Source organism: Leucopleurus acutus (assembly GCF_964270905.1).
Source record: "Leucopleurus acutus genome assembly, chromosome: 15".
Taxonomy (NCBI): domain Eukaryota; kingdom Metazoa; phylum Chordata; class Mammalia; order Artiodactyla; family Delphinidae; genus Leucopleurus; species Leucopleurus acutus.
Genome location: NC_139157.1, coordinates 8,418,300 through 8,562,478, shown reverse-complemented (window position 1 = coordinate 8,562,478; position 144,179 = coordinate 8,418,300). Strand labels below are relative to the sequence as shown.

Sequence of the window (144,179 nt, the reverse complement as noted above, 5' to 3'; positions counted from 1 at the left end):
GCATCTTCCCCATAACCTTTTATTTAACCCATAACCTATTATTGTCCCTGTGGTACCCGAGGAGGAAACCGCAACCCGGAGGGTCCACGCAACCAGTAGGTGGTAGAGCTGGAGTTCATTCTCCCGCCTCCTCTGGGTGTAACTACCATTTAGCAGAAGCCTTGGCTCTAACTCTGGACCAGCAGGGGAAGCAGGGCCGAGGTGAACGGCACAAGCAGCCACGTTTGGAAAGGATGTGGATGGAAAATCCAGAGTAGGATGGCTCTCTGAAGGGAGAGAAGGTCCTGCAGAGAGCAGAGGGGAGCCCAGATGGTCTGGTCTGGGGCAAACTTCCGGTGAGTGTGGCCAGACCTGGCCTGTTAGTGAACTTGTGTGTACAGTGTGCGTGCAGCGTGTGGGTGTGTAAACTTAGGTCAAGGTCACCAACCTCCGGACTGTGAGCTCCAGAGGGCAGCTGTGTTGGTCCTTGCTGTGTCCTCAGTGGCTTGCTCCAATTGACAGGTCTTGGATTTAAATTTTATTTGGTCTAGTTCAATTTGAAATTATATTTTTCTTAAAAACCTAGCTGGCAGGGGCTTCCCTGGTGGCGCAGTGGTTGAGAGTCCGCCTGCCGATGCAGGGGACACGGGTTCGTGCCCCGGTCCGGGAAGATCCCACATGCCGCGGAGCAGCTGGGCCCGTGAGCCATGGCCGCTAAGCCTGCGTGTCCGGAGCCTGTGCTCCGCAACGGGAGAGGCCACAACAGTGAGAGGCCCGCGTACCGAAAAAAAAAAAACAAAAAAAAATCCTAGCTGGCAGAGACACATTTTTTCCCCCTCCTAAAGGTCTCATTGTATCAGTCCAGTTAATGGACAGCAGATCTGTAAGTAAACATTCTGGGCGTCCAGTGAGCTTGCGTTCACGTCAACATGCACCAGGACAATGGCCTCATGAACACATTAGTGAGCAGCTCTAAGACGGCATGTCCACCTGACAAGTGTTTCCTTAGGTGAGATGATGTGCAGGGTGCATTCTAAGTACAGGCAGCGTGTCTGGTCATCTGAACAGTGTGATGTAAGGGGAATTAGGAAGGGCTCTGGCAAGACCCATCACCCACTCTGGCTTCTGTCTGTGCTCGGAATTCCCACATGAAAGGTATTTCTCCTCCTAATCACCTTGCAAGCTAAATCATTAAGGCATAATCACACCTGGAGCCTTTCATGAGGTCAGTTTTTAGCAATGCCACTGGCTGGGAGGACATGGGCTCTCTGGGCAGAGCCTGGGCTGCATGGGGACAGGGGTGGTGGTCCCCCTATTGGGGAGGGGAAATTCCCCCCTTGCCCCTCTTCAGTTCTTGTGGCTGGACGATAATAAAATTGACACAAGACAGATTAGCAGGAGGAAAAAAACCACATTTTAATTCATGGTCATGGAGGTCCCATAGAAATGAGAGCGGTCAGCTTTTATACTTTTTAGACAAAGAAACAGCAAATTTGTAAGGAACTGACAGGACAAAGAAACGTAGGTTTGGGTGTCCAATTAGTGGAGAATCTAAACAGAGTTTGGGCTTGGGGTACTAAATTAAAGAAGTAATGGGGTTTGTTTATATATATATAAACAAACTTATATGTATATATAGGCTTCTCAGCCCTGAATTCCTTAGCTTTGGTGATAAGGATGTCCTTCTATATCTGCATGCAGGGAGAGCGTCTTTTGCATGAGAGATCTATTTCTTGCTTTCAGGGACACAGAAAGGGCGGTCAGAGTATCCCGCTTACATTGGCCGTTTCTTAAGTAACTTCAATTTCAAAATAACCAATGTGCCATTGAGGCACATTTTGGGGCGGTCCGCCCTGGGCCCCAACACCAGCATATGGGATGGTCCATGTGAATGGCCTCCCTGCCCAACATGGGATGCAATGACAATAGCTCAGGAATCTCACACTGCATTGTTTATAAACACTTTTATGTATATTATGTTAGTTTATTTATACAACTGAGAGGCAAACGTTTTAAGACATTTAACATACAAAAACAACAATAACAGTAAAAACAAAACAAAACAAAAACTCCCTGAAATTCAGAGAGGTCACTTGGTTTTCCTGAGGTTACACAGCTGTAAGTAGTAGGATGGCTGTAGGCAGTCACCTACCTGCTATGATTTAATGGGTTCTTCTAAATTTTCCATGTTAAATATTACATTCCATTATAACATGATCCAGCAATTCCACTCCTAGGTGTCTACACAACAGAAATGAAAATACATGTCCACACAAAAACTTGTATATGCATGTTCATAGCAGCATTATTCACAATCACTCAAAAATGGAAACAACCCAAACGTCCACCAACTGACGAGTGGATACACACAATGTGGTCTGTCCCTACGATGAAATATTATTCAGCCATAAAAAGGAACGAAGTACCGATGCTAGCTACAACATGCGTGGAAAACATTACGCTAAGTGAAAGAAGCCAGTCACAAAAGGTCACATATTATATGATGCCATTTATATGAAATGTCCAGAACAGGCAAATCTATAGAGGCAGAAAGTAGATTAGTGGTTGTCAGGAGGTGGGGAAGATGGGGGAGTTACTCCTAATGGGTCTGGGGATTCTGTTAGGGGTGATGGAAATATTCTGGAATTAGTGGTGATGTTTGAACAACTTCGTATGTGAATGATAACTCAATTTAAAAATATCTGTTTTAAAACTATGTCCCTCATTGAGTTCTTTATTCTCTGCCACATTTCCTATATTTCTACCCATCAGAGAAGCTCCTCTTTAAAAAGGCAAACACTTAGCCACAGCCGTCGGTCAGTTGCGCCTTAGAGAGATTCCTCTAACCTCCCCCAAGAGGGTCAACACCGAGAGCACGACTGCTTGGAAAAGGCATCAGGGCACCAGAAAAGTAACTCTGAGGATGGAGGTGTGGATTTGGCTGACGTGGAAACCTCGAGGCAGGCCGGCGCCCGGGAGGCCGGGGTCAGGGCCATGAGGCGGGATGAACAGTTGGGACCCTTACTGCCCGTGTTCCATGGGGGTCATTCCAGAGGACATTGGCCGAGACATTTTGAGCTGCCTCTGTTTTTCCTCTGCTGAGTCACAAAGTTATCTACAATAGACTCTTATTTTGTTATTTACCATTAGAAGAGGACCAGGATAGCAGAGCCCGGCCTGTGCCTTGAGAGGTTTATATCCAGCTCTGCCACAGACTAGCCATGACCTCGGACAAGTTGCCTCACCTCCATGCCTCCGTCTCTTCTTTGTAAAATGGTAATAATGATAGTATTTTCCCCATAGGGTTATTGTGACTGTTGGCTGTGTTCTGTAACCAGAGTGCTCAGAACAGTGCCCGGCACTTAGTGAGGGCTCTATACGTACCTGAGATTTTATAGACTCTGACCAGTAGGTGCATCTTTTTGAAAAGCTTACTGATGGAAAGAATTACATTCTCTGTTTTCTTTCAGATTGCTTCTCATTTCGCATTTCCCCATATTTGTCTCTCTGTTAACTTTGTTACAAGTTAACAAAAAGGAATGTTATACTTTGAATTATATCTTAATTCTGTGCCCCACTGGAAATAAAGTTTCCAAATGAGAGGAATTTTTGTCATTTTTAATACATTTTAAGGAAATCAGTTGTACGGGTGGAGGGTACAGAGACGTGATTTCGCGGAGCAAGGCTTGGGCTCTCCATAGCCTGATTCTATGAAGTTTTGGAACGAGAAGCAGGTTGACCCTTAGATTTGAGCATATGACTTCTTTTCTAAGACAGAGCCCGAGGGCTCTTCCACTTTCAGATTTGCAGAACCATCCGTGTAAAGCCCCAGAGCCTGACTCGGAGTTTCCAACAGCAATGCTTGGATTTCAGACAACCACCCGGCCACAGCGCTCCTTGTGATTTCAGGCCTTCTCTCATATGGAAGTGATCTTTCAGCGCTGTGATGTGTGCTGACAAGGAGTCAGGTCCCTGCAGGATTGCCACCATAAATCTGTAGGTGATCGTCACTGACACATGGAAGCAGGGGTCACGGGGTGGGCAGGGTGTCCCCAAACATCAGAGTTGGTGATGGAGGTGCTGGATCTGGGTGTCACTGTGGACTGACTCTTCATTCCCCAAATGACTACACACTCAGGGTCACAGTGAGCCAGTTTCTGGAGTCAAGCCAGCTGGGTGGCTACGAGAAGCAGAAGAAGGTGCCTGATATCAGGCCCTCATCGGTGGAATGCTGGCTGATGAAATTACAGGCCCTAGCCTACTTTTGCTTTTGCAAGATGATTTAAAAAGTTGAATTCTAACCAGTCTTTCTCTTCTTGCAAATGCGTAGTTCGTTACTAGTTAGTAATCAATTTATTGACCTTTTCCCCAAAAAGGCTTGTGCAAGTATCATGGCGCATCTCCCTCACCCACTCTTCCTCACCTGACAGCAAACATTGTTGATTTCTGCCTCCAGAATCTCTCACAAAGTGCCCCATCCTCTGGGCCACCATCCAGGCCCGCTGGATCTGGGCCCCTCTGCCTTTGGCTGAGGTGGTCGAAATTTAAACCTCTCATCCCTTCTCCTTCCTTTGCTCCAAGATATATCATTTCACATAAAACACTACAGGGCTGTTTTTAAGAAAGAGATCCACTCCTTAAATGAACTGAAGTTTCATTTAACAAGGGTTAAATTAATTTAAGATCAACAAACACTGTGGATTTCAATTTAACATCATTTGTAAATGAATTAACAAATCACAGTCATTTAACATCATACGTGCTGGGCTGGTGCTCTGTATGCAGAACTATGATCATGCTCGATCGTAAGCTAAGTTCAGACGTTTATGTTCCTGAAAATATGAAGACTTTTTTTTTCTCTTCTATGCTAAATGTTTCTTTTTTTTTTTGCGGTACGCGGGCCTCTCACTGCTGCGGCCTCTCCCGTTGCGGGGCACAGGCTCCGGACATGCAGGCTCAGTGCCCATGGCTCACGGGCCCAGCCGTTCCGCGGCATGTGGGATCTTCCCGGACCGGGGCACGAACCCATGTCCCCTGCATCGGCAGGTGGACTCTCAACCACTGCGCCACCAGGGAAGCCCTAAATGTTTCTTTTTAAGTGAACTTTAAAAATCACTTTGAGAGCACACTGTATCACAATATTCAGTGTGATCTTCCCCCAGTACTTAGAGGAAGAGGGAAAAACAATAAACTAGGAAAGGGCAGAAGACACCAACATATGGAGGAGAGGTTTAGATTTGGGGTTAGGATATGCAATACTAACTCTTAGCCTCAATAAATGTTCCCCTCCTCCCCATATAGCTTTAGTTTGAGATTTCTAAATAAATATTTCTTTAAAAACTTAAAAAAATAAGAAATATATGCTCATTGTAGAAAAATGTAAAATATGGATAATACATAAATAGTGAAAATGCAAAACTGACAAAAATTCCTACTTCTAGGCTAATCATGGTTAACATTCCAGTAGAGATTATTCCAGACCTTCATATGAACATATTCTAGATATCTACATAAACCCATATTGGGTCGACCAATATATACTGCTATGAACAGTGGTCTTTAAGTTGGAGGCTATCTTTAGGTCCCTCTGGGGAGGAGATTTGCTATGCTCGATCCCCTTGGTATTTGGGGGCCCAGCGGACTTCAGACTGAAGCCTCCCTACTCACCGTTCTCTTTGGAGCGGGGACCACATCACGGCTTTTCCCTGGGGATGCTCTCGGAGAACGGGGACCAGGCATGCTGGGGCTGCTCCAGGACAGCGAGGAGCTGAGCTTATCGAGTCTCATGACCCAACTGGACCCGGGCAGCCAGAACACATGCGGGCCGGGCTCCGGGCTGGGGCGCTGTGAGAAGCGCGTTCCGAGCGGACTTCTCAGGCTCTACGCGCATGCGCCTGCCCTCGGTCTCCCTCACTCGCTCTCTCGCGCGCGCTTTCTCTATCTGTCAACTGGCTAGAAAGTAGCGAGTTCTCACTCCTTCCTTCTATCTCTTTGTCTCTTTCCCCCTCAACTTGGTTTGACCTGCTGAGTTCGAAAGAACTTCATGCCACACGGGTCTATTTTCAGCAAATGTGACTTACAGGCTTATTCCTACACGAAACAGGTCATCCAACCCCTCTCACTGCAGAAGTTTCAATCAATTGTTGGACACTCTTACCCAAAAGAACAATGTGGGCCAGCGAGTGAAAAGCTGTGCACGGTCCCCCTTAGTGTCCGATAGAAATTGGCTCCCTGAGTAATTGCTTCTTATAGCGGCACAGGTGGCGGTACAAGCCCCCCTCGTGAAGGCATAGGGCTCGGCTCCCCGCCTTTGCAGAGAGCAAAATTTTCAGAGAGAAGAGAAGCTCTAATAAATGACTTGCTTTCTTCTGGTAACTTGAGAGCATTAATTCAAAAAATTTGTTTTTTGGTGACTATCAGCTTTTTGACCGACTCAGTTCTAACTGGTAATCAACAGAAAGCATGCATTTCTTAAGAATTTTCTATCAGTAACTGTTATAGTCGTTCAGAAGATCCTTCAGAATTTTAGATTTAGCTGCAACTTGAAAGATAATATGGCCCCAACTCCCAATTTTCTAAATAAAGAAACTAAGATTCAAAATCAGTAATTTCTTCAAGATCTCCAAACAGTCTGATTTGGTTTCGGCTTCCAGCATATTACAGCATAGTCTCTGCTACTGGATTTATCATTTGCATTTGGTAAAAAGACAGCATTCCATGCCAAGGTGCACGTTCTAGATGCCTTTAGTTTGCGTGCTGCACGTAAGGACAGGCACGGACCGCAAATAGAAACCACTATGTTCATCTTTGTATAGACTTACACTCATGGTAGTTTCCAAATACAGAGAATCTGTTAAATATTAAAAAAAAATAAATGAAGCCCCTGTCTTAAGGTCGCATATCAAAAAATCATGTCTCATTCGTCTCTAACTTTCTTTAAATAATGTGGGAGGAAAAGAGCAATTTCAGGGCAGGAGAAGGGAAACTGAAGTGAACTGGGACAGGTTCTCAGTTCTGAGAGTTAAAGAGCTTCTCTTCCAGACTTTTCTGCAAGGCAGTATTTCTGAGATTATCAATTGAAAGGTGATGTCATCTGAAATAAATGTAGCCTCTGGCCAATTAGTCTATACAGGAGTCTATTCTGTGATAGCATTTCCATCCCTTTCTTTGGGGCCTGTCCTGCAGCTTGGGGAGAGCAGCTGTTTTACGACCTGGCTGCCACTGGCTGCTTGGGTCTGGCCCGGCCAATAGTTTTCCACACAGCTCCCAGCTACAGTCAATTCTTGCTCCAGGAATAACCCAAAATAGGACAGAGTTGTTTCCGAGGGATTTTGCAACTGGAATGAGGAGAAGAAACCACCTCTTGGGCATTGGAATTGTGAGAGGAAAGGCTGGGGATGCCTCGAGGGACGACATACCCCCATGTGTTCTGGGGAAGAGGAGGGAGTCGGTCTGCAAAGGGGAAAAGCAGAGCGAAGCAGACAGGGGGGACCGAGTGGGAGGTGGAGAGGCGCTCACGTCAGCCACTGGGTCCCATGGGGCCACGTGTTTTCTTTCTTTCTTTTTTTTTTTTTGCTGTACTCGGACCTCTCACTGTTGTGGCCTCTCCCGTTGCGGAGCACAGGCTCCGGATGCGCAGGCTCAGCGGCCACGGCTCATGGGCCCAGCTGCTCCACAGCATGTGGGATCCTCCCGGACCGGGGCACGAACCCGCGTCCCCTGCATCAGCAGGCAGACTCTCAACCACTGCGCCACCAGGGAAGCCCGGGCCACGCGTTTTCTGATTTTGATTTTTGTGAGTCTCTCCAGAATCCTCCTGGCATATTTGCATCTCTGACTCCTATAAACCAATTCATGGTAAGTGGAGCAGTTAGGGCTGATTTCTATAAAATTACCCCAAATGTTCTCATTTATCTAGTTTGTCTAAGTAATTTTCTGCTAAAGGAGGTCTGGAAGACGAAGCAAATCAAAACCTTTTCTTCGTGAGTTTAAACAAAACAATGGCGTAACCTACAGGTGGCCTTGCTTTCTCAGCTTCCTCAGGCACCGTAGCCATTACTCATGCCTCATTTGTGTGTGGCCCTTCGGTCTCTTACCCATCTGTGAACGTTTCTTATCCAAGCCCACAGGTGGTGGTTCCACCTCTAGTGGCCCCTAGCTGTCTTTAACCTGGTGTATGAAATAAAAATAGCCGGTACAGCGAAAACTGCGTGTCAAGTCTCTAACCGTGGTTTATTTTACACATTTATATGCACACGTTCACACACACACGCATGCGCGCGAAGCCTTCAGCTGAATTATGATTTGCGGGTGTACCTGTCTCCTCAGCGCACTGCGTTTTCCAGGATGCAGATCACATTGTATTTCTCTCTGTAGCTCTAGGCTCAGCAGGATGCCTGGTATTTTGTAGATATACAGCCTTTTTTTGTTGTTTTTGAAAGAATGGACGGATGTATACTCATGAGGAAATCGAAATTCCAACTTTATAGGAGTAAAACCATAATTTCTGACAATTTAAACATTTACCAAACTCGCCAAAGGGCAGGGTTTGTGTCTCAATGCAAAACTTTGTGAGTAAACTAGATTTGCAGTGACTCTTGGAGCAGGCTTTGCTCTACACACTGATTTTGATTCTTCACCCTGGTCTCTCTGCTTGGCTCCTTTCACAGGGCGTACACTGCTGTCAGGGTCAGAGTCACTCACAGTATCCGGGATCAGCCAACTCTCTGAGGGTCACACGGAAGAACAAGCTAGTTCGTGACTCCTTGTGCGCTAACAGGAGATGAGGTTTTCTTTAGTGGCTGAAGAGAAGAGGGAAGTTTTGGGCAGAGAAGCCTGGGTTGAGAGGGGAGACAGGCAGCAGCAGGATGGCTCTGGGGACCGTTCTAGAGAGAGCTCTGCAGGCTGGTGCTGGTGGTGGGTCAAAGGAGCTGCTTCTTGAGACCTGCAGCCCAGGTGATGTGGCTTTGGGGGCACAGAAGCACAGTCCCCCAAAGAATTTGAGGGGGCATTCTCTTCCCTTCCGACCTGGTGCCCAGCTCAGCAGCAGGGAGCACAGGGCACAGGAAGTGGTAGGTCGCTCTGATGTTGCTGTCATGTACTTATGGGCAGAACAGACTGGGGCGGGGGTGGCGGTGGGATGGGGCAGTCCCGAAGCCTGGGTCCTGATGCCTGCAAGCCTCGCTGCTCACTGCAGGCAAGTGAGGCCTTGGGACACTTCCCCTCCACAGAGGATATAATTTTTTTGTTTGTTTTTCAGGAAGGTCAAATAGTCATAGAGATACATCTGATAAAGCCACATCGCCTCACACCATCATGAGATGAGTGCATTTCAGGTATGATTGTCCCCATTTCTCCTTTCCTCCCGTGCCTTCTCCAAGGGCCCCTTCGCTCATAATTAACAATGGCGTCTTTCCCTTCCTCCATTCGTTTATTTTTCCCACCACTCAGTTTAGTACTTATTTCTCTCGTCTTGCATATTAGTTTGGTTTACTCATCTAGGTTATATAGGCAGCTCTTTGAGGATGGGGACCTGGTCTCACTTTTCTTTTCAATACCCAAACCATCTACCACATTCTGAGTACACAGCTGATATTCCAGAATTGTCTGTTACCTGAATGAATGGCTGGAAGCAGAGTGATTTTCTACAGGGATGAGCTCAGGAGGCAGTAAAGCAGTGCGCTTCCTTCTATCCGAGTACAGCCACCCGTGGTACCCATACCTCTTTGCTTTTTTCAAACAATGCATCCTTTTCTCCTTCTACCGTACACTCTGTATGCTCTGTGAAGATCCTAACTAGTGAGTTTTGGAGAGAGAATCTCTGAGAACTGTCAACTCAGTTTAGCTTAGAAATGTATTTAGAATTCTGTGAACAACTTTTTCTTTTCACGTCTTTTTCTTGCACGCAGTAGGCATCCAGTGAAAGTTTTTTCAATAGATGCAGATAAATAGAAAGAAACTAATAAAAAGAGAACACTCCTCTGATTTGAGTAAAAGAATGAATTCGTATTATTTGTACCCCTATCACACTTAGCTTGGTCAAACTATATCTTTAGGACCCGCGGGAAGAGGAGGAACAGTTGCCAGCAAGCTCTTTGCTTGGCAAGTGTAGGAGGAAGTGACTCCACGTCGCCGCATCTTTACTGTGATGGCTCTCTATTTCCCTCTGGTGGCAGATCTGTGCACTGCAATGGGTGTTTCTGAGGCTCCAGTGAGGTTAGATTTGAACAGAACGGACTTGAAGGGTTTTAGAGGTTTTTGATTCCAGTATTTCTCCAGCTGGAGTGTTGTGACAGATCCTGGAAATGCCTCTGAGTTCTCTTCAAGATCAAACCTTTGCTTGGATTTCGGTGATAATCTGAAGCAGCTGTGTATTCTGGGTTATGTGGATGGCCCCCTTCTAAGCGCTGCCCTGCTGCTCTGTTTTCTCATTTGTGTTGGGCTCACGGTCAGGCTGGTGCCACGTATTCCTACTTCAATTGCCAAGGGAGGCCCAGGGAGGTTCGGGCTCCCTGTTACAATACAGGTTTTGCACGAAGCCACTACAGTAGAAGCAAGACCCGTGCAAAAGACTCCCACTGTCAATACTGCATTTGGAGGTGCGGGGGGAGGTGAGGCGCAGGGTTGCTTAGAAACGTGACATTCTCTCTCATGGCGGTTTTGCCGGTTGAGTCCTGTTGACTTGTGGTGTTGCTACTATTTATTTTTAAAATGTTTTAAACAGGTGCTTTAGTGATACCTAAGAGCTATACGCCTAAGTGGTTCACACCTTACTTTATCATTGTGTAAATTTATGTGTTATTCCAGAAAATGAAGTAATCCAACTGTGGCGTGGAAGGAGCAAATTTTCCCTTTAAAAGTGGTCCGAATGATGCAATGCGGGTCCCAGGTGAGTGACGTCATTCTCCCGGCATCAAGCAGTAGTCGGGGGCGGAACCGGAAATGCCCAGAAGGGACGAGGCTTTCAGACCCACAGCCCTGTGTGGTCCCCACCACCCACCTACACTATCTGGATTTTTTTTTTTTTTTTTTTTGCGGTACGCGGGCCTCTCACTGTTGTGGCCCCTCCCGTTGCGGAGCACAGGCTCCGGACGCGCAGGCTCAGCGGCCGTGGCTCACGGGCCCAGCCGCTCCGCGGCATGTGGGATCTTCCCGGACCGGGGCACGAACCCGTGTCCCCTGCATCGGCAGGCGGACCCTCAACCACTGCGCCACCAGGTAAGCCCGCTTCACTTTGTCAGTGGAGACCTGATCTGTAATCATTTAAAAATAATAGGCATTGGGGTATGTTCCTTTTTTCATGTTGATTCAAGTCAAAGTGTATTTCCCATTGTTCATAGCACTTTTCTTAGTACTTTAAAAAAGTATAACATGCGATTCTTGCCCAAGAACAGTTTAAAATTAAATTTGGGGGGAAGACATATGTGGGATTTTAAAATATTTAATGATAGTGCCGCAAAGTAAGACAGTCAAGGAGCGGCACTGTCCCCTTGGTCCAACCTGCCAGGTGGCCCTTGACACTGCGTTCCTTCCTTGCATCCCCGCAGTAACCTTTTTGTAAAGTCTCCTGGGAAGTCGAGAAGGAAACCCCCAGCTCCCTCGGTGCCTCAGGTGCATCTGCCGAGGGCTCTGGAGCCTCACTCTTGTCACCTGGAAGTGGCCCGGGAGCGCTCCTCAGGTCCATCCGTGGGAAGACGGCAGGATGGCCTACCGGGGGAGTTCAGTCTCTGCTAAACCCGCTGCTTCCGAGGTCTGATCGCATGCTGGGCTCCTCGGGAAGAATCCAGGCCCCTGCAGTCGGGGTCTCCTTCTGTCAGCAGCGTCTCTGCCATCGCGTGGCCCAGTCTGCCAGGCTAAGAAAGCAGCAGCCTCCTGCCAAGGTGGGCCCATGGCCTTTGTCACCAGTGTCTGCACGTGCGCGAATGCGTTGGCGCAGGTGTGCCTGTGCGGGTACAAGTGCAGGCTCGTGGGAGGCGTGGCTGGTGTCCCACCCTCCTGGGGAGTAGAGCAGTCCTGGGTAGAGGATGGGTTTTTCAGCCTGTGAGGAAGGGTCCATCGGGGACCCCGAGTCCCGACTTCGGTATTCCTGACTCCAGAGGTTATGTGACTCTAACCCAAATCCCCAAACACAGGCTTGCGGTGTTTCCTAATCCCAGGCTGATTAGCCCGAAAGCCAGTGAGTGTGGCTCTATCTCTCCAGGACCTACAGACACAGGTCCTGTATCTACAACATAAGGAAGTATGTAAGCAGAGGTTCCAGAGTTTGTGAAAACTAGGACAGTACCCGTTCTTTTCATGCGTAAATTAGCCATTGTTCCTCACACAGGGGCATTTTATGATTTCTCACTTCTCTCCAGCTAGTCTAGGGTAGCTTCCCTCCTGGGTCGCTCGTTGGATGCTGTCACACCTTGTTCTCTGTCAGGCTGGCCTGGCTCCTTCCTGGGGTACCTGTCACTTCTGCTGATGTCCCATTGACCCAGATGCTTCACATGGCCAAGCCCAGCTTCAAGCAGGTGGGGAGTAGACTCCACTTGGCAAGGCAGGAAGAAACTGCAAACTCACAGCCCAAAGGGGTATGGGTCCAGGGATTGAGGCTTTGGGGGGAATCTCCCCCACATCCAAAGAGCAAGGATGAAGACACTGGCCCCATCTTCACAGGACTCAGAGTCTGGGTGGGGAGCAGGCAGGGAGATATACAGTTCCCACGACCCAGTGTCAGAATGGAGCAAACCCAACAGTGGCCCACAGTGGGCTCCATGTGGTGGGTGGAAGCGCCAGCAGGCAGGAAGGAGACTCTACAAGGCGGAGCCAATGGCAGGAGAGAGGGGCTGGGTCTGCAACCCCGGCAGCTGCACAGTGAGGTGTCTGGGATGGGGGGCCGGCTGCAGGGGATCCTGGTGGGTAGCAAGGAGGAGAGGTGGAAGATGAGGCCACCAGCTACAGCTAACTGACATCATTACAGACAGGGTGGAACCATGTTATTATTTTTAGTCAGTCTCACATTCTTGGTCAGGTGATTCTTGAAATTTTAAATACTTATAATAACTCAAGCAAGTTTACTGGAAAGTTGTGCAGTTGGCATTTACTGGCGCAAGTGACACAGGATGGAAAAGATGTGGATGAATTTCTATCACTAGCCTAAGGATGATTTTTTCATCCTTTTTCAATTTCAGATGCACGTTGATATTTCTGTGGGAGTTACCTTTCTTCTCCCAATTATATGGTCAAAGGGAAACACGTTTAAAATTTTGCAGCCGAGGAGGTTGCAACTTCAGCTTTTCGGATTAAATTCGGCCCAAGAACTCTGCCGCCATGAGGGGCTGAAATTGCTGGAGATGTGTTTATCGTGGCCTGCAGCCACTTTAGCAGAAATGGAATTTTGTTTGAGGTTGTAAAGAAAAAAATGCTGCAGGATTTATGGAAGCACAGATTGCCTGGGTGTCTCTGGGAAGGGTGTATAATGGGCGCTCCGGTAATGAGGGGCACCAGGCAGCAGCTTTGCTTTGCTCTGCACTTAAGGACACAGCCTGTGAAAAGTTCCCACCTCTCTTCCACCCCCTTTCACTCTCTGCTCCTCCACTGTCTTCAATTTCCCTCTCTGTTCCTTTTCCTCTCTTCTTTCTTGCTTTACCCTAAAAGAGGAAGTAGCCGTTTCTGCCCCCTTGGGAGTCCCGTCCATAAACTTTAAACAGAAATTGACAAGATCTGCCTTGCGGTTCAGTTCAGGAAACATTATGGGCTACTTTTCCAGAGAGGCAGGCAGCATTCTTCCGCAGGTGGTGAAAAGAAAATGCAAGGAGGTGGATCAAAAACTAGAGTTCTTAATATAATCTTTGAAATGAGAGTTGTTAATACAATCTTATTTTTGTGTTCCCCTCCCGCCCGAGTCCCCAGCAGGTATTCTGGGCTTTGTCGTAGAGTGAGTGAGAGAGGGAGAAAGAGGCTGAGGCGGGGCAGTTTCCTCATTCTTAAAGCTTCTGTTTGAGAGAGACAAAGAGGAGGGAGAGAGAGAGAGGTGCAGAGAGAGGAGATTTACAAAATAGCTGCCTGACTGCACAAAGGTTCTAGTACAAGGATGTTCGCTGCAGCATTGTTTATAACAGTGAAATGCTGGAAACAACTTATATATCCAATAATAAGGCACTAGTTTAAAATTATCGCGGGGTGTGACAGCTTCCCAGCCTCCAGAATTTCTGACTCAGTCCATCTGGGACGGGGCCCGAGAACCTGCATTTTTAACAAACTTTCAGCTGGGCTGATGCGACTGACCTGGAACCACCCTTATATCACTCTGAGAACCATTGTTCTAAAGGAAAAAGGTGCTTCAAAGTTAGAAGCAATAATCTTCTTTCCAACTTTTCCATATTTTCTAGAAGGAGTGCTCCTTTAAAATATCATATGCAAAATATTATAAAAGCATTCTGGAATTTTTATGAGACCAGTTTTTTCTTAAACTGAATAACACACCTGCATGAATAAATATTATTTACATACTACCTCCCAATACCTGTAAATTGAATTTCAGATAAAATTCATTCTCTGCTCTGTGTCCTAGCACTTGCCAGCGGACGTCTGTGTATGTTGATGACCACTATGTGCATTGTGTGGTATTTTGCTGTTCCAGTTGATAAATTCTTGGCCCAAAGCCGTGGCTCAAAAAGTCACAGTACTGCTGACATTATACATGAAAGGATCTCAGTGAACCAGAGGGGTGCACACCCCTGTTTGAAGAGTTTTTAAACATTTTCTTCTCTTCCCTCTGTTTTTTTTTACACTCACAGCCACTGAATCATGTGTTTTGGCGTCAGCACTTGCCTTCAGGAGTTCTTGTCCTGGTCAGTGGGGCTACTATACTGGTCAGTGCCCAGGATCTGCTCACATCCTCTTGGACCCTCTCCCTCCATGTCTGTGGGCTCCCCAACCTTTTTTAAAGGACTTCCCTTGGCTATGGGAGCCCCTTAGCCGCAATACCAACAGGCCCAGCTCCCTGACTCGCGTGGGGACCACCCTGAGGTGTAATTTATCCTCTGAGGTTCCTCTGTGGAATCAGGCTGCAGTGACCCTCTGTGGGGCGTTGGCTTGAGACTGAGCCTTTGCTGGACCCCCCGTCTCGCCTTCCTCACGTCCCAGTCGGCCCTGGGAGCACTGCTTTCACAATCAACACATCACCTGTGTATGAATCTTCATCATGGGGTCCACGTCTGGGGAATTCTGACTTAAGTCACGGGTCCTTGTACGGTGTATGTAATCTACACAGGATTATTGTCAACAATAAAAATGCATTGGTTGGTACTCTGCTGACCAGTAAGGACATATAGAGTTATAAGGCACAGCTGATGGCCTGGAAGGACTCAAGATCTTGTTTGGGAGATGTAAAGCACGTAGAATAAAGTTCAGTGATCGCTGGGGGCAGGATATTATTTGAGACATATTTGCCCCTTTGCTTTCATCTTCAGGTGGCTCTTCGCCATCCTCCCCTCCCACCTGTGGAGTGCTGGGGGCGCCAACTTGTCCCTGTGTCCCACGTGCAGCACAGAAGTCACAGGAAGACCCACGAGTATGAAGAATGGTGTGGTCAGGCACGTGAGACGTCTCAGTGGGGTCTCATGTGACTAGATGCAATGGCCAGGTGGCACCTTCCCAAAGGCTGTGCACCCTCTGAGCTTCCTAAACTTAGGGAAAGGAGGGGAAGGTGACCGAGATTGTTTCTCTTCAGAGATTGTTTTCCTTCCTCTTGATAGGAGGAGGTGTCAAAATAGAAATCCAGTCAACATACAGAAAACGAGAACTGAGGTCCACGTGCAGCACAAACGTAGGGGCGAGCACCAAATCGATGCAGCAGGCAGCTCTGTGGCTCGAGCATATGGCAGCTTTATGGGCTCAGGGAGGCTCTGCAGTGCGTGTGTTTTCTTGTATCAAGTCTCTCTATCTTAGACCTTCAGGGAAGTCAAAGAGTTGGTTAAACCAATAAATAAGAAACATCCTATGCAAAAATCACACCCTCATGTTCGCTTTGCTTTGACTTGCTTCACTTTCAAGCTTGCCCAAGGCCAAGTAATCCCCAGCTCAAGCCTGGTTAGAGCTAATCAGAAGAGTTTTGTTTAACAAAGCAGAGGGAGGTCAGCTCTTTAAAAGCAAAATACTCAAAGGATTTGATTTTTATACACGTAAATGCATCCTATTTACTGAGTCCCTAATTTGGCCCAGAGCTGAAGTGGCCCCGTGACCTCTTCAAGGGAAACAAGGGTGAGGGACTTGTTTGCTGGCTAGTTACTCCTCCTTGGCTTTCCTTCGTGGTATCTCTTGGAATGAAAGATGGGTGTGTCAGACCCTGGTTCCTTAAGGCCACGGTCCCCAACCTTTTTTGGCACAGAGGCCGGTTTCATGGAAGACAATTTATCCACGGACCGAGGTGGGGGGAAGGTTTCGGGATGATTCAAGCACATTACATTTATTGTGCACTTTATTTCTATTATTATTACATTGTAATATATAATGAAATAATTATACAACTCACCATAATGCTGTCAGGAGGCAGAGCTCAGGTGGTAATGCGAGAGATGGGGAGCGGCTGTAAATACAGATGAAGCTTTGCTCGCTCGCCCACCACTCACCTCCTGCTGTGCGGCCCAGTTCCTAACAGGCCACGGACTGGTACCAGCCTGTGGCCTGGGGGTTGGGAACCCCTGCCTTAAGGGACTTCTGTTGTCAATTACTTTTCCTATTTGTAGTATAAGGAGGATGTCATTCGCCTTGCTAATTATTAAGAAAGAAAAGAGATGAATCCTTTTAGAGACTTTGGCTGGTACAGAGTATGACTTGAGAAAGCCAGTGCTTTTATGATACATAATGTTAACAGTGATATTGACAGTGAGATGCTGACTAGCGCCTTGTGTCAGTCAGGGTTTGATCAGAGAAGCAGAGACACTAGGGGAGATAAATATATCTCCCTGTCTGTCTGTCTATCATCTACCTGTCTATCTATCCAATGCCTATTTGTAGATATAAATATACACATACATACAGATAGATATAGTAATAAATATAGATACATAAATCTTAAGGGCTCAGTTATAGAGATTTGACCGTGGGCAATTCTGGGAGCTGCTGCAATGATCTCTCTGGGAGCTCGTGCCTTCGTGCAATGCTGGAGCTTGAAGTCTGAAAGGCTGGCAGCAGGGAAGCAAAGATGGATGTAAAGTCTTGGAAACCAGGATCAAGCTGCAAGCCAAGAGCACGACACTGGAAGCTGTATCCATTTTCATCGCCTCTGACCTAGATGGTGTGGCGGCCCTGCAGGGACTGGGCCCTTTGTCACTCAGCTAGTCACTCTCGCCCGGGGTCAGAGAAGCTGGAGGGGATCTGCAGATCAGGGTGTTGGCAGGGGTCCATTCCTTCTGGAGGCTCAACGGGACAATCTTCCTAGTCTTTTTCAGCATCTAGAGACTGTGAACATTCCCGTTTTGTGGTCACATCGCTCTGACCTCTGCTTCCATTGTTGCATGTCATTCTCTGACTCTCCCACCTCCTTCTTCCATCTTTTAAGGATCTTTTGATCACATTGGGCCCAACTAGCTAATCCAGACAATTTCCCCATCTCGAGATCCTTAATTAGTCACACCTGCAAGATCTCCTTTGCTGTGAGAAGGTAACACATTCATGGGTTCTGGAGACTAGGACATCTTTGGGGGCCATTATTCTGCTACTGCAGGGCGTGGGTTCCAACTGTTTTGTGCCACACTGCCATGTAGAACTCTGAAATGGCCTGTGCTGAACTCTGGTTAGCGGTGAAGTTTACTTAGCTCTAAATGCTGGTAAGCACTTCCTGAGTAATGTAGGGTCTAAGGCATGAATTAAGCGCTAGATCACTGGACACTATTGGACTCACAGAGGAGAACCTCATATGCTGTACACAACCCCATCTGCAGTCTAGAATCGTGTAGTTGTGACTATAATTACTCAGTGTATTTTAAACTTTTCTTTAAATTACAAAAACAACCCATGAAGATAGGCTTGTTGTAAAAAACTTCAAAATGAAAAAAAAAAAAGCTATAAAGAATAAAAGGCAGACAAGCCTCTTAGAAAGCCTCATCCACCAGAGGGCAGACAGCAGAAGCAAGAACTACAGTCCTGCAGCCTGTGGAACAAAAACCACATTCAGAGAAAGATAGACAAGATGAAAAGGCAGAGGGCTATGTACCAGATGAAGGCACAAGATAAAACCCCAGAAAAACAACTAAATGAAGTGGAGATAGGCAACCTTCCAGAGAAAGAATTCAGAATAGTGATAGTGAAGATGATCCAGGACCTCGGAAAAAGAATGGAAAAAGATCGAGAGGATGCAAGAAATGTTTAACAAAGACCTAGAAGAATTAACGAACAAACAAACAGAGACGAAAAATACAATAACTGAAATGAAAAATACACTAGAAGGAACTGGCTATTTAAGTCCTGTCCTAGAGGGACAACTAAGTCAACCAAGAGACTCCATGTAGATCTGACTCCCAAAGAAACAGGTGTGAAGGGATCAGCCATCATGGAAAGCGCAATTGAATGTTTCCCAAGGAGCGCTCTACAGTATCCACAAAGGTGCCCCTGAGAAAGAGAGAGTGATGTCAGCCTACAGGACCCTCAGCTGGCCAAGAACTCTCCTGCCCACCTTCTTCTCACTCTCTTCCATACTCTTGATGCTGGAGGGGTCAGAACTCATTAGCAAGCTGAGGGCTGTAAAAACCTCAGGAGGGCAAAGGGCAGCAGCTTCAGTGTCTGTGGGCTTCTAGGTACAGCCAGCTCCAGGAGAGGTCGGGAGAAAGTCTAATTCAAATCAAGTTTGGAATCTTTATGACTGTACAGGATTAGACATTTTTAGGTATGGAATTGACACTGTGTTTATGACTTAGAGCAACCATAGGATTTGTTTTCTCCCTATGAGTTCACAGAAGTCATGACACTGCCTGAGTTTTCTCCCTGAGACAGAAGAGGAACTGATCCCACTGTAGATATTTTAAAGGAACAGCGGAAGACAAAACTAAAGTCATTTTCTTATCAAATCTTATGAGGCTTTCCTGTTCCATATACATCTCAAAATTTTTTACTTGACCTTTACTATACTTTATACAATCTTCTGAAACATCCTCTAATCACTTACTGGCATGCATTAGACATCATCCTGCGTCAGTATAGTTTCAATCCATTGATTTTCCTGGCTGCCTAGAACTCTAGGGTCTGGATGTACAGTACTTTCACCAGTCCTTTATTCCTATTATTTTTGTTATTTACTATTAAGAATCATATTGCAAAAATATTTGTTTACCACCTGTGTGACACCTATGAATAGATTTCTCTGGATGGATCACTGATGTGGAGCTGCTGTCACATAGAACATGTTGACCCCATGTGTTTTTATCTTCCTACCCTTCGTGCTCTTTCTTTCTGATAATAGCATCCCTCTTTTCCTTTGGGGAAATGGAGATGTAATAACAAAACACCTCAAATTTTTGTCTTCTGCTGTTATTTAAAAGCAAATACAGTGGGGGCAGTGCTTGCACTGACTGGGGTAGAAACTTAGCATCCTGTCCTCTTGTGGGGAATTGGAGTCATACGATCCAACTAAGCCAATCAGATGCTACCTCCTGAGAACACAAAAAATGGAAAACGGTTGGGGATGATTTGTCCCAAAAGGGGTACCTTAATCAAGCTGGCTAAATATTTCTGCCCTAAGGCTCTATTGAGTCCTGTTTTTCCTGAGATTTTGTTATTAATTCTTATTCTTCTAATACTGTGGGGGGGTTTGTTTTTGTTTTTTAAATCTAGCCCAGATGTGTCTCTGTTGTTTGTTAATGATATAAAGAATATGTGTATTTAATATTTTGACAAGTACCTCTAGTTGTCCTCCAATCTGAAGTAGCTGTTTAAACTTCCACCAACAATTGGCAGCTTTGGGACTTCATTTCACTTTGATTTGCTTTAAACAGGTGTGTAGTGTTATTCAATTTTTCTAATACAATACCACTTCGATTTCCTGATAGAGTGATTCTACTTCTGAGTAAACTGTCATTTTCTCCTGTAGGTCGGCCAATAAATAACTTATTATTCCTAGAATGCGACAGACTTATATTATCTTGCCAGAAGTATAGTTGATGAAATGGCCCAGGGTCAAGTTAATTTGATTTATAACTGGAGTGATTCACAAGGACATGAACTACAAACTTTGGACTCGAAGTATTCCAAAACTGAGTATTCTCACATGGTCACCTTGGCAACTGTAAATAATGACGTAATCATCAAAGATCAGCAAAAAGAACGGTCAAGTATTGTACAGAAAGTTCCTTTAATTCACATCATGTTTGCCAATTATTTTATTCTTACTTTAAATGTATATTAGAAAAACCAGCTGTTGAAGGCATATGAAAAAAAAATCAGATCCTGCCACTGGGCAAATACCATCACTGAAAGTAGTACATGTAGGATTCATTGCCCTGTGTGAAGAAACATGTCCAGGTGACTTATGGACGATTGGAGCCATAAGTAAAGGTGAAAGAAAGTGAGCACTCAGTTACCAAGAATTGTACCAGGGAGAGTGTGGAGAAATGAAATCATGCCCACCACCAACTTCTTGAAACACTTCCTGCAGTGTGAATAAGGGGGAAAACTGTACACATTTGACTTTTATCTCCTCTCCTCTCTCCACCTACTTTTGTTGAAATTTAGAGAAGAATGGAAAATGTCCAGAGGAGAGAGAATTAAAATATCCTGGCACAGGGGCTTTGCAAGGTTTTGCCTGAGAGCTGGAGTGCTATTCAGAATAGTTGACAGCCAGTATGGTAACGTAAATGAACATATAAGGCAAAATTAAATCAGTTACCGCCATGTGTTTTATAGGATCTTATAAAGGAAGATCACTTGAGTAAATAAAGTTGTGTTGTTTTGTTACTAAGATACGGGGAAAAGACTGCCTTTCACATGACAAGCAGTACAACTGACAGCGGAGAGATGGCCAAGTGCCTGAAATAGATAAGGACCAGTTGCCAGGGCCTCCAGCATAGGCTGCTGATGAGAGTGGACACCGCATTCTGCTCATACTCCACAATTAAGAAAGGTGTTTTCTGTATGGAGTTTCTTTCTTTCTTTCTTTTTAAATAAGAGAAAATCAAACAAAAATTTAATAGCGTGTATATGTGGGAGAGACCCAAGAAAACTGAGTAACCCCTGGGGGTTCTTTATAGATACTATTTCAGTTTATGGGCTCTGCCTTGTGTTTTGAGTTTCTTAAGAATTTTTTAAAACATGAAGTGATGTTAAGTTTCATCTAATGCTTTTTCTGAGTCAAATAAGAAGAGCATATCGTTTTTCTCCTCTAGTCTGTTAATGTGGTAGAGTACATTTCTGCTAATGCTAAACCTCCCCTGAATTCCTGGGAAAGAGCATATTTGGACAAGATATATTTTTGCTTTTATACTTGACTAGATTTGGTTTGCTAATGTTGTTTAGGATTTTTGCATCAACGTTTATCAGTTAGAGTGTCTTTAATTTTCTCTCACCTTATCATCTTTGTCTAGTTTTGGCATCAAGATTATATTAACCTCATGGAATCCTCCTAGGGGAGCACTTCCTCGTTTTACATCTTCTAGAACGGTGGTCCCCAATGTTTTTGGCACCAGGGACCAGTTTCCTGGAAGACAATTTTTCCAATGGACCAGGAGTGGGGGGGTGGGGAGGAAGATGGTTTGGGGATGATTCAAGCACATTACATTTATTGTGCACTTTATTTCTATTATTATTACATTGTAATATATAATGAAATAATTATACAACTCACCATAAAGCAGAATCAGTGAGAGCCCTGAACTTGTTTTCACTTGCCACTCACTGATTTTTTTGTTTTTTTTTGCGGTACGCGGGCCTCTCACTGCTGTGGCCTCTCCCCTTGCGGAGCACAGGCTCTGGATGCGCAGGCTCAGCGGCCATGGCTCACGGGCCCAGCCGCTCCGCTGCATGTGGGATCTTCCCAGACCGGGGCACGAACCTGTGTCCTCTGCATCGGCAGGCGGACTCTCAACCACTGCGCCACCCGGGAAGTCCCCACTCACTGATTTTTGATATGAGTCTGCAAGCAATTGATCTATTATGGTCTCTGTGCAGTCAGACCTCTCTGCTAATGATAATCTGTATTTGTAGCCATCCCCCAGCGCTAGCTTCACCACCTTGACTCCACCTCGGATCATCATAAGGAGCGAGCAAGCTAGATCCCTCCTACGCACAGTTCACAGTAGGGTTCACGCTCCTATGAGAATCTAATGCAGCCACTGATCCGACAGGAGGCGGAGCTCAGGCAGTAATGTGAGCGATGGGGCGCGGCTGTGAATACAGATGAAGCTTCGCTCACTCACCCGCTGCTCACCTCCTGCTCTGAGGCCCAGTTCCTAACAGGCCATGAACTGGTGCTGGTCCGTGGCCTGGGGGTTAGGGACCCCTGTTCTAGAAGATAAGAACAATTTTTCTTTGAAAGTTCTGTAGAATTTGCTCATAAAATTGGCTGAACTTGCTATTTTCCTCGTAGGAAGATTTTAAACTACTGATTTAATTTCTCTAATAATTGTAGGACCATTTGGGCCTTCTCTTTCTTCTTGAGTCAAGTTTAATAAGTTATAATTTTCCAGGAATTTATTTCGTATAAGTTTTCAAATTTATTAGCATTATATTTATGAGCACATTAAGTAATTATGATGAACAGATAAAACAGCTATGATACTTCATAATATTTTCTTTTCCTTTTAATATCTGCTGTTTATGTAGTTGTGTCTTCTTTTTTTTAAGTTCCTATTTACCCTCTATCTGTGCCTTCTTTCCTATTTTTTCTTAATAAATTTCACAAAATATTTAGTTATTATTCTAAGGACCGTTTTTTATTTTTATCTTTATTTATTTATTTATTTATTTTGATAGGTAAGAAGTGGATTTATTTAGAGACATACACATTCCATAGACAGAATGCGGTCCGTCTCAAAAGGCAAAAGTGGCCTTGGGAAAGACACACTCCACAGACAGAGTGTGGGCAGGGATTTCCAGGAATTGAGCCACCACATACTTTTGGGCTTTTATGGTTGGCCTTGGAACTGTCATGATGCCTGTGGGTATGTCAGTTAGCAAGTGCATTACAGTGAATGTATAATGAGGCTCAAGGTCTACTGGAAGGTGAATCTTCTGCCATCTTGGACCTAGTTGGTTCTAACCAGTTTATGTCATATCCTCAAGGGCTATGCCATTCTTTTAAAGGTTGTGCCCTGCCCCCTTCCCTCCTGTTTTATTTCCCCCTCAGAGATTTTACTCCCATATTCTTAAGGGAAGCAGAGGGGCAATGGTCCGTCTTCTGTAACTGCTTCAAGGCTGAGTAGGGGCATTGACCCTGCCTGTCAGGGAGTAAAGATCTCTGGATGCCTGATCTAGGGGCCCCAGTAAGGACTATTTTTTAAAATTATACTCTCTGTTGTTGCTGTGGATTTCTTTTCATTAATGTCTGCTTTTTTTTTTTTTTTTTACTATCTCCTTCCTTTTCCTTTAAAGAGTTTATTCTCTATTCTTGTTCTTTTCTTAACTTCTTAATTGGGCATTTAGCTTATTTTCAATGTTATAATTTTAAATCCAGGTGTTTGAGGTTACATATTTTTCTCATATATGAATATTTAAGGCTATACACTTTCTAGTTTTGCAATATCCTATGTGTTATGATATGTACAGAACTTATTATTGTTCAGTTCTGAGCATTTAACAATTTCTGTTATGATTTTGTCTGTTTAATTTCTAAATATAGATTTAAATTTTTGATTTTTTAATTTTATTTTATTATTTTAAAGAATAAATTTATTTATTTATTTTTGGCTGAGTTGGGTCTTCGTTGCTGCATGTGGGCTTTCTCTAGTTGCGGAGAGCAGGTACTTCTTTTCATTGTGGTGCTCAGGCTTCTCATTGTGGTGGCTTCTCTTGTTGCGGAGCATGGGCTCTAAGTGCACGGGCTTCCATAGTTATGGCATGTGGGCTCAGGAGTTGTGGCTTGCGGGCTCTAGAGTGCAGGCTCAGTAGTTGTGGTGCATGGGCTTAGCTGCTCTGTGGCACGTAGGATCTTCCTAGACCAGGGATCAAACCCATGTCCTCTGCATTGGCAGGTGGATTCTTAGCCACTGCGCCACCAGGGAAGTCCCTAAAAATTTTATTTTTGACTTTGATTTCTGACTTCACTGCACTATGGTAAGAGATCATGGTCTGTATGACACCTATTTTTTTTTTTAATTTGAGGCTTTTTTATGGCCTAATTCATGGCCAATTTTTATAAATGTTCCATTTGCACTCAATAATAATGTATATTCTGTATATGACCGATAAATCGAGCTTGTTAGTTGTGTTAAATATTCTACAGCTTTACTACTTTATCTGATCCATAATTGAGGAAGGAATGTTGAAATCTCTCCTCTCTTGGTTTAGAAGCTATACATTCTATATTTTTTAGTTGTTACTCTTAAAAGTTTGCTGTACTTAATTAAAAAAATCTAAATTAAATTTCCCAACCTCGTTTCTGGACAATATATGTTTACTTTAACCCTCTTAAAGTAAACCTTCGATGAGCCTTCCCCTTGAGCTTCTGCACGCTATGCCATGTAATCATTTTCTTAAAACTAAACTGAAGAGTGAAATCCTGAAATTACAAGTCTTAATGGAGAGTCAATGACCAGGGTAAGAACAGTGTGACTTCTTGTAGTGCCAATTCTCTCTCTCTGTTCCCTCTCATCCAATTTGTCAGAAAACCATCCTACCTGTACCTTCAAGCTGTACCGAGAGTCTCATCAGTTCTCATCCCCTCCATGGCTATCCTTCCAGTCGAAGCACCATCTTCCCTCACCTTGATTATAAAGCCTGCTTACTCGCCTTTCTGCTTCCACATAAACCTTGTCATGCCACTCTTCTGATCAGAGTCCTCCAATGCACTCCCCTGCCCCACCACTGTGGGATAAAAGCCTAAATCGTAATGTAGCCTTCATTGTCCTTACTACAATGTCCCCCGTCTTTTAAAACTTATCTCCTGCTCACTTTCAATAACTGCTGTTTTTAGTGTTTTAGATCCCCAGTGCCCAGAGCTGTGTCAGGCACAAAGTAGATACACAATAAATATTGGTTGAGTGAGCAAATGAATGGCAACTGATCTATCAGTATTTCCTGGAATTTACTGTGTGCTTGGTACTGTGATGGCCTTTTTGGGTGGCAGACAGGACATAAAGGTAAATCTTGATTCTCATCCTCCCGAGGACAGGGGGAAGGTACTGGTTAGAACTCATGGGTTGCGAGCTAGAAATCCCACTCCAACTTAGCCAAAGAAAACTTTTGTCTCCCGGAAGCAATCTTCAGGAAGGGCAGAGCTGGGGCTGGAGCCCAGGACTTGCCCACCTGCACGATTCTTTCTCCCTGATTCGTTGTCCTCCATGTTTTGGCTCCAGTATCTCTGGATGGTACCCTCGAGGCTGGAGTAAGACACACAGGCCCCTCTTGGCTACCGTATCAATTTCTTGTGACTGTTGTAACAATTACCAGTTTGTGGGCTTAAAACAACCCAAATTTATTCTCTCAGTTCTGGAGGACAAAAGCCTGAAATTCTTTCCACTGGACTGAAATCAAGATGCTGGCAGGACCGTGCTCCCTGCAGAAGCTCTGGGGGAGAATCTGGTCCTTGCCTCTAACAGCTGCTCATGCTGCTTGTGTGCCTTGGCTTGTAGGTGCATCACTCCCATCTCTACCTCTGTGCACACATTGTGTCCTCTTCTATATACCTCAGATCTCCTTCTCCTTATAAGGACACATGTGATAGTATTTAGGGCCCACCAGATAATCCAGGATAACCTCTCCATCTCAAGATGCTTCACTTAATCACATCTGCAAAGACTTTTTTTCCCCCTCTGTATACGGTAACATTCACGGGTTCCAGGGATTAAGACATGGACATCTTTGGCGGGGGGGCGGGGGTGGGGGGGCATATTTCAGCTTACCTCAGCTACCATCCTTCAGCATCCATGAATGACCGGAGGAAAAAAACTTTTTCACCAGCTCCAACGAGAAAAGTCCTGACTCTGACTGACCCTGCTTGGGCCACTGGTGATCCTTGGACCAACTGGGTGGGAAAGAGGGTGGTTGGGAGGGGACAGGCCCCGCTGGAGCCGTTTGGTTGGAGTAGAGGAGGGGGCTATTATTCCCGGAATAAGAGCAGGGAGGGGAGGGTGCTGGGCAGACCAAGGCCATAGCTCCATTAAATGGCGGTGGGGAAACATTGCAAAACTGGGGAGTAATTAAACATTAAAATGGTTGCAAACTGCAAGAAGAGTTCTGGGAGCTCATAGACCTTGCGGGATGAATGAAGAACTGGGACCCAGGGGAATGTTTTCCTGAAAGGAAGGCCATAGCATTCTGCCTTTCCTGGGTGCTCACTGGGCAAGCGGCGCCTGCCAGGGCTTAAAGGGGCGGATGTGGTGTTTCCGTTCAGAAAAGAGATGCTGTTTCTTTTTCGTCAGTCGAGAATTCGTCTTGCAATCTTTTCCTCTTTGCAGAAGGACACAAGTCTGGTCAAGTTGGGGCCTGTCACGACGGAGGGCTGACTCGACCTTAGGCTGTGAGCTGCAGTCAGATGAGGTCTGCGAGGACGCTGCTGGGCGACGTAGGCATCTGCGCCCAGAGCGCGGACCTGCCCGGGCGCAGGCGTCCTGGTCGCCTCCAGGGGCTCTCCCAGTCCGCTCGGGCGGGCGGCGAGGCTTCCAAGGCGGGGAGTCTACCACAGATAGGTGGGAATCGGGAGAGGGAGCCCTAGGCCGTGTTAGCATCATAGAGACCGGAGGAAGCGAGGCCAGGCGAGTGCTGGGCCTTGAGAGCTCCGCGCTTACAGAACGCTGCCTTTGAACCCAGTTCAGGCGCTCCGCAGAAACCACAGCTGGGAGCAGCAGTATCTAAGGACCTTAAATCCTCCTTTCCCGGGTGCGGGTGCGGGGTGTGGGGAAGACCAGGGAGGGCTGCAGGAACGGCCGCAACAGGCTGATAGAGATGAAGGGGCCTGGCTCGGGTCCCCAACGTTGAAGCCAGAGGTATTTATTTAAGGTGACAGAGGCATGCCTGGGCTTGGCAAGGAGATTGGACGTGATGGGCCATTCCCGCAGCCGCAAAGCCGGAGAGGTTAGACAGCGGGAGCGCACGCCCGCACAGCAATCACTGCGTTTCTAGACCCGCCCAGCGGTTTTCCCGGGCGCTTGGGCACCCTGAGCCGCGGCCCTGCGCCCCGCCCGCCTCGGGCCATCACCCCGCCACCCTCGCCACCCCTTCAGCCCGCATGCCGGCAGGGGGCGCCCGCGCGCGGCTAAAAGGCGCGGCCGGCGGCCGGCGGCCTCAGTGCGGAGCGCGGCGGCCGCGGCGCGGACAGGGAGCGAGCGGCGCGGGGCCTGGGCGCACGGGTGCGGCGCAGAGCGCTCCGACGCACACCGACGGCGGGGACCCGACGGCGGCCCCTCTGCGCTCCCAGGCTCCAGCCCAGCGCCCACCCGGCAGCCGCCCGGCCCAGCCCGCCGCGCACCCCGGGCTCCCGATGGCGCCCGAGGTCGGGGCGTCCCCGCGGGCTCGGCTCCCGCTGCCCTGGGCGGCGCTGCTGTTCCTGGCCGCGCTGCTGCCAGTCGTCTCCTCGGCGGGGGCTCCAGGTATGCGCAGTCCCGGCCTCGGCCGCCCGGCTCTCCGCGCCTCCTCACCGCTTCCCTGCCCGCCTTCCGTGCGCCGCTCACCCGCCTGTCGCTCGGGGGACCGCCGGCCTGCTCTGTACTGGCTGCATGTCCTGTCACTAACTTGTGCGTCCTCATCGCTCGCGAGTCGGGGCGCGGAGGGGCGGCTGGGGACGCGGGTCCGGGCGTTCGGAGCCTCGCGCGCTGGAGGCGGGCCCGGGGACACGGTTGGCGGCATGGGGACCTCAGCGCAAAGCGGTTTCAACTTTGCCGTCGAATGCCCGGAGTCAGGAGACACAGCAGTCTAACATTCCGGGAACATTCCGGCAAAGAAAAGAAGGGGGGGAAAAATGAAAGAAAGGCGACCTCTCGGCTCTGCGGTGGGGGGAGGGGTGACGCTTTCCTTTGCCCAGAATTTCCCCGTGGGCATCCTTTCCTCCAGTTCACCTGCCCCGAGGCACGGATACCTGGTGAAGGACGGCACTCGGGAGACCAGAGGGAGGCAGAGAGGCAGGACTGTTCTCTAAGGGCACGGGGAAAGCTGTGGGCCGCCGCGGGGCAATCGGGTACTTCGGTGCCCAGGGAGAAGCCGCGCTCTTACGTTGCATCTCGGTGGGAAGTTTGGAGCTGGGAAGGGGGCATCTGTCTTGAGAGGAGGGAGAGGGGAGAGGGAGGGTCATTTCGGGAGAAGCTCACCATTCCCCGAAGGCTGAGGCTGGAGACGGGGTGGATGATTGCTTTGGGGGCCGAAATGTGAGAAACGCTTTTCAGAAAATGCAAGCGCGCTGTTTTCAGATTTCTTGTACGTTTCCCGCAGAGCGAGACAAATTTTTCATCCATAAGCCGTTGGTGGCCCTTGTTTCCACCTCCTGTGCAGGCATTTTCACACTTGACACTGTGTGGCTTTTATTTATGTCATCGGTTTGAAGTCGACATTTTTGTTGACACTACTCACTCCCAGCTGGGTTATAAAAATTCAGATGCGATTCTAAGGAGGGCTGCTTGCTTTATGACGCTATTTAGTGTGTCGACTGCCCTCCTACTACAAGGGAAAAGGGAAAAGTTGGGGGTCCCATTGCCTTCTGAGTCTTTTTGGTGGGTGCATCGTGCATAACGCTTGTCTCAGGATTATGCCAAGCGCTGGGATGCTAAATGCCACTTTTTCATAAAACGAGGGTCCAGTTGTAGGTTGTTTTCGTCTCTGTTAGCTATCTCTAGGAAAGCATTCACTGAATATTTGTATAGTACTTATCAAGAATAAAACTATTTTAAAGCCTTTTAACTTCCCCCCCTACAACCCGTGGCTTTTTTTTTTTTCTAAATTAAAATTCTCTGAATTGGAAAGAGTTTTTGTATCAGAAAACAGACTGAAAGTGGAGCCAGTGCCACCCTGGCATTTTGCAGCCTTGTACCTGTTAGGTTCCACTGCCACCTGCCCGACGGGTTTACATTTGCGTGGGTCCGAAGTCTGGGCGACTTGCGATCGCTCCCGGAATCCTGCTGCCTTCCGCGTGCTGCTCCTTGGCTCGCCTTCCGCTCTGTAAATCACTGAGCTGTGGAATGTGGGAGCTGGAACGCTTACTGGCACTCCTCTCTACTGTGTTGACGTGGGATTTGCAAGAAAATGATGACCAGACTAGAAGCAGACAAAGGAGGACAAACACATTTTGAAATGCATATCTACTGCATTTAAATGATAGAAGGAAGCGACATCGCCTGCAGAGAGCTCCACGTGCTGGGGAAGAAATCGGGGGGCACGTAATTTATTCACCTGCTTCTCTGGAAGGCTTCCTGCCTGTCTTGCTGTAATAGCTGCAGTCACTGCTCCAGACTTGTACTCTGGTACTTACAGCAGGGCTGTGGACACACTGCTTCCTCTCTCACTGAACGAATGCGTGGGCTAAGCTACTCGAGTCAGGCCCTCTCCCATCCCCCAGACCTTCGGGATCAGAATCCCTGCCATGAAATCACCCAGAGCCACCTTCCTAGTGGCTGACCCATCACAGCTCAGAGGAGCTTTCCTTAAAACAGACGTGATTTGCAGGGCATGCTGAAGATCTAAATAAATTGACTTCAACTTGGTGGTCAATTAAAATGTAAAACAAAATCAGCAAGTGATGCATGCTCCCCCCCCCATCCCTACAATAAAATACTACGCAACAGTTAAAATTGTGATTGCACTTGCCAGTCTGATAAGATACGTTTTTCTAAAAACACGTGAGGACACACATACTCTCATACATTTATAGTGGTTATTTTAGGATGGTTTTGGGTGATTTAAAAGCTTTTTTCTTTAAAGCTTGAGGACCCTTTCAGGGAATCTGCAAGGTCAAAGCGATTTTCAAAGTAATACTAAGACTATTTGCCTTTTTCACAGTGGTGACGTCTGTAGGGAGGGTACAAAAGCTTAGTGAGAAAACTTCAACTGCGGGTGCTGTAGTGTGAATCTTAGCGTCGGTGCCACCGTGAGCTGGTTGTCACTGCATTTTTCAGGCTTTTGAAGTTGAGAAAGGATATGCCAGTTTCCATGAAGAATGTCCTTCGTGCAACAGTAAAAATGATTAATTTAACCAAATCTCTACCCTTGTCTGCATGTCTTTTTAATATTCCGTGTGAGGAAATGGGAAAGGCACAGAAAGCAATTCTGCTGACTGCCCAAGTTCATCAGCAATCCCGCAGAGAAGCAGTTGTGTGATAGTTTGACTTGTGAGCTGAACTAGCCGCTTTTTTTCATGGAACGCCCCCTTTACCGGAAAGAATGGCTGCAGACAGACCAGTTATTTTGACTTGAGTATTTGGCAGACATCTCAAAAAAATGAACAAAGGCGGTCTGCCACTTCTGGTAAAATAACTGCTAGTATGCCTTGCCAGTGAGAAAATTGAGCTGTCAGGTGAAAAGTAGAATTTTGCCATGTCACCTCCAATGTCCTAAACTTGAAAGCTTCCCAATACTTAGAAACTTTCCTAACAAGTTAGGTGGTGATATAAAAGAACGCGATTTTGAAATACTGTGTTATAAAATGTGTCAACACTTAGATGCTCTGCATAAGCAAGTGAACTGGTAAATCCAAGTGACCCATGCACAGTGTTACAATATCTTGCCTGGCTAAAACGTCCACCAAAGTGCAAAATAGCCCAGTGGATTTTTAATGTAACAAAATGTGAAAAATTCTTTTTATGGTTTCAGATTGTACATTGCAACTAACCTTTAAGAAACTGCTACTTGATGAGTTTTGGTGTAGTATCAAAGATTTTCCAAAATTATCTGTAAGGCTATTAAAATACCTTTCCCATGTCTATATGAGGTCAGATTGTCTTCAGGTACTTCAGCCAAAACAATATACTGCAATAGGTTGAAGGCATAATCGGATAGGAGATCCCGCTGTCTTCTATGAAAGAGATTTGCCAAAATGCCAAAAAATGCCATTCTTCTCATTTTCTTTGTGTTTTGGAAAACAGTTATTTTTCATAAAATACAGTTTGTTATGTCAGCTTGTAATGGTTTACTATTGCTATTTTAACATGAATTAATAAGTACGTAGTTTAACCTCTTCCTAGATTTAATTTCTGGTCAGTAGATACGGATAGATAAAATCCACAAAAACACAAACTCTGTGAGATCCTCATTAATTTAAGAGTAGATAGGAATCTGAGAAAAGGAAGTTTGATAACCACTGCCGTATAGAAAGGATGTAGGTTCAACATCAAGGCGCCTGGGTTTGAGTCTCAGCACTGCCATTCACCTGCTGTGTGGCTTCGGGCCAGTTGGTCGATCCCCACTGGACCAAGCAAATGGAAAGATTCCTTCCACCTCTAGAAGCCCTCACAGATTCTCCTGTGGCCCAACCTACATGCAGCTCTGTAGGATTCCCCTCCTACTTCTGTCCTCTTTGAGAGGAGTGGGTGAATACACCCTTTCCTTTTATCTTGTACATTGGAGCCCCTCCTCCCCCAGATGAAAGAACTGTTTTATTTGTCAACTGAGCACACAATTCATTAGTAGGAATTAGAGGTTGTAATAGAATTGCAGAGTGATAATTTATGTCCTTGGAAAGTTATCACTGGTCAGTTCCAGATCATCATCTTACCAAGACCATTCATAGCTCTATTTAAGACACAAAGGCCTGAAAACCGGCCCTGTTGGGGGTGAGGGGTGGAGGGGTGTATTCGTTTCCTGTTGCTGTTATAACAAATTACCACAAACTTAGTGGCTTAAAATAACACAAATTTATTATCTTACAGTTCTGGAGGTTAGAAGTCTGCAATGGGTCTCATTGGCCTAACATCAAAGGTTTTGTTCCTCCTGGGGCTCTAGGGAGAATCCGGTTCTCGACTTTTTCAGCTTCCAGAGGTGCCCGCGACCCTCAGCTGGTGACCTCTCCAGCAATGGCATCACTGCACTTCCATCCATGCATCAGCTTCTCTGACTCTGACCTTCCTTCTCCCTCTTTCACTTAGAAGGACCCTTGTGATTACATCGGACAACCTCCCATCTCCAGACTGTTAACTTAATCCCATGTGCAAAGTCTATTTTGCTGTGTGAGACCACACATTCACAGGTTCTGGGGTTACGACATGCACATCTTTGGGGACCATTATTTTGCTACTGCAAGGGGTGAGGGTGTGGGTAAAGGGAGCCTAGATGTAAGCATTTCAGGAAAGGCCCCATCATGATTTGCTGATTAAGGAGCAGAGCTCTTTTCATCGGTCCCTATGGAATTTAGGAATTTCTTGAGTTCTAATAAAACTTCTATTCAGAAGCTTTTATTTCAGTTAGAAAGTATGGACGTGAGTATTTAAATGTATAAAGATAAAGGAGAGAAAAGAATATATATGTATGTGTATTCACGTGTTTAACCATAGACTATTTATGTTAGGATACATCTGACATTGAGACCTTGGCTGCCTTTGGGGAGAACTGGGTAGCTGAGGGCAGAGAATGGATACTATTTCATTATTTTAAATAATTTTAAAAAATATTTATTTATTTATTTGGTTGCACTGGGTCTTAGATGCGTCAGGCGGGCTCCTCAGTTGCAGCATGCGAACTCTTAGTTGCGGCATGCATTTGGGATCTAGTTCCCTGACCAGGGATGGAAACTGGGCCCCCTGCATTGGGAGCGCAGAGTCTTAACCACTGTGCCACCAGGGTAGTCCCTGTTGCATTATTTTAGTAGACATATTTTAGAGCATTTGGATTCAGGGAGATATTGGTTAAACACATGGCGAACATCGTTTTTTCCTAAGACATTATCCTTGTCTTAGTTACAAAGAAGATGAATTTAAGTTAATTTGGGGGAATTGTGTTATTAGTATCATCAAGGAAAATTCTGCAGTATGGATCAGGTGATGAAAATTTAGAAATTGTGAATAAGGAATTTTTGTGCCCCTGAGTAGTAGGTGATGCCACGTGGAAGATGCGGAAGACACAATTTTCTCCCAGTTCCTTCCTTTTTCGGCTCCTGGCCCGGCAGGCGGCAGCACTTGCGGTCCACAGCCCTTAGAGGGCGCTCGGGGCCTTCCCGCCGCGTTGCCCCGTTGCCGCCGCCCGCTGGCTCCTCGCGTTCCAGCCCCCGTCGCCGGGGCTTTACAGAGACAAGAAACTTAGGACATACGTTCAGTTACCTGCTTTGGTTTTCCCTTAGTGTTTGCCCTTTTTTTTTTTTTTTCAATTTTGCTACTCATTGGAGTTTCCTTCAGATATTAAGCTGGGAAGGACAACTCACTCACTGAGAGTGGACCTGCCTGCAAGTTAGCAATTTTCAGTTGCCCGTTGGTGAGAAAGAATTTGAAGCTGGGGTCAGCTGCTGGGGTACCCCTGTTATATCTGCAGGTTCTGGTCAAAGCTGCAGCAGCTGCAGGATGGGTGAGCACAAGGGACCCTGAGGGGAGGTACCTGCCTCCTGGGCACTGGAAGTCAGTTTTGAGTGAGTTTGGGTGAAACCGTCTCTCTCAGTATCTCCCCTCCATGCTCACTGGATTCTCTTTGTAACCAGAGAGAGTAATGCAACTCCTAAGACAGGTTTGGAAGTGCACCGAAATAACTGGAGAGCTGCTAATTCTTCTCCTGTGGCCTCCTATATGTGGAGGCCATGATAAAATGATAACATCATCATAATCCTTAAAGTACAATCTAGTTAATCCTGTGTTCACCTTTATGAGGAGTTCTCAGGTTGTGCCTCGACTTTCTTTTTAATATGAACTGGCAGTTAAAAGTGCCGCAGTTTACCATTTCCCTGTATGTCATGTCATTTCATTTTCACTGCAGCCTTGTGAAGTTGGTAACATCCTCATCTTACCCCGAGGGGACTGTCCCAGAGTCGGACATCTAGTTGAGTGGGGGTCCTGGGATTTGGACTCCAGTCTCCTGGATTGAGACCCCACGTTCTTCCTGCAGACTCCCCGGCTCCCGCTGGCTTGGACGTTTCCTATGTCGGTCTCTTCGTTAGGCCGGTACAACCGTTTCTCATTTGCTCAGGATGCCCTTCCAAATCTGTGCTTTGGTCACACTGCTGTTGAGAAATGATTCTGTCATACACGGAAGCATGTTAAACTCTGGTAGGGCTTAACTTCAGATAGGGTTTTAGTGAACCCTATTCCCTGTTACAAAATCGATTTGGCATTTGGATATAAGCAAGATCCTTATTGTGGGGAGTGCCCTTTACTTAGTGGGCCCTGGAGGCCAGTGCTCTGTGTCTAGTTTGTTACATGAACCCTTCAACCTTTAACACAGGGCTTCTCTGGGAATGTTTGACCCGTGTGATGGAATTCATAACCCTGAGCTGCTGGCCTTGAATTTTCACCAGAAGGCTCTCAGAATTCAAGTTTGATTACAGCGGAGGGTTAAATCAAGGGCCAGCACTGAGAAGCAGGAGCAGCTCATCTGTGGGGTTGACAGACCTGCACCTGGTGAGACTGTAGTACGACGAGCGTGAAGGGTGTCAGACTTCTCAGAAGAGATGCGTCATTGAAATGCTGGGATTTGTCTTTTAGGAATTATTCTCTGGTGTCACAGCTCTTCATTCACTCCAGTAGCCCTGACCCAGCCGCTCATTTGCACTGTGACCTTAGGCAGGTCATGACTCTTCAGGCCTCAGTTTTCTCATCTGCGAAATTAGGGGATTGGACTAGAGATGTGGAGAAGGGCCCCTTCCAGCTCTCACTTTGTGGGAGTTTCCATTGGAAGGTGTCCATTCATTCATTAATTCATTCAGCAAGCACAGGAATGCCAAGTCCAGTACACACAGTCCGTCTGTGACAGCACAGGCATGGGGAGGGCAGGGGAGGGTACAGGCCATGTGATGCGTGTTAGGCCTGGAAGGTCCAGGACAGCTGTATTGTTTCGTCGCAGGCAGATGGTTGGCCAAAGCCAGCAGACACGGATCGGGGATGCACCTGTGTTGCTGTTGTGAGAAGGGTGGATGGTGGGTCCCTGCACCCTAGTGCTGTGGCTGGAACCACTTAGCATCGTAGTAAACAATCCGAGCAGGTATGCAGCCACGGCTCCTAATTTGAGACGACACCGCATTTGTCTGCAGGTGCAGTCCCACTGACAGTCACCCGCAGCTGGACCACCCAGCGCGGGGCAGGGCCAAAGAGGCGGGAGACCTGCTGGGTCACGTGTGGCCTCCTGGGAGCTCAGAGGAACAACCCGAGCCAGGCCAGGCCAGGTGAGGGCGGCCCCGGCCAGGCGGGCCCTGCCGGCTGGGATCTGAAGAACCAGACCTGTTGACACCGATGGGTACTTTGGGTCGACAGAGGGGAAAGCTGCCGGCACAATCTCACGAGGGCAGCACCACCTCATCCTCATAGTGTTTTTTGTTTGTTTGTTTTGTTTTGTTTTTCGGTATGTGGGCCTCTCACTGTTGTGGCCTCTCCCGTGTGGAGCACAGGCTCCGGACGCGCAGGCTCAGCGGCCATGGCTCATGGGCCCAGCCGCTCCGCGGCATGTGGGATCTTCCCAGACCGGGGCACGAACCCGTGTCCCCTGCATCGGCAGGCGGACTCTCAACCACTGTGCCACCAGGGAAGCCCCCTCATAGTGTTTTATAAAACAAAATCCTCTACAGCGAAGGCTCAGGCTCTCCGGACTAGCAATGGCCCAGCTGTGTGGTCGTCACACTGATGCTTCCACCTAGAAAGTGGAGAGCGTGGGTGAACCTGTCACATGGAGGCCAGGGGTGCTTGCTGTACTTATTGTAGGTCAGTGTAAGGACAGCTTTACGGGAGCATTTCCCCAGGCAGAAGGGTCAGGACTTCGGACGACATTATGTGTGTAAAAGGTCATTTTTTTTAATGGTTTTTAAAAGTTTTTATTTTCAGAGAGCTGTAGATTCCCTTGCGTCACCCAGTTTCTCCCGAAGGTCACATCTCGTGTGACCGCAGTGCACTGCCCTGGTTGGGGAGCTAACACTGGTGCAAGTCATCAACTTTATTCAGAGCTCACCAGTTTCACATGCTTTTGTGTGTGTGTTTCTGTGTAATTTCAACACACGTGTAGATTGTGCAAGCACCACAGTCAAGATACAGAACATTCCATCGGAAGGACCCCTCCTGCTTTTCTTTTATAGCCACGCCCACCTCCCTTCTTCCCCTCCTCCTTGGCAACCACTAATCTGTGCTCCATCTTTGTAATTCTGTCATTTCAAGAATGTCATATCAGGGACTTCCCTGGTGGTCCAGTGGTTAAGACTCTGAGCTTCCACTGCAGGGGGCGAGGGGGCTCCAATCCCTGGTCAGGGAACTAGGGCCAAAAAAAAAAAAATGTCATGTCATATCAGTGGAATTGTATATATAACCTTTTGAGATAGGTAAAAGCCTATTTTTAAAAAGTACATATTTTTGCCCATTCTGCTTGAGATCACTACAGTTAGTTTGCAAGTATTTTGTGTGTACTGAGATATTATGGTGAGTAATTTGGCATGGCAGGAAAGTACTACGCCCACCCTGGTCCAAGCCACCTTACCTGGATTACTGCGATAACCTTCTCACTGGTCCCCCTGCTCCTGCCCTCTTCCCCTACACTCTGTTTTTAAAACAGCATCACAGGGGCTTCCCTGGTGGCGCAGTGGTTGAGAGTCCGCCTGCTGATGCGGGGGACATGGGTTCGTGCCCCGGTCCGGGAAGATCCCACATGCCATGGAGCGGCTGGGCCCGTGAGCCATGGCCGCTGAGCCTGCGCGTCCGGAGCCTGTGCTCCACAGCGGGAGAGGCCACAGCACTGAGAGGGCCGCGTACCGCAAAAAACAAACAAACAAAAAACCGAAAAACAGCATCACAGTGATTCTCAGGATGCATGATGTCACAGAGCCGTCTACCTCTCTCAGATAGAAACCGAAGTCCTAGCAAGTTTCAAGGCTACACATGATCATCTTCCTCGCCAGGCCTTCCCTCACTATCAGCTTCAGCGCCTGGGCCTCCTTGCTGCTTCCCTAATGTGCTAGGCGCCTTCCAGCCCCAGTGCCTTTGCACTTGCTGTTCCCTTGGCCTGAACAACTCTCCATAAACATGTATGGGATATCCCTCACCGTTTTCAGGTTCTTTATGCCGTATCATCTTCCTGTGAGGCCTCACCTGACCACTCCCCACCATTTAACAGTATAATCTTACCCACACCCCACAGCACTTCTTATCCCAGTTTTATTTTTCTCCTCAACCTCTATCACTACCTGAGAGTGTGCGTATTTCACTTGTGTGGTGGTAATCACCTGTCTTTCTCCTCTGGAACAGAAGCTCCATTTTGTCAGTTTTGTTCACTGAATTCTCCCCATTGCCTGGAACCCTGCCTGAAAATAGTGGGTACTTAGTAAATATTCACTGAATGATCAGATATGCTTTCTTTGGTATTAATTACATATGATATACATTCAATCTCTTTATGTATGTTGACCCGAGGCCAGCAGGATATGTGTGGTTTGTGGGTGTGGGGCAGGCCCCTGCATGCCTCTCACTCTAACCTGTGGAGTCAGCACACGAATTTTGAGGAGTGTTGGCTTGTGTTGGAAGTCCCGTCTGCAGCGGGAGTGAAGAATTTTACTTACATGGTATTCTTGTTTCCTAGGGCTGCCCTAACAAAGGGCCACAAACTGGGTGGCCCTTTAAACAACAGAAATGTATTTTCTCGTAGCTCTGGAGGCTAGAAATCTGAAATCTGCAGGGCAAGGTCATACTCCTTCTGAAGGCGCTAGGGAAGAATCCTTCCTTTCTTAGCTTCTGGTGGTTTCCAGAATCATTGGTGCTTCTTGGTTTGTAGATATGTCACTCCAATCTCTGTCTCCGTTGTCACGTGACATTCTCCCCGTGTGTCATCTTATAAGGATATTGGTCATACTGGATTAAGGCCAACCCTGGTCAAGCATGATCTCATCCTAATTTGACTACATCTGCAAAACCCTGTTTCTAAATCCCGTTCACAGGTACTGGGCATGAGGGCTCAACATATCTTTCTGGAGGACGCAATTCAACCCACAACATATGGTGTGCCTTCATACCAACACAGTTCCTTTTCAGTAGGTGAAAGAATTCACACAACTTCCAGCCCTGGGCTGTAGTTGGGAAGTGGGCAGACATGAGTGGCTGTGTTGCACTGTGTGCTGAACTGTCGACCCAGAGCTCCAAACACCTACGCATGTTCAGTGAGCCTAGTTCATAGATCCAGCCTGGCTAAAGCCTTCGTTCATAGAGTAAGTAATTAAATCGTTAAATCAGGTCTGCTATGGGCAAGTTACTTTGTTAGGCTCTAAGGCAGGCTACGAAGACTTCATAAAGAAGTTGGGATTGACGCAACAATAAATAATGGCATCAAATGTGATCAGTGTAGCAATACAGGATCATCTAGTAGTTTCTAATCAACTTCCGCCTGCCAGATAGAGCGTTAAGTTCTGAATGTTTTTACACTGATAACACGTAGAATCGTAAGGTCAGCAGGAGAAATCACCAGATCTGTCCGAGGACTTGGCCTGGCGGGTGCACTTTGAAGGTGACACAATCTACGTTTTTTTCCTATTTAGTAAAAGTTGGGATGTGTTGCTGTCTTTCTTTTATCGAGGTTGTATTGTCTAGTGGAGTCTTCTAGGTGGTGTGATGTGGCAGCCTTGCTCTCCCAGAGTGTCTGACTCCCTGACATTCTTTGTGTGACGGAAAGCCACCATGTTCTCTTTCTGCTGTAATGCCTCCCTGGCCCTGCTGTTGATAATACTATTTTCTACCCTACCCAACGATTTCTTTCTATTATTTTCTGATAGACTGGGAGGATTGAAGCATCTTCTTACATTGAATAACTCTCAGAAGCCACATACATAGCTACAGATATCCAAGCAGACCATAGTCAAAGGGAAGAGAAAAGAGGGACAGAGAACACCAAGCTCCTTGACTTTCCTGAGACCTGGGCTGATCTTATTTTACGATTGTCATGATGACATTTTGACTGTAACACCCAAGGAGAGAAAGGCCTGGGAGATGAGGCACTCGCTACTGTCTGAGTAGACTGTGTGTCTCTTGTAGAACATGAGGGCTGTCTGGGATGAGTTCCATAGGGTCTGATGAGGCTCTGAAGTTGTAATGAGCTTTCCTTGCAGGGAGCAATTCAGGAACATTGTGAGGGTTAAAGGGTAGGCTGGGTTAGAGTCTTAAGAGATTCAGTGTCCTATTAGAATGCAAGTTGTGGAAAGCAGTGGCCATGGGAGAAACCTCTAGCAAAGGCTGTCCTTGAGTTCCACTGATGCCATACTTTGTTCTCTGATCATCCTAGCCTGAAGAGGACGGTCTGAGCCCTGATAACGTTTATCATTAGCAGCACTCAGATGATATTTAATGTCGACGCCCTCGCTCTTCCGTTTGGATGCCAATATAGTGCTTCGCCCAGGAGACTGAAGACCTTTGCCTTTCTTGTATATCTGTGATTACCTCACCTGTATCCCTGGGCAGCGCCTTGCCTAATAACCCTGCATCACCCAACTGAGTAACACATTCATAGATGCTTACCCTTGAAGGTGGGGGAACCTATTGGAATGTGGGTAGAACCGTCTAGTCGTGGAAAGCATTGAAGACCATTTTAGACACGCAGTTGATAGGCAGATTGAAGAGGGGAGATTGGATCAGGTTACCCGACTTTCAACTCTCAAGATTTAAAACTTCTAAGTATATTATGTAAGCGTATTTCCTGAGATTGAGGGAAACGAAGACCCAAAGCCCACTCCTGCTGTGTGAGGAGGGGGTGCTGGCCAAGAGCCCAGGTACTGGGAATCCTGCCGGGTCGTTTTCTATTGGGTTGTATTTGGTGACATTGGTCCTTCTGTGGCTCTTCTGCTTACTGTTGTATCTCACATTTATTGAGTGCTTTATGATTTTCTTTCACACTTTATTCTCACAAAAATCCTTGGAGGGTAGCTATAGAAAAGGAACGAATTAAGTTTGATATTTGCAGAGTGAAACATCGGTGGCATGTTTGCTTGGTTGGGGGGCTTTGAATGGGAGTGGACACGTCCTAATAACAAGCGGAGAAAAAATGAGCTCTTCTGAGCCTTTACTCGACACTGACGGACATTCCCTTCTTCCTGAAAACCTCTCCACTCCTGTCTTCCAGGATGCAATTTGAATCCTGATTCTCCCCTTTATCACTAATGTTTCAGATTTAAAACATGTTGGTCCCAGTCATCCTTTAGACACCAGTGTTCTTTGGGTTTCATTGGAGATGCTAAGTAGACAGTTGGACGTGCTGGTGCTCAGAGGAAAAGCCAGAGCTAGAGTTATGAATTCGGGAGCCAGGAGCACATGGGTGGTGTTTGCAGTCCTGGGACTGGACATGCTAACTTAGTGAAGGCCCAGGAGGGGTACGCAGAGAAGAGGGGCGTCCAGAGCGGGGCTTGGAAGCACTGGAACGTTTTGAGTTCTGGCAAAGAGGGAGGAGCTGCTGAAGGAGACAAGTGATGGGAAAGGGAAACCAGGGAGTATGGTATCCTGGAAGGCGGGAGACTGTGGCTCAGGGAGGACAGGAGAGGTACTTCCATGAGGAGAATGATTCAGCTGTTGCTGGAAGCAGCGTAAGTGAAGGAGCGAGAAGGAGAATTTGGCAGCGTGACATCTTCCTGACACTTAGAAGAGCTCGTTCAGGGCAGTGAGCTCACGTGTCCCAGTGAATTCAGTTTCCACTAATGACTTTCAGTTTTATACCTTTGGTTCTGATTTCTCTCCAGGCCTACATTTATTCCTTGTAGTTATAATGACAGCTGAGAGGCAACCAGGTATAGGAGGAAGAGCATATGGTCTATGATTTCAGACAGGCCTGAGTCTAGTAAGTGACCACGATCACTTACTAGCTGTGTGCCCCTGGCAAGTCACTCAACTCTCTGAGGCTCAGTTTCCTCATTTATACAAATGAGGATACTGTTTGGGTCAGCAGATGTAAGCTTTTACGTATAGAATGGATAAACAGCAAGGTCCTACTGTAGAGCACAGAGAACTATGTTCAATATCCTCTGGTAAACCATAATGGAAAGGAATATATAAAAAAGGAACGTATACACATGTATAACTGAGTCACTTTGCTGTACAGCAGAAATGAACACAACATTGTAAATCAACTATGCTTTAGTAAAAACAAAATATTGAATAAAAACGAGGATACCAAAGCACAGTTCACTGGGTTGTTACAGAGATTCAAGAGCTAGTGGTTGGTCATGTGAACTCTTTTTAACCACCTCTGGATCCCCAGTGCGTAGCCCACAATCTGACACGTAGTAGGTGCTCAGTAGATATCTGCTGCAGAAGTAAATGAAGTGGCTGGCACTGAGTAGCTACACAACAAATGTTCACTTCCTTCCTTCTCTCTTACTTCTCTATTTTTTCCTTTTCACAAATGGTCCCATTGCAAAACTTAAAGCGTTTTGCTCATTGGGTGTGTTGCGCACTTTTTCATCTTCATCGGTAGATGGTTTGCCTCTGCCCATTCGTAACCAGTAAGTGATTATCTGAAATATTAAAACATTTTAAATATGAAAACGTATTTCAGAAAGTGATTATCCTTAGCAATCTGGGTTGTCACTGGGTCCACGTGGGGTTGGCGTCTGGTCATGTCTGCCTCATTTACTCGGTTTCATACCCTCCTGTCCACAACATTTCCTTGGCCTCTCTTCTAAGGGTATTTTTCAGGGAGCTTTCTGAGTAAGATGAGCGGTGATTATGGCAGCAGTAATGCCCAAGTGTTTAACATAGTTAGACACTGACTTTCACACCTTGGGGCAAGGAATGAATTTTCAGGGAGTGTTTTTGGCTGGCACGCCAGGCAGTTTGTAGCAGGCTGAGTTTAAGCTGCCCCAGCTATTTCTCAGCTGCGAATTGAATTTGAAGAATGTGCAAAAGATCCCACAAAAGCCTGGCAAGTCCTGGGTTCTCGTAGGGTCTCTGACGCCATCCAGCAGCAGGGAGGAGTCCTGTGTTCCCTTCTCACATCTAGGCATTTTCTTTTTAGGGTCCCTTGTTTTCCTATTGTCATAGATAAATATGTCTGTGGAATTCCTCCAATTCCATTTCCCTAAACCATTCTGGGAAGCTGGTGGTTTAGATGGGGAAGAATTCTTGTTTTAGTCTCTGGAACAGTAGCTTTTGCTTACATTGGTTCCTGAATAAAATGGCCGCAAGGGCTTTAAAACCTTAACTCCTAATGTTCAAATTCTGCCAGCTCTGCTGGTTAAGTTCACCCTTTCTGGCCGCATCATGATCTGGGTAGCAAGTCGATGGCATACTGACAAATAAATCACTGACACTGTCAAAATTAAATTCCTCAGTGTGTGTGGAAAAAAAAAAAAGACACATAAATGTATAAAACCAAAAAAGAAATTAAATTCCTGGAGTGGATCCCTTAGAAACAACAAACAGAATGAAATTAAAGTTAAAGCAGTTCTCATTTAGAAATCGAGAGAAAAAGTGATTTGTCTTTATGGATCCAGAAATGATGATATCAGGTAGCAATGGACTGGGCTGCTGATAGCACGATATCTGGTGAGCAGTGGCTCAGCAGGTTAGGGAATTGTTTATCTTACTCACCAATAAACTCGGGAGCAGAGAGGTTCTCAGGGACACAGGATCTTTTTGTATTTCCACTCTGCCACCCCAGGCCAGGTCATCATTCTCAGACTTGTTACTTGATTGATGTTCCAAGATGGCTGCTGCATCTCCCGGTATCACATTGACATCCCGGGGAGGGGGAGATGGAGGAAGATACAAAAGGCAAAAGCATAGGACAGCAGATCCAGACCCTTTGATAATGCTTTCCTGGAGGTGGCGGCAGTAACTTTCTCATATGTCATTGGCTAGAATCGACCACATGACTACCCTTAGCTATAGGGGAAGCTGAAGGGTTATGAATATTCAGTATCTCAGCCTCTCCTTTAGAAGAAGGCAAGGGAGGAAGAAGCAGCTGGGCATGGCTCTTGGGTACCCCACCCACAGTGTCTATACAGCAGTTTCTGAATTCAATGCAAACTGCTAAACTGTTCTTAATTAGTTGGGAAACTTGGCTTGAATGGGACTAATAAAAATTCAACTTAAAACGTCTCAGAAAACATCCTGAGGGAAAAGGCAGATTCATTTTAAGAGAATCCTTTGTGCTCGAGAATCTGACTTTGGCTTTGCCGCTTGCTGTTTGTTTTGAAACAGAATTCTTTGCTGCTTCATTTTTGGGTCAGTTTTTGTGTTTTTCTGCTTTGTAGATCTTTCCCAAGGTGCTGGGGGTCAGGAGAGAAGAAAGAGAGAAGATAATGAAGGGGAATAAAATGAGGCTAAACTATATTAGCAAGTATTCTGGCTTCCACTCTTCACCCCAGTATCCCCCCAAATACAAACAACCTAGAATCTAGAACATTCTAAGCAAACTTTGTCCATCGGGAGCTGTTAACCCTTGAGGTGATGCGAGAGTGTTGGAATGACAGCGTTGTTTACCAGCATCAAGGGACTGTGGCTGTGTTGAGGGTGCAAGTGGTCTTGGCTGGGAAGTTGGGGGCCAGCTCCTGTGGAGAAGGGGACAAAGGAGAAAGCGCTGTCCATGTGGCATTGGGCTCTTCCCTTGGGAAGTCCCCATGTGCCCACAGGAGTGCCTGGTGGCCTCAGGCGTGACCAGCTTGTGTGCGGCCCCCAAGGGGAGTAGTTTCCCGAAGCCAAGTGTGGGGATCGGCTCAGCCCATGACACGAGGCTGCCTGAAGCCGGCGCAGGGTGGAGGAGGCTTGCACACAGCTGGATGCGGGTGCAGTGGCGCTGCCAGCGAGAGAGGATGGAAGTGGACTCAGACAAACTCTACTTAAAGACTAGCCAGTGGCTCGAATTTTGAGATTTGGATGGCTTCACCATTTGGCTTCTTTGAGCTAACGGAGAAAAAATGTGATTCACAATTGTATTCAGTGACCATCCAGCACCCGTATAAGCCCAGTGGCATGTACGCATATGAATTTGGCCTTTTCCTCTGACTAGAATGATGCTGTGTTGTTATCAAAATACTGGAAAATGCCCAAGGGGCGAGGGACCTTGCGGGGAATTCAGGTTTAGCAGAGGCTGCTGGCGTGCTGAGCAGGGGTGCAGTTGCCCCCAGGTCCCGGCTGGCCCCTCTGGCCATTAGGAAACCGGGACTGATGCTCCAGCCTCACACAAGAGCTGCCCGGGCCGTTTGGAATCTTCTAGCTTCTCTACTCACATACACCCTTCCCAGGTAAATACGACAGGACATATTTGCCGTATTTGGGGGCATGGGGTAGAATGTAGAATCCAGTAAGTCACTATTAACCTGGAGAAATTGACTGGGTTTTGAGGGATGTGAACCAGGGGTGAAGTCCGGAGAGCCCTGGCTACCCTTGACCTCGCGAGGGACCCGGAGCACCTGCTTGCCTTGGTGTTTCTCTCTGCGTGAGGCCGGTATTGTGTGGATCCCCATGGTGGGCTCAGAGGTTCTGTCTGCAAAGCTCTTTCAGCTCCCTGGAGTGTTTTTTACGTTTAAAGACCCCAAAGATCTAGAGTTTGGTTTCGTTTTTTATTCAGTTATACCTAAAGAACTGTGCCGACCGTGGGGAACACTTTGATGGAACCCCATGCCTAGCGTGAAATGTCGGAAGAGGAGCCAGGCCATTATTTTCATACTCTGACTCTGTCTACCCAGCCCCAGATTTTCAGGTGGAAAACTCAGTCAGCCACCTGTAAATTTTACTAGTATCAGTTTTACTTCGCACAGTTGCAAAACACCATGTACTTCCCCCCTCCCCTTTTTTTTTGGAAGGGAAGGGTCATAACTATTTGGCAAATAGAATTCCAACATCCATTTGAAAAATTATTTAAAAAGCAGTCGTTTCAGTGTTTTGCGCACATGCTGCCAACCATCTGGTTGTTTCTGCATTTCTGGATAGCCCTGTGCTGTCTGGTATCTTATGGATAATTGTTGAATTTTTCCAGCTTTCCTGGGAATCATAGTCAGATTTGTAGATCACATTGCTTCCTCCCCCAAGCTACACTGCAATTTCAGTACGTCCTAACCTTTTTTGGCGTATCGATTGGATTTTTGGTCAAACATTTGTGGTTACACTGAGATCTGTGTTTTCTTCATTTCAGAGTCTGGGAAGTATTTGGCGGTTTTCAGTGGAAAGTCAAACTTGAATTTCAGACAAAAAAGCAGTAGAGAGACTTACACAAACCTGAAGGGTTTTTTTGCATTAAGGAGCAATCCTTGGTATACTTAAGAAATAATTTTAGCATTTTGGGGTTTTAAGGGGCCAGTTTATTTCCAAGGCTTTTAACATTCCTTTGGGGGTTTTCTCCTTAACCAGGGTTGTCCTCTCCTGCTTCTCGGCCTCCGCTGCCAGACTGGGTGGGCTACGAGGCGTCCTCAGCTAAGAATGGCAGCCGTCCCTGGCTGGTGTTTGCCTTAATTTCTTTGGGTGTGTCTGCACTGGCAGCCTTTTGTGACCAAATGTACTGGCTGCTGGGGTAGCTTCAGAAAAGTTATTTTTGACTTCCATAGAAGACTTTGATTAATAGGCTCTTAATCCATTAGGTTCTGACTGCAAGTGGCGAAAACCCAACTCGAACTAATTTAAATTCCGGAATTCATGGCTTGTGGGGCTGTACCTTGGGAAAGGGCGGGGTCGAGCTGTCTTAGGGGTGCCCAGACTCTTTCTCTCCATCTCTGGTCTCTTCGCCGTGTGACAGCAAGAACTGGTCACCCACAATGCCAACCGAGAGCAAAGGCCGTGTTCAGGGTCCAGCTCCAGTGAGAACAATTCCTGTGAAGTTTTTGGGGTTGGTTGGGTCACAGGACCAGAGAGGTCTGTTACCAGAGAACTGGGGGAGGCTTCACTGGGTAGGGAAAAATAATATGTGTCCTTCACACAGCACATTTTTGGTTCCCTGCCTTACAGAGATTTTAGGGTCTTATTAGGAGTCTTTAGGAATGTAGGGAGCTGAGAGACTTTGGATTCAATTAATTTTAGTCCCGGGAATCCTGAAGAATCAACACCAGTTCCAGTGAAAGATGGCAGAGATTGCAGTTCTGAGAGAACCCTGACCCCCCTCTGGGCATTTGAATGAATCTTTTCTGGCTGAGGCGAAACACGATAAGAAGTAAGGGAATAAAGCAATTGGGACTTCAAATCTTTCTATTTTATTTAAGCTGTGAGGCTGAGAAGCCTTCACTCTTGGACTTTTTTTCCCTGGGACTTTTGTAATAAGAGAGACAAATTGAAACGGGGACTTCTTTATGTTGCTAGTGTTATATTTTCAGAGTATCTTTATTTTGTCATTTCATCTCGTTGCTGAAATCCCGTGGGCTATTTTGGACACCATGAGGTGGGCAAAATTTGGGACTGAAATAGGAAAGGCCAGAAGTGGATTTTCAGGCTAGAGGTCAGCTTGGCTTTGGACTTGGTTAAAGAATGAGCCTTCCTCATTTCAGAGCTTTCTGGGGACCTGGGGGCGGGCAGTCCCCACCTACGACCCCAGAAAGATACATGGTGGGACAGTGATTAGTACTGGGGGAGGCTCAGAAGGGGGGGCAAGTGGTCCTGACCCTCGCTCTGAAGAGGCAGCCGCACTTGGCCTCAGGTTGAGGTCATGCCCAGTGGGCTGAGGGAACAAGCTTCTGGGGATGCTCCGGGACTTCCATTGTCCTCTCTTCACGTTTACTTTGGCCCCTGTCCTCATCCTGTGCTCCCTCCCCTCCCTGAGGCGTGCTGACCGGAGGGGTGAGTGGTGAGAGCCCAGGCTCCATTGGTGGCATTCCCGAATCAGAAGAGTCAGGCACACAGGTGTCCTCTTGGAGGCTGCTTTGCTGTAGGAAGGCTGCATTTGGCTCCACTCCTGCTTACCCATGGGGAGCGCTGGGTGGAGGCCCAGGCCTGTTGCTCTCACCCAGCCTGTGAGGCAGTGGTCCTGAGCCTGTCTGCTCTGCAGCCTCAGCTGTGTCTACCCAGAACTGGAGACGGGAGGGGGGACGGGAGGGGGGACAGGAGGCGCGGTGGAGGTCACACATTAGATCCACCTTCTCCAGTGCAGCCTCCTCAGTAATAAACCTGATAGTTTGATTTCTGACTCCTTTATCTACTTTCTCAAATTGGTTGAGCTCAAATGTTCCCAAGGAGCGCTTTTGTCCCCTACCCTTCAAATCCTGGAAAAGCTCCTTCACATACTTAGTCAGGTGAGATAACATTGTATGTGATTTGTTATTTATCAGCTCAGCTCATCATTGTGCATCGTTGCTATTTAACGTCAATCTATAAATTGTGTAGTACAACATGACCGTGAGTTTTGAGATACAAATCTATTTTTCAGATTTAATTTTCAAGTCAAATCAAACTATCGTTTGAGTCATTTCCCTCAGTAAGTATGCAGTAGAAAACTCAAAGAAGAAATACTTATTTTTCTTGTAATGACTGTGTCAGTTATTGTCTCAGAAAATATTGGGTTCTACCAACTAACATTTTATCGGTGGATTTTCCTACCTCAGCTGGGGGGTAGCCTCCTTGTCTAGATGATTCTGTGAGAGGTTGCTCTGTCCAGTGCAGTCACAGGAATGAACGGATTTGAGCTTGTTTTTCAGCTACTGTTCTGTTTCTAGATGGTAGGTTGACCGTAAATCCAGCTCACAGTATTCATTCATTCCTCTGATATTCGTTGAACTCTGTGTGCCAACGCTTTGGTGTAGCGGATTTGACTAAAGTCAGTCCACTTGGAAAGCTGCGATGGAGCAGGTACAGAGGAAGCATGCGGGTGGCTTAATGGTGGTCTCACAACTTCTCCCTCACGTCTGCCATCCATCTCCCTTCCCTTCTCTTTTTGCCTGTCTGGAGAATGTAATGAAGTAACTGGAGGGTGTTTTTTAAAAGTAGAACAAAGCAAAACAAACAAACAAACACAACACTTTGGCTCCAGAAAGATCCAGTTACTATTCTGAATCACAGTCTTCAGCAGGATTTCCCCATGGATTGTGTCATTTTTTTGGATCACTTTTATCCTTGATTCATTGTATGAATGGATTCTGAACTTTCCTTCTCTTAATCTGAGAAGTAGCCCTTGACAGAGCTCCCTTTCTAGGAACATATTTATTTCCGGCTGTTGCAGATAGGTGTGTACCCTTAAGGATGGGTGGTGAGTCTGAACCAAGAGTTTCATTTTCAACACGTTCAGTTTGGAACTCACGTGGGCCTATCAAATAGGCAGTAGGGACTCTCCGTCTGGGATGGTTAGGGCAGAACTGGGCATGTGGAAGTCATTGACTGTACGAGTAGTTGAAGCCTAGGTAGCACCTCACACTCCCCTCCCTAGACTCATCCTGAGATGGGTCCTCCTTCCTTGGAGCCTAGGCAAGTTTTTTTCACAGCTTTTGGGTCTCTTGGGAGAGAGAGGGAATTCTGGAGGTGGGAAATGAGTCCTTGAACAGATCTGTACCTCAAGCCTTTGGGGGCTGGGTTAGTGCTGGTTCTTCTCCAGGCTTTAGCATATGCACCTTGACCTGGCGCTCTTACTGATGGACCCAGACTCCCACGGGAGTCTCAGCGTTCACACAGGACATTGGGAAGTTGTCAGGATCAGCAACTAAATGGTTTCTTCTGGAGTTAAGGTAGAGGTCACCAGCTGGCTGCCAGTGGACTGAGTCTGGCCAGCTGAGGGGTGTGTGTGTGTGTGTGTGTGTGTGTGTGTGTTTGTGTGTGTGTGTTTCTTCATATAGTGTTTCTTAAAACTTAAGTGAATTAGTATAAAATTGGGAGACTTCACACAAAAATCAGGATTTCTAGCTTCTTAGAAAAAACTCCCCAGAATATTGGACAGTCTGGATCCTGAATTCCTTTTGGTCAACAGGTGCCAGAAAGTAAATTGTGCTTCTGGTTGGAGCGTTACAGTCCTTAATATGTCTTCGCTTATTTGTTTCATCTTCCTGTCCTTGGAGGTGTTTGGGTTGGGGACCCTCGGTTGACCTCATTAGTCTAAACCATCCTAACGTCTTTCTCTTCAACCCATTAGCCATTTAAGTGAGTACTGAGTGTGTGGTCCGTATCCGATGCCCAGAGAGATGCCAGAGTGGGGAGGTGGGGAAGGGACAGGTGAGGGATTGAGCCCTGTCCACTAGGATAAATGAGCCCTGTAGATGTTGGGCAGACCAGGCCGGCCGTGGGACCTAGCTCTGGACCCAGCCTTCCCGAGGGCTTTCGTCAGCCCTGGAGAATCCCTTGAGGCCACTCTGCGGACTCTCTGAGGACCGACATTGCAGAGCCCTTGGAATCTTGAAATCCATCCTTGAACAGATGTGCATGCATACTTGGACCCTTCAACCAAATTGGCCTGCTAGGGCCCTCTTGAATGAGACCTGGAGTTTGGGGCTTAGACCAAAGTAAGAACTCTGGGTGCTGACTGTCCCTACTTTTTATTCTCCAGTGGACCAATAGAGGTCTCATGGGAGCCATGGCATGGAGATGTCTAGCTTGGCAATTCCCAGGTGTCTGATATGTCATCAGAATACCATTTTGCCGCTCAGTGCCTGGTAAAACATTACTGAATCTGGATGAGGTTTACTGATATGAACTGTAGGATGACTCTGTCATGGTATGAAATTGCTCGAGTCATAGCAGACTCTGCAGGCCGCTGCTTCTGTCTCGAGCACCTTACCGTCTATCTCCATCAAAGACAGCCTCGAATGGGGGGTGATGGGGAAGGACACGGACAGGAAATTCTTTTTGTTTCCTCTGAAATCCCTTAGGGTGCCGCTTGAGCTCACGTCCTCCTTTTGCCTTCTGTGGAGATGAAAAAACAGCTTGTCACAGCCCTAACCTGTCACACACACTCTGTGAGGTGCCCTCCCAGCATCCCCTGTACTGGGTCATGTGATTCCTGTTCTATTGACTTTGGGTTTGTCCTTCTTCTCTTTGGAGAAGCTGTTCATGGCATACATGGCTTTAAAGAATATACCCCTGTATCATCTTCATCAGATGAGAATACTGAAAAGTATTACAAGAGGGTTCTGTGCTTCATTTATCTAGCAGACAGGAGGGTCTGTTCTAAGTCTCTAAGAACACTTAAAAATAAAGAAGGAGCCAGTGTATGTCGTGTATCCACTTTATGCTACCGGAATGCTGATCTGGAACCCAGAATGCAGTCTGCAGACCCTGAAACCAATTTCACACTCCTTATGTCTCTACTTCACATTTAAGGAATGAAGTCATGAGACCTACAAAATGATGACCACGAATAGAACAAACTGCTGTGTTTCTAGCCCCAAGAATAAGTCTTCTGTCAAGTAATCCAAGTTCACACACATTGATCTGTGCCTGCTTCTTCCTTAGATAGAGGCTGGTTTGATGAATACTCTCAGAGCGCAGGCACTTGGTGGGGGGAGGGGTAGGCCTGGAATGACCACAGATTTCCTTTCATTTAGCCCCCTCCTATTCTTCTTTTCGTCCAAGCCTTTCTGAGGCATGGGTGATGTTGACTAGGCAGCATCGACAATGATACCAATTTTAAATATCAGAGTTGATGAGAACCCAGGGAATGAAAATGTCGCTTAATTAAGTCACTGTAGTATTTTGTTTACTTGGCCCAATTTGTGTGTGTGTTGGGGAGTTGGGTGGGGGGACGGGTTATGGTACATGGGTCTAAAGCCTTTGGAGGATCTTAAATTCAGGACTGATTTTACAAGCAGATTGACCCTAAGGCTGCCTCTAAGGGATGATTCCAGGGTCCCCAAAGGTCTTCGTGTTCAAAAACGACCTTTATTAGGTAACTGTCCAAGGCCTAAAATGTCTCCATTAGAAAGTTGTTCCTTTGGCCTAAGATTTTGTTATAAGAATGCAAGTATTGTTCACTCACTCCATGCCTTCCAGAGAGAGGAGAGGATGAGTACAGGTAGCAGGAGGCAAGGTGACTGTAGGTGAATGCAGGGTACCCCCCAGAGGGGAAAACGGCTGGGAAGGTGGGATAGATGGTGGAGCAAATGATGAACGCAGCTGGAGGCCTCACAGTTGGTTTTAGGATACTAGTGGCTTCCTAAATTAATTTTCCATGAGTGTGGTCATTGGTCACTTACGAGCAGGGACAGAGTCTGAGGGTCCGTGAGCTGTGGACACAGCAGGATTTGCATTCGGTTCCACCCCTGTTCCACACAGCTGTGTGACTCTGGGCAGTTCTCCAAACCTCTCTGTTCCAGGCCTTGCTTTCTTCATCTGCCACATGGAGGGAGTCAATAACACCTCTCAGGTTGTGTGTGTTAAGAGCACCTATTGCAGTGTAAGTTTCAGGGCAGAGGGTGGCAGGTGGTAGGCGCTCAATAAGCCCTCTTTTCCTGTCCGTTTCCCTCTCCCATCTTTATACTTTAGAGTTGTTTTGCACCATATGGCCTTTTTCCTAGTGCACCGTGCTGACACAGGCAGTTACCGAGTTGAGACACACTGATGGTACTTGGTCGTTGGCAAGAGGAGAACAAACAGACTCATGGGAAACTGATGGGGTAAGCGGAACGCAGTGATGTGCATTGGGTTTTGGCGACCCAGGGGGATCTGCCTCTTGTTCTTCTTTACTTTCCTCATCTCATTGGAGCTCCTTGAGGTTTTGAACGTTCCCCTGTGCTGGGCTGATGCCACCATTTGCTGCGATCCTCATGTGACTGAGAAATTATTCCATGCTGTGTCCAAGGACAGATGTAAGGCAGAGCAGGAAGGAGCAATGAGCATATTTATAGATTGTTCCTCTTTTCAGATGTCAGTAATGAACATAAATCATCTTCAGACCCAGGCCGTCGTGTACTGATTGGATCGCTCGCACCCAGAGGAAAATGTGATGGTGTTAGGGCTTCGCAAGTCACATTTCAGGCCATCTGTCTGAAGGGAGGTTTGGAATTGAACTGTAAAGAAAAGCATTATTCACTTATTCATTCATTTGTTTTCTTCCTTAGGAGAATCACCTAACCATGAACATCCTTTCACGGTACTGGAGTCCTTGCTTTGTTTCCACCGAGATTTTGGTCAGGGTGAAATAGTGGATCCCTGGGAATGATTTCTGCTGTGTGGGAAATGGGGATTGCAACTAGAAAAGGTCAAACACGTGGCAGAGAAGGAGGGGAGGTTTTTGTAGTGAAGCCTTGGGAGAAATAAAGGAAACTGAGGAAAGGGAGCCCCGGTCCTCAGACAAAGTAAATCCTGAAAAGTTTCTCGGAGGCGAGGAAGGGTCAGTGAAAATTACGGCAGAGTCGCCATGATTGCTAATTTGAAATATCCAGAAACTCACTAGTGTGCTGTCTTTATTGTCTCCTCAACTCAACATTTCCCCGATGGTGTTAAGCTTCTTGTCTGCGCTTTCTCCCATCTCGGGTTTACAGGACCCTCACCTCTGACATTGCGGAAGGAATGCTTTCTGGGGTCTGGTCCGTGCTCAGCTTCTGACACTGTGTTTTTGTCTCCAAAGTGGACATTCTTCCTCTAGTGTCTCGAAAATTATTATATTCATACTCTATTTTTTCATTCCTTGAACTTCTTTAGTGGGGGTCCCAGGAGTTCTCTCCTTTTATCATTTTTACTCCTGAGGCAGCAGGGTAATTTGGGGAAGAATAAGTGATATATGTTAGAATCAGCCATACTTATTTTGTTCAGAATCTTCATTGGTGTTACAGTCATATACTAACCAATCTATATGTTATCACGAAACACTCCTTTTTCCCTTTCTTCTTCTATGAGAGTCTAAATTCATTTTTCTTAATGTTACTAAGTTTAAATGTTTCTGTGTTTTTAAGATTACTTCCCCCCCACCCCGAGAATGCCTTGCATCATTGAATATTCAGTTTCAGATCCAGATTTGCCCCAGAATTGACTGTTGCGTGAATATTAGCATCTGTTTATGTTATGTTGCATTGCAATATCGGTTACATTATGAGCTGAGATATTTTTTTTGACAAAATATTATGTTTCACTTTGGTTATTTTTGAAAATCAAGAACACTCTTTTGGAACTTCATAACTGGAGATAAAAATGTGCTTCTTCATAATTTGTCCTTCCTCTTCTGGGACAAGATATGGAAACATTTAAATTAGCTACATGCAGGTAAAACCAGCGGGTTACCTCTCTTTCAAGGTGTTGATCTTGGTTTGTTTTCTTTGTGGAAATGAATGATTCTGTTATCTCACTTTGGATACAATGGAAATTCTTCCTGATCATGGGAGTTTTATGTTATTCTTCTCAGAGTTGTTCGAAAGATTGTCCAGTTGTACCATGTAAAATCCTAAGAATTTATTTAATACATGAAAGCTTCTGGAGAATATGTCAAATTACTATTTCATTAATCTTGCACTAGCAAGGCAACATGATCAGGCTGGGGAACGCCTAGAGTTTATTTTGATTTGTTTTACTTTGGGTTTAAATTTACCACCCACAGTTCCCTGAAATACATAAAAGCTTGTAGGTTTGGTATGTCTGTTTTGCTGTCGCACTGTAATGATGTCCAAATGTGATGGTACTTAAAGTCTTCAGGATCAGACAGATTGAGAGTCATTTCCTCTTTCGCTAACCATGTCAGAGAACATTGGAAAAAATTCGTTTTCCCAATCTGCCCTTCCCGTGAGTTGATAGCTGCGCTGTTTGCATAGCTGACCACCCACTGAAGCCAAGGCATGTGAAACTGCTGTCCACTAAAATGGGCCTGAAAGTCACGTGGGACCCACCCAAAGATGCTACCAGTAGACCCGTGGAGCATTACAACATTGCCTATGGGAAGTCACTGAAAAGTCTTAAATACATCAAGGTGAATGCGGAGACACACTCCTTCCTTATTGAGGATGTGGGTAAGTGACACTCTGGTCTTGTTACTGGTCAGAACTAACTGTACACCTACATTCTCCTTCCATTCTCAGGGTGACTATTTGTGGGACAAAAATGGTACCCAGTGGTTCCTCGGGGATGGACAGCCAAGGTCAAGCGGCTGTTAAGCAACAGCCTTCATCTTGCCCATGGGCTTCCCCAACCTGCATTTGAAGTCCAGTACTCCTGGATCTCTCTCCACATTGATGTAGGGAACAATTTTTAGTTTCTGGATGTGCTTTTGGAAAATACATCGACCCTTTTTTATCTTATAGGAACTTGACAACTGGACAAGTCTGTAGCCTGATCTTGAGATTTCTAACTTATAAACCATGTTATAATTAGGGATTACTCAAGTAATATGTCCCTGTAGGGGTGTGTGATGTGTCATGCTTTGCCACATGTGGTTCAAAGATGTAACATTTCTCGCCATTAGATTTGATTCTGGAAGTTTGGGGTATTTAGCATTTTGCCTAAACATATTCTTTTATAAGGGCAGGTGTAGGTGGTTTTGAACTTAGGCTTTGAGCTGCCTCCAGTGGATCCTCTATCTTCTGCTTTTTTGGTCCCACTGGCCTGAAACCCTGTTTATTCTACAGTCATCTCATGGTCCAACCTTAAGATGGATCATAGGAAGTAACAGAATTCAGCACCTGTGACAACCAGGTTCCCCGCCGGCCACGTTAGCATTCTGCTGCCTTCCTTCAGTGGATCAAAACCAGCTCGTGGCTTCTTAGTTTCCTGGTCACCATCCAGTACACTTACTCCTTCTCTACCTCCTGCACTGTGATATTAAGCTTTCTGGGTAGCAGAGCAGAAAGTGCACGGAGGAGAGACAAAGAGGGACAGATTCCTGTCTTCACGGTTCCAGCGAAACCTACGTTTCACCGGATCTGAATCTCCTCCACATCACTAGGGCCCCACAGGGTCCTACTGTGAGGTTAAATGGAGTTTCTATCCCACCAAAGGCACGAGCAGCGTCACATGTGCTCGCTCAACCCTTGTTAGGGTTGCTGCAGAGAAGAAAAACATGCAGAAAGAAAGCCCTAGAACTCACTGCAGACTGAGAGTGTCTCCCCAGCATCTTTCTGATGAGTTAACCGAACAGAATCAGAGACACGCTGATGACATTTCTTTGAAATACGAATAAGCTCAGAGCGAAGAGAGAAAGTGCCTGGCGAAACCTGGTTTTGCTTTTTCTCTGAACCTAGAGCATCTCCCAGTTAGTCCGGCAGGTCGTGCCAAGCCCTCAATGCCACCGGGCCCTGCCGTGGTCAGACAGAAGGCGGACCAGTCTTGAGCATAGCAGGGGTCCCAGATGTGTAGCTGCCCCTGGGCCTCTGGCTTGAGAACTGAAGTTTTGTGAAAGGAACACTCCTCACTTTGAGCAATGCAATTAACGTTATTGCCTTTGACGGAGCTCTTACCTCTCCAACCCTGCATGCCCTCAAGTGCCCACAAGCTTTCATCTCTTCAAGGAATCGGCACCTTCACTTACCTTTCATAAGATAATAATTCATTTGGAGGAAAACCAGCACTACTAGAGTTTTGCTTTTCGAAGCCGCAAGTTCAGGGTACCCTCAATTTGTAACACGGTGTCTAGTTTTCCTTTTGCATCCCAGCAACTTCAGGGTCTCAGCCAAAGAGACCTTCGCTATGTGTCCTTGACCTGTAGATGCACGTCAAAAAATGAAGCCCAATTATTTCACGCTTAGCATATCCAAGATCCCAGGAAACGTTTTTCTAGATTTTTGTTGAAATAGTCAAAGACAGCATGTACACATAGTAAGGGAAATATTTTATTATGAAAAGAGGAACATTCCATGCAGCTTTATTTATTGCATAAATAAAGATTTCCCATGAAGATTTCCCATGCACTAAATTTTATGAGTTACACTGAAATTTTCTCACTATTTTTTGGAGGTTGCCATTTGGAGTTTCCATTGGGAAATATTCTTCGTACTTACTAACACTGTGGGTTAAACCAGTTATCTAGTGGACAGTGCATGCCTGTTTCCTACATTGATTTCACATTAAAAAAACGCAAAAGCTTTTCTTGTTGACTGTTCATGCATCCAGGTTTATTACACATGTCATGTACTTTGTATTAAATAAATTTTGTGTTCTTTTGGTCAGATGTGCTTCAGTTGCCTGGGATGAATGTCAGTGATTTTGATTAAAGAAAAGAGAGAAAGCTATAGTTAGACTGGTCACTTAATTCAGATTTTTATATTTGGTTATAACTGGTATAAGGAAGACGGTGACTTAAATTGTCATTCTTGGAGATTTGAAACGGTGGCTTGATATAAACCATATGTTTCAGAGCCGGGGGTAGTGTACTTTGTGCTGGTTACTGCAGAAAACAACAGTGGAGTGAGCCGTCCAGTTTACAGAGCTGAAAGCCTGCCTGGTAAGTCTTATCTAGAATCGGAGGCTGTATTTTTGTGACTTAGATTGGGAGAGTCTTTGCTTCATCAGGTCAATACAAATCTAGAATCATTAAAGAGTTCCCAAACAAGAAATTTTTAGACTTGTATGGCAAGCTGAAAGATTGAAAACTAGGAGAGATTTATCCCTTCTTTTAAAATAATTTTGATGTAGGTTATTAGCGTATTGTCTTAAATTTCAGAGTACTCATTAGAGTAAACTATGTATAAAAGACCAAAAATGTGTGTTGTCCATACAGGTTAGGGGCCTAGTCACTCGTATGGCCTGAGCAGATCCTTTGGAAGATTGTTCTTTGGAACATGTTTTGGATTGTTCTTTGGAACATGTTTCCAAAGATTGTTCTTTGGAAAATGTTCTTCCATTTCCATTGAAATATGCGTTTAGGGATGCACTGAAATGTGGACAATACAACAGTCCTCCTTTCTAACGATCAAGTTACATTTTCCTAATTTAGGAGGTGAATGGATCAAGATTGATGGTTTTCCCATTAAGGGTCCAGGACCATTTAATGAAACCGTCACAGGTACTATTTGCTCATTCGGTTCATGTCTTCACCGAAGCACCATCTCAAAAGAGGGCTGTGCTTCTGTCACACACACATGTGCTCACAAACCTTCATCCGGTCCCCATCGCTAAACTAACACACATGCCGCACGGTTTTGGTCGATCTGCTCTGCACCGGATGGACCAGACTGCAGCCAGTCTGCAGTCTGCACTCCTCACTGCTCTTTCATGTTCTGGTGTGGGGGCATGTCTTCGTCTACATCTGGGGATGCTGTTGCGCTGTTAACAGGCAAATATGGTGGTTGAGATGGAGTCCTGGCCCGATGAGGATATTTGCACCTCTTCTACCTGTGGATGCAGAAATGAATGGGGCCCACCAAACAGTGGCCTTGATTGGCTGACATGCTGCATCAAGGCTTTCTCTCTTTTCTTATCCGTGGGATATTTTGTGATACGTTAGATAATCTGCCTTCCATCTCGGCTCCATATTTGTATATATGTGTGTTTTATCATTTGGATGTTGATGTTGTCTGGCCATATTGTTTTACTTGTTGAGAGACGTGTTGACATTTCCTGTGTGCTTCATGAATATATTTGATTCATGGTTAAACAATAATGCAAAACGAAAGCAGTTATTTCAGAGTGTGGTTGGGTGATATCCCAAAGGCAGTGTGGCAAGGAACAGTGTTTTTAAATACATCGATCTGGTATTGTTGTTGAGAGGAAGGTGAGTATGTGGAAACCAATGACCCTAATCTGCTTCTCAGGTCAGATTTGATGGGTGTAGGCAGTTTTCAAAGTCCGCTTTAGACAAAAAGAGAGTGGAAGAACAAAACAACCAGAAAAGGAAACTGGATTTCTAGGAAAGGTGATATGTTCTTGTTTAAATACGTTGGATGTGAGGGGATGTAGTGGCGATGTCTTATAGGTGATTGGAGATGAGGGCCTGAAAATTGGAAGAGAGAAGCAAGAGGTAGGTATGGGTTTAGGAGTCAAGCTGTAGAGGGAGAACTAAAGCAGGGAGAGTGATGAGTGGGTGAGAATTAGGAGAGACAAGAGTAGAAGCCAAGGATCAAACCTTGGAAGACATTGACAGTACAAGAGTCAAGAAGGTAGTAGTACACCTAGAAAATGTGCAAAATAGGAAAGGATGTTTATTTCAGAGGTTGTCTTCCCCTAAAGATACACGTGTAAACATTCACAGGCACACATAAACCTTTTACTGACAGATGTACTGTGCCTTGTATTTGAATTTTATACTTTGTATTTTAAATAACCATTTTATTTTTATCACCTTCCTGATAGAGTTTTCTGAATGGCAGTTTTAGAACAAGTAATTTCCTTACTTTTTCTTAAGTAGTTAATTTCTTATGCCTTCTTTAATAGAAACAGGTGTGTGTGTGAGAGTGGGTGTGTGTGTCCTTTCTGAGTAAGCACATGTGACAGAAACCCTGGGAACTGGGAACCACAGGCAATCATGCCCCAGCTCACTCTTGGTTTTATGGACTGTGAGATCCTTTAACCTGTCTCTGCAGGAGCCTCTGTAGGCCCTAGTTGCCAAAGAACGCTCTGCTGTAATACATAACACTGTATTTGCCATACATGATGTTAATAAAGATGCTGGAAGAAATTGCTAGCCAAAACCTTTTGCAGTATATGATATAAAGCAGAACTTAAAAAAAATGCATATACAGAATGCATAGACTTGGTTACAGTGCTCCAGAAAAGAATTACATTTCATTGTTAATGAAAAAAATAATAATTTATGGGAAATTATCAATAAGGGATCAACATGCATCTGTACCTTTTTTAATATGGCCTGGGAAATATGCTATGCTATTTTTCTGAGGAAATTGTTAATATATGATAATCCTGTTAAACAAAAGAAGTACTATTCTGAATTCCAGGTATCTTCATGCAAAGGAAGGGATCTGTCCTAGAAACGCAGACATTAGCATCTGCACCTGGTGTGAGGCCCCAGGGGTTGGCTCTAGTGCTTTGATCAGTAATACCTCACGTTCTTCCGGTGTTTATTTGAAACCAGAGGAAAATCCGTTCTTTTATTCTGCTGGAAACAGTGGTTTCAGTTCAGATTTCAGAAGGCCTCCTTTGCTGGCTGGAATCTATCTTCCCCTCATGGTCTTTACTTAAAAACAGGACTTTAATTATTTAATTCATTCATTCAGGGCCTGCGGCTTTCCAGGCAGAGTTCTGGGTGCAAAAGACGCCACAGTGAATAAGATAGACAAGGGCCTTAATGGCCTTAATGAAGACTGCGTTCTAGTGGGAAAGAAAGACAGTAAACCTGTAAGCAAAAAGTAACGCATACAACCTGTATGAGTTTGGTAGGGATGCCATAGCAAAACATCGCTGACTGGTTACCTTAAACAATAGATATTTATCTTCTCACAGTTCCAGAGTCTGGAAGTCCAAGATTAAGGTGTCAGCAGATTTGACTTCTCCTCATGTGTCAGCGGATTTGTCTCTCTTTGGCTTATCTTCCCTCTGCGGACATGCATCCTTGGTATCTTTGTCCAAATTTCTGCTCCTTCTAAGGACACCAGTCAGATGGGATTAGGGCCACCTGAGTAATAACCTCATTTTAACTTGATCACTTCTTAATAGGCCCAGTCTCCAAACGCAGTCACATTCTGAGGTAACTAGGGTTTAGGTCTTAAACATAAAAATTTGGGGGGTGGGGAGACACAAAATTTAGCCTGTGGCAGAATCATAGATTCTTTGAAAAACCAACAGCACTGTGAAATAGGACAAGCAGGGTGGCGGAGCCTGGGGGGTGCCAGTAAGATGGCTGAGAGCCTATGGGGACTGTCTGAGAAGCCCCAAGAGGGGAGGAAAAGCGCGCAGGGAGTCCGGGAGGTGGGCTGGACCTGAGTGGTTCCCAGATGGTCACTCAAGCAAACGTGGACACTCTCAGCACTCAGAAGATGATAGGACCAGGCAAAAATGCAACTCTAGGGCAGAAGTTTAGACTTCCTCTTCGGGTAGCTCATCTCATATCTTTCTGTTAGAAAGTGTTCTTAGTATGTAAATGTAAAGTCTCTCCTGTTGAGTTGCAAACCCATCTGCCTTTGTTTTGTCCCAGGGAAGAGATGCTGCAAGTCCCTTCACTTATTGGAATCCTATTATTTAGTTTTCCTGCAGACTTTTCTGAAGTTGTTTTAGCTTTCTTCCTGTGACGGGATCTGGGTAATCTGCTCTGTGCAGAACCAGGCACTGGGAGTCAAAATGAGGACCACGGTCCACCTCCTTCTCCAGCCAGCCTGGGGCCTCAGAGGACAATTCATCTGCTCTCACTAGCTCTTCAGCTGGGAAATTTTAGCTCTCAGTAGGATCACATGTATTTTTAATAATGTTATGGTTTTCTAACAACCTAGTCCTTTGTGCTTTCCTTAAGCTATGGTGCCCAAACTAGACATAAAATAAAAGTCAGATTGATGCCTCATATTTTCTTTACATTATACTTAGTTCATGAAGCTTACTTTTTTTTTTTTTTTTTTACAGTTAAATTATAGCTCAGACTCAAGTTCAGCACAGAGTTCACAATTCTCTCAGGCCATTTTTCAACCAACACTGGCATGATACGCGTGGTCCAGCCATTACTTTCCTTATCACAGTCACCCCCTGATCCCCGGGTTGCTCCCTGAATCCAGATAGCTTGAGGGCACTTAGCTTATTGTGCGCCTTGCCACACCTATGTCCTGGACTGCATCCACCTCCGTGACAATGGTCCCTTTGATAGTCTCACTCCTGTCACTTAAGATGAAGTTGCTCCCCTCCACAATCTAGAATCATGAAATTCCCCATCATCTCACTTCTTCAGTGCCCTCATGTCAGAAGCTTGTTTCAGATCCAATCAGGCTTTGGGTCTGTAGACCCTTCCCCTTTCCAGAGTCCAGAAGCCGTCTCCTGGCTCCTTTCTTGCTTAGTTTATCTGGGTCCCCAGCATTTCAGCCGCACTCGTGTCAGCATGGCCATATGCCAGACACCCCCCAGCTCTCTGGTTTTCCCTCCTGCGTGCTAACTGCTGAGCCTTGTGGGAGAAATAAAGAGCTAAGCTGATATGCATTGTGACAGCTTCTTATAGCTGGGTTTCTAACTTCATCTGGGCCCTCGGCTCTGCTCGGCAATGATTTGTCCTTACTCAGTTTCCTTTCTTTCTCCCACGGTGGCTGGTCCAAAATATGGCCACTTTCTTCAGGCTCCTTACCCCACCTGCCTTCCTATCACTTCTAGCAAGTAACCTTGTTTCCTGCCTCCCTGGGAAGTAAAGGTCATCAGGGTGACATCTCTTGTCTTCCCCCTCTTGACTTCTAAGCCTTCACGGCTCCCTTCCCTCCTCCTGGCTCTGAGGAAAGTTTGCTGTTCTCTTTCAGGCTGACTTGAGACACGGACAGCTTCTTTGCAAGCGTGGTTAGACCCGAGGGCTGTTCTGGGGTCGCATTCAACTTTGGAGCCTCCCCTCCCCCATAGGAGCTGGCTCAAAAGCTGATTGGAACAGGTGTCAAATTATTTGACGCTGAAACAGTGAAACTATGAAACCCCGAAAACCAAAGCTTGGCCTCTCTTCCCTTTCTTCCCTGGCACTCCTTTCATAGGAAATGTCTGTGGACATATCAGGAGGGCATGCCCCGAGCATGCGTTTTGGTCTTTTCTATCAATAGTTCATCAAAATGAGCACCCATCTCCAGGTACATTTTCTTGCTAGTTTGTTTATATAGATGTGACTGATGTGGAATTTGAAAATTCTAACCCATTGTCTTGAGATGGGCTCCTTCCCTAATCTCTTAACTTAGAGCATAATTAACCCATCAAACCGTAATCGTCTCCACTGCCCACTGTTGCAGCCCAGACTCAGGCTTAGCCAACAGTGAGAGCTGACCTTCTGAGCCCCTCAGACATACAACGATGGGGCTCCCCAGGAAGGCTCCAGGCTCTGTTCTAAGAAGCTTCTCAGGTTCTAAGCTTCCTTCTAAGGTTCTAGGGTTCCTTTCAGCTTTGAAATGTCATGAATTAATGACACTAAGGCACTTTGAATGAGTGATCCTAAGCTTTGCAAGCAGTTGGGAAGCGTTCCTGAGAAATGGCTGTTTCCCTTAGTCTCCACCCTACTTGGAGTGTCTTAGGTCAGCAAATCCAGGAAGCGTATTAGCCAAGGAAGAAACACTGCATTATAGTTTCTGGGTGTTGGGGTGGTGACTGAATGCACAAGGGTGCCCAGGATAAAGAACTGTCTCCAGTGATACGCTGGAAGTGGCACCCTCCCCTTCTCTGGCTGCAAATGGCAGGCATTCTGCTAAGTGAGCCAAGGAGACGGTCGTGGTCACTCACTTAAACTGATGTGTGTGTGTGTATGACTCTGGGAGAGAGTAGCCTGGGTGGTGCAGCAATAGGCGAACCACAGACAGCACTGCCGCCCTGGGCGGTCGTCAGATAATCCTGGAGCCAGATCCCGGGGCTGCTGAGTGTTGGACTTGAGCTTTAAGTGTAGCCCAGTTCAAACTTTTTAATTATGAATCAAAGACTGTCCTCTTTGCACGCACTGGTTTCAATTTAACAATTCTTTGGCCCACAGGGAATTAATACTGTCTGTGACATTATATTTTCAGTAGCTCTCTCATGCAATTATTAGTGTTTTTTTAAGTGTGCAATGCACAGGGCAGACCTGGTTTGTGGTTCCTGGTCTGGGTGGTGAGCTTTTCTGGGGCAGGGCAAAATGATTTACTCATCTTTGTATCTCCAGAGCCTGGGCCAAGCGCACAGTATGTACTCAAGACATGTTTGTTGAGTGAAATGAATTTGGAGGCTGCGTCTTCTCCACACTTGTGCTCTGGAGGACGTGCAGTGTGTCAGGAGGTCGGGCACCCCCGTCCCGTTTAGCTGCTGGCTCTGGGGCTGGCCCCGGGCAGGCCACTTTGTCGTCACTTTGCGGTGCTGTCATTAGTCAGAGATCCTAGTTCTTTGCCCCCCCGTTTCTTGGCGGGGCCTGGGGGAAGGATGGCGTTGAATGCATTTGGAGATTGGAGCTCCTCAGGCCTGGCTGCTCTGTGAAGACACGGTCAGATCCACCTGCTGCGGGGTTACCTCTCTCCACGTTCATCCTGGGGCTCAGGTCTCTATGTGAGGGCCTGTTTCAAAGCTGCCTCTCACATCAGAATGCGGTTAGACTTCACCAACCTTAGAGGTTGTTCTTTAATCATAAAAAGTAGGCAGTAGAGGCTTGTGTGCAGAGCTGTTGAACGTCATTTAGCCAGACGTTCTTGGGTGGGAACTCGGGAGTCTCAGCGCAAACAAGAATGCCATGGGAAGGACTCAGCGCCGGCCAGCTGCCCGGAAGAGGCAGCAGTGGTGAGCAGCCTTCCAGGACAGCAGGGCTGAAACCCACATTTTGCGGTGTTTCATCTCCATGTCTACACTGATGAGTGTAAATATCTGTGCACAGATTTTCCCTTCGGTGAACTGTTAGGAAACGAGCGACTGTGAGAGAGGCCCTTTCCTCCCATGGACGGGCGCGTATTTCAGAGGCTGGTGAGTGGCTGCTTCGAGTGGGTGGGGCAGGGGCTGTGGACAGCTGGGGAGATGAACTGTCCCCACTGTCCCCACGTGTGTGGCCTTGAATGGAATGTCGGCCGTCCTTGCCGTCGAGTCTTAGAGGAACCTGCAGTACTTAATAAACCTACCGGCCCGATAAGGCCAGCATCTTGGGGGCTGGATGCCACTTTCTGACTGCGTATCTGTCACCGGCTTTTCTTTCGACGTCTGAGTGAAAAAGAGGGTGGGGGGGGCAGTGATGTCACTGAAGAGGGTTGCAGCTTCTCATACAGGCTCCCTGCAAAGGAAGCTGTCCGTCCTGAAGGAAAGCACTTTCTTTTCTCAGTTGTCAACCTATTCATATATTGTAACGGGATCTTTCATTTGCATGTTGGAGAGCGCTAAAAATTGAAATAATGAATAGGAAAAAGGTCTTTCACACCCAGGAAACAACTGCATTGCTGAGTATCCTACTCCCAAAAGAAACAAATGCAGAAGAGCTTTAGACGAAAACAAACCAAACCAGAAAAAAGCTTTGAATAATTTTTCTTAGGATTTTTAACACCCTTTCCTCTTAGCTTACATCGACCAGCAGGCTCTGTGTCCTCTGTGAGTTGAGGAAACGCCAGGTGTCCACATTTCAGCCGTTAAGGAGCTCAGGAGAGGATGATTGCCTCCTTTGCTTTCTGTGGCCCTCTTGAGTCCTCAGGAAGTGTGGCTGAGAACTGAAGCACCACCAGATGGGCCCAGCAGATGCTTCTAATGATGTGTTTTCACATCCTTCGTGGAGGAAGCTTTGCAGCGGGTCACCTGCAGGAGGTCCCCGTCCTTCCTTCCACCCTGAGTCAGGTGAGGCTGGGCCAGGGATGGGGAGTGAGTGAGCTGGGCCCAGGCAGGTGGCTGAGCACGTCGGCAACTGTGTCACTGTTCCAGGCTTGTAGTTGAGCCACTGCCCTGAGTAGGACGCAGAGACCTCAGCTCTGCCTTTGTGGTGGTGGAGAAAAATTATTGGCTTAACGTAGGGAGAGACGCCCCTCAAAGGGCTTATGATCTGTAACACTGAGGGATGTGTCCATGCAAACAGTTATAGGACTGCTGATTTCTTGTTCTGGTCGTAGAGCACGGCTTCGTCGCCAGCTTGTGCAGAGTTTGCCTGTGTCGTTAATGTCCGGCTGGCTGCCATCGTGGGGCGACCTGGCCTTTGCAGCCTCAGTCCTGTGCGGTGACATTGATGGTGTAATTTTCACTGATATTCATAGCACCACTGGGGTCAGAGTCAGCCGCTGATTGGCATTTTTGGATGACATCCTGAAGCTGCTGACGTACTGGTCATTCTTGGGGCTTCTCAAACTGGGTTCTCAGAACTCGGGAGAACGTGGCACTGCCAGGAGTCCAGGAAGGCATGAGGTAAACGACGCAGATCCGACGGCTAGTGGTTTCTTGATGGCCGGTTATTTAAAATGTTATTTTTGACTTTAAAACGGACACCAAAATATTATAGAGTAGTCTATAAAATTCAAATGCAATTTTGGGATAAAACCGAGATTGGGGCTAAATTGCCACGCTCCAGGCTTCTGGGGATTGAGCTCATTTTCTCTGCTGTTACATAAACCTTGGTGAAGCATCTGAGGAGCTCTTTTCAGTGGTAAAGTGAGCCAGCACTTTTGTGAAACAAACAGCCGAACAAAACAACATGGTTGGAATGGAGCGGTCCTGGGTTGGCTGAAGCATTTGCTTTGTTTCTGAGACAGTCCTGCTGGATTTTGAGGACCCCACTGGCCTGTGGGGTTGGCCTCTAACTGCACCGTCCCTTTCTATACCCCACGTTGAGTAGGACTCCCTGTGGCTTCCTCATCTGGTGACAGCCTGGCTGTCCCTGCGTGGTCCTAGGAAGCAGGAAAGAGGAGTCTCTGTGAAACCTGGACGGGGGGCGGCAGAAATCTTAAACCGAGGGCACTTGGGTTTGTCTGTATTGAAAGTTAGTTTTAAATGCTTTATAAAAGGCTTCCCCAATCCTTAACATGATTCGTAATTGACATTGATCAGCTCGGGGGAGATCAAGGTTTTTTGGTTTCTTTTTTCTTTCAAGACCTTCTCTCTTCTCCCAACCCCTCAAAAAGCAGCAGCGATGGACTGACTCCAGGCGATGGTTTAGGGGTGCTGTTCTGGTGTCTCTGAAGGACGCTGAGATGCGTGCCTGTCACACGCATTCTCCCCTTGGTGTCCACAGTGCCTCCCGGGATGAGTCAGGCAGCCAGGCCACTGGGGTAGCTGACCAAGTACTTGGCCTTTCATCAGATGGTCGCTCCTCGGAGACGGAAACACGGATGAATGTAAGGGGACTAGTGTGATGAGTGGCTCCTGACGGAACAGATGGACCCAGCTTCCCTGAAGAGCAGCCAGGCCCTTGGGAAGGAGCTTGGCTGGCATCTTCTGAAGCAGAGGTACCCACGGCATGAAAGTCTTAGGTGGTGATGCCTGCCTCTGCAGACCAGTCCTTCACCAGAGGTGTCTGAAAAGCACCAAGGGGGCCCTCGTCCCAGACGGGCGCCACGCTTATGCCACAGCGTGCTGCTGGCGACGCCAGCCCTGCAGCCACCGTGAGCTTCAGAATAACAGTGCGGGGAACCAGGGCTACAGCTCCGACAGACCTGGGTTCCGATGCCAGCTTAGTGCCTCTTGCTGCCCGGCTTCAAGATTCTCCCTTAATCTTCCTGAGCCTCGCTTTTATTGTCTGTCAGTGGGGTGTTTATTGGGTTATTGTGAGGGTGCTTGTCAAATGACTTACGTCGTAGGGATCCAATAGATTAGGAAGGTTGGTGGTGCTCTGACAGACGCTATTCCAAAATGAAGCCACGAGATTTCCTTTCTCCTTGTTAAACAGCTGGGCCTGTCCGAATAGACAACAAGTCGGTACGTCGTTCAATGTACTGAGGTCCTGCAGAGCTTTGGGACTCATCAGAGGTGTTGCAGGAGGATTACCTGTCAGAATTCAGCCAGGAAGAAGGAGCCCTTGGCAGACAGAGGCTGTGAGGTGTTGCTGACCTGCCCCCGTGTCGGGGGGGCAGGGGACCCAGACTCACAGTGAGGGCAGCAAAGCGCGTGTCTGTCTCCTCCGGCTGAGAGAGCTCATGTCACCCCTCTGACGCATCTTCCCTCCCCCTCTCCTGCCCCCTCTCCACTTCCTAATCATGCTTATTCATCAAAAGCACATACAAGCTCTGGAATCTCACCCAGACAGATAGACGTGGGAGGGGGGTGTGTTTTTCACAAGCCCTCAGGTGTTCTGTTGCACAATGCAGCCTGAGGACGGCGCCTCGCGGCCGGAATCCTGCCCACCCTCCAACCAGCGTCCCTGGTGGCCTTGAGGTCTGCTGCTTGGGGAGGCTGCCTGGGGCAGAGGTTGGGCAAGTGGAAGGCCAGTGGGCACCCCGGCATGAGGATAAGGGCCATCTTCTCAAAGCTTGGAGGTCAGCACAGTGGGAGTCAGGTTGGTCCATAAGTGGGACAGACCACTTACTCTGCGAAGCTCTAGACTGAGTGATCCCTCACATTCTCCTGGAAAACGAGAATGTCCTGCTAGCTGAGACCAGGCCGGGGAAAGCGGTCCCAGACAGCGGTGGCCGTGTACTTTTATGCCAACGAAGAGGAGGCACCTGCTCAGAGTGATTGGTAACTGAGATGCTGATGAGGGCAATGAACAGTGCTTTCTATTTATGGTGCAAAAAAGTCACCTGGATGGAGACAGCCTCATATTTTAGAGTCTTTGGCAGTAAGTCCGTCTCTTTTGCTCACGTCTGGTTCTTTGGAACCCATTTTTTTAGTGCCCACTGTGTGTCAGGCATCACGAAAGGCTTTGTGATACACCCACAGCTCACTTTCCGTAGGAGCCACCCACCCATCCACTGAATCTGATAAATGGGCGATTTCATTTTTATCACGACCACAAGCACAACAGGCACTGTGTGCTTGATAGATGCCAGTACGATGTGAAATGCTTTACGTGGACTCGATTACAAAACCCAGTGTGCTGGACACTAGTTTACAGAGGGGGAAATTGAGGTTCGGGGAGGATTCTCAAAATCACACAGGCAGTGAGAGGTACACTCAGATTCAGACCCCTACTTCTGAGCCTGTGGAAGCCCAATTGAGAAACGACACGTTTAACGAAGCCTTGAATTGTAAACGGGCAAAGCGTCATGTTGAATTTTGGATTTTTTTCTTTGTGATAAAACCGATTTTAATTCCCTCCAATTTCAGAATTCTTGCCAGTTTGCATAGCTGGCGATACAAATCGGGAGAGACATTCTTCTATTTATTTATTTTTATACATACATTTATTTATGGCTGTGTTGGGTCTTCGTTGCTGCGCGCGGCCTTTCTCTGGTTGCGGTGAGCGGGGGCTACTCTTCGTTGTGGTGCCCGGGCTTCTCATTACTGTGGCTTCTCTTGTTGCGGAGCATGGGCTCTAGGTGCACAGGCCTCAGAAGTTGTGGTGTGTGGACTCAGTAGTTGCGGCTCGCGGGCTGTAGAGCACAGGCTCAGTAGTTGTGGCGCATGGACTTAGTTGCTCCGCGGGATGTGGGATCTTCCCGGACCAGGGCTAGAACCTGTGTCCCCTGCATTGGCAGGCGGATTCTTAACCACTGCGCCACCGTGGAAGTCCTGGGAGAGACGTCCTAATTGTGCCTGGCTTTTGGATACTTATCATAATCTACATGGTAATTGTCTCACCCAGCTGACCTGCCTAGTGTACGGTGTGTAATCACTGTAGGTCTTCTGTGATCGACCCGTTCTGTGCAACATCTACCTGGTTATGTGGTACCCAGAGTGATGGACGGAGTCTGTCCTGCCAAGTTTAAAATACACTCGGCACTAGTGGATGTGAACTTGACTACTCTTGGCAATTGTGACTTCCTGTTTTCAAGATAAAAGATTTATAGGGATTTATTAGAAAAATTTCAGAAGGCTTCTGTGAGGCTATCACATACGGTTTAGAGAAAACAGATAATCTCCTTGCAAGTGAATTTGAACCATATGAATAGTTTTTCTTCATGTGCGCATCAGCTTAAAAGAGGACTCCCAGATGATCTATAAAAGATCTATAAAAGCTGTTGAAAGTATGTATCACCAGAATTTTAAAGGAAGGAAAATTTGAAAGTACTTGAAAAAAATTGTGGTTGGCTTTTCTAAACTCAGAGATTTGAAGGATGGAGGGCTGTGTGTTGAGGGATGACATTGTCACCTCACTCTGGTTTCCAGAGTCAGCGGCCTCTGCGCAGTCTGGGGGCAGTTGTCTGGGACAGTCTTGGGGGAGGGGCCTTGTCTGGTTCCTTAGCTACCTGCTGAGTATACTGTCTGATCCATTAAAAAAAAACGCATACATGCACGTGTAATGCCTACTGTGCAAGGCATTATGCTCTCACTCGGAAGGGGGCCTGTCCAGCTCAGAACCCTTGTCCCACATTCATTAGCAGAAGAGGTTGGGTGTTTGGTGGGATGGCTCGTGGGTAAGGGGAGAGCGTGAATGGAAGGGGCGTAGGTGGACAAGAAGGGAACTTGGCCTCAGTGGCTGAATTCAGGTCGCTGCTTGGCACTTAGCCGTGTGGCCTTGGGTCCGTTACTTCACCTCTCGAACCTCAGTTTTCTTGTGGGGATTATGACATCGATCCTACTCACCTGGGAAATGTTGGAAGGACACTTAAAGTGAGCCACGCAAGAGCTCGTGACAAACTGGGAGGTTGTGTAGAGGGTAGTCAGTGTGGCTGGTTGTCTGTAGCCTCAGCCCTAGCTTGCTCGGCAGGCCTCGCCTCGTCCTCGAACCCTGGAGTGGAGGGTTAGACAGCAGGCTGGAGCCTGGCGGAAAGCCTGCACAGTCCGAGGGGGTGGCATGGCCGACGTTCAGTGGGCCTGGCACGGGTCAGGACCTCAGGCAAAAACCTGTGCCGTCTGGGACCGAGCTCCTTGTTCCTGGAAACACGCCTTTCTCCTCCTCAGGGACCCTGTCATTTGGGGGCATTCCAGTGGTCTTTTTCCTTATTACTGTTTGTTCAGAATTTTGCTATTGAGTGTCAGGGACTGTTTGTCCTGGAGCCCAGCCCTACAACACTCCCCAAGGTCCCCCTGTAAAAGTGTGCTCTCCAAGGACGCTGGTTCCACTGTAAAATGGGAGGCTGGAAGGGTCCCGGGACAGGGGCAGAGCCGCAGAGCGGGGAGTGCCATCTCTGGTCAGTAATTTATTTTTCAGCTGACTCCTGCGAGACCCACGCGTGTGTTTTCGGTAGCTTTGCCCATTTTGCTGGAGATCATCCCGGAAGTCCCACGCTGATATGCTGCCTAACGCAGAGGACGGGAGCGTGGTTGTGTCCCACGGGGCTTTAGCATAAGAGCTGTGGAGGGCAGCCCTGAGGCCGGTCAAGTCGGTGACAGCAGCGTGGACACCCACCACGTTTACTGCTGCCGCTGGGGAGATAGGCTGTGGTAGCCAGCTGGGTTGGGGGGAAGCTGCCAGTCCCACTGGGAAAGCGAGCAGAGCAGATGGCCTGTGGCAGCCTGAACAGGAGTCATTTCTCACCCCCGCGTCACCGAGGTTCCCTCGAGGAGGTATGAGCTTTTCTTAAAAGTAAAGTAAGCGTCGTATGTTGTTGGCAGAGCTCGTTTTCACCTTATAGACTTTTTAAAAAACATAGCCCTGACCCCTGCCCAAAGCTGGAACCAAACACCAGCCGCGAGGGGTTCACCTCGGAGGGGCCGTGGCATCACCCGTGAGAGGGGCTTCAGTTTTGTGGGTGGTGATAGTTTGTATTGGGGGCGCACGGAGTAAAACATGACTTAGAAGATGTAAAGAGAATGAAGCAAGGTTCTTTGCTTCCTTTAAAATTTCTTCTCTCGACCTCTAGCCCCCTGCTTATGGCTCATGTCAAGTTTATTTCATAACTTTGCATAAATCTGAAAATGACACAAACTCCATCCCTGAAAAGTTAAACTCGGTTGTGTATTTTGTTCTGAGGAATGTCCTCCAAAAATGTGCTAACTTCAAAAACCAAACCAAAACTTCATTGAGACTAAACATGCTCCTCCTTTTCCAGATTTTGCTTTCCACAAATGGTTTTTACAAGATATTTTCCCCATTTATGTTTAAAAAACTATTCTTACCCTCGCCGCACACAAAGTCTGTTCAGCAGTGACACATGCTGATGGAGAAAATCCATGTCCACAGTCACCCACAACACTTAACAAGATTTGCCAGCCTGTACCTTCCTAGAAACACTGCATGTCACGTTGTTATGAGTATGTAACAAGAGATTCCCACTAGGAACTCAGAAGAGTAATCAACTCATAGGATTAATACAGGAACTCATTCGGTTCCTCAATGCTGTGGCATTAATGACTTGGACTATTGGTACTGAACACTTTGGGCAAATTATTTTCTTTGGAATTAGAGCGATAAGCATATTTGTCATTTCTGTAGTTGCTTGGAGGTCCCTAATTTTTATAGAGGCTAGACCTTGAAATGGAGAGCCCACCCCTGAACTTGGAATAACATTGAAATTGTAGTATAACCCCAGCGAAAGTAGTTACACTCACATCACCAGGGTGCAAGACAAAGTTTTGTACAGTTAGTTCATTGACTACATTATTGGATTAAAAACAAAAAAAATCTCAGTAATCTCTACTTTGTGAACTGGGGAAAATATCTGTTGAACCGTTATATGGTATTCTCTCAGTAGCCTTTAGGAATGGCGGTGCCCAGTGACTGATTAGATAGTTCCAGCTAATATTCAAAAGGATATTCCTTTTGGTTCGATTCAAGACACTGGAGCCAGGTGTCTGGGTTTTCGGAATAACCATCTCCAATGGCTATTTACTGTGCTATTGAAACTCACTAACTCATGACATTTGCTTTTGTATTTTGTCTTAGTGTTGAAATGTTAGCTTAGGTGGGAATTTGCCAGTTTAATAAAATTAGTCAGAACTGATGGTGGGGTTGATATATGGAAACTCATTAGGTAACTGGATCCCCAGAAAGGGCTAGAATGTGGCCCACTGTCAGAACCAGGCAGTGTAGTTGTCACATGGTCCACAGCCCTTGTTCCCAAGCTTATCAGCTCTAAATTGATGTAAAAACAAAACGTTGAACACTAAGTATTGGCCACTGGAATGCCTTGCCTTGAGAATGTTAACAATGAGAGAGATTCTTTTTTTTTTTTTTTTTTTTTTAATTTGGTTGTGCTGAGTCTCACTTGCGGCATGCCTGTGGAATATAGTCCCCTGACCAGGGGTCAAACCCGGGCCCCCTGCATTGGGAGCACGGAGTCTTAACTACTGAGCCACCAGGGAAGTCCCTAGAGCGATTCTTGAGATTTTCAGTTTAGTAAGAAGAGTTCTCTAAATGGATTCATTTAGCAGAAAGGCAACAACAGACATGGGGAATAGCAGCTGGGTTTGTCTGAAGGGGCAAGACTTGGACATGTAAGAGAAATTAAGATCAAGACCAGAGAGTGGTATTTAGTTCTTAGTGATTCGCCATAAAGACAAGGAAAGCCCATTTTTTTTTCAACTGTATAGTGGAAAAGCTTCCAGGAGGACAGTTAAAAATAGCATGAAAGTGTTTGCAGTATTTCATGCTGACCTTTTGCTTTAATAGAAGATATATAGTTTTGGCTTTAAGGGGGCAAGAGGAAATAGATGAAAAGGAACATTGTAAAACATCCAAGATTTCTGGCTGGCAGTCTCACACACAGTATGTTTTCACTTTAAGTCCTTGAGATCTCTCCGTGTGCAGTGTGGGGAGGAACGTGGACACGGAGTGTCGATGCCCTTGGGGGAAGGATGTTCTTACTAGAACTGGTAACCAAAAATGGATGTTTTAAGCCCAACTGCTAATTGTGGTGGTCAGTCTTCGGATACGCTTTCCATCCTTGATGGTGAGCTCCAGGGTTTGCTGTTTAATGGTCTCTGTGTCATGTCCTCTTTAAGAAAAGGACGTGCCCAACAAGCCCTTGCGTGTCCGAGTCCGCTCCTCCAACGACCAGCTGTCCGTGGCGTGGAAGGCGCCTCACCTGTCTGGAGCTAAGAGTCCACGCAGATCACGGGGCTTCCTTCTGGGCTACGGAGAAAGTGGCCGGAAGATGAATTATGTTCCACTGACGAGGGATGAGCGAACACACGAAATTAAAAAGCTAGGTGAGTTTCATGTTCATTGCTATTCGATGTTTTAATGATGTTGGCTGTCATTTCAAGATTTTGAAGCCTGTTCGTGACAACGTCGTATTTCAGTTGTAACGTTCATTTTCCAGGTATTACAGTTATTCAAAACCTCATTCTCTGTTCTATCCTCCATCCATGCCTCCATTCTTTCCACCTTCTGTTAGTGGTGGGACAAGGCTGCCCAACAAGTGCCCTTCAGCGGCTTCCTGACCCAGTTGCACTGGGTCATTTTTCTGGATGTGAGGGGGCGGGGCTAATGCTTTTCCATCTCGGCTCTGCTCTCATCGTTTTGCTCTCTAAGCTGCACCTTAGATCCTGGGCTACTGGACCTCGCATCCCATCGAGATGAAATGTGGTGGCAGCTGATGGAGCCTGCGGACCCAGCCTGCCCTCCTTCCTCTCTGCAAACCCTCATCGGGTGTAGGAAGCATCAAAGCACAGGCCGTGGAGGCTGTGACCGGGAGAGGTTATGTGCTTGGTTGCTTGGTTCCAGGCCTGATCTCTGCTGGCCTTGCTCCTTGGTAGGCTTGGACAGTGGACCCGGACCACGCTCCCAGGGGCGCAGCAACGATCCCTCACGCCTGGCGCTTCCTTGGGGGTGGAGACACTGCAACGCTTGTGCAACACTTCTGCTTTTCTCCCTTCCCTCATGCCCCCTTACCTACGTGATGAGTTTCGCAGGAGGCGCTGGGCAAGCGTGGCTCGGCCCCTCCCTGTCGCCTCCTCTGGGGGAAGCCAGGCTGCAGAGTACACATTCTGTTCTGCCCCTCTGTGCCCGAGTCGCGGAGGGCCCGGGCTCCTGGGGCAGCAAGGTCTGTCCGACTCTGGGCTTTGGTGTTAGAACGTACAACTGCCCCGTGTTCTCCAGCTTAGTTTGTACGAGCCATAGATATTGTGGCCTCCACTGCTTATTCTTGTTCACTTTCTAATTAGAGCAGTGCTCAGGCAAGGAAGAGGGTGGGATTTATTGGGCCTTCCCAAGGCTCCAGTGGGAACGAGGGTCTCTTCACGACGCGGTCATCAGGCGTGGCTTGTCTCCCAGCCTACGCAGTGAGGGGCTAGAGACTGACCTGGGCAGATTTGAGCTGGTGGAGACACCGAGCGGAAGCCAGGCTGGACTCACTCCCTGGAAGATTCTCGGAAGTTACCTTCACTGCTCTGCTCACACACCCACTGCTGGAAAAGTCTGTTGGGTGCTCATGGCACAGGGTCAGCCTGGCGTTCTGTGGGCTTTACGGGGTCTCCACGTGGTGGCACAGGCAGCGGTGAGCCAGGCATGGCACTGAAGCCTCAAAATAGACTCCAGACTTCTTCCAGCCCGAAGAGACTAGCTACCTGTGTGCTTCAAAGCCGCACGGAAACAAGAGGGATCGTGGGAGCGAATGGAGAAACCCGAGCTGTCCGTGCTTCGTGAAGCCTGGCTGCAGGATTAGCAGTGAGACCCAGAGCTAGAGGCTCCACACCTGGAGCCACAGAATAATCTGGGGGCTCTTCATTCATTCATTCATTCCTGGGCCTACCCCTTGCCTTGAGTGGTTGTACTGTGCAGGCTAAGTGGCTCTGTTTTGGTGATTCAGGCCAAATTCTACCCAGGATATCAGCAGATAAGTAGTCACTAGTTTTGCATTTCTGATACTGTAGAGAGAGCATTTTGTAAGTGGAAAGTTTTCATTGTTCTGCATCTTTCGTAGACACCACACATTAAAATGTCCTTTGGTGTCAACAAATTTTTCATCTGACTGGTTCTGTTAACTTTGTTTTCTCAGTAGTGAACCCCTGGCTCGCCTGAGTGTAGCAGAAGGATTTTTGTTTGTTTGTTTGTTTTGCTTCCTGAACTTGAGCAAATGTTGGAACTGAGGTCAGTGGTGGGCCCTGATCCTGGCCTGAACTGACAGCTCAGGACTCTGAGGCTTCCAATACCACCTGCTAGCTTAGGAATTTTCAACAAATAAAAAGCGTTGGGAAAAAAAAAAAAAAGCATTGGACTTGCCATTGTGAACGATCTAAGTGGTCACCTTGAGGAGGAGGTCTCACTGGACACCTGCTCCATCCTGGCCAGGAGGATGGAATGATGTGAAGAATTCCTGTGGATGTCGGTGTGGCCCGCTATGTTAGGGGATGCCTGTCTCCTTATTTTAGCCTGCATAGGATTTTAATTCCATTGATGACCGAGATGCCATTGAAAGTGTGGTACTGCAAGGAATGGCCAAACGTTAAGGAAACTTGGAGAAAAGTGGTGGGCCTGTGGTCCTTGGAGTCATTCATTAAACATGTCCTCCTGGGCATCTTCCATGTCAGGCACCATGCTGGGTACCAGCTCCCCGGCGGTCCCTCACAAGGGCCGACCGTACCCAGAGTGCTTAGTGCTCACTGTTGTGAAAGCAGCTGGAGAGGGAAAAGCAGGCACCGGAGGCAGGAAGCTCGGGGCCTTTTGCGGGGGGAGGGAGGGCGCCAGGGTTGAATCCTGTGGTCAAAGGAGTCCCTGGGGGCATGGGAATACAGAGGGAGAGGAGGTAGCCAGCCCAGGTGAGGTGGGAGCCGGACAGTAACGAAGAATGAGCAGGTGTACATTTGGAGTCCTTCAGAACGTTTCCACGGACCTTCAGAAGTAGTTTCTGCCACATTACGCCGAGGTTGGGAAGTGAGGGAAAACGGTGGCTCTGACAGAGAGGGTTGGGGCTTGGGGTCCTGTGGTCCCTGGGCTGGTGATGCTGCAGTCATTTTGGAGATTTTATTTCTACCCTTTATTCAATAATCAGGAGCACAGAAAGACGTGTGCTTTTCTACCACTGTGTTTTTATTATATTTCTATGAAAAAGAGATGGACTGGTGCCTACCCAGCTGTCAGGTGCTTTCTCAGGCCCGGGGTCAGTGCCCGGTGAGCCCTGGGCCCTGCCCCTTCCTCACCTGCATTAGTAAGAGCCTGGGGTTTGGAGCCACACAGAGCTGGGTGTGAGACCAGTCCTGCATTTAGGCCATGACCCTGGGGTCAGTTCACCCCACTGAGCTGGTTCCTCATCTGTGAAAAGGAGACAATGAGAGTAGCTTCCTCGTGGGGCTTTGTCGGCACTAAATGAAGAATTGATGTGCAATGCTTAACGCGGCACAGAGACTAGACCCAGTACGTGTGAAACCATTGTTACAGTTTACTGCAGTGTAGACTGTTCCTTTGAGATCATCTCGGGCCAAGCTGACTTGGAGAGCACAGCAGATCAAGAACCTGGGCGTTCAGCAAATCCAAGAACTTGAAGAGACGCATCGCAGATATGTAAAAGAGTCAATTGTGGGAAATTATTCTTTCTTGGTGGTTCCTGATAAATGATAAGCCACTGCTTTTCACACTTAGTTATTTGTACATGTTCCTGGATTGGGAGGTTGAATGGCAGAGTTTTTTCTTTGTTGACGTTTGGTGTACTTGCCAGTAGCAGCAAGAAATGAACAGACCTGAAAGGACTCCAATGTTGAGAAGTTTAGTTTGATGTTCTATGAATTCAAGTGTTACAAACTGGATTCTTCCCTTTTGTAAAACATATATTTCAAAATTCTCTGACAGAATAAGATGTGAGAGCCTCAGTCTAAACAATTTATTCATGTCACAGTATGAGTTTCACCTGCCCTATGTGTGTGTGTATCCACACACACACACACACACACACACACACACGCGCGGGAGGGAGCAGGTTGTCCAGTATTGCCCCTTCCCTTGAAATGTGATTAGACTTCAGGAGTTTACTTTACATAAACAGGGCTCAGTGTGAGTGTTTCTGAGCACGAGTCTCCTTTTATGTTTAACTCGACATGCTGTTTGTAAAAACGACAGGTTTATTTTCCCACTGCCATATGGAAGTCTGCAATTCCTGCAGGCAGGACACCAGTGTTAGAAGTTTCCTTTAGGGTCTCAGTGCCGCCTTGTTCATGTGCGTTAGAAGTATGTCAGGTTGCCTCATTTTTATTCTTGAATTGATCAAGGCTGCTACCGGAAACTAGGTCGATAGAACCTGGAGTTGGGCATGAGCAACTTTAGATTTAGGGAAGATTATGAGTCCTTTTAGGGGTGTGACCTTGGGCAAATCAGTCCATGTTTATGGCTTTATGTCCTTATTTGTAAACTAAGAAGGTCAAATTGGAAGCTAGCCAAGGTTTCACTGGGGTCTCAGACTCTGTGATTCCATAGCTCCTGAGAGTTGTAAGTTTTAGTTCATTATTGTAATTTGTTTCCAAATAAAGTTTTCAAGTTTCGGGTAAGTTGGACATTAGTGGGCCCAATGCACAATTTGGGGGGTGGGGTGGAGGTGAACTAACTGAAAGAACAATCCAGAAATAAAGGATGAATTTACTCTTCCATTTGCCCTTAGCTAATCTTCAGAGACCCCGTTCTGAGGATTTTAGTTCGAAGGACACAGCATCCCATCCGGGCTGCAAGCCTGGTGCACTGGCTATTCTTGTCTCTCTCCCTTCTTTTTGATGACAAATAAAAACAGAGTCATTCCCTCCTCTATATTTGGAGGAAAAAAAATTGAGGGAATTGTGTGGGTAAATATTCCGTTCATTTCTTTTTTAAACATTGTTCATCCTTCTTTGATGCTAATGAGCTAGAAACCCATTTTTCAGGAATTATAGGTAAAAATCCCTTCCACATTTCCTGACATAAATCGTGTTCTTTTTGAGTTTAGTTCCTACAGTTCTTGGTCTCACCTGTAGTTTTCCTGAATAAGTAGGAATGCCCAAGAGAGATGAGAAGGTAAGAGGAGAGGAACACAGACGAGCAGGGGTGTGCTTTCCAGAAAACCAGCTGCAGAACCTCATCTCTTGCTTGTTGGTCCACAGCCTCCGAGTCAGTGTACGTGGTCTCACTGCAGTCCCTGAACTCCCGGGGGCAGAGTCAGCCGGTCTACAGGGCTGCCCTAACAAAGCGGAAGATTTCAGGTATGTCTCCAAGGACGCGTCTGGTCAAGCCATGGTCTAGGGCTTGTTTGTTTCTGAATGATGCTGGCTGAGCGACAATGCACATGGATTTTGTTGAGTATAAAAGGAAACAGCAGGGCAGACTTGGTCACATTTTGGAAGCCTGTGTGTTTCTTTTCTACTCAGAGGCTAGAGTGTTCCTGTGATGAAATCTATCTCTGTGTATATTTGAATGGCTTCAGATCTGTCATGATAGGAGTGCCGAGCATTTAACAGGCACAGTCTGATCCATGCATAAGCTGCCCTTGGTGAGAGACTGGGAACAAAGGGAGAGAAGGACGAGTAGGTGTGGAGGGGGCAGCGTGCAAGAGACGCACTCAAACTTTATTTCAGCTAAAATTGCCTAAAAGTAGCATTGAGAAGAGTGAGAAAAATTGTAATAGTGTCTTGCTGGTAGCCTGATCATTGGTTACTTACTAAGGGATACTTTTTTCCACATCCATTCAACAGATATTTTTTTATCAATCATATAGTAACAAATTAAGTATACCTTTTCTGATTCATGTGCCTTAATTTAAAGAGGGAACCTACAGCGTAATGATTTTCATGAAATCACAATTTATTTGAATTATATAATATAGCATATATCTATATATTATACTTTTATACTGATAATTATTAGAATGGTACGTTGTATAAGAAAAATCCCACATGTATGTTGTTTCACTTTTTAAATTCTTTAATTGCTGCTCTAGAAGAAGTCCCTGTATCACTTTTCTAACAGGCTCCATATTTCCACCTTCCCCTACTTGTAGTGAAAGCCACATCCTTTTGAAACATGATCCCTGAAAGATGAAAAGAAAAACACAAAACAGACAAAACCCCCCCAAAATTCCCAGAGACTAAAAGCAAAACTGAAGACATCTTGTGAGTCTCGGTGTTACAGATTGAACAAAAACTATAAACTTTGTGACGTTACTGTATTCCATTGGAAACTGGCAAACTGAATTCTCTTTTCTGTCTGAATATTACTTTTAATCTGCCTTGGAATCACAGATTCTAAATTGTAAGGACCTTGGACTCAATGTGACTTGTGCAGTCATTGAGCTAGAATTTTTATTTCATGCCATGATTGCCCAGGAAATGCTCTGAATTGACCCCTTCTTCCCCTAAACTTTTGCCTCCTGTAAAAGTTGCATTATTTCCCAGAAACTCACGGTGTATATTGAGAAAACGCTGAGTGATTTGGAGTATCTCTGACCAAGGGCAAAGCACCTCTTTTTGTGCTACTGTTCTTATGTCGATTGGGTTAGGCAGCTTAGAATGTGTTTAAGAAGAGGAAGAGTGGGGATTTTGGGTTTTCTGCATTGACCAGTCAAATAATTGCTTGACTTTCTATTCATTTCATTTCATCTACCTCAAGCATAAGCAATTAAAAAAAATAAACTCTGGGGACCAGAGGGACTCAGGGCAGAGCCTACTGTTGGGGACAGCCTTTCCATGTGCACAACTGTCATTGCAGAAGAGGATGAACTGGATGTACCTGAAGACATCAATGTCCGGGTAATATCATCCCAATCTGTGCTGGTAGCCTGGGTGGATCCTGTTTTGGAAAAACAGAAGAAAGTTGTTACATCAAGGTACCTTTCCTTCTTTCTTTGTCGTTATTTTCTATATGAGAGACATGGTTTTTCCGGCCCTGAAGAGACGTGTATTTATTTGAACGATTGTAATTTTGGACGTATGTGAACGCTGACCTCTTTTGTAGCTGACGGGTAGACTGTTGTATGACAGTCTAGCTCATCTCGAGTGTGGTACACATTGCTCACAAATCAGATTTGTGTAAGACACACAGTAGGACCTCACCTCTGATCTGTTCAAAGTCTTAACTTGTGTTTGGAATTTTCCTAGATTCTGTTTCTTTCTTTGCCCCCAGTTGTGTTTTGCTTTGTCTCATGAACGTTCTGTTCACGCACAGGGGACGTGGGTCCATCTTGGGAAGAGTCTTACCATCTTCCTGTTATCCGGGAAGAGTGGCAGCAGGAAGGGTCCCATGTAGAGTGGTGGACGTTTGCCTGATGCGTTGCACACAGTGGTTCTTCTTTAGACACTGCACTGCTTCCTGTCCAGCTCCTCTGTGTGTAACAAAGTGCACGTATTTTGTCCTAAGCCACGATCTTATGCTATTCTGGTTTTTACATTCATTTGCAATAGCGATGGAGGAAAAACCATAAGGTTAAAACAATTTTTGTGCTAAAAAGGCCACTGGTGAATGCCATTTCTAGTTAGTGGTAGATTAATAGAGTCACAAAAATTTTGTGTGTTAAATGACTAAGTAGTATACGTAGCCAAGAGAAAGCCAAAGATTTGGTCTAGTCACTACGTATTAACTTTTGAACCTATTTGCAACCAGAAAAAGTGATTATACTTTAGACGATGAATGGAATATAATGCTGAGTGTGTATATATATATATTATATATAGAGATAGTATACATTAGATATATATTAGATATATTATTTGTACTAGATAGAGCTTCTGTCACTGTCTGCTAGTAAAAAAAGACATCTGCTTCTTGTCAAAGACCTCAGAAAATGCATAGTGATTCTCTCCCAAGCCATAGGGCCTCCCCCAACATGAAGTGTTCCTGATTACCACTGGACTTTGATTTCCAGCATCTTGATGAAAACAAGAGGGCTTGAGTTTTCTTAGCAGAACTTTTATTGCGAATCGGTGTGCTGTGTCTGCAACTGAAGTCTTATCCTAACTAATTAAATATCGTAATGAATAGCACACTTTTAATGCATCAAATGCTTTCTACCGTAAAGTGGCCACAAAGAAAACTTCTTGGAAAAGCAGTCCAGTAAATGGCATTTGCAACTCTTAAATGTCAAGTGTTGAGGATGTCTTAGGTCGGGGCTTGCCCAGTATGACCATGTTGGGTCACACCGTACTTCTCTGCCTGATAATCACACAGCAGAGTTCCTTTCATAAGCGCCTTTCTCCTGCTCTGTTACACATTTTTGTTCCATCTCATGGTAATAAGTCTACTCAAAACCACATGGTGCCTTTCCTTATAGAAAACATGCCTGCTTTGGCATGAAGTGAGTCTTCTTGTCTTTCTTTTCTGGAGAGCCAAGGTACTTCGGGCCGGTTCTGGTTCTTAATATCGCCTCTTCCACACAACGTACACACACACACACACACACACACACACACACACACACACACACACACACACACACACACACACACACACACACACACCCTAATAAGGCCCTTGCCTCAGAAAAACAGTCTCCCTTCTATCCCTTCCTTTTAATCGCTGCTTGACCTTTTGAACAATAAGACATTTTGGTGTTGAAAAGACAATAAGGTCCATCTCCTCTGGGCTATTTTAGACACATCTTCCTGGAACTTAAGTAGATCCTTTGAGCCAATAGCAAAGTCAAAAGTTTAGAATTTTCTCCTCTTTGATTTCTCTACTTACCTCCAAAAGTCATCACTTGTGGGGAAGGGAAAACGTCAAGGAATCCAGTGTTCAGGTGCAGAGAATTGGTCAGAGGGGTGTGCTGTTGCCTTGCATTTTCTTACAGACAGTACACTGTGCGCTACCGAGAAAAGGGGGAGTCCGCAAGGTGGGATTACAAGCAGGTCTCCAACAGACGAGTGCTGATAGAGGACCTGATTCCAGACACCATGTATGAATTTGCAGTCCGCATCTCACAGGGTGAACGAGACGGCAAATGGAGTACATCTGTCTTCCAGAGAACACCAGAATCTGGTCTGTATTCAAAATGGCCTTTGGACTTTCAACTTGGGAATTACCACTAAAAGAAGATTTAAAGACAGTTTAAGAAGCCAGTAGCGATAAAGGCCAGCAGTGGCATTTTTCAAAGTAACATTAACCCTAAATTTTGGAGAAGCGTTTCTATGTATGAACACAAAGAAGTTTCCTTGGGCCCATGTTGTATCCTTCACTTTTCATGAGCATGTTATTCTGACACGTGGAGCACATTAAAACCACGGGGGGCCTCCATAAATCCCCACTGTATGTGTGAATGCCCCTGGACAACACATGGCTCTAGAATAGAGGAGAGACTCTTCTTTTTCAAGGCTGAGGTCGTGTTTGCTTTTGGGGGAGAAATTTGTTCTATATTTAAGACTACAATTATTTTCCTTTAAACTGTGTCTTTAGAAACCTTATTCAAAAGAAGTTGAAACTGGATTTTCATCTTCTTTGTATATTTCGATATTCAGCAACGAGGGAAATTCTGAATTCCTGAAAGCATTTCCCTGTGTATGTCTAACCTTACTATATGAGTTGGGAAAACTGATATACATCACGCAAAGAGCAAGTGGAGAATTTTCTCTCGTGTGTAATGAAAGTTAACACAGCAGCTCTGCAATAAAACATGTGTATGTAGGGACCACATGTCATTGCCTTTTAGAATACCCATGAGGGCACTTTTAAACCTGGGATCCTTGTCCTTTTGTAGCTCCTACCACAGCGCCTGAAAATTTAACCGTCTGGCCAGTCAATGGCAAACCTACGGCTGTCACGGTAGCTTGGGACGCACTGCCTGAGACGGAGGGGAAAGTGAAAGGTAGGAACCTCATTACTTAAGGTATAAGAAGCACGTGGGCGTGAAATACCCCGAAGAGAGCTGTGTACATAGACTCTGATAAAAACTGGTTCTAATCGCAGGCTTGGTGACTGCACAAGCAACAGGGAAGCAACGTACCTATAAGGGGCGCTGAGGCAATGGACAAGGATGTTTCATGAGGGGTTTTCATTGTCAGTAAGACCCAGGTCATCGTGAAGATGACTTTTCATCTTGCCTCTGTGCAGGGATTTTGATGCTATTATCAAGAGGGCTGTTTTTAATTGTATGGATGTGACATCACAACCTTTAACCAACCAAAAGGACACCCTGTTTTTCACGCTGTGGGCCTTTTCATGGTGCCAGTAAGATCATGGCAGGTAGGAGTGAGCAGAAATCCCATGGGCCCATAAATGTCTCGAACGGGACTATTAATATTTAATGGGCTTGAAAATCAAGTAATAAAATAAAATGTTAAATAGACATTTTCCCTGTTTGTCAGCATTTTGAACAATTGATTTTGGGTGGGGGGGCTGGTTGAGGAAAATATGACCTTAAAATAGAAAAAAATACTGTAGATTTAAAAAAATGAAAATAGCATAGAATATCCACAACTAGTTAAATTTTAAAATGGTCTGTTGAGAACATTAAATAAAAGCGCAGATAATTTCTTTTTAATGTAAAAACATTCAAGAACCTTTTGGAAGTCTATCTGGAGACACTTAAAAGGGTGGTGTTGAGGGTTCCCCTGACATCACCTATACAAATGTACTCTAAGGCTACTTTTTATTGTTGCTTGATTTTGGAAGAAAACTATAATATGGAAAGTTTGTGTAAGCTTAAGAAAATTCAGAAAATTATCACTGATCTTCTTTGAGAATTTCTTAATTGAAGAAATTGGGTGGTTCTGTTTTATAGTCAACTGTAAGTTATCTTTTCTGACCTATAAGGATATCTTTTCACTGAATGGTAGAAATTACGGAAGGTGGAGGTAGGACAGTATTTTCTAAACTTAATGCTTTCTCACTTCCCACGTTTTGAAAGAATATATTGTACTATTCTTGTTCATTTTTTCAGTGGAATAAATCAGAAACAAATGAAGAGAAAAAATAGTTAGGATACCCCCTTTTTAATCGTTCTTTTTATGACAGTTTGAACACTGGCTTCTGTATCATTATTGTGATGCTGAAAAGACTTCTGAAACTTGAATAAAGACATGTTTTAGCTGACTACCTTTTTTATTAAAAAAAGTTATGAAGTTATTAAAAATAAATCAGTTATTGCTCCTTTGGTGACCTTATTACCTACCATGCCACTTATTTTTTTCCCCTCTCCCACATCTTAGTTTATATTTATAGCTCTTTGGCAAAAGAAGCTCCCTGGTAGTCAATTAAATATTGCCAGAAGTAATAAACAGCTACTGAGTTCTTATGTCCGAAAGAACTCATGTACCTCACTAACCTAAAGGTGTAGTGGTGGGATTGTAAATTCATAATTATCCTGGGGCATTTTTTTATGCCTGAGAAATAGAAAACATAATAAAAGAATATACTTTGACATGGTTAAATTTTTTCCAGATGAATTGAATCCACACACACAAAAAAATCAGAATTACAAAATTTTGTAGACAGTGGGTTCTTTTAATTCTTACTTTTGACCACCACAAATGACTAGTTTGTTCATTTTCAATGAGAAAAGAATGCTGGGTTTTTTTGTTTTTCAGACAAATGTACTTTTTAAAGATTAGAGCTTAGGGAAAAGGAAAGACCATCCATGCTCCCCTAGGAAGTATGATAACTGCTTGGTCATTCTGTAATTTAAATTATTTTTCTTGGTTTCCTCCTACTCATATTAATTTGATAAGTTTTGTAAATCTTGAGTTCATTGGCAGGAAAATAGGCATGACAGTTTTTAGTTGAGGGTGAAAATTATGCTTTAAAATGTGGCTTCCTTATGTTGCAGTTCCATGTAAGCATAGAGATATATGAGTCCCTTGGACTGAATTTGCTATGATTTTCAAAGGCCCAGGGCACTATATATTTATAGATATAGCCAATTAAGGATGGAGACATTAAACATCACATAAATCCGTGACTCAGCAACTTTTCCTCACAGTTTCAAATACTGTGAAAAATCTTTATCCGAATATATTAAGAACTTTCATAATTCCTACAAAAGTGAAATTATATTCCAAATATGGAATTTATCTGGCTTAATGCACAAATGCAGATAGCCCAGATTAATAAAATGGAACTCTTAAAGGTGTCAGCAGCTCTTCAGAATCAGTTCCTAGGAATTGTCATTTTTTTCCCCTGTGGTTTCTTGTCTTCTGCATACAGTCTGTCATAGTAAATTAGTAAATAAACACAATGAAGAAAAAACCCAAACACAAGGGTAAATATTTTTGGTAAATGTATGAAGACTGGCCTCCCGGGGTCCATGTATTTAGTTTGCTGTAAATGGAAGGTTGCTAGCTGACTGACTCCGTAGGCCCGTCTGGTAGCCTGATTGACTTGTCAGTTCACCTTCTACTGTGTATTTATGCTCCAGCTACTGACTTGGCGTGCATCGCTAGAGAATTAATTTTAGTAATGCACGTTCTAATTCATCCTGCCCATACAGTCTGTCTACTGGACACAGGACTGTTTTCAGTTTCCTCCTTCCAACCGTCTGCCAAATCATTTCAGAATACATTCTTTCATACGCCCCGGCTCTCAAACCATTTGGAGCAAAGTCCCTCACCTATCCTGGAGAGACTACTTCTGCCCTAGTGGATGGTCTGCAGCCTGGGGAACGCTATCTTTTCAAAATCCGGGCCGCAAACAGGAGAGGAATGGGGCCTCATTCCAAAGCCTTCGTTGTCGCTCTGCCAGCAAGTAAGTAAGCATTGTGTATTTGTGGCTCTCTTTTTCTGTCTCTTCATGACTGCTAATTGTGGTGTGTTACCTTGAATCATGCTCTTGGGTTTAGAACTGCTCTGTGGATGAATTTTGGGGTTAAGGTACCATATTGATGTCTGTTAATATTTTTGTGGTCCCTTTAGAAATTGGTCTCCCCAAACGCTAAAGTGTTATTGATGGCTAACAGCATTAATTACTATTATAATAGTAATTATGAATTATGTAGTAATTATGTGACTAATATATTCATTATGTGATCCATCTTATATCATTGTGTAATTTGGAGTTTATGATGACAGGGAAAGAACAGTTTTAGAGGCAGAATGTGACATTTTTAGTTCATTTTAATGAATAAATGGCACATAAAATTTTTATAGTTCGTATGCCATTATTCTGGGGTGCAGCCTTACTCAGAAGAATTTCAGTTACCTTGTTTATCTGCTCAGTATCAAACCCCAGCAGGTTAACAAAAACCAAAATTGGAGCGGGGTGTTTCTGGACTGTGTTTTCTTTCCTGCTTGTTTACATTTACACCAGATATTGGGAGCTTTCTCCTTCATTATATGCTGTGGGGACCCACAGTATACTACGATACTACACAGTTCTATCATTAAAAAACCTGAAATAGATGAAGTCTGCTCTCTCTGGATCCCCCACTGCTATATAAGTCCTTCTCCCCTTACAGCATCCCTTCCCACATTCCATCCTGCTCTCAATAAAGGGTAAATTATAGGGTACACATAATATAATGTTTTGCCTACCCCAGGGGTCTTTTTATTTTAGGCTTTATTGTGGGATTACAAATGTATCCATCATAAAAAGGATTTTAAGCAAGAAACAAGCAAGTAAGGACATGTTATGCGGCATAGGGGACTCTTCGTAATGCCTCAAAAATTACAAATTTGTAGCTCGCCCCAGTCATTTGCAAATTATACACGACACATCTCCGTATAGCTTTCAGTATAGATCATTCAACATTTTGTGCCAGGCTTGTGTGTATTTCTTGCCTACATTGTCAAGAATGGCTATAATGCACTTGTAATATCTTGACAGTTATATTAAGAAAGTCCTATATAAGATTTTGTGCTTACAAAATCAATGAATTACTTCCAAGTACTCATTTCAATTACTTGCAAGTACTCATCACAAGCGTGAGAAGCCCGGCTTCAAATAAGACGTGGCATACATAGCCTGATTCAATTTATAGAAACTCAATACACATATTTTCTAGGACTATATTACTTAAAGCAAAATAGAACTTTAAAAGAGATTTGCTGTAACTGGGAAAGCAAGTGTCAGATCTAAAGGAGGAGAAGTCATCGATTATTATTACTAATTTTAAATACCTCCATACTGCCACCTTACTCATTTTCCGTTGCATATCTTTCATATTTCTTCTTTGACATCAAACTCTTTAAAATCTATTACAGCCCCTACCAGTGAGTCTGATGTTCAGCAGAAAGCAGACACGGAAGATCCTCACGAGCCCGAGCCGTCCTCATCTTCGCCCAAAGCTCCAGCTTCCTCAAAACACACTCGTTTGCCTGTTTCTCCCCAAGGGAGAAACGTCAAGAACCTGCTTCTTGACTTGAAGAACAAAATATTGGCTAATGGTGGGCTGCCCAGGAAACCCCAGCTTCCCCCTCGGAAGAGTGAAGGGGTGGATCCTCAGTCGACAGAAATCACCGAGGAGGAAGTGCTGGATTCCCGAGGGCACCCGCCAACCTCGCCCTCGGAGACCCAAGGCCAGAAGCCCCAGCAGAGGCCACCAAGTAGACCTGTCCACCCGGTCCTCCCTGCGGCGCGGGCTCCGGGGAGAGCCCGAACGCCGGGGCTGCCCCGGAAGGACGGCACGGACAAGCGTGGCTCGTCGCCCGCCTCTCACCCTCGCCCAGGGGCGCCCCCCTCCGCCTCTTCGGTCCCAGCCACACCCCCCGAGGGCCCCGCTCACCGCCCTTCCAGCTCTGATGACAATGACTCCGTGGACCAAGAGGAGGAAGGGCCAGCCGCAGGCTCCCCGCAGCCGCCTCCCCGGAGCGCAGCGCACGCCCGGCCCGCCCTGGCGCCCGGCCGGCACCCAGCCTGGGGCGCCCTGCGCGACGGAGGCTCCGCGAACCACGGCACAAAACCAGCCTTGCCCTCTCGGAGGGCGCCCCACTCTGAGGATGGGGAGGAAAATTCCAGGGCTTCAGCCCCACCCGCGAGACTGTCTCCATCCCACGGGGGGCCATCTCGGCTGCTGCCCACCCAACCACAGCCCGGGCCCCCGCTCTCCAGGGGTTGGAAGGATGGTCACGAGGCTCCAGCCGCCAAGTCCGCCGCGCCATTACGGGCTACCCAGCCCTCCTCGGCCTCCTCTCGTCTCTCCTCAAGGACACAGGCCTCTGAAGGCGCAGATGACTCGGACGGCGGCGGTGACAATGATGCTGAAGAGAAAGGGAAGCAGGGTGAAGCCACGGCCCCGACATTTCGGTCCCGGGCGCCTGTCTCTGGACATTTCAGTGCGCTCAGGAACAGGCCCTTCGCTGCCCCCGGCAGATATCCACACAGGCTTGGCGGCGGCCGAGGACCCCGGTTACGGCCCTCCAGCTCCCCGCCGTCCACCGTGGACCCCCGGGTTCACTCGAGGGTGAATTCTCACCCAGCTTCTGACCACAGGCGAGGCTTGGGCGGCCATGAAGACAGCGAAGAAGAGGCAGGGGACGAACAGCCGCTCCCGGCCACCGTGGCGAATGACCACGCGTCTTCCTCCTCCGGGCAGCCTGTCTCCCGGGGCGCGGACCACCTGAGAAGAGGCCCTCAGAGAGCGGCGAGCCCGCAACGGAAGGAGCCCCTCGAAGAGAACCCCAAATCCGCGGGGACCTGGGCAGGGGCGCATCCTCAGGCCAAATCTCCGCCCTCTAAGGCGCAGGATGTTCAACAGAGCACCGACGCGGGCGTGGAGGGCGACTCTTCCCAAACGCAGCTGTCTCCTGCGCCTCGCTCGCAGCACCACCGCGGGACCCGCGTGCCCCGAAGGATGGGTGCCGGGTCCGCCGCTCCGGAAAAGCAGCCTTCATCGGCCGTCTCCGCGTCCCAGCAGCAGCCCCGCGGCCCGCAGAGCAAGGAAGAAGGGCGTCCGCCTTCCAATCCCCAGGCCGGGCGTCCCCACCCCACGTCGCAGGAAAGCGCCTCCTTCCCAGACCCTTACTCGTCCAGAGGCAGGCAGTCCTCCCTCACGGCGAGCTCCCAGGGGGCGCTTCCCGCGTCTCCCCAGAATCAGAGCGAGGATTCCGACGACAGCGCAGAAGCGGAGACCAGGGGCATCCGGGCGCCCGCATACCCGGCGGCTGCCAAGGTCGCCACCCCGTCCCTTCCCAAGCACCGCCAGGTGGAGGCTCAGGCAAGAAGCGCCGGCGACAGTCACCTCCGCAGACCCTTAGGCAGGCCCGGCAGCCTCCACCCCCAAGCCCGCCCCAGGGTCCCCGGCAGAGCAGGGCCCCAGGCGGTGGGGAAGAAGGACGGTGCGTCCCAGGCCACGCCATCCAAAAGGGAGCCCCTGCCGTCAAAATCGCAGCAGTCGGTCTCGGCCGAGGAGGAAGATGAAGACATGATGTTTTTTAACGGAGGAAAGGACAAGGACCCACTGTCTTCCTCCGTTCCAAAGTGGCCCTCCTCCTTCATCCCCAGGGGCGGCAAGCACGTGGATGGGAACATCGCTAAGGGGGAGACAGAGCCTGCTATCGTGCCTGCGCCTCCCAGAGTGAGCTCCCCGCAGGACAAGAACGCCACCCCAGTGAAGCGTCCTCTTCCTCCACCTCCGGGCAGCTCCCCGAGAGCCACGCACCTCCCGCCCAGACACGCCCCTCGCAGCCCCGCCACCCCAAGTCCCACGGAGGCCCCCCGCTCCCCGCCGCGGTTCACCACGCGCGCCCCTGCCATCTACTCGTCCACCACCCCTATGCTCTCCTTGCGCCAGCGCATGATGAACTCAAGATTCCGGAACCCTTTCTCACGTCTGCCTGTGAGACCCCCTTCCAGACAAGGTAATTTGTTTTTAACTTAACGTTTTCTTTACCGTTCTCAGCAGTGTTCGTAGAAATTCCTGAGAGCCTTTTATTTTATCGAGCATCTGCTCTGTCCAAGCATTGTGTCAGGAGCTTTGCAGATGTAACATGAGCGCATACTCATAACCATCGCCTGGGTTTGCATTGCTTCTCCTGGTCTTCAGATGAGGAAACCAGTGCTTAGGGGTCTGAGTGGTTTGCTGGAGGCCAGACAGCTGTGAAGTGGCTGAGCTGCAATTCCATTCCCAAACACTAACTCCGCAGCTCTCGGCCATTCCGCTATCCCATACTGCTTCTTTGAGTTCCTTAACATATGCTCTAAATCTGAAAATATGTCGTAGCCATGATGCCAAACTCAGGTTCCTGTGTTTTATGTTATTTTTACCTGTCCCTGTGCCAGGGCATATTAAGGAGTCCACAGGAAGGAGTACCTCCCTGTGTGGGCTGGGTCGTGTGCTTGTTGTTCTGCATATAAAACCCTCAGCGGAAAATACCCCGGGACAAACTCAGATGTCTTGGGTGAGGATTGCTCAGACATTGCAATCAGTGAATGTTGCTTCAAACCTCCAGAAAAGGCATGTTGAAGATGAATGTCACACAGCGGAGTAGCAGGCCGATGTGTGACTTAGGTTGAGGACAGAATGTAGGCAGCTGTGAACTGGAGTCTACATGGACCCCAGGGCAGGATCTAAGGTATTTACCCGAAATCTGCATTCAGTTAACTGGTGCCTTACCCTCTCCTTGCATGGAATCAGGGCTTACTAGAACACTTTTGAATGAATGTATTAATATTTGTTAATCTGTGCAATATGTTGTTAATTTAGCCCAGCTTAAAGACATAGAACAGTACCCCACGTGGAGTTCAGTTTTCCATTAAAACGGACTCTTTTACACAAACCTAAGACCCTGACAATAGAAGTAAAACCCACATTCCCTTGTACATAGAAAAAACTCAATAAATTTTAATTTTTCGTTAACTATTTGAGCGAGAGAAATGTCTCTGACCTGCAGATAGCTGTCAGGAAGCCCAAGCACTTTATCTGGTGGGCCAGCCTGGAGCAGAAGGCTCCCAGTGGAGGCCTCAACCAAACTGCAGCTGATCAGAAAGGGTGTGAGGTGAAGAGAGAGGGCAGGTGCCAGGAGCAGACAGACAGCAGCTAAGGCCAGCCAGCTGGGCCTGCCACTTCCTCTCTGAACAAATACTTCTCAAGCAGCCCCACTGAAGTCAAGCTTTGAGTCAGCTCTGGGTTTATGCTCTGCAACTGATGATCGGGACCCAAGTCAGCTAGAAATAGTGGGCGTGTTAAGTATAATCTGTGGAGGAGAGCAGGACAGCATCTCGTACACTTGAGAGAGAATTTTCCCCATCGTTCCGACTCTCCTTCCCTCTACCTTCCAACTGGCTAAAATAAAGCTACAGCTACTAGCTTTAAGGTCTTAAGCCTTATCTGGCAAATTTACTTATGCTGAACACACTTATTCCCCCAGTAATGTCAGAAAACTGTGACTTTACCACACTTTTCATAGGCATTCATATGTGTCATGTACAAGTCACAATTTAAGACTATCATTATCTAATATATTTGAGCTATTGGTTTAAAACTCTGTTTAGTGTTCCTGTTTGAAAAGATGTGTTACTAGATATAGTTTGGTATGAAGCCAACCTTCCAGGAATGTTGAATTTACCAGGTTCTGTTGTTGGATTTTTTTTTTGTTTCTGTTTTGGTTTGTTTTTTGTTGTTTTTTTTGTTTGTTTTTTTTTTTTTTTTTTTTTTTTTTTGTACTGTGTAGGTTATAATGGAAGACCAAATGCAGAAGGGAGAGTACTTCCTGGTAGTAATGGAAAACCAAGTGGACAAAGAATTATCAATGGTCCTCAAGGAACAAAGTGGGTAGGGTAAACTTCTTTACACATACCGGTTATTTTCATGCTGTTGGGAAGAGAAAAATGGTGGGCACTGTATAATAAAAAACGAAGCGGTCTTTTTTTTTCTTCTCTAGTTTTAACCACTTGTGTGTCGATATACTTATACTATATTGTTTCTTCCAGTGCTCAGAAAAATCCCCGATTCTCCTGAGTAAGGAGTTTGCTTTCTTCTCATAACTAATTAGGTCAGACCTGGGCCTTTGTTCCCATTTGCCTTGATAGGTTAGGAAGGTCACACAAATGTTTGGGCCAAACAGTTACAGAAAACCTGAGGCCCAGCCTCTCAGATGAACTTCTGTTTTCCCACTCCTGCCTGATAGCTTTATTTTACTTCTTGTTATTGTTCGATTAAAGAGTATACATATTTTCTGTAAATTGTCTCAAATCCTTTGTAAAAGGAAGCAGGGTAAAAACAATTGAACAAACCAAAACTCCCGGAATCAAATAGGCAGTTTTTAATCAGATCACCTTTTGAATCTTCCAACAATTTGACCAAAATAAAAAATAAGTATTAGCGCTTTATGTATGTTTAAGCTAAATGACTTTAACTTCGTGGGGTTAAGATAAATGTTTAGGAGTTTTTGGTGGGTTGGAGGTGACAGGCAGAACACCTTCCAATGTTCAGAGTTTTAAAATATTTTTTCAGAGAGTCAAAAAATTATTTATAGTAGAATTCCCAGTCAAAACTTCCCATTTAAAACAATAAGGTTTAGGAAAACGTACTGAAGAACTTCGAAGAATTTTCAGTCACAGGTGACCTAAAGATCCATTTTATCATTTCTCAAAGGAACAGAAATTTATGGAAGGAAGAATGCATATTAAAGCGAAGCGTCATTGTAAACAATTTTGAATTGAAACGGTGTGGAGTAGATTTCAAAAAGAGGGTTTATATAAATAAGTTTTATTTTAATTACTGAGACAGCACCCAACAAAGTGGCCTGCTTGCAGGGGCTCCTCCAATGGCCTGATTGTGCAGAGTCATGGTTTTCAAACATTGGTGAGCATCGGAATCCCTGGGGGGCTTGCCAGTGCGGTCTGGGTAGGGCCAGGTAATTCTCATATCCGACAAGTTCCCAGGTGAGGCTGGGGCAGCTGGTCCAGGACCACACTTGGAGAACCAACAGTGTAGAGCATGAGTTGTTTCTTAACAGAGGTAATAATACCTTTTGTTCAAGTTTTATAATTCCTTAGAATATGAACATTTTGCATGCATACTGTATTAGGCAACTTAATTACAAATTAAATTGGTTTTGTTATAGCAACTTTGATTTTTAACACTCACAGCTAAATAGAAACATGTCATGTTCATGGCAAGAAGTTAAAACAATTCAGAAATATATGGAAAAGATAATACATATCCCAAACCATTTCTTAGAAATAACCCCTGTTAACAGTTTGGGATATAATCTGTCCAGAATTTTCTCTCTGCGCTTTTAAGTTTATATACACAAATGAATATATTTTAGTTTTGCAACATAATCAGTCCTATAATCTAAGTCTGCATCAGGATATGTCAATAAATATAGAATTTCCAAATCCTTTTCATGGGCTGCATAGTATTTCACTGGATGGATGGGCCATAATTTATTTAATCTCTTTCCTCTGTTGATGAACACTTAGGTTGTTTCCTACTTTTTACATACTACAACATATTAAAGGGTAAAAGCATTTTGAACATCTTTTGAATATTTGAGAAACTTAAAACAATTTACATATTATATAGATAAGCAATTATAATATGAAATGTGACTGTTTCGTACTTTATCCTTATTAAACCTTATGAATGATGCTGACAAAATAATGTTTCCTATTCACATATGTTCATGCAGTTGGATTAAGGTGAACATTTTGAAATGTTCAATATATCTTTTAATCTGTGTCATGGATTTAGGTCGTGGATCTTGATCGTGGGTTAGTATTGAACGGAGAAGGAAGGCACCTCCAAGATTCACAAGGAAATCCCCTTCGAGTTAAACTAGGAGGAGATGGTCGAACCATTGTGGGTAAGTGAGAGTGTTTTTTAAGGAGCAACAGTGTCCTGACTTAGCTGTAGAGGGACAACTTCTCTCTTTCTCCTCCTACTCATTTTTTAAAAATTTTTTTTATTTTTTGCGGTACGCGGGCCTCTCACTGTTGTGGCCTCTCCCGCTGCGGAGCACAGGCTCCGGACGCGCAGGCTCAGCGACCACGGCTCACAGGCCCAGCTGCTCCGCGGCACGTGGGATCTTCCCGGACCGGGGCACGAACCCGTGTCCCCTGCATCGGCAGGCGGACTCCCAACCACTGCGCCACCTGGGAAGCCCCCTACTCATTTTTAATGGGGGCCCTTGAGCCATGTGGAGAGGTGGTGCCTCAGAAGGGGGCAGAACTTAGCTTCTTCCCTGATCCAACTGTCTTCTTACAGACTCTCCACCCTCTGGAAAAGGTGGCTCTTGACTTCATTCTTGGGATTGGGCAGCCGAGAGCAGGAGTCAGCAAAGCAGCTTCTGAAGCCACACCCTGTCTGCTGCCTGTTGTTCTATAGCCTGGGAGCTCAGAATCGTTTTTACATTTTTAAATGACTGCCAAAAAATCCTGGAATGATAACATTTGTGACATGTGAATCTTATATTAAATTCACATTTCACTATCCACACACAAAGTTTCAGTGGAGCATGGAAACATGCCTTTGTTGGTGTACTGTCCGTGGCTTTTTTGCCCTGTAGTGGCAAGGTTGAGTAGTGGCGTCATAAAGCTTAAAATACTTACTCTCTGGCCCTTTATAGAATAAGTTTGCCACCTTACTGTCCACAGTAACACTGAAGTCTTTAAGGGTAGGAATGAAGAAGGGGAAAGAATTACTTTCCTTACTGGAGACTTCGAGTTATTGCAGGTAATGGGGCATAACAATGAAATATTTATATATTTATATAAGGTAGTACGGAGTAATGGATAATATAAATAGCCTAGAAATTTCTGGATAGCAGCAGATACTGCTCCCTCACCTGATGTCCCTTTAATTATTTCTTTGCCTTTTACTGATGAAAATAGAAGCCTCTGAGAAGACATTTTCCACTTGCTTTTTGCTTTCCCTGTGTCCTTTCACCTTGTTGCACAGATTTTGTTTGATTTTTGTTTCAGATCTGGGAGGGACCCCCGTGGTGAGCCCCGATGGCCTCCCCCTCTTCGGGCAGGGGCGATATGGCAAACCCTTGGCCAGTCCCCAGGATAAGCCCATTTTGAGCCTCGGAGGGAAGCCCCTGGTGGGCTTGGGGGTCGTCAAGACAACCACCAGTTCCTCCACCGCCAGCACACGACCCCCGACCACCACGCCCCCTCAGCCCACCACGACCAGCACCACGCTCCCAGCGACCACCCGAACCACTACGCAGTCAACCACCACTACCACCGCCCCCGAGCCCGCCGCTCGCATCCCCACCTGTCGCCCCGGGACCCTGGAGCGACATGATGAGGATGGCAACCTCGTCGTGGGCTCAGATGGGATCCCGGAGTGCCACCCCGAGGAAGGTAACCGTCTTCGTTGTGCCGGTAACTCATGCGATGGCGCGCTGCATTGCCGACTAGGGCCGCAGAGACAGCGGGGAGGTGAGTGGGGTTGCACAGTGGAGAGGCAGCTGCAGGCACTTATAGCTCACGGGGTTTACTGACCGCGCTGTGTCACAACTAGGATGGTCAGACTCAGCAAACAAAAATATTGCGTGGGACGTGCTTATATGAAAGCTTCTCTACAATTCAAATCTAGGTAGGCATCCTCTGTTTTATCTGGCAACCTTTGTCACCACCCAAGTCAAAAATCTGGCAGAAACATGGGACATTGTTAGTTTGGACCAGTGTGCTTCCCAAAGTGTGTCCCACTGGATATTAGTAGATTAGTACTTGTTATAATAATAATTAAAATATAATAATTATTATTATTATATAGTGATTTTTTAAAAAAGGTTCTGTGATTACCTGTGTGATGTAAACAAGGTTAAAGGAATTTCTTACTGTTGGACTCTAACTGTTGAATAGTCTCATTGTGAATTTTCAAGTAAAGTAGCATTTCCCAAGCATGTTTGATCAGCAGTCCCTTTGGAAAATGCTTATCCTTGCGTGGCAGCAGGGGCCGTCCACTGGCTAAGACTGAGCCCTTTCCCTGCTCTGGGACACCCAGCCAGGGCTGTCCTGCGCCCCTGCTCTGTCATCCTGTATTTGCCTCAGGCTCGAGAAGGCAAATTCGCCCCCTTCCCTCGGGTTGAAATGAATTGCAATGCAGGCTGTAAAGCTTCTGTCTTTTTAAGCTAACGCAGAGTGAAGACCCTTCATTTCAGGAAATCACACTCATGCCCCGAATTCTTACATAGCATCATTGACCTGATAAACCCAATCAGTTTGAACATGAATGCTGTCTCCAAACTGGGAATTCTGTTTGAAGTTAGTCTTTCCATGGACAAGTTCTGAAGAAACAGGAACATTTGACATATCTGAAAAATTCACACCAAAGAACAAGGAACACACTGAAGAAGAGGACGATTGGGAAGAAAATTCTCACACTACCAGCTAACCCAGTGAGTGCAAATTGGAATTTACCTTTGGGTTTCCGGTATGAAAATATTATGTATCTTCCTTACTTCTGCGTACGTTGATGTGTTTCATTTTTTTAATTGAAGTATAATTAGAACAGATATTTGTTTAATAATTGGTTGTAAACAGAAGAGTGACTATTTTGGATTTGGTTCTAATTACTACTACTACTATTATTAATATTTCACATTTTCTTTTGTCTCCTCTGATGTAGGCTTTATTGCATGTTCTTTGCATTTCCGTTGTATTTTGGGGCTTTTTAGTTGGCATGAAGGTCAATATTTTTCTTGGTATTTTTGTTTCTTCTTTTCTTTGCAGATGATGCTAGAGATGTGTATTTTTTACTTCACTCCTGTCCATTCGTCTGATAGCCTAGCCCAAGCCAAATTAGTGTCCAAGTGTTAATAATAATTTATCTCTAAAAGCAACTAGACTCCAATAAAAATAAAAAAAGAAAAAGAAATAAAAAAGAAATGCAATGGTAGTAAAAAAAAAAAAAAAAGTAACAATTTACCTCTAGACAGCATTTCGAAAATAAGTACAAAGTCTTGGAAAAGCAATTAAATTTGGGGAGAGCAACCTATCATCCTCAAACAATATCATAATGTACTATAATTTATGATTTTAAAAATACTTCTGTATGGCTTACCTTCCTTGTTTATTTCTGCTGCTCCACTAACAACTTTATTAAACATTTTCTTCCTAGTATCATTTCCAATCATAGTTGTTTTTATTAAAAAACATCCTTGGGCTTCCCTGGTGGCGCAGTGGTTGAGAGTCCGCCTGCCCATGCAGGGGACATGGGTTCGTGCCCCGGTCCGGGAAGATCCCACGTGCCACGGAGCGGCTGGGCCCGTGAGCCATGGCCGCTGAGCCTGCGTGTCCAGAGCCTGTGCTCCACAACGGGAGAGGCCACAACAGTGAGAGGCCTCGCGTACCGCAAAAAAAAAAAAAAAAATCTTTAATAATAGCTTTCTCGAGACAGAAATCACATACCATCAAGTTCTCCCTTTTAAAGTGTACAGTTTTTAGCAGATTCATAGAGCTGTGCAACAAGCACCACTATCAAATTCCAGAACATCTTCATCACCCTCCAAAACGAACCCTAGACTCATTAGTAGTCACTCCCCATTCTCTGCTCCTCCCAACTCCGGGAAACCACTCATCTACTTTCTGCCTCTATAGTTGCCTGTTCTGGACATTTCATGTAAATGGAATCATGTGAAATGTGTCCTTTTGTGTCTGGCTTCTTTCAATTAGCATAATTTGTTTTCAGGTTTCCTCCACATTGTAGAACATGTCTGTACTTCATTCCTTTTATTGCTGATTAATATTCCATTGTGTGGAGAGACCACATTTTGTCCATTTACCAGTTGATGGACATTTGGGTTAACACCTTTTGTCTATTATGACTAGTGCCGCTATGAACATTCACGTACAGGTTTGTTTTTTTTTTTTGAATTCCTGGTTTTAATTCTCTTGTGTAGAGTTGCTGTGTCGAATGGTAACTCTCTGTTTAGCTTTTTGAGGAACAACCAAACTGTTTTCCATAGCAGCTGCACCATTTTTATTCCCACCAGTAATGTATGAGGTGTCCAGTTTCTCTCCATCTTCACCAACACCTGTTATTATCTGTCTTTTTCATTCACAGCGGGTGTGAAGTGGTACCTCATTGTGGTTTAGATTCGTAGTTCCCTAATAACTAATGATGTTGACATAGCTATTTTTTATACTTTCTGTGTATACGTTCTGAAATTGAAAGTGAGCATGATTAAGTCTTGTGTCTAGATAAACCCTGATTTAGGGAATTCATTTGATAAATGTTTCTTTATCATTGTACAGTGATTTCATTATGAGAAAGCCCGTGTGGTAATTTGAAGAGGATGGAGTAGCTCTTGTTTTTGTTTTTCTGGCTTCATTCATAATTTTGGAAAATAATGTCAGCAAATGATCATTAATCATCTACTCCACATGGGTTGGGTTCTGTGGGAAACACAGAAAAGTCGGTGACGTAGCTGTGCCTCTGAAACCTCACAATCTAATGCACAATCTACCTGAAATTACAGTAGATAGAAACAGCTCCCTCTCATTAGGAAACCAAGTTGTTTACGGCAGAGCAAGATGGGATAAAGATCCGTTTCTGCAGGCCTGAGGCTTTGGTGTCTCGTGTCTCCTTTGGTTCTCTCATCTCTGTTGTCAGGTCTCATCAGTTCCCACCGATTCTTCCTCTGTCACATTTCTTAGACTTCATACCTCCATTGCTAGGCTGACCCTATTGGCCCAACACTCAAATGATTCCTCCTTACTGGCCTTCCTTACACCAGCCTCCCTGTGCCTCCTACCCAGATGTGCAGCTCGACACACATTCCTTGAATGTGACACAGCCAAGCACTGCGCTTGCCTCAGAAATAGGAAGCACAGTCCGCGCTTCATCCACCACTGGAACGCAACTGTCAGGGCTAATCCTGGAGAGAGGTAGAGGTGGAAGGGAGCACCTTAAGGGGGAATTGGCTTCTAAAGACGGCTTGTAATTAGAAAATCACAGTCAAAATTGTTCACAAAAACCCTCTGTATTATCTATAAAGTACAGTAGAGTTTGCCATTTCTGAGTTGAACACGTTCCAGTGGCCTCGACCTGCAAAAACACATCCTGTAAATGGGACAGTGAGACTCAGGACAGATGCTGATGTCAGCGGAGCGACGGTCCCAACTCTCCCCCTCACCCTTCACTCCCAGTACCACCTGTACCGTGTCTCTCTGCCTCTTGCCCTGCTCTCGTGTTCGTGTTTTCTCTCCAGTACTTTTTTTGTTGTGTTCGGTGTACAGTGGGCCCTCTGTACCGCGGGTTTCACATCCACGGATTCAACCAAACTTGGATTCCTTGTACTACTTTATTTTATAAAAAGGACTTGAGCATCCACAGATTTTGGTATTCACAGGGGCTCCTGGACCAAGTCCCAGTGTATATCTAGGGACGACTGTAGTTCAGTTTATAATGTACACCCACAAGTGCTGGGGCTCCATGTGCATACAACCAATATTTATTTACCAAGCAAATTTTGGCCATGGCACTTTGCAACCTAGTGACCTGAAATTGCTGTTGTAGGGATGATGATTTAGAACCTGTGTTGTGATCCCTGAGAGAATACCTCCCCTTCCAAGAGTCCCCTCTTCAACCCCCATATAGCCGACCATTTGTCATTATCTTCCATTGGCAAAGTGCTAGCATTTTGTTTCTAGCCCTCCAATTTTAAAATCATCTTTTCACGTCTCTTAGTCTCGGCTCCCCTGGTTAAATCCTGCCCCTCTTTCCCTTGAAAACACTGCTTTAAAATAGTGTTTTGGGAATAACCTTGTGTCATTAAATCATTCCAGTAATTTAAGCATTTGTTATAGAGGCCATATTGTTTGCATATTCCTGTAAGCATAGATGCATATGATATGCTTGTTTCCAGCGTATTGGTGTTCTTTCTCTCTCTTACACACACACACACACGCACACACACACACACACTTTTTTGCTTGCTATGACTTCTCTATTAAATAATAAACTCCTTGCAGTAGAGATAGCATCCTCTGCTTCATCTCAGATTCCTCATGGTACCTAATTATGCAGCTTTGGATATCTACACCATACCCCAAGCCATAGGCATTCTCTGTTTTCTACTGAGAAGTCTTTTACCAGCGATCCTTGTTTTTCAGGTTCCGTTCGACAGCGGATCGGATGGTATCGTGTGTGTCTGGAAATGTTACGAGCCAGCTGAACGTCTTCAACAATTTGTAACATGACCTTGGTGCATGTTTTAGAAGACCATCAGGCATCGTGGAAAACAGTTCCCTCCTGCCACAGCTCACTCTTGAGACAGAAAATACAAACAATAATTGAAAATTCACTTGAGCTGGAAATTGAAAATTCACTTGAGCTGGAAATTGAAAATTTCACTTGAGCTGGAATTGAAAATTCACTTGAAAATTCACTTCAAATTCAACCAAATAATTTGCAAATATCCTTGGGTTTCAAACGGCTGGAATTTACCTTCTCTCTAAACTTCTAATGAGAATCTTTTTTATAGTTTAAAAAAAATATCTCTGGAGCTAAGACCCGAACATTTTACGCTCATTTTTTTCATGACTGTTTGGATAAACTACTCAAGAAAATAACCTTGAGTACCACATGGTTGGTGGCTGGCACCTACTTTTATATGAAGAGGTGGAAGCTTTTGACATTGATTCTGGGTTGGCTTATAAAACATCCAGTTTTATGTAGCTCCAAATGCTTCAAGATGGCATTCAGGTGGGGCAAATTCTGAGGGTCAGCTTTTCCCCCAAAATTGTAAAACTATTTCATCACATCTGCAAGTTTCTTCTACTTGGAATCAAGATGGTGCTCTTTTAGAAAAATTATGCCTGACTTTATTTGGTCTTAAAACAAAAAAAGGAGCACTAAATCACTCAGTAGGATGTTTACTTTTGCCAGAGACTTAACTGTCACTCATCTCAAGAAGTGATCCAAGTTCGCAGGTGAAAGGCATCGTTTCTGTGGCCTGGTGCTGGACCAGAGTGTTTCAGCTCCTCAAGGAATTGTATTTAGTATCAGGAATCCATGAAAGAAACCCTATAGTTTCTCCTTTTCTCGTTCACTCCGGGATGCAAACATTGTACAGTTTATTCATTTTGACCTGAGCAAGAATAATAATGAAAGGAAATGAACCTGAGCTGATAATGAGGTGAAACAAGACTACATTCTTGAAAGTTAAATGGACACAGGGAGGAAGATGGTTTCTGGGACACAAGAGCCAGGTAACTCCAAACGTTAGGTGGTGTCAACCTGAAAACTGTCTAATTGAAACCAGCCCAGAAGTCATTCCTCTTGGATCCAGACATATTGACATTGGAATGACCTAAAAAAACATCGCGTCTAATCATTTTTCTCGAAATGCGCATCCTGAAAGGCAGATCATTTACAACTTCTCTTTGCTGACTTTCGTTGGCCCTGTCAGAACATCCCCAGCGTCACCACCTCCATGGTGAGGCAGGTGGGGGGCGTGTCACGGGCCTCAGGTGTATGCGGGGCTTTTCATCGCAGAGGGGCCAGACAGGCGAGGCAAGGTCGCCACTGTCCTCTTGGCTGGTGGAGTTTGTTTCGGCAGCGTCGCACTCCTGAAGTTATTCAAAGTAGGCTCAGACAAGGCTAGTAGAATGATTACATTGGTGTATCTCTCAGGAATGATCAGTGATTTCCTAGCAAGAAAACCATTCAAACTTGGTGCCTGTAATATTTTGAGTGAAGGGCGTCGGTATACTTTCTAGTTCAATTCCCCTTTCATTATGCTGCGGAATGACGATTCTAATAAAGTGCCTTAAGGTTTACAAGCAAAAGATCGGTTAGTCCAACTTTTAAACAGTGGCAGCAGTGACGAAGTATAAAGAACGTAGTCTTTGGAGCCGAGGACTTCAAGTCCAAGTCTGTTTCAGCGCTTTATCCTTTACCAGCTGTGTGACTCCAGGCATGTTATAAATCCTTGGTGTCCTTGGATGAGAAGTGGGTATAATGAACGCCATTTATCTTATGTGAGGATTAACTCGAACAATATATATGTGACAGTGCCTGATGCCCAGAAGGCAAGTGATAAATCCTAGTTCCTGCTTGCTGTCCCCTCACACCCCCTCTGCCTTTTAAGTGTGCCTTGAATTGAGAGTTCCGTATAATTGCTGTGGCTTCAGGTCAAAAGGAAGAAAGGAATTCCTCTGAATTTTTAAGGTGCCTCAAGATCTTACCGGCTACAAAGAAACGGTCTCCTTTTTGCAGCTGCGTTTTCCTCCCACAGGTCGAGAAGTAATATATCGATCTCCTCCCACCTTCTCAAAAAAGCTTCCGCTGAAAGGACCCAGATGGTGGACGCAAAAAATGTGGTTTTTGCTTTCACTCACCTTTCTTAACCAAGTTGTCATCCATGCTCATGATATCAGTTCAGTCATTGATAATAGTCATTTTAACAATGGTTCTTATAATTAGGGCTTTCTGGAAGACATCAAAAAATCACATATAAAAGTCTATTAATTGCATTTAGAGGATAATTTTGTAGTCATAATGGATCTCGTGGTTTTGTAAATAAAGCCCTACCCGTTTGTAAAGAAGTTTGTAGTCATTGGAATATTATTTCCAAACTTCATATGCAAGTTAAGAAGTCTAATCAGTACAGATTTATCTGCTGAGTCGGTGAGAGAGGGTGGGAGCTTAGAGGGGCAGTGAAGCCAGATTGGGAAAGAGGAGAGGCAGGAGGTCACCCTGCTTCTGGAACATGTGAGTGGCAGGATCCAGGGGTTGGAGAGAATGAGGGTGCCATGAACAAAGGAGCTCCCGGAAGAAGGAGTTTTGTCCCCATCCTGGGTACCAGCTGCCACTCTCTGCTCTCCCAGAATGCCTGTTCTCAGGCCTGCAACATCCTGGGCCGGGGGAGCCTGGGCGCCGCAGAGGTGGGAGGAAGGTCAGAAACAGCCCCTTGAGCTGGTCGGGGATGCTGGGGAGGCATCTTTGTTTCGATCCTTGAGGGCGCCCCAGTGCCCTTTTCTGAGTACAAAGGAGAGAAAATCTGGGTTCCAGCTCCCTTCCTTCTGAGGAAGCTGAGGAGCCCCTGGCAGGGGGCGCTTACTCCCCTGGAACCATCATGGGGCTGGATCACTGTGTCCTCGGCGTGATGCTGAGAAGAAACCCTGGGGCGTTTGCTGACCCTTCCCCTCTCCTCCTTCACTAGATGAGTTCTCAGGATTGGAGACCGACACGGCAGTGCCCACGGAAGAGGCGTACGTGATCTATGATGATGGTACTAATGTTTTTAAACACATTATTTGCATACTTTTCTGATGGGAGAATCTTATTTTAATGACTAAGTGGATGACTTCAAGTTCCGTTTCCTTCGGAACTCAGGGGTGGGTGGCAATGCTTAGGGAAGGGTGGTTATACCGTCCCCCTCCAGGCTACCCCCCAATACAGGTTAACCTAAAGGAAAACAGTGTTCTTGATACACAGATGCAGCTTGCAGACCAGTTCCCTGAGCCCCCCTTTCCCTCCCTCTCAGCCCCTCCTTCCTCTAGAGATCCTGGAGCTGCTTCATTCTGAGCCTTCCTGTCCCCCATCCATACCGTTAGGAAAATGACGTGGTTTAACCAGGTCTCGGCCTCCAGCCTTGACTCTTCCCATTCTCATTCCTTCCTTCCTCTCCTTTTCTAATTACATAAAAAAATGCAGTGCTCTAGATGTGCTGATTCTTTTTTTTTTTTATCATAGCATGTTTTCATGTCAAGGTAAGTTTCTAAGATAAAGAATACACACGCCTTGCATGGCACCTGGAACACTCACTCCATCAATGGTAACTAATCCTGTCATTGTGCTTACGACCCTGCGATGGTTCTGTGTGTTTTGTAAGTTGCCTCCGAAATTGAAGGAATTCACGTGGAAATCTTGTCCCCACCCCAGTGCTGGCCTTTGACACTCGGGATGTCTGTCCCCACTTTTGTGCTCTGCCTGTCTGCTGCTGTCTGTAGTTCCAAGACTCTTAAATCACGAATGTGGGAATAATGTCACCTTTGATGCCATCACGATCGTTCCATGTAGTGGTTTAATCCCCCAGTTTAAAAAAAAAAAAATGGACTTAAAAGAAAAACAGCAGATGTGAGAAAGCAAAGGAAGCTTTCTTAGCATCTTTGAAAATAGCACCTTTCTTATGGTTTGGAGCTGTTGAAAGGGAGCAGAGTTTTCTTTTTTGTTAACGGATTAGTTCTCTGAATAGGATTAACCCTATACCCCTCCCCAGAGAAAAGCCCATACACAGAAGATAAATTTTTAAAAAAATCAAGTTTCTTTTCTCGTGTGAATTTTTTATGGCTTTAAAAGGGAAAATTATTTAGGCAGAGAATGGTCTTGGACCAGTAACAGGAGCCTGCAAAACTGGGTGAATTCTAAGTTTCTGTCCAGCTTAGATTCTAAAAATCTCATTTTTCTGGTCATCGTGTTTCTTTTCTTCCTTCCTTTCTTTCACCAGGAGCTGCTTTTCCGGGAGGACTGAAGTGGGAGGAGATACTGTTTTGTTAGCATCACATTCTGTTCAGGCATAGCGTTTATTCCACGGAGCGGTGGGGTGCGTGCGCGCACGTGCTTCTGTGTAGAGCTCAGTCTTAAGAAGGTCTCTTCTGAGGGTACACGGTGCCCCTTTTCTGGAAGTGCCCAATTACAAAACCATCGCATCGTTTCAGATTATGAAGTTGAGACCTCAAGGCTGCCGGCCACCACCAAGCCCTCCACCCCTGCTGCCACTCCTGCTGTCATCCCCCCGGAAGGCTCCATCAGTTCCTACCCTGAAGAAGAGTTCGATCTGGCTGGAAAGAAGCGATTTGTTGGTAAATAGAACTTCCTGAATCAGAGAGCCGTGGGTTTTAACTTTCGTTCCTTGAAGAAGAGCACAGCTGATCCCTTGGACTGGCCAAGGCCGCGCACTTGCAGCGGTGGCTTATTTTCCCGGATGAATTTTCCATTTGGGCTGATTCAGCGAGTCATTCCTGCTTAGATGCACATGAGCTTGCTTTCTGCAGAAGTCGGGAGGGGGGATGAATGCAGGAGAACGTTTGGGATCCGACAGAATAGAGTTCAGAGAGGCTGCCTTGTGTGGACAAAGAGGAAGGAACACTTTCGATAATCAGCAGTCCAGGGAATATGAGTATTTTTACTGTAGCCACCTTTTCTGAGATGAGACTTCCACTAGGCCTTGCCTGTACTTCATTAACTTCTTCCTAAAAGATGAGCAGTTTACTGAATTGAGCTACTTAGAGTTTCAAAGAGCTGAAGCTATTTTCCTTCAGTTTTTTTTTAAATTAATTTATTTATTGTTGGCTGCGTTGGGTCTTCATGGCAGCGCGCGGGCTTTCTCTAGTTGTGGTGCGCGGGCTTCTCATTGCAGTGGCTTCTCTTGTTGCGGAGCATGGGCTCTAGGTGCGGGCTTCAGTATTGTGGCTCACGGGCTCAGTAGTTGTGGCTCACGGGCTGTAGAGCGCAGGCTCAGTAGTTGTAGTGCACGGGCTTAGTTGCTCCGCGGCATGTGGGATCTTCCCGGACCAGGGCTCGAACCCGTGTCCCCTGCATATGCAGGCGGATTCTTAACTAGTGGTCACCAGGGAAGCCCATTCCTTCAGTTTTTTTTCCCACTCTTTTTTACATTCTTTTCCCATATAGGCCATTACAGAGTATTGACTAGAGCTCCCTGTGCTATTTATTCAACAGGTTCTTATTATCTTTTCTCTGTATAGTACTGTGTTTGTCAATCCCAGTCTTCCAATTTATCCCTCCCTCTTCTTCCCCCCAGTAACCACAATTTTGTTTTCTGCATCTGAGACTCAACTTCTGTTTTGTAAATAGGTTCGTTTGCCCTTCAGTTTATTTCCGACAGTTTTTGTTAGCCTCAAGGACTTGCGACCTAGAAATTGATTCTATTCTTCTTTCTCAATTATTAAAACAATTTCAGGAGGATATTCTGTTTCACTAAACTGTGTTTCATTCCCTTTGGGAGCCTTCTTTTCCCATGCCCTTAATGAACTTTGCTAACAAGACAGATTAACATATTACTAAGTGGAAAAACAATAAGTTATTACTGAGTGGAGACAGGCAACAGCTTAAACTAATACCACACTTTTCTGTTTCCAAAACAAATGTTCTGCCATCAGCAGAGAACAACTCTTGCCAGCCAAGATGTAATATTGAGTGTCTGAACCACACGTACTTGAAGAACAAGAATCTTTGTGTGTGTGTGTGTGTGTGTGTTATCTGTTTGAAGTGCTTTCTTTTTTTCTTTTTTTGAATTTTAAGAATCTTAATTAGAAGGAGGAGTCCTGAGACAAATGGTAATGCTGGTCCATGGCACGCAGAAGCCTGGCTGAGTCCCCCGAATGTGCTGACTTTTCTCTCTGTAGTTCCGTGACAGAAATAGAAATGCTTTCAGTGCTATTATTAACTGCTCCAAAGAACTCTTAAAAGCCTGAAAGGCTTGCTATTGTCTGGCTATTTTCATATGCCTATAACTCTATAAAGCGTAGTAGACGACCCCCCCAAACTTCCTGATGAGATCATGGACAAGCTCGAAAGGCCTAATTTTATACAGAGTATTGGAATATAGGGGATCTAAAAATTGCTTTCAGTCCTCACAGCCACTGAGAATGAGAACCTGTACGAAAAGATGCAATGGAATGTTTAGAAAGTTCTAGAAATTGTTACTTGGGAGCACTTGGGGGTCTTGAATGTATCAAGCTCAAATCCAATTCCTTGGATTTTCTAACTTCTAGAGCATATGTAATAAGAAGAGCTGTGGACTAGAGGGAAAAGCTTCTGTTTGCCCGCTGCTCTGGGGGCCTCTGTCAGCATCCGTAGGCTCAGCTGGAGTGTGGGTTATCAGTTCTTGTCCTACCTTAATTCTGGGGCCCGTGTATCTACTGAGACCACGTGTATAGAGAAAGCTTGAGCCTATCCATAAATGTGAGGTAGCTATTATCGTCCTGAGTGGTAATGTTGTAGAAGGGTATTCAGGCCTGGCCTGTGCAGACATTGCAGGTAGTTTTGTGAGTCCCTGAAGTCCCAGGGAAGGCCACCCAGAACTGAGGCTAAGGCTGTGTATCTTGATCAGCGTATGGTTTTTTCTGGTCCCAAGACAGCCTAGGGAATGAACTGAGGTTGAGAGAACTCTAGGTTGGGCTGATTCACACCCTTCTAAGTTTGGGGGCGTAGGAATGGCAGAATGCTGCAGGCTTATGTTATACTAGATCGTAGCTCAGAGATGTTTCAAAACCACCGAGGTCAGAATCATGGACGTTGATGGGGCGATAAGCTCTTTTGACACCATGATGTTAAAAGATATAAATATATAGATCCATACAAGAGAGCTAGGGATGCGCGTCTGAGTTTGGCATCAGGGCTGATGACCCTGGATGCTTAGTAGGAAGAGGCTGAATCAGGGGGTCTGCTCCTGGAGCAGACATCATGTTTCTGCCTCCAGAGAAAGCCTTCAGCAACCCGACTGGGTATCTTTGTTCTTTTCCAGCTCCTTACGTGACGTACCTAAATAAAGACCCGTCTGCCCCATGCTCCCTGACTGACGCTCTGGATCACTTCCAAGTGGACAGCCTGGATGAAATCATTCCAAACGACCTGAAGAAGAGTGACCTGCCTCCTCAGCATGCCCCCCGCAACATCACTGTGGTCGCCGTGGAAGGCTGCCACTCATTTGTCATTGTGGACTGGGACAAATCCGCCCCGGGAGATATGATAACAGGTGTGTCCAAGGCAGATGCTCAGAGTTCCTGTCAACCAGAAGGTGGGAAATACAGACAATAAGGGATGGATGGATGATGGATGAGTGGTTAGATGGAAAATGGATGGGTGGATGGATGGATGGGTACGTGAACGGATGGATTGGATAAATGAATGATGGATGGATGTGAGGATGGATGGGTACATGAATGGATGGATTGGATAAATGAATGATGGATGGATGTAAGGATGGATGGGTACATGAACGGATGGATTGGATAAATGAATGATGGATGGATGTGAGGATGGATGGATGGGTTAAATGGATGGACAGATGCGTGAACTGGATGATGAATTGGATGGATGAATGCAGATGTCTTCTTTTAATAGGATGAAATAGAGGCAGTATGGGAAGCCTTGTGGGGTAGTATGAAGAGCACTAGATGAAAGTCAGAAGTCCTGAATCCTAGTCCCAAATTGGTTTTTATGACTTTGAGCTACCTACCTCATTTCTCTGGACCTTGCTTTCCTCCTATGCAAAATGTCGTTCCATCTCTTATACTCTGTAATCCTGCAAATAGCCAGGGAGTCCACAGAGCCACACTAAGATGAGATCCCACAGCATGGGTGATGAAAGAGCTCCTACTGTGCGCTACCCGGAGTCACAGTCAACCCTGGGGTCGTGACAGCCTCTTCCCTTCTTTCCATGTCTGCTGGGTGCTTCCAAACCAGTCTCCGTGTCCCTGAATTCCTTAGATGGGCCCCAGATGTGATGGCAAAGTGCCCAGGGATCTTCCTCCTCCTAGGTCTTGGCCTGTGAGATGTTCATGAGTTCATTTGATTCTGCCAAGGATATATTTGAGGATAAATTTGTTGAGATAAGTTCCTACAGTAAAGAATTAATGTTGTTTTGAATAGACCCTTCTTTTGCAAATGATTCTTTTTGGGTCAGTTAGTTATATAAGAGGAAGGAACATATGTGTGTGTGTGTGACTCGGGACTGGGGATGGTGCCGTTAAGTCAGAGTTTGACATATTATCTGTCACTATTATGTTAGCGTGGTTCATCGAATTCAAAATTTTTAGTGCTTTTGCTTTATGTCCCCAACATTATCTCTTAAAATGATAAGAAAATATCCAAGCACATCCAAAGAGCAACTTTTCTAATGGAGTTTGCACAGCAGCCCAAAAACCAGGATAAGGAACACAGGAAAGAGTGCCTCGGTATTGTGCCGGGTAAGGCGGAAGGGCCAGGGGAGAGCGAGGGTACAGATCGAGGGGGCGGAGTCTTGGTCTAACTGTAAGTGACGGTCGCCCCCAGCCTGTGAGCTGCATGGGCTGCAGAGGCCAGCTTCTGTGAAGTCCAGCATGTTCCTAATAGAAAACGAATAAATCAACGGAAGGAGGAAAGCTTGTAGTCAAAGCAGCCAGAAAATCCTTTTATTAACTGAATATGATTTTATGAATGGCAATTTTGAAAAGCAAGCAAGTAAGCATACAGAAAAAAAATAATGGAAAACCTTAGCTTAAGCTATTTAGCTTTTGATCTCTTGCGTAACAGATGTTACTTAGAATAAATATACCACTGTGCCCTGAGCCACGGGGCTTCTGAAAAACAGAAGGATGGATACAGGATGAGAGCGCCAGCCACCTTAGACTTAGACATGCCTCAAGGGCTGCCGCGTGAGGAGCCTTCAGAGAACTCCCGGTAAATGTCACCGGGCTTAACTCCGAAGCAGTTCCTGTATCATCCCATAGAGTGCGTGCTTCTGAAACACATGCTCTTGTTAACTTCACATCCCAAGCCTTCCTGGAGACTTTGAGGTCATCTCATCAACACATACCCTACACCTAACCCTAAACCAAACCTCAGTGCCCTAATCACGAGTACTCATGCCACGAGCATAGATAACATAGCTGAAGTATTTATAGGGATTCGGGCACTCCCAAAAGAAGGTTGTGCTGATACTGCGAAGCTGTTTACTGTGGAATAGTTCAGCGCACGACAGCCCTGCAATATGCAGGGCTGTTTAGACCCCAGAGGCTAAAAGAGAATATCGTGGGAGCTCTTCATCAGCAAATGAATCAACCACCAGCTCTTTTCGCTGTAGAACAGCGAGGCAAAGTGGATACACAGATACCTCCTAGACCCAAACAGAACATCACACTTCTGGGCCCACTGCAGGGCATTTGGGTCCTGGTAGCTCCGTGAGATATTGAGCGCTCTGCTGGTTTCCACCAGCTGTACTCTCTTGCACAGGCGGTTGAGTCAACATGTAACCAGGTGGTATCCAAACGATATGAAACTCCTGCAGAGTGAGTAGGCCTGCAACCCGTTGCTTTCCCTGATCAGTCCCAATGAATGAGGCAGTTACGCCATCGGGAGTGACTCCATAGGAAATCACCCACATGATGGCCTCTGAGTTTTTCAGGACAGGTTTTGATAAGAACAGAGAAAGCAGGAGTTACACGTGCTCAGATAGCACATTATAAAAATTCAGACCCAAGGATAAGCAGAGAAACCCGCGTAGCATGTGGGACGAAGCACAGGGTTCTGATGGAGTTGATTTCAAGGCGGATTAGCCGGGCAGACCCGTCACAACGGGGCTCCTCGGGCACATGTGTGAGGATGTGCCTTTGTTATATGCAGCATGTGTGGCTTGATGCGGCTGTCCTCAGAGGAGGAGGGAACCCTGTGGAGAGAGCAGCAACCCTTCCCAGGTCCCCATGAAATATTTGTTGAAAAAAGAGAAGAACGAATTCCTCCAGAAAGCAGCGTGGAATGGCTTCAGAGCCCAGTGCCTCTGCTTCTGCTCCCTGTGCACTCGGCAATTAGCTGTGTGACTCTAATCCACTCTTTCCATCACCAGAATAGGTCTTAATGGAGGCAGTCAGAGAGAACAGGTTGCTAAGTGAAGTCGTTTGCCTCTCAGATGCTTTTGATGCTATTGATCTTTTCCTCCTTGACCTGCGATCCAATTCTCTCAACCCGAGTCTCCCTCGCAGGCTCACCCTCTTTGACCAAACACTGAAGGTCGGACTTGCCGAGGGCTTGGGCCTCAGTTCTCTTTTCCTCTTACTCTGTGTTCTCTCGCTCCAGGATTTTACCCACGCACATGGTTTTAATTCATCTGGGAGGGGAGTCATTGGTTTATAGCTCAAGGCCCAGCCCGCCTCTCCTCTGAGCCTCAAACAGTGAAAGCATGTCTACTTGACATCGTCACTGGGATGTCTCCAAAGCGTCTCAGACTCAGCGTGTCCAGAATCAAACTCATGATCCTTCAGAGCCCCAGACGTGCTCACCTGGGCTTCCTATCTCAGAGGAGCCCTCACTTTTCCACCCATTTTTTGCAAGCTTGAAGGTTTGGAGTCATCTTAAAATCTCCTTTTATTTCCCCTCCATATTCAGTTCATCACTAAATCCTGTCAGCTTCACCTTTCAGGTTTCTCTTGCATGCATCCATTTCCCTCCATTAACACCACGGAACCTGAGTTGTCACCGCCTCTCACCTGGATATTGTGACAGCTGTCTAGCTAGACCATCCCATCCATGCCCCACACCGTGTCAGTCCTCCGTTTTGCACCAGAGAGATGCGCTGAAGACAGTCTTATTGTGTCACCCCTTCAGTGTGTTCCCTTTCTTCTAGAATGAAAAGCAAAAGCCTTCGTGACCAAAGGGCCCTGCATTTTTTTTCCGTTTTGTGCTTCCTCAGCTTCATTTCTTGTCGCCCCTCCTCCCACCCTGCCACTCGGAGGCTCCGCCTTCTCCTGGCTCCTCCCTCTTCAGCATCTTTGCCCAGGAATTCCCGCTACCTGGAATCCACTCCACCTCCTACCATGCATCTTAGCTGCTTCCCCTCCTTCAGTCATCAGCCCCATTTGGGGGCCCTGGGGGAGCTCTGCCCGCCCCCTGTCCCCCAGCACGTGGGCTGCTCCTCAGTTCTCATCACGGCTGTGTAATCCTGTGTGTCTGCCGGCCTGCTGCTCCTGGAGTTATAGATAAAACGAGTCGCCATTTGACCTCCAGCACGTAGTGCAGGGTCTGACACATAGACGGCACGCAGTAAATATTTGTTGAATGAATGAACGAATGTGAACTTGGACCGGCTTTTTACCCCCTCTCTAAGACTCAGTCTCCTCGTGTCAGAATGAGGGCAGGGAAACCTATGTACTAGGACCAGGAGAATTCATCGAAGTAAGACTTAATCCAAAGGATTCGGCATGATGTTTGGCACGTAGAAAGTACTTGACAACGATTTCCTTCCAACGTAAGTAAAGAATGTGTGAAGCTGTGACGTGAGCTTCCCTTGGCCTAACGAGGCAGCCTTGAAGGCTGGGCAGGTGTCAGGGCTGAGGGCCCACCCGCTGAGGCCCATTAACAGCAGATAAGGCAGAGAAAAGAGCTGCCTGACTGTTGTCACTAGACATTGAGATCAAGGGCAGGCAGAGATATTCAACAGCTAGAAACTAAAGGAGAGCCGATAGCAGTAGGTGAGGAGATCACCCACCGTGAGTCTGGGGTCTTTCAGCCACACACACACACACACACACACACACACACACACACACACACACACACACACACACACGGCATTCACCATCACGGTTTCTTCGTTTCACGTGAAGGACGATTGTATATATCTTTACCGGGAGCTTCTTAAATACTTGTGTGGCGGTCACTGCTCCTTTCTTCTGCTGCGCGCTCACAGATGTTATCGGTTCTAAGGAGATGAGGAAGGCCAGGGAATGTGGGAGATGAGAACATGGAAGAGAAGTAGGGAACCAGCTCGTCATCAGGAAGTGTCTTTAATTTTGTCATCTGGTTTCACCAGTGGGTACCAGCGTCCTATCCCATCTGACCCAACACACTCCCCTTCTTGACTTCTCACACAGAGCTGCCTCCACGCCACTGTTTCCTTCCCATCATCCTCCCCTGGGTTATGCCTCTGGTGTGATGTGGTTCCTTGATGCTCATTGGGTTCTGCCTCCTTTCCACTTGTAGGTTACTTGGTTTACAGTGCATCCTATGAAGACTTCATCAGGAACAAGTGGTCCACCCAAGCTTCATCAGTAACTCACCTGCCCATTGAGAACCTGAAGCCAAACACAAGGTATGAGGTGTCAGTCATTTACAAACAGAAAACGAGACCTATGTGCCTGGTCATGGATATCCTTAGGTTGAAAAGAAAAGGATTAATCAAAAATGTCTTTATGGTTTCTTTTGAGTTCTCTAGTTAGCTCTCATAGACTGTCAATGAATGCTCACCATATGTCATGTATTTTTCTTAGGGGAAAGCACTATGGGCACCGTAACTGTTAGCTTATTGTATTTCTATTTTGTTCCCTATTTTCCGGAGACTAAAGCTACCCACCATTGGGGAAGGAAAGGTTGCTCTGTGTGCTGAAAGGGGATTGATCTGTTTGTACTCACCCCATGGTGGCTTAGGCAACGCAAGCTTTGTACGTGACATGGATGGAGCAGCAGTTACTCAGACTCTATACTGTACAAGTTCAGATCATTCAAGAAAGATGTATTTTACACATTAATAACGGTTACAAGAAGCGTGTAACCTAGTCGGGGCAGTGGCTCGCTAGCCAGAGGGCCATCTGAGAGTGAGCCCCCAGCGTGAAATACGCAGAACTTGCTTCGAGGGTACAAACAGCATGAGTGTGCATTTCCTCTTTTATACTATCTGGTTTTGCTGGTAACAGCCATCAGGAAAGAACACAGTGGTCGAGCTGTGGTATGCTTGTAGACTGGCTCTCTGGGGAAAAAAATCAAAACAATAACAACTGGTTTATGGTATTTGCCAATTCCTCCCACCATGGTCAATTCTGAGCTACCCTGGCTCTGCGGAACGCCTGCTATTTAGCGATCGGCTCTCTGAAGCCTGTAGAATGGCTCTAGCACGCCGTGTGACGTCAAGCCCCTGTGTTTCCATAGCAAAGTGTTCTAAGTGAAGTGACTTGGACCCAAGGTCTCCCATTTTTTTATAGAGTCAGAGGAACACAGAGGAGATTGGAACAAAATACTCTCCTTAAACAGAAATGTGTTGAAAGGGATAGAAATTGGACGATATCCTTGGGCACTGAGAGACTTCTGCACTAGCGGAGAACTTTCCTCAGGGCCTGTTAATGTCCTGGGCTCCCTTGGACTGCGCTTTCATAAACTGTTATGAATTTTGAGATGCAGCAAATAAAAAACAGGAAACTGAGAGAGCACTTTTCTTAGCTCTTCTCTGATAGTAACGAAAAGTTGATTCATTGCAAAAAGAATAAAACTAAAGAAAACGAAGTCAACGTCCCATTTTTTTATTGTGGGCAGAGTGAATGTTCTTACAGCACAGCCTCAGTATCAGCTGAAAGAGGCCTTGGGATGTTTGGCCGCACGGCTCCTTGCAAATCCCAGTCCCCTGCACCCTCCGCAGTCCAGCGTTCCTGCGGCAACTTTTGGTACCAAGCTGGTGCTGAGTTGTGAATAATATCAGGGCCCGGTTATGTAGGATGGTTGATTCGTTCTTTCAGTAGGTATGACTGAGTGTCCGCGATCCACCGGTAAGTGCTTACTGAGTGTCTGCTCAGGCCAGGCACCGGGCTGCACACCGGAGAGAGCAGTAGGCGTGGGGAGGACGTGGGGCAGGGGCGCACAGTACACTGTGGCCCCTCGTGGCTCACACAGCCTGGTGGAGACAGATAGCTTATAGACGCATAAGTAGGAACCTTCCCCGGCCAGTGTTGTGAGGGAGAAGTACACTGTGCTCTGAGGGTACGATAGGGGGCTTTTTGCCCGAGCTTGGGGGTTAGCGTGCAGTCAGGTGAGTTCCATGGGGAGTAAGATAAGCAGCACTTCACCTGGAGAAGGTGGGTGAGCAGGTCAAGTTGCTCCAGGCAGGAAGGGTGTTGGGAAGCCGGTGGGTTTAAGGAAGAGAAGGAGGCTGATGTCGGGGGCGGGGGGGGGGGGGGGGATGGGGAGGAGAGGAGGCTGGAGGCTGGACCAGCCGGTCCCAGAGGGCCCTAGTGTCCCCTGAAGCTCAAGTCCTGCGTCCACCCACACTGAGCGCCCTGATAGACAGGCTGGGAGCAGCAGCCGCCTCTGCCCCGTGGTTCGCGCGTCCTGTGGAGGGAGTGGGCCGGCTGGAAAGCGGGGCGTGTGCTTCCTGCTACAGAGGCTTCCTCCAATCCCCCAACAGCTGCTGAACTTTTACAGCCCGGGAAGCGTGCCACGATGTAAGGACGCTCATTTTTCCCCGCGTTTCCCCTAACACAGGGCGTCTCCGATGGGCTCACTGGGGTGTCCACGTGTTTATTCCACAGGGGCTGCGTCTCCCCACCCTCTGCACAGTCCTCAGGGCTTCTCAGGACCCCCTTCAGAGTCCTCGTAAGAGACGCAGAAGTCGGTCCAGCCCAAGAGAAGACAGGATGTAAAAACTGGCTTTGGTTCTTTGTAACTGGATCTTCTTTTTTGACAAGTTTAAGTGGGCATTGCCCACCTTATTCACCCAACTCAGCCCTGAATCACTTTCTGTAATCTTCATATTGTAAGTCCATACCTAAAGTACAAAGATTTGTCACCATGGAGGCTGTTGGAAAGAAGGCGCCAGAAGCTTGTAGAAGGCAAGGCATGGATTGCTTTTGTTACTTGGGTGAGACAGAGACTCTTCAGGGTATGAAATGTACATTTTAGTCTGTAGAAAAAGTCTTATGTGGTTTTCGAAAATAGGAATTTTACTCCTTTCATAATCCCACGTTGTTTTTCAGCTCAGCATATTTAAACTTACTTTGACATATTAGGCGAGTTCAACTGGAAATACATCTTTAGAACTGGGCCACGTGGGCTTTGCGGAGCACTGGAATTATTGTGTGGACAGGAGGGTAGATTTGGAGAATACGTAGGTTTCAGTGGTAAAACAAAATGGATACAACCAAGAAATCGGAATAGTCTCTCGGGCAATTGGTCATCCCTCTGCCGTCTCCTCAAATGCACAGGGTGTTTCCCTCTGTGGGTCTGGGGAAGAGGTAGCAGCGTGGCTCCAGGGATGGCTTGAGAAATATTCAACAGAAAGGTCCCCTGTAGCCTCTGAATATCAGTGTCACTCTCTAGGTTTCGATTTCCTTTTTTTTTTTTGGCAGTACGCGGGCCTCTCGGGGCACGAACCCGCATCCCCTGCATCGGCAGGCGGACTCTCAACCACTGCGCCACCAGGGAAGCCCTCCTACTTTTTTAAGGAAAAAAAAGTATCTGTAAAGTTGGACTGTTATCATTGATGTATGCCCAACCCGCCGCTTGAACGGCCAGCAGAGTCTGCCTTAAATAACTCCACGACCGCTGAGTTAAAAGCACGCACAACTGAGGAAACACGGAATGCTGCGTGAATTGAGATTTGGGGATTCCTGTGTTCTTAATTGTGCATATCTCTTTTATATAAAAAAATGACATTTAAAAAAGGATTCTGTCCTACATGAGATGTGAATATACTTTCTTGGAGAGCTTAAAGGAAGACTTCATTTTACCGAATGGGCTTTTCTTTGCTCTCTGTTTAATCAAACCCCAAGTCAAATATCTCTGTGTAACTGTGAGACCAGAGGCTCCCTTGAGGTTCTCAGAAGCTCAGAAACTCAGGAGGCTTGGTGCCAGGGCAGAGGTGCCGCGGACACATGCCTTTGCTCTCTAAATGTAAATAATTCTCCTTTTAAAAATTTAGGGTGTCTTAATTAGTGCATGTGATCTGTGTGTCCGACAATCAAATACAGGATTTTGTAACATTGAAGTGTAGCTTCTGCTAGCTGGAAACCAAGACTCCTTCTGAACTCTCTGAAGTGGTGGAGAGCTTCCCCGCACAGGGATTTTTTTACCCACCTTCTTTACCTGGAAGTGTTGATAGTTAGGGGCTAAGAGAGCACAGATAACACCTGGAATCCCAGAGGGGAGGACAACACGGAGAGGAGCGGTAGGTAGAGTGGGTCTTAACTGTGTTGGTTTCCAGTATTTTCTCATCACCACGTTTGGTCCTAGAGCTCATCAGAGTCCAAAGTAAGATGCTCTGGGACTCCCAATCTACCTGCTTGTCATTCTCCCTCTAGATGAACAGGCTGATTCAGACAGTGTGCTTTCTAGCACATTCTCTGTTCCAAGAAAAAGATTAATCCACAGCAAAGCCTCTGCAGGCCTTTTCCTCTTCCCCTTCCCGGACTTGCTTCTCTTTCCTCGAGGCACAGAAGCTGGAAACTGAGTGACTTTACAGCTCCAGAGCCAAGCATAGCACTCGTCCTGCACCCAGAACATTGTTGTCGTGTTAGTTCCCCTGAGGAGACCGGCCTCAGCACTGCTTAGCCTTCTCCCTGCCAACAATGGGTTTGCATCCTCACACTGTCAAACATCCTGCCTTTTCACACACAGTCCAGTGATTAGAATTAGGTTACAATTGGAATTCTGCTTGGTAAGCGTTTCACCGCTCCATCTTCCCCCTCCAGTCAGTAGAACTCAAGACGGGACAAGAGGAGACCATTGCATCCAAGGACGGGCCTGCGCGGGGCAGTTCAACGCTTGATGCTCTGAATAACACACACAACCTAAGTGACCTGTTTGCCCAGTATGCCCCTCTGTTCCCATTAGTCACATGTATTGTTTTGAAAAGTTATTCGAAAATGAGAAAGTTTAGAAATAACATGAAGAAATAGCAGCGGTGTCTGCATCTGTGAAAAACAGGACTCAAACCCTGCCACAGAGGAGGTGCTGAATAGTTTGGGTGTTTTACACAAAAATTAAACAAGGTTCTCTTTCAAAATATGTTTTCTTCCAATTTCAGGTATTATTTTAAAGTTCAAGCCAAAAATCCTCACGGCTATGGACCTATCAGCCCTTCGGTCTCATTTGTCACAGAATCAGGTATGGGTGACTTCATGTCCTCGTTTTTTTCCTTTTCTTAAAAACAAATAGTCTGAAATCATGTCTACAATAGAATAAAAACTGTAGAAGTTAAATCCTCTTCTCTTTAATCAGTTCATATTGGATGTCATTTTATAAGATAAACATGATTTTCTTTCTGCTGAGCTAAGAGTTGGATAATAAAATTTAAAGTAATCTTCATTGGAACTGCCTGGGAAGTGAAAAGGTCAAGTTCCAATGAAAAGGGGGGGAAAAATCTAGTTTTCAACCATGTGAGAAAGATAAGTTTGAATCTATCTGTAGAGATTTAGTTACAGAGATAAATTCCTTTTGTTTTTTTAATTGCAAACAGCTGAAGAGCATAAATGTCATGTGACCTGAGGGTACGTTGCTTCTTTCAATTAGTCACATCTCTTAAGTTGCTTCCTTTACTAGGAGATGAAAATGTCTTTACTTAACATGGAGGGTCTAATTAAAATACTGTCCATCTTGCAAGCAATATCACTCAGAGGATGTCCCTACTTTGGGATACTGGTGTGTAGCGCTCTCAAGCCCTTCAGTGAAATGTCCCCATGGTCATGGTCTGAGGCAGTACACACAGAGCTGCCCCATGGTGGCAGGTGCCGGGTTGGCAGCCTTTCTGTGTAGGAGGCCAGGCTGGAGAGTTGGTACCCATGGTCCCAAGACAGGCACTTACAGAAGCCCAGCTGGGTCGGCTCCACACTAACGTGGCTGTCGCTTCCATTTGGTTAGATTATTTCCTAAGAGCAGGAGAGTAAAACAAGCATTTACACTTACAGCTAATGGTATGTCACTTTATTTTATAGATAGCAGATGATGTCAGAATGAATGGTCTGTACAAAGGGGCAGCACAAAGCAGATCTGGGGGGACGAAAATGTTCTGTGTGTGATCGTGGTGGAGTTCCATGAGTCTATACGTGTGGTAAAAATTCATAGGATGTGTACCCTAAAAAAGTAATTTTACTCTGTGATAATTAAAAAAAAAAAAAAAGGATGGCCCATGTTTACCTGGCCTGTATTTTATAAAAATGAACTTCTTCTAAAGCAGAATTCCTTATAATGTAGTTTCATATTAAGTGGCACTATTTGGGCTAAGATATAGACATGTTTTAAAACAGCTATATTGAGGTAGAAATGGCATACAGTAAACTGTTCATCCTCAAGATGTACAGCTGAGGAAGTTTTGGGGTATGTTTATACCCTTGGAGCCATCCCGGCAGTCATGCTGGTGCACAGCTCCATCACCCCGACAGTTTCTTCCTGCTGCTGTACAATCCAGCCCTCCCTTCCCTCCCCGTGTGCCCATCCTCTCCCCTCTTCTCAGGCAACCACTCATGGGCCTTCTGTCACTATGGATTCATTTGCATTTTCTAGAATTTTGTATCAACGGAATCATACAGTGTGAGTTCTTTCGTCTGGCTCCTTTCACGTAGCATCCTTTAGAGATCCATCCATGTTGTCATATTTATAAGTAGTTCATTCTTTTTTATTACTTAGCAGTGTTCCATTGTATGTGCCACAGTTTGTATCTATTCACCTGTTAATAGACATTGGATTGTTCCTACTTTTGGACTATTACAAATAAATCTGCCATGAGCATTCATGTACAAGTATTTTTAAGGACATATGCTTTCATTTCTCTTGAGTAAATACGCAAGAGTAGAATGGATGGATTGCATGGTAGGTGTGTGTTTTTACTTTTTTAAGAGACCGCTGAACTGTTTCTCCAAGATGGACACATTTTAAAACATAATGAGTATTGAATTATTTTGTGGTACCCAATGTCAAAATATTATCGTCAAGGACCCACACCATCTATATAAATAACAAGACAATATAAATAGAAAAGAGTATTTTTTGAAAGGAAATGCCTAGAAAGTAAAAACTAAGGGAATGTCTTGGCATCTGTCAAATGAATCTTACACTTTCTTTATCTATTCTAGCTTGGGTAGTTCTTTTAATTACAAAAAAAAAAAAACCCATTTCAACAGTTGCATGGCTGTGATGTAATAGTGAAGTCAATTATTTATTTTTCCTTCTACAGATAATCCTTTGCTTGTTGTGAGGCCACCAGGTAAGTTTCTCTTCTTGATAAACTTGACATTCTAGTAATCAAGTTGAATATTGAATATGAGATTGTTATGGTTACAAGTAGACGCGCTGAACCGCTTTTGTATTTTCGTAATTTTCTGACAACTTCTATGGTTTCTTTGCACCCATCATCCTAATCTAGGGAAAAGCATGTTCTGGAAAATTTTAAATAGGGCCATAGCAGCCAATATCTATAAAAACTCTTATGGGTGGCCAGTATCTATGAAAATAGATAACTTTATTTTCGTAACCCCTTTGAATATTTTAAATTGCTGAAAAGATAGCAAAATGCATTAAGTGTACGACAAAATTTTACTTTGTTTTTCAAATAAACCAAGAAAGACCTATTGCTTAAGTTCAAGACTGGTCTTATGAGTGACAAGAACAGGAGGTGCCTGTGCTGAGGGATCTTGGGGGTGGGGAGGTAGGGTGACGTGCCCTGCAAGGTCAAATTTGCCATCATAGCTTATGTTCCTTGGCTTAAATTAGGCTTTTTCTTACTCTGAGAATCCTTTATAGAAATGCAAACACGTTAACTGCATTCAGGTACAAGGAACTCCCCAGTTGTACTTCAGTACAAAGAAAGAAGAGAAAAGACAGACAGAGAGAGAGAGAGAGCACTGGGAGGTGGGAAAACTGCTCAGAAAAGCCCTGAGAGAAGGGGAAGTCCCACTGAATAAATCAAATTCTCCGGTATTTTGTGCAAGAATAAACACTGTGAAACGCCATGACTTAGAAGGTGTGCTGTGTGTCGTCCAGGTGGTGAGCCCATCTGGATCCCATTTGCTTTCAAACATGACCCTGGCTACACGGACTGCCACGGCCGACAGTATGTGAAGCGGACGTGGTACAGAAAGTTTGTGGGAGTCGTTCTTTGTAATTCACTGCGGTATAAGATCTACCTCAGTGATAACCTGAAAGGTAGGTCTTTAGGGATGCTGTGCTATGGGAAGGTGTGGAAAGCTTTTAGTTTATCAGATGCTAACTTGACATAGCAGGTGCATCAGAATGCATTTGAGGTATGGACCCATCACATCTCAGTCTGGCTCAAGTGCAAGCCAGTTTCGCAGGCTCTATTCTGGAGTGACTAGTATTTACATTGGTACCCAGGAATATATGTATATATTTTAAATCTACTACTTTTTAGGAATGAAATCCAAAATTCTCTTAGAAACTTAAAGGCCGTTTTTCTTTGTTGTTAATCCCATAACATTAACAATGAAGAAAAACGGCCTTTAAGTTTCTTTAAGGTATGAGTGTAAGCTGGAAGTATTGAGGAGAAGTACCCCCTACGATTTTTGCCATTGGAACAACTTTACAGAGAAACAATGTGGATGGTGAAACATATATGAGGTGCACTATTTGTTCTGTGTCCAAAAATTACATTGTTTTCATCATGGTAGGGGATTAAAACAAAGAATAACATAAGTATTTACTTTGAATACTAACATTTCGAAGTACCATTTCTCCCCCGCTGGTTTTAACTCACCCACCTACCCAAAATTGTTTTGTATTTCAAAATTTGCACAACTTTTAATTTTTCTAGTACATACATTTAAAAAGAAAGAAAACTTCCCCTCAGCTGGTTTATATTTTGTCAGACGTCAGGTTTCTTGTTGTTTTGTTTCTTGCTGCTGCTCATCATTTCTAGATAATGTCAAAATCTCCCCAACCATCCCCCACCCTTGCAACTTCTCCGTGTACATGCCTCTCCCTACAGCCAGTCTGTTCGTTTCTTGCTGCTCTTTTTTCCCTCTTGCACACTGTCCTTTGGCTCCGGGAGAGGCTACACAGCCATGTCTGGTATCCCAAGGTTGAGAGAAACACCTTTGCCCTACTGTGCAGCTCTGGTTCAGGACCAAGGACAGCGCCTCATGCTCCAGACACACCCCCTACTTCTAGTTATGTACGAAAATAGTTTCTTCTATTTTTCTAGGTATTCATGCTTTTCATAATTATTTCATGATACATTCTCTGCCTATCAGAGTTTCCTCCTTGTTTTTAAACCAAAGAGTAGAAGGGTCTCCCATCTACGGGCTGAAAATGCCTATAATATTAGTAGTTTCCATTTAATGAACACTTGCTAAGTATTTAGCACACACGAGCCTGCTGAATCCTTATAACACTTTGAAACCAGTGCCATTATCACCATCTTTCAAACATGGAAAGTGCGACACACAGAGCTGAAGTCATGTGCCCACTTCAAAGCTTGTGCAAATCCCTCAGCCAGCGCGGCAGTTCTGGAGCAGTCAGTGACTCATCGCATTCCTTTACGCAGATACATTCTACAGCATTGGGGACAGTTGGGGAAGAGGTGAAGACCATTGTCAATTTGTGGATTCACACTTGGATGGAAGAACGGGGCCTCAGTCCTACATAGAAGCCCTCCCTACCACTCAAGGTAATGTGAACCAAGGCCCAGTGTAATATACTGGGGGGTGGAGAGGAGGGCTGACGTAAGGAGAAAATTCACTGTAGCTCTGCATTTGGTTTACCATTTGAAGATGGATATTAGCAGAATTTTGGAGCATAAAAATAAGGAAGAAACAAAATACTCCTACCACATGCTGGGTTTAGGGTGAGCCTTGGAGAGGTAGGGACACAAAGGAATATAAGACCTTACCCCTACCCTCAGGAAACATGGTCAGCAATTGGGAAGGGAGGATAAATATGTGAAAGGTAACTAAGAGCAAGCAACTTAAAGTACAAATAATGACAAGAGTTAAGTCACATGATTGTCGCATTGTCAGGTAATTGTGCAGATTATAGTTACTCTCTGAGTTCAAAGGGCGGGGGCTGGGCTTCCCTGGTGGCGCAGTGGTTGAGAGTCCGCCTGCCGATGCAGGGGACACGGGTTTGTGCCCCGGTCCGGGAAGATCCCACATGCCGCGGAGCGGCTGGGCCCGTGAGCCATGGCCGCTGAGCCTGCGCGTCCGGAGCCTGTGCTCCGCAACGGGAGAGGCCACAGCAGAAAGGCCCGCGTACCGCAAAAAAAAAAAAAAAAGGGCGGGGCTGCCGCTTGAGGCTTCCAGGGAAGGTTTTCAGAAGAGGCAGAGTCTGAGCTGAGTCATAAAAATACATGCAAAGATTAGAGGGCCTTCCAGGTGGAGAATGCCATGAACAAGAGTCCAGGGAAAGAAAAAATAAACAAATACAAACCAACCATGATATGCTTCAGGAGATCATGTATCAGCTATTTCATGATGGCATTGCAAGGTGAAAATAAGTGTATTAATCTCAAAGTTAACAACATGTAATACATTACTAACTGCCCCAAGCCCCCAAATAAACAAACAGAACAACTGAATGAAGTCCAGCACTTTTAGTGATGTGGCATTTTTAAAGATATAAGATGCTCTGATCTTTAACATTTTTTAGTTTGGAAAAAAATACCATAGGTGGTACAAAGATTACCCATTTTCAAAAAATTAAGATACATTAAAATACACAAAACAGTAAAACAAGTATGTTAGGCAGGGTTCTCCAGAGAAACAGAACCAATGGGAGATGGAGAGAGGGAAAGAGACAGAGGTGGAGAGAGGGAAAGAGAGAGACAGAACAAGATATATTTTAAGGAACTGGCTCTATGATTGTGGAGGCTGGCAAGTCCAAAGGCTACAGGGTGGGCCAGCAAGCCTGCTAGAGACCCCGGGAAGAGCCAATGCTGCAGTTAGTCCAAAGGCAGGCTTCTGGCAGAAGACCCCTCTCTTCAGGGAAAGTCAGTCCTTTCCTACTAGGACCTTCAACTAATTGGGTGAGGCCCACCCACATTGTGGAGAGTAATCTGCTTTACTTAAAGTCTGCTGATTGAAATGTTAATCTCATCTAGAAAATAATTTCACAGAAACACCTAGAATAATATTTGACCAAATAGCTGGACGCCGTGTCCTAGCCAAGTTGACATAGAAAATTAACAGTCACAATAAACATGCATAATACACCACATCTCTTAATTGTTTCAGGATCTTGCAGGGCCCAGGGTTAGTATTAAAGGCATCATTTGTATTTCACTGTGTTTCTGTGACTGTTCTGTCATGGTTTTGGCTCTGAACAGAGGTGCTGTTCATCAGAAACTCACTGGCGGAATGGCAGGTAACCTTTCATCTTACAAGAGGACACGGGGCCAAAGGGGTGAGAGCGGTTGTTGAGTTGCCAACATTTTTTGAGGAGGTTGGAGCATCACTTCTTCTTGAAAGGAGAAGTGGTCAGAACTGCTACAGGATTCTTTCCTCTGAGAGGTTTACTTGAAAGATCTGAAAGCCTACCGCGGATCCCGAGAGGTAAATCTTGGAGGCCCGTGGTTCTAGGCAAGTCAGGGGCCCCAGCTTCTGTGGGAATCTTGGTTAAGGTTGCTTGCCCAGCTCAGGGCCTGCCCTACTGGGAGTGCTCCATTGTGATTGACTAAAATGATACTCCTCTGTGGGGAGAGAGAGAGAGAGAGAGAGAGAGAGAGAGAGAGAGAGAGAGAGAGAGGTGTCACACATGTGGAGACTGGATTATCCCCACAAATCATCCTTGGGATAAACCTCCGAAGGTGGGTGTTGTGACTCCACACAAAAATGGTCGTATTTATTTGGAAGTAACTTTTGTCACAAGAACAACTTATCAGAAATCTTCTGTCCGAAAGGAGGTTGTTAGGATGAGGATTCTTCCAGTTGGTTCAGGTGCTTTTGATGCTACGATACAGACACCAATTCCAAGTGTGGGTTCTTTTCCCGCACCACCAGGCAATTCTCCAACACCAGCCGGTGCTCTACAGTTCAAATCTGTACTGAAACCATTTACCCAGAGATAGCATCAGATGCCACAGTTTCAGACCTCAGTCCTACAAGACCGCCCCCTTCATGCACCTTAGATGCCAATCACAAGTCCACCGTGTCACCTGTCCTTCTGATAAGGACAGGCTATAAATCAGAGGTTCCCATGACCCCCTCTTTGGATTTGATTAACTTGCCAGAGGGGCTCACAAAACTCGGAGAGCCATTTCACTTACTAAATTGCGGTTTATTATAAAAGGAGGGAACTTGGGAAGAGGCAGGTGGAGGAGATGCATAGGGCTAGGTATGGGGAAGGGCAGGGAGCACCCACGCCCCTTCGAAGCACCACTCTGCCTGAATCTCCGTGTGCTCGCCAACCTGCAAGCTCTCCAAACCTGTCCTTTGGGGGTTTTCTGGAGGCTTCATTACATTGGCACAATTGACGAAATCATTGGACAGTAGTGATTGAACTCAATCTCCAGCCCCTCTCTCCTCCCTGGAAGTTGTGGGTAGGGCTGAAGTTTCCCCCGCTACAATCACACGGTTGTTTCCTCTGGTGACCAGCCCTCATCCTTAGATGCTTTCCGAAAGTCACGTCATTAGCATAAACTCCAGTGTGGTTGAACAGGGTTTACTATGAATATAGTAATATTCCACACACCTTTATAGCTCTTGTCACTCAGGAAATTCCAGGGGCTTCAGGAGCTCTGTGCCAACAATGGAGATGAAGACCAAATATACATTTTCTATTATAAATCACAATATTACTGATTATTCTTTCCCTTTCTTTCCTTTTACCTTCCAGGCTACTATCGCCAGTACCGCCAGGAGCCAGTCAGCTTTGGCAACATAGGTTTTGGAACCCCCTACTACTACGTGGGCTGGTATGAGTGTGGGGTTTCCATCCCAGGGAAGTGGTAACCACAGGATGGTCATGCTGGAAGCTCGTCCTGCCCGGCCCCCTCGACTAACCTGCACTAGGGCCTGTGAGCAGAAGGGATGGTGTCCCAAGCTTCACTGCCCCCAGTGTCAGCAAGGCCACACGGTGGACACCGGACACTTCAGGCATCTTTGGTCTGGAGCTCAGTCCTGCTTCTTGGCCTGGGCCACACACAGGATCCAATGTTGCTGTTAACTTTGCTTCTCCACATGTTTTGCTTGTAACAGCTCATCCCAGAGACGGCAGACGTGCACAGCCACCGGGACGCCTGATGTGATTTTCATACTTCTTAGGCACAAAGTTCAGACACTTTGGTATCTCCAGGGATCAGCATACACACGCTGTGCTTGCTTTGTGGAACACCACCCATGTTCTTTTTTCTCACTGGACCCCTCCAAAAGTAGCTAAATTTAAGCTTTGGATCCCTTTCTATGCAGTAGAACTGAATTACTAAAAATGCCACCAAGGGAAATGTAGCCTACTTAAGATTTATTCTATGGACTTAACCCACCACTAGACCAATTGTATCAAATCTTACTTGTAAATTCTCAATTTTGATATATATATATATATATATGTATATATGCATATACATATCCACACTTGTCTGCAAAGACTGATTAAAATTGCTAAGTGTGTACTTGTTCACTAGATAAATGTGTGTGGGACTTTTTGGAGCAGAGGTGCTGTTTATTAACCTCTTTTTAGAAGGGTCCAGAGAACAGGTACTCTGTGTAACACGGCAAGAACGGCAAGGCACGTGTTCTTCCTGTGAGCACTGCTGAGCTGTGGAAATGACTGGGATGCAGCGATGCTAGCTGTGAGCCGGTGGCAAACGGAGTGATTGCCACCTTCCATCCTCGTGTGTGGTCTCTGTGTGGACATATCCAGTCAGTTTCCAGATGAAGATTTTAGGTCCCAGATGATTTTGAAATCCAGTTTAAAAAGACTTCTTTCGCCTTTCCTGCCTAGCTCAGTATCTACTCCTTGAAATAGAAGCATCTTAGCCCTCTCAGCTGCACCATGAGAGGGTTTATTTAATGACACTTTAATTCTTCTTAAAACGTCGTGTCCTTTCCACGTGAGTGGCACCTCCACGTCCTCAGGCAGCTCTGGGGAACGGAGGGTTTGTCTTTCCTAAGTTTCAGGGTAGAAGAACCAGTAGTGGGAACGAGCCAGAGGCAGACACACTTCTGGGGCCCGGGGGCTGTACCACTATGTAAATGATGTAATGGCAGAAAGTGTTCCGCCAACTGGAACCAGTTATTTTCGGTGCCAGCAGCGTGTTGAGGTGAAGCCTGATGTGTCCGGTAGGTTTGGAGATAAAACAGGAAACAAGTCACTGCGGGATTTTTGTGATGGGGCAGCGGGAGCTGACGTCTTCCCCAGTGGCCACAGTTCCCTCTTCTACGGTAAACGACAGTGAAGAAAATGCAGGCGTTCTGACAGTCTGGGAAAAGACTAGGATAGGAATCTTCTGGGTTTCTGGGGCTCTTGTACATAAAAGGGGAATTGTTTTAAAGGGTGTCTAAAAAACACCTATTTTCCACACTAACATTCAGACATGCTTCACAATAACAAGCAAGGATAAGATCTTTAAATATAAGTGAATTTTCCTAATAAACCCATCTTTGTTCTGGGGCCTCCCGTGGAAGAGATGGGGGATCAGGTCCAGCACAGAGATGCAGGCATCTCTCCTCGGTGATTCACACTTTCATACATTAAACGTCGTGTTCCCTGTCGGCCTCACCCTGAAAGGTTTTACACTCATTTCATACACAGAAGGACACGTTTCCCTCAGAAGGATTTTATCCTTACTTCCCAGAAATACAAATATTTCACTGGTGTTCATTCAGGCAATGTTTTTTGAGCCCCACCTGGAACCTTAGACTGTATTTGATTCTGGAAAGCTGAACTTTGATTACAAAGAGATGTTTGCAGTTCTTTATAGAAATTACTGCAAATCCCAGATGATAGCACAACCGAAACAAAAACACTGAATTTATACAAAAAGGTGATAGTATTCTCAATACTTTTGCCAAATTAGGTTATGCAATAGTTCAAATGAGTCCACCACAGTGATCACATCAAGTTTCTAGTGCTGTGTGGTCCTGGAGGACACGTTTTAGGGACTCCATTGGCAGCAGGATGCGAAGAAGGGGACATTCAAGATAGTAGAGGGTCTGGAAACCATTCCATGTCAAGTTAGAAGAGTTTAATTACCAAATGAGCCTTGTTGGAAAATACTGAGCTGTTCATTGCTAAAAAACCTTAAATATAGCTGGAAATGTCTAAACTTGCAATTTGAGGCCCTCAGCCGTTTTTAATTGGCCTGTGAGCTCAGAATGGTTTTTCTATGCATTTAAAGGGTTGTAAACAAAACAAACAAACAGTCCAAGCAAAAACACCAATAATGTGCAATGGAGACCATGTGTGGTTCCAAGGCCTAAAATATTTACCCTATAAGACAGAGTCTGTATAGCTGCAGATAAGAGTTTTCTTGAGGTTTAAAGAAGGCTTTAGCAAAGTCCAGATTTTAAAACTAGCACATGCTACTTAATAGATGTTTGTTGGCCCTTCTCTGACTTGAGTTACATTTATTATCTAACTAGCAAATCTGAACTCTGCATTGAGCGGTTGATCCGGGTCCCCCAGTTTCCTGTCGGTCAAGCCCTCTGTGCTGTGGTCTCGGGAAGTATTATGGTCTCTAGGGGACTTCATGCATATTTAATAGAACCATTTGGTTAGAACATAATTTCCAGCTTTTACCAGATGAGTTTTGACTTATTTTTTTCCCCTTTTTGACCTATTCAAGCCATGTATCTTGGTCAGTTCAGGAGGGTGGGGAATTTGAGAATGTGGTGATGAATGGGGTTAAAACACGTTTGCCTCTCTGCACAGAACACAGATCTTAGTCACTATGTATAATTATAACCCCACTGGTGGTCCAATGGTTAGGACTCTGCACTTCCACTGCTGGGGACACGGGTTCAATCCCTAGTCGGGGAACTACTAGATCCCGCATGCTGTGCAGCGCAGCCAAAACAAAACAAACAAAAAAATAAAGATGAGGAAACTGAAGAAAAGGACTGTTCAAGGATACACAGCCTCAGACTGGGTGGATCCGGCCAGAATGAGCCTGTGATTCAGAATGGTTCCTTTCAGTATATATAGTTATCTTAAAGTCAGGTAGAAAAGTAAAACTCAAACAATGCAAAAATCCTTAATGAAAAGCACAAATGTATTTCTTACAAAATTCTAAAACAACAACAACAGTAAAACAATTCCACCAGTAGAATCAGCCCACACTTCTGCAACAGAATAGGTTGTAGGTGCCTTAAAATCATCTCCTTAAGATGTAACTATCTTGCAGTTGGAGACAAGAAGTGTCTAAAAATATCTTCCCAATCACCCCATGTCCCCATTCTCAGATTAGGCTGAGTCAGGAAAATTGTACGAAAACACAGTGTACTTGTCATTAATGGCGATCGAGTTTAAATATTAATTGTAAGATGATCAATGTGCACATTTAAAAAATCATGATGAGAGCTAAGCACATAAGGATTTATGATAAAAGGGAAATAAAATCAACACAGAAATGGAGGCTGATAAATTTAACACACACAAAAAAATCCTTGGTCCAAATTGGGAAAGCAGTTCTCTCTCAAGAAGAGATTGTTTGTTGGCCAAGAACAGAAATGCCCTCAAGTATTAAAGAAAGGGTTTAAGTGAGGTTGGACCACGTGGTCTCAGGACAGGGAATAACTTGCAGGAGGTGCTGCCAGGTCGTGGAGGTGAGCGAGCAGTTGTTCTTGCCTCCCTGTCAATGAACAAACACGCACCCCTCCAGCCTGCCAAGCCGTCTGAGTCCCTCTCAGCTCCCGGTGGTTTTCTGCAACTGTTTGTCAGACCACGCCCATGGTCTTCACGCTCCACCCCGCATCGCCACTCACCTCTATCCGCTTCCCCTCCCACTTCGGGAGACCCCACCTCACTCCACCAGGCAGATGGCAGATCTCCACGCACCTGCAGCTGCGTCCATCGTGCCGTCCTCACAAAGAGCTGCCCCCTCCCGCCCAGGACCAGACTCTGATCTGGAACTGCAGTGTCTCCCTTTTGAAAGATCCTTCCCCAACATTCAGACGTGCTTAGTGCTTCTCATTTAAAAAAATTTTTAATTCGAATTAAAAAATTTTTTCAACACCTGTGGTCCCCTTCAGCTACTCCCTTCACACTGTGCTGGCTTTGAGCTCAGTTCCTGAATTAATCACCCCCATTCCATCCCCTCACCCCCCACTCCCCTGTATTTCTTACACAGCCACACCTTGGCCTCTCACAGCTCAGCTCTCCCAGGTCTCTCCTGGTGGCTACGTCCTGTGGACACTGGTCAGGCTGTTTCTGTTGTGACCTTTCGGCGGCACGTGACAGCGTGTCCTCGAGCCATCTCCTACCTGGATCTTCCCTCCCAGCTCCAAAGGCATCCGAGCCTTCCTGGTCCTTGTTTAAGGGGCTTTGGTGTTTCAGGGTGACTGGCCACTTTCTCCCCTGGCTTTTCTTTCAAAAGCCTAAACACATAAAGAGATTATTTGAGGTGGGGGAGGAGGAAGGTGGGTATTATGGGATCTTTGTGGAGTGGAGGGAAGACGGGTAAGAGCAGTGCAGGAGACATCCCCCCAAGACAGGGGGAGGACGCTGGTTGGGGTTCTAGGAGGAGCAGGGCCCCACAGACCTCTCTCTCTCCATCTCCCTGGGAATACAGCGGGGTGAGGAGGACCGTGGGGAGCTGATGAGGCTGGACCTGGGTGAAGGGAGGCTTCCAGCTCACCCCATCCGAGCCCATCCCACCCCATGGGGCTGGAAGCAGGAGGGTGTCTGCCTTCCAGGGCCATGGAGGCCTGGGTGGTGGACACTGCATTAGTGACAACCGTGCCTCTCTTTCACAAAGCAGATGTCAACTGAATCCAAAATACATGCCGGACATCCATCTAGACCCTTTTCCAGGCTGCAGGGTGCCCAAAATACACACGATCCCTGCCCTCGTGGAGACTGTATCCTCGCGGAGCAGGCAGAAGACACACAAGCCAGTAACCAGGTGTCAGCTGGTGGAAGTGAATGGGACAAATAGAGCAGATGACTGTGTCGTGGGCAAGTGGGGGCCTAAAGGAGCGAAGAGGCTCCTCAGTGGCTGGAGAGAAGGGAGGTGGGCATGGAGGGAGCACCAGCAACACCTGAGACCGAAGTGTTTCTGCCTTGGCATGTGGGATCTCAGACTTGACTTTTAAAGGCAATACTAAAATAATGCTCATTTTCTGGTCTTTGAATTCAGTAGAACTAACCTAGTTGACCTAGTTATGTTGCTAAAACTTTGACACCGTAAAGGAAAATGTCTTGTTCCTGTCCCACCCAAGGGAGGGCTGACCCCAATCCAAGTCCACCCATCCAACTAATCACCCATCTTCAAGATCCACACATCTAGGGGAGAGGAGAGGGACAGCAGGGGTCTTGCACCCAGAATCACCCAGCCAGGCCTCGTCCCTCCTCTCAACAGTGACTGGCTACTGACTTTATATTTGGGTGGAAAAAGGGTCCTTTTGTAATTTTCCCAGAACAAAAGGCATTTACCTCATGATGAGCTGAAATCTCCCTTCCAACAAAAATTAATTGGTGTCTACCTTTCCTGGAAATTTGCCATGCCAGTTTCCACTCCTCACTGAATTACCAGTTCTATGAAGGCAGAGGCTGTAACACAGCAGGATCCCAGAACAGATGCCCCCCCACCATGTCATCTACCTGCCTTTTGTCTGTAGAAAAATTTTAGTCAAAGCATAAGTTTAATCAGAGAAGTGAGAAATTGCAGAAAGAAAGGAACACAGTCAGGCAAGACACAATAATCATAGTTTAGCCATTAAACAAAGTCAAGGACTTTTAGTTCCTCCTCAAGAGCTATAGGTAATATCCTGAGTCATAACCTTTGAGCTGTTTTTCAGATACCAAAACCCCCACCAGGTGGAAGAAGTTAACTGTGTGCTGCCCACAAGCACGGAGACCCCAGACTGGCTGGAACCAGAAGGCTGATGATATTGACTCCCAATTACATCACCACGAACCAGTCAGAAGCATGTCCACGAGCTGATCACACACCCCACAATCCCCCTCCCTCACCCGGTTTTTAAAAACCTTTCCCTGAAAGTCTTCGGGGAGTTTGTGTCTTTTGAGCACTAGCTTCCTGGACTCCTTGTTTGGTACCTGCAATAAATGCTGCACTTTCTTTCAGCACAACCCAGTGTCAGTAGGTTGGCTTTACTGTGCGTGACCAAGTGGACCCAAGTTTGGTGCGGTAACAAGGCCACATCTGTTATTTCATTTACTATATCACATCCTGCCATCTAACACAGAGCCTGGTGCTCTGTGCTCTTCTCTAAGTGCATTTCTTCCATGTGTCCTACTTTGTTCACTCTGCTGGCCCTGTTCACTTTGTTTCAGAGAATTTGAGGCCAAGATCATTTTCTTAAGGAAGTCCCATTGCCATGGAGAAATCTGTCCAGTGTCTGACAATGGTCCTCTGTTAGGTTATTTCCAGTTCTGTGACAATGTTTTTGGTTTCTGTGACTTTTTTTCCATTTAGAAATTGGAGATGAGATACACTGTAGGTCATTTGTAACATAGAACCTGGAATATAAAAGGTTGGTAAATCAAGCCTATTTCGTTTTTTTCTTTCTATCTGATAGCAGGGCAACTTGTAGTTGGGCAAAAAAAAAAATTGAGCAGGGAAGGAAAAACCCATGCAAATAGGAGTCCCAAGAAGTTTACTCCTTCCCCTGTTTTCCAGAAGGCTGGTTGATGCCAGGTAGTAGAAGGGCCTGGGTGGGAGCTGTGTCTCAGGCTAGGGAAGAGGTGGCGAGAAAGATTCTAAAGATGGACTTCTATGTTGACTTCTTGCCTTCCTGCTCCTCTCTGGCCTGTCTTTCATGTCTTTGCAGTCTACTTGTACTGGACAGGACCCCTCAGAGCACCTGCAATTTACACTTCCATCCACTGTCCCTTTCTGAGAAAAGCAGCTTTGTGAAGGAGCGAAAGTTGGCTACACTGTCCAATTCTCGTTGGACAAGAACAGTTCTGGAACTGCAGCATGACAGTAGGGAATGTTGAGATGCATCCATCAGATTACATATCCCTTATGGATTTGATAGGTAGGTAGATAGTAGATAGATGAATGGATGGATGGATGGATGAATGGATGGATAGATAGATAGATAGATAGATAGATAGATAGATAGATAGATAGATAGATAGATAGATAGATAGATTAGGGAGAATAACAACATCAAGATTTTCAACAGTGATACCAAGAGAGAGGCTCAGGGAGCAAGAGAGACACTGGAAGAGCCACGCTGGTCTACAGGTACCACATCTGTCTGTTTGGTCCAGATGTTTGCTCTCAATCAGAAACCTTGGTTTCTGCTCCACAAATTCTTCTCTATCCTTGCTGTCTGCAACTGTTGTCCCATTTCTTCAAAGATGATGCAGCCATCTGAGCAGATATAGACCTTATACATATTTCATTAATTAAGCAAACATTTATTATTTACTAACTTGTAGAAGGCCCTGTGATGATGGATTAGTATCCCACCAGTAAACAGATGTCACCTTCAAATTAGGATAATTAAAGGAGGTTTAAGAAAGGGATTGTTTATGTAGGTGCAGGTGGGGAAGCACAAGGAATAGTGCACCAGTGGGCTGTTACTACCTGCAGCCTGGAGGGCCAGAGGGATGAGTGGTTGGCAGAATCCAGGAGAGTCTGACAGACAAGCCCAGCTTTAGAGAAGTGATGACCTCACTCAATGGATCAAGGTGGCAGCCAGGTGGAAGACAGGCAGCCACCTGGAAGCCAGGTGGCAAGGAGGCTGGTTGATGAGGTTGAAACAGGTTGGCTCGTGCCACAGAAAGCAGGGTGAAGAAAGGAAGAGAGCAGGTCTGCAGAGACACGATTAGAGGCATCCACCACTTGTGGGAAGTGATAATGCATTTTTTGCAATCATTCGTTACTTTCGGCCCATTATGATACCATTAGCAAAAATTAGTTAAAGACAATTTTTAGAGAGCTCATTTAAATAGAAAGGTCCTTCACACTCCTTTTTCTTCTTGGAGCTGGTAGACTTTCAAGGACATTTAGTTTAAATCATTATACAGTTAAGGAAACTGAGACCCGGAAAGCTGAAATCACCTGCCAAAGGCACACAGCTAGTTACAGGCCCTGCTCTCCTAGCAGCAGGAATGGCAGGTGTGAGCACCTGGCTAACATTCCCATTTCCCTGATTGTGACGGACATTGCTAGTTGATCAAGGCAGAAGAAGCTGCATCACTGTCAACACTGACCTCTCAGCGTTGCTCTCAGTTGAACAGCACCCGTAGTCAAATTCAAACATGCTTGCGGTCCCCACACTACACTGTCTCATCCCTGTAAATGTCTCTTGGGCTTTTTTTTGGCCATGCCGCCCAGCCTGTGGGATCTTAGCTCCCCAACGAGGGATCGAACCTGTGCCCCTTGCAGTGGAAGCGTGGACTCCTAACCACTGGACCGCCTGGGAATACCCAATGTCTCTTAGTGTTGATTCCTGACAAAAACTAAACTTTCATTCTCAGGGCCCCATATTATGTGGTTGGAATGGAAGAGAAATGATAGTTTGAATGAACTCAGTGTTTTCCGCCCCAGGTTTTGCCTTGGTTGACAAACTTGGCTCTGTTCAGCAACAGGTTCTCATTTAGTTAGATTTATCAAGGATTTGCTCAGCGTTTGTTGGGTACTCCGCACTGTGCTGTTTGCTGCTGAGCCCAAAGGGAGAGAAGCTGGGTTTGTTGCCCTCAAAGGTCCAGACAGCTTCGGGGGGAAAGCACCCACGCCTCGCCCTCGCGCGGGGCTGAACCTGGGGTTACTCCTCCCAGCCGCCTCCTGTGAGCCCAGACTCAGGAGCGCTCTGTCTCCTCCCGTGTCCGTCCCTGCGCATGTGCCGCGCACGCACTTTTCATGGCCCTCCCACCTGGACCTGAGCAGGCATCGCTTCCGGACCACCCGCCACCCTAACAAGACCCCAGTAAGCCCAACCCCACTACCAAACCTTGGAAGGTTTGGAGATGTATGGATTTGCCTCAGGATGAAAAAGTGCAGCAATTCACAGATGGATCTCGAAAGCTCCCTATGGGAGCTGGTCCTGCCCTACTAAACTGAGATTCCTTCAGGAATGGCTGTGTATGGCCAGCTGCTCCCGGGCACTACATGCCCACGCTGGCCCAGGACTTCACGGGACCCAACTGCAGACCCAGGGCCATGTCGGGAGAGTGGATGCAACCTAGCTTGTGCCCTCAGTACCTGGTGACGTTTAGCAACAATGTCAGGCTTTCTCCACTGTTCAGCGTTTATCCATCCTTTCTTTAATTCAACAAACTTTCCATGACAACAAGTGCCAGGGAGTGTGAATGAATAACAGACACATAGAGTTCATGCCCATCTCAGAGTTCACACTCTACCCTAAAACAATACTTGAAAAACTGGACTTTTTTTGAAGCTTGGTGAAATAATATCTAAGTGATGCGTATTTTATGTTTGTTTCTCTGTGTGCTGTCATCTCTATTGTTCTATGCCGTGTAAAGCACAGCTGCTTTGAGACTCTCTAAATTCCATTTCCAACGTTTCTGGGCTGCCTTGTTGTATAGGAAATATTTATTTGGTGACGACTGCTCTGTTCAGCTTTTGATACTGAATTGGAAAATGTGGTCTCTCCTTTGGGAATGTTCTGGTTAATGAAAAACAAATGGTGGTCTGAGAGGTACAAAGCTTGTTGACCAGTCCAGAAGATTTTCTAGGTATAAATTCACGGCTTTTTCTGTAGTCAGGATATTTCATGTACTGACTGAGTTGGAATATACCTTGTAATCTGCTTCACAGTTCAAATACAAGGTGAATACCATTAATACATCCACCCATACATCTATAATAGCCAATTGTCCTTACTAAGTTCCAGAGACCTTTCCAAGTACAGATTCATTCTTTGTTTTCATTTTTTATTTTTAAGCCATTTTATTGAGCTATGAGTAACGTACAAAAAGGTGTGTATAATTAATATATAAAACTTGATGAGTTTGGAGATAAGTCTACACTTGTGAAACCAACACCACAATCTATGCCACAAACATATGTCTCACCTTCGAAAGTTTCCTCACACCCTCTTTATTTATTATTATTTTCGCATGTGATAAGAACACAGTGTAAGATCTACACTCTTGGGGCTTCCTTGGTGGTGCAGTGGTTGAGAGCCCGCCTGCCGATGCAGGGGACACAGGTTCGTGCCCCGGTCCGGGAAGATCCCACATGCCGCGGAGCGGCTGGGCCCGTGAGCCATGGCCGCTGAGCCTGCGCGTCCGGAGCCTGTGCTCCACAACGGGAGAGGCCACAACAGTGAGAGGCCTCGCGTACCGCAAAAAAAAAAACTCTACACTCTTTGCAAATTTTTAAGTATATAATCCAGTGTTACTATAGCCCCTATGCTGTACAGTGGATCTCTATGACTTACTCATCTTGCATAATTGAAACTTTGCAGACTACTAACTCTTCATTTTCCCCTCTCCCAGTCCTTGGCAACCATCATTCTACTCTCTGCTTCTATGAGTGTGACTATTTTAGATTCCTCCTATAAGTGGAATCATTAGTACATGACCTTTGTGACTGCCTTATTTCACACAGCTTAATGTCCTCTGGGTTCAAACATGTCCTCCTTTTCTAAGGCTGAATAACATTCCTGTGTGAGTGTGTGTGTATGTATAATGTGTTTTTATTCACCTAAAAATTTTTTCTGTTCAGTAGAATTCACGCTTTGTAGCGTATATCTCTGTGAATCTTGATAAATTCATACAGTCATGTAACCACCAATATAATTAAATTCCATCACCCCCCAAATTTCTATTCCCCATCACCAGCCCTGTGACCAACTGACCTGTTTTCTATCTTTATAATTTCACCTTTTCCAGAATGTCATGTAAAAGGGACCATACAGACTTCTGAGCCTGCCTTCATGCTGAATGAGCTTAATGCCTTTGAGATTCGTACCTGGTGTTACTACATGGAGTCATCCTTTTACCTCCTGAGTACTGTTCCATTGTATAAATACGCCACCGTGTGGTTATGCACTTACCAGATGGAAGGACATTTGAGTACTTTCTGATTTGGGGTGCTTGTGTATAAAGCCGCTATAAATGTTCGTGTACAGGACTTTCTGCAAACATAAGCTTTTATCTCTCCAGGAGTGGACTTTCTTAGTCATATGTTAAGTGTGTGTGTGTTTGCCTTTGTCTGAAACTGTCAAAATGCTTTCTAAAGTGGAGTACCATTTGCATTCTTACTGGTAGTGTGTGAGAGTTTCAGTCGTTCTACATCTTTGCCAGCACCTGGATTTTTCTATTTTAAAACTTTAGCCGCTCTCACAGGTGTGGAGTGATGTCTCACTGTGGTTTTAATTTGCATTTCCCTAATGACTAATGATGTTGAGCATCTCTTCATGTGCCATCCAGATATCGTCGAAGTGAAGTGTCTTTCAAAATATTTTGTCCATTTCTTTTAATTGGGTTGTTTGTTTACTTATTTTTACTTAAGTTTACTATATGAAACTTATAAATGTTTTATATAGTCTGGAAATGAGTGTTTTGTCAGATACATGATTAACATGTATTTTCTGCCAGTGTGAGGCTTGACTGTTTACTTTTCTTAACAGTGTCTTCTATATAGCACAAGTTTTAAATTTTATTCGTTTAGTTTATCAAGTTTTTCCTTTTATGAATTGTGATTTTAGTGAAATAATTAAGAAATTACAAAGATTTCCTCTTATGTTTTCTTCTAGAAGTTTTATAATTTTAGCTTAGTTGTAGGTCTATAATCCATTGTGAACTAATTTTTGTGGAAGATGTGAGGTATAGGTTGACGTTCTTTTTTTTTCTGCATATGCAGAAAAAATGTTCTCACATTATTTGTTGAAAAGACAAGCCTTTCTCCATTCAGTTGCCTCTATTGAAATTCAGTTGATATGTATGTGGGGGTCTATTTATGGATTCTATGTTCTGTTCCATTGGTTTATCTTTACATCAATACCACAGTCTTTTTTCTTTTTGTAGCTTTGTAATGTCTTGAACTCACATGAGTTATCCAACTTTGCCCTTCTTTTGCAAAATCATTTTGCCTATTCAAGCCCCTTTGCCTTTCCATAGAAATTTTAGAATCTGCTTGTCAGTTCCTACCAAAAACATGTATTGTGGGACTGGCATTACATTGAATCAATGATAAATCTGGGAAGAATTCATATCTTAACGATACTGAGTCTCCCAGTCCATGAATTTGATATATCTTTTGATTTTTATAGATCTTATTTGATTTCTATCAGCAGTGTTTTTAGTTTCCAGGATACAAATCCTGTGTATATTTTGTTGGACTTATGTCTAAATGGTTCACATTTTTTTGGCAATACTATAAATGGTACTTAAAAAATTTATTTCCAATTGCTTATTGCTAGTGTATAGAATTACAATTTATTTTGTATGTTGGCCTTATGTTCCCAATCATGCTAAACACACTTACTAGTTTTAGGAGACATTTTTTGACATCTTGGAACTTTCTACATAGGCAATCATATCATCTATGTATAGAGACAGGCTTATTTCTTCCTTCCCAATATATATGCACTTTACTTCTTTTTCTTGCCTATCACTCTGCTAGGACCTCCAGTATGATGATGAATAGGAAAGATGAAAGAAGACATCTTTGCCTTGTTCCTGATTTTAGGAGGAAAGCATTTAGTCTTTCACCACTAAGCATGATGTTAACTGTAAGCTTTTCTTGTAGATTCCTTTTATCTTGTACTTACTCTCTTTTATTCCTAGTTTCTTTTGAATTATTGTCATTAATGAATATTGAATTTTGTCAAACTATCTATTGAGATAGTTTTTATTATTTTATCTGTTGATATAGTGAATTATATCATTAGATTTCAAATATACAACCCATCTTGCGTTCCTGGAATAAACCTCATTGGGCCATGATGTAGTATTATTGTTATTTTAGTATATTGTTAATTTCAATTTTCTAGTATTCTTGTTGAGCATTCTTGCAACTATGCTCATGAGAGATAATAAAAAGTACAACTATTCTTCTCTGACGAACAGTGTGCCCTTAGTTCTTTGCTTTCTGAGAGCCAACCACCATTCCTAAATGCAGGCTGTTTCCTGTGTCTGTTGCCATGTTAGGGTGGATGAAATCCTGGCATTGTTATGGGCTCATTAATCACCCAGAACCATTGCTCGTATGCTTAGGTTTTGCATAAACCCCAAAGACATTTGCACAGCCTCTGTCTGCAGTTTTGAATGTCAACCACCGAGTAATAGAAACTTTGTTCCTACATCAATGATCCGTCTATATCTCATGACTAAAATTTTATTCAGCTGGAGCCAAGAAGACTGTCTTTTCCTCGTGAAAAAAAGCTAAAGTCACTTTTATTGCAACTGGCAAATAACAAAAATCTTAATTTAGTCTGAAATCCTAACCTCACTAAGTTTTAGTGGCTTCTGATCTGGGCCAATACAGCAGCCCTCAGCTTATAAAGGATTCATACTTAGAGTTCATCTTCCTTGGTTTCTGCCATGATAACCAGTGTAAAGCAAATATCTCTAGATTTACTCCCCCCCAAAAGCCACCAAGATCCTCTAAGACTTCTCTAAATGTTTTATCACATATTGCTGACAGAACCTCCTTAAAGAAAATCACCTGAATTTTGCTGCCATCATAGAATGACTTCTTAAATTTATTAAAGGTGGAAATAAAATATATATGTATCAGATTGGAATTATGAAGTTATACATGTCCATTTCGACAGACAAATCAAGTTAGTTGTAGTATCTTTTGGAGGAAAGGCCTTCTTGAGTGAATACTGCTTGTATAACTTTTTCAGCATTGTACACCCAGCACACAGCCAGGCCTGAGCACTGTGAGAATTTGCTAGGAACTTATACTTAATGACATCCCCTTAGGGTGTCTGTAAAAACTGTTGCAGAACACATGCACTGAGCTGCTATAATCACACATGTAACGGTGTATAGGTTGCACACTGAGCAAGAATGTGGAAAGACCTAAAAAGATTTTTGAGGACTCAGTCTCTGCTTTCTATTAGTTTCCCCATATTTCAAATAATCAAAACCTGTTGCCAGGGCTTCCCTGGTGGCGCAGTGTTTGAGAGTCCGCCTGCCAATGCAGGGGACACGGGTTCGTGCCCCGGTCCGGGAAGATCCCACATGCCGCAGAGTGGCTGGGCCCGTGAGCCATGGCCACTGAGCCTGCGCGTCCAGAGCCTGTGCTCCGCAACAGGAGAGGCCAAAACAGTGAGAGGCCCGCGTACCGCAAAAAAAAAAAAAAAAAAAAAACCTGTTGCCAAATGTGAAATAAAATTGAACAGTTAACTTTCACTTACAAGAGAAGATACAAAGTACTTTGCTTATTAAACGTACCAAGTTACTCAAATGCCCCAGAACCACCGTCTGCTATGTCTTCTCTGCTGACCACACACTGGGGTCCCGCCAGCCACAGAGCTAGGTGAGACACAGGACCTTCCAAATGGAAGCGATGCAAGGAAAATCTTAAATCTCATCAACTCCAGAGTTTCTTTTCTCTTTCAGAGTGAGGAGAAAATTCAGGTACAATAAAGCAGTGAGAATCTTCATAAGAGACTGCCTATATAAAAAAAAAAAAAAAAAAAAAGCAGGCGAGGAACGATGATGAGTAGGCGGCTTCTGGTCACGGAGATGTTTTCATCCCCTCTGAGTTGGGCCTGTGGCTGTAGAAGTTGACCTGGATGGGTCAGTAGGATGTAAGGTTTGTGTGACTCTTGCAGAAAGGCGTCCATACATCCAGAGCGTTCCTTGTTACGAACATGATTGTCCTTATTTAAGTGGACAATGGCCATTACTGTGGCTCTTCCCAAATATTCTATTCTCCTCTTTCCAAGCACTGAGTAGGACGGCAAATTCCTTGTGCTGCCAGCAGCAGCGATGTGTACCACCTCCAAGCAGAAGCACTGAGTTTCCTGTGTGAGGCACTCCCTTCTCCTGCTTTGAAGGTCACGAAGGCAAGTGTTGCCACGGATCCTTGACCATCCCGGATTCTGGGTGACCACAGTGAGCGGAGTGTCTCCAACTCATCCTGTATGTGCAGCAGGAGCAAAGGATCCACACCTGTTGTGTTTCTCCTGTGATACGGAGGTCATTTATTAGCACAGCAGAGATTTATCTTTGAGTTCCTTACAAATTCAGGTCAAAATACATGTGAAGGGGTAATATTTTGGAAATATTAAGTTTTTTTCTTCCCCTTTTCCCCCCTCTATGTCATGGCTACTTCTTCTGTGTTCATTGTCTTGGGAGGGGGATATGGTGGTGTGAAGAGCAGATATCCATTCATTTATTAAGGTATTAACTCATTTTGTAATTACTTATTGAGCTACCTGACGGACACAGATCTCAGTGCTGAAGATCAGCCTTGAATAATGGAGCCTATGATCTCTCCTGGCTTTGCGTTTCCAGCGTCTCTGTTGGGAAATGGAGAGTGCAAGCATCAACAAGATAGTGGATGGCAGGAGCTTTGAGAAGAATGTGGCTGGTCTTCTCTTTTCCCTTCTCTTTTCTACCTTCTGGCAAGGCAGCAAAGCCTGGGGAAGTTGGGAAGAATCTGAGGGGGGCTCGATGGGGTAGCTCCACAAGAGCCCTGCCCAAGTGGCTAGAACTTGGGGAGGGACCAGCAAACCCAGGCAGACAAGGCGAGTCTCATCAAGGTTCCCAAGCCAGGAGCAGAATTATCCCTGTGCCCCAGGGGGAGGGATAGAAGTAACAGCTAAGCCCCTGGGTCTGCAAGAGGCCAGTCGACAGGACTTACAAGGACTGATAACCACAGACCCTACGATCAGAGGGAGATCTCAGCAGACACCCGTTGAGCAGACACCACCGAACAACGTGGACCTGTCTCCTCCCACATGCACGATGGCTGAGCTCAATGCACGCACTATAGAACTTAGCACGACTGCAGAAAAGGGGAGGGGCATCCAATGAACGGAGATTCAGTTTTTGCCACCCGGTGGGATCAGGGTAGCGAGGCTCAGAATCAAAGGTGCATTTTTGGTCACAGAGGGGCTGAGATTTATAACTACTAGGCACAAATAAGATTTCTTCCTGGAGACAGTCTGTACTTGAAACCCATGCTGAAGACCAGCAAAGCAAACTCAACGTAGCTGCAAGTAAAAATAAGCCATCAAGGCTCAGTCTGTCACTGACCTGGAAGAAGACAGCACAGAGAGGTGCCTCAGCGGGTCAGCTCCACTGCAGGGGGAAGACACGGCTTCTCCTTTGGCCCCGTGACCCCCCGCACTCCCCACCCCCGGGCTTCTCTCCTCCTCTGTGGTCTCACCTCTTCTGCCCTTTGCTGATGTCCCCTCTCCAAATGAGTCTGGAAAGCCCAGACTGCCCCCAAGGTCAGCCTTAGACCCATCTCTCTTCTCACACCCTGCAAAGGATGGACTGTTTGTGCCCCTCCACCCCAGGATTTGTATGCTGAAGCTCTAATCGCAGTATGGTGGTGACAGGAGGTGGGGCCTTTGGGAGGTGATTAGTTCATGAAGGTGAAGCCCTTCTAAGAAGAGACACCAGGGAGCTTGCTCTCTCCCTGCCATGTGAGGACACATCCTGAAGAACGCCATCTGCGAGGCAGGAAGGGAGCGCTCGCCAAAACCCAAACATGCTGGCCCCCTGCTCTGGTACTTCCAACCTCCAGAAATGTGAGAAATAAATGTCTGCTGTTTAGGCCACCCAGTCTATGTTATCTGTCACTGTGACTCAGACACTTTCTACTCTATTTTCAGCTTTGTGCTGAGAATGGTACGCTGTTGAGGAGAGCTGAGAGCAAAGCTCCCTGGGAAGGACAGTTAACGCAGAAATAACATCGTGGAAAGACAGCATCCAGTCTCGTGATGTTTGCAAATTTCTGTGGAGTTGGCTCCTTTGTGTGATCTAATTCATTCCTGTTTCCAATCATTCTTTTAAAAATGTTCACAAATCAATTTTCCATGATCTCCGTTATCTACATCCCCATTTTTCATGACCACTGATAACTCAGCAGCCAAGGACAGCACAGTTACAAAATACATTTAATTTTGTTTAGATTTAATTTTGTTCCAAGATTATGCTTTGATACCCTGCAGATAAAAAAAAAAATTTAGAAACCATGGGTCAATTTAAATTAACTTGTTGAGAGATATTCTCAGAAGAAATCTAGAATATTTTTATTTTTAAGTGTTGCTGAAAATATTTTTGGCCTCTGAGTATATATGCATTCTCCACTGAGCATTTACTTTGATGATCCTATCTAGATGAACCGTTTCATTCAATTTGATTCAGTTTGATTTTATTCAGTTCAACTCAACTCAATTCCATCATACTAATTGATATCAGTTAGTATGATGGAATTGATGTAGGTGATTATTAGCACCTACATTTACATATAGCAATTTGCTAGGCATTCAGTCATGGTCCCTGAATTTGAAAATTCGTCATCTAATTGGGAAAGGGAACAACTCCAAGATTATTTGTAAGCCAAAGCATAGTAATCAGAAGAGGCTGGGGATGACAAAGATGAAGCAGTCATACCACACTTTCCTCCCATGTCCATGGCAGACATCGCTAATCACTGCTGCATTATCTCTGTGGCCAGTGGTGACCTCAAGATCTTTCTTGGTCAGTCACGATCAATTAATCCATATTGGTATGTTAACTGAGCCTCTTATCTATCCCTGGAATAAATTATATAAGTGCTCAGATGAATTGCAAATTGGAGAATTTCATTTGGGTTTGTGCCTGAAAGTTTTTTGCTTAAGAAAATAAAGTAGCTTGGGAATTCTAAGGATTTGTTGTTCAAGAATGAATTAGAACAACATGAGTTTTTACTGAGTTTTTCCCAGTCAAAGCACAGCATGAATTTATACAGTATTGCAAAGAAACATTTGAGAGACTAATCAGAGGGTTTTGAAATCTGTAATTGAGATTAAAATTTCAAAATCTGCAAAGTGTATTGAGGCCTAGAAGCACAAGTTTCCACCGTACTTTACCACTATTCAATTACGTGATCTTCGGGAATTCTCAACCCTTCGGTCATTTGAGCCTCATGACTGGGTTGGGACGCATAATGTTTTTACAGCAATTTTTTCAAAATAATCTGAATTCAGCATCTTAATATAAGTAACAGATACAAATGCAACATTCCTGGTTGAAGCTGGGGCTTGGAGCCTGGGCCCGGACCCCTGTCATCTGCCCTTCAGCCTCCACCTCAAACTTATGGAAGACCCTGAAATACCTGCAAAGAACGTTAGCAATTTGAGGAACATATTTTGAAGACTCCTAGACAAGAGATTCTTTAGATATTCTTCCAGTTCTACACATGTGTAAATCAGCTAGATCTGATTCAATACAGTTGTGATGGCATTGATAAAAATAACAAACTCTGGAAATCATTTATATAAAGGGAAGATTTGAGCAGATAGAGCAGGTAGTCAATGCTTTGTGCTGTTGCGGGCCACTCGTCACTCACAAGGTCCCGGTCTGGGAACTTGTGTGCAGCCCATCTGACTGTTTTCCTATTACTTTGCTCCTTCTACCATGTGGCAGTGTGAGATCACTTCTGTGTATATAAAATGAGAGAAATGAATAAACTTTTAGTGGACTCGGAGGCCAGGTTTTAAACTTCAGTCTATTTTTAGTATTTTGACATTTTCTCCTTGACACCAGTTCAATAGCACATTAAAAGCCTTTCCAAAGGCTGTATTTATCATAAATACAGACTCATTGGATCCTGCAAGTCATTGAGACATCAAGGTCATGAAACTTACGGTTTGGCTACCACTTCGTTGGTATAAGTAAGAGTAAAACAGTTATAAATGAGAAGCAGAATCTTTGATCTCTACTGGTAGCAGAACAGGTATTTGGCGATTTGGCTCTTGCATTCTGGGGTCTAGAGTTTCTTAGGCCCTGACAGCTCGGGGGTTATGGGGAGCCTTTACAGCTTAGTAACATCCGAACATTCATGGATTCAGTCCTGCTGGCTTTAGGTTGGAATCACACAAGGAAAAAAAGGCAAATTAAATCATTTAACACAATCCTGCTTTTTGATGGCTCACATGTAAATAACTAAAGAGAACCTGGAACATCTCTTCTCGGATAAACTTTCACAGCAAATTTTCCGAGCTCTAAGGTTCTGAAGAACTGGATCTCTCAAGGGGGACCCAGGAACTCACACAGACACTAGTGAGTAGCAAAAAGAACATAAAGAGAAATAAGCTGGGCCCACATTGAACAGGACTGGAAGCTGGTATCAGTCCTTGAGCTGGAGGTGATGAGCACAGGTTTTTTGTTCTTTTTTTAATGGGAATTGTCTTCAAAAGGGGAAGATTGGAAGAGA

At 45.6% G+C, this 144,179-nt stretch overlaps 1 protein-coding gene across 1 annotated transcript; it reads left to right on the top strand.

Annotated features, from left to right (window-relative positions):
* Window positions 1-27,586: 27,586 nt before the first annotated feature.
* FNDC1 (fibronectin type III domain containing 1) lies at window positions 27,587-124,638 on the top strand (the record flags this gene model as incomplete). Its single annotated transcript, XM_082855863.1, has 23 exons — window positions 27,587-27,695; window positions 53,807-54,001; window positions 56,341-56,427; window positions 56,920-56,988; window positions 72,498-72,704; window positions 77,556-77,654; window positions 79,156-79,273; window positions 81,230-81,417; window positions 82,133-82,240; window positions 84,925-85,113; window positions 86,568-89,162; window positions 90,975-91,075; window positions 93,002-93,113; window positions 94,231-94,617; window positions 102,429-102,497; window positions 103,927-104,070; window positions 106,755-106,985; window positions 111,965-112,073; window positions 116,769-116,848; window positions 118,914-118,943; window positions 119,720-119,881; window positions 121,239-121,361; window positions 124,523-124,638. The coding sequence occupies 23 exons, from the start codon at window positions 27,587-27,589 to the stop codon at window positions 124,636-124,638; spliced, it is 5,628 nt and encodes a 1,875-aa protein (XP_082711989.1).
* Window positions 124,639-144,179: the final 19,541 nt, after the last annotated feature.